Source organism: Crocuta crocuta, unplaced genomic scaffold (assembly GCF_008692635.1).
Source record: "Crocuta crocuta isolate KB4526 unplaced genomic scaffold, BGI_CrCroc_1.0 scaffold382, whole genome shotgun sequence".
Taxonomy (NCBI): domain Eukaryota; kingdom Metazoa; phylum Chordata; class Mammalia; order Carnivora; family Hyaenidae; genus Crocuta; species Crocuta crocuta.
In genome coordinates, this window is record NW_027531873.1 from 3554027 (window position 1) to 3698205 (window position 144179).

Consider the following 144179-nt stretch of genomic DNA (forward strand, 5'->3'; position numbering starts at 1 on the left):
CTGTGAAAAATACTATTGGTATTTTGATAGGGATTGCATTAAATGTGCAGATTGCTTTAGGTAGTATACACATTTTAGCAATATTTTTTCTTTCATTCTATGAGCATGGACTGTCTCCATTTCTTTGTGTCATCTTCAATTTCTTTCATCAGTTTTATAGCTGTCAGAGTACAGGTCTTATACTTCTTTGGTTAGGTTTATTCCTAGGTATCTTATTATTTTGGTGTAATTTTAAATAGGATTGTTTTTTTAATTTCTCTCTCTGTTGCTTCATTATTGGTGTATAGAAATACAACAGATTTCTGTACATTGATTTTGTATCCTCTGACTTTACTGAATTATCAGTTCTAGCAGTTTTTTTGGCGGAGTCTTTTAGGTTTTCTATATGTAGTATCATGTCATCTGCAAATAGTGGAAGTTTTACTTCTTTCTTACTGATTTGAATGACTTTTATTTCTTTTTGTTGTCTGGTTGCTTGGGCTAGGACTTCCAGCCAATGGGATGGTAGTTTTTAAATGAGAAGATACTTCTCACTAACCTCTCCCATTTCATGATCATTTATGTCTAAAACTCGTGTAAATGTTGTTTTGCTCTGAGTTGCTTAATATCTTTGTTGTAAAAGAATTACAGGTAAGTTCTGAATTTTTTTTTTCCACTTTTAGAGAGAGAGTGAGAGAGCATTCACATGCCTGCCTGAGCACACAAGTAAGGGAAAGGCAGAGGGAGGGAGAAAGAAATTTAAGCAGCCTCCCCACCCAAAAGGAAGCCCAGTGAGGAAGACAATCTCATGACCAGCCCTGAGATCATGACCTGAGCCGAAATCAAGAGTTGGACACTCAACCGACTGAGCCACCCAGGTGCCCCAGTCCTGAACTTACTTCTTAAAGTTATGCAACTTCACTCTCACAATCCCTCACATCAAGTGAAATCTGTATATAGTAGGAATGCCTCAAATGAAACTACACAATGAGTTTGTCATAACCTATTTTTTTTCAGTAACTGTAGCGAGGGACAGTAGCCCCATGTTCTCCATTAATAATAGAGACATATGTATATAAACACTTTATATAGTCTGTCCTTTCCAGTTTAAATTCCATAGAGATAAAATGTTCTCAGTAAAGGTCAGGAATACAGAAAAACTTTATTAACTCAAATTTTGATTATTTAGAAGTATGATGAGTTAACTTCATCGTATGCCATTATTATCAACATGTTTACTAAACAAATTTATATTAAAATATAAATGAAAAAAACTAAACTGAAAAGCAGTCTACTCATGAGAATTTTTAAACATTTATTTACACTGTTTTTCTCCTAATTAAATGCAATTCATTTTATTTGCTCATTCAATTCACAAATTAGAGCATTATAATAAGGTACTGTTTCAGAATATTTAATTTTTACAACCTTCAGATTTTGTTTATAACTTATTTGAAACACACTTTTTTGAACTATGTGATTGTTCAATATATTTGCAAGATTCTAAAATTTTTTCAAGAGAATATAAATTAGTAAATCTTCCTTATTATATTAGCTTTTAAGAAATGGTGTCCTTTTCCATAAACTAAAGGCCATGCATTTTGGTCTTTATTAGTCTAACGTGCTGACACATCTGGATCTTAGACACTGCGAGGACTCTAAGACCACCTCTGTAGTGAGTGTTTGAGCTTTCTGCCTGCCTATTGTGACTTCTCCATCCTTTGGGTATTGGTACCCATATCCCCTTTAGGAAACTTTTTCCATTTATAGTTCATGTGGATTATAGTATTATTGCTTGGGTTCCTCAGAAAGCAGAATCTGAGGCAAATGGCTTATATTTTACTACCTTGTTAAGACATGCAATCCCAGAGACAAGCAGGGAAGGAAGGAGACCCAATAAGAAAACAAGCTTTCAAGCTGTCCTTCAATAAGCCATTTAAACAGTGATCTTAGGAGAGTCTCTCCTGGAGGAGAAAAAGGAAAGAATTGATCCAATAACTTCCATCTCTTTGTGGTCAAAAGTTTGCTCCAAGTTCACACACTAAGAATGATGGGTCAAAAATTCAAATTCAGGAAGTCTGACTCCAGAGCCCAAGCTCTTTGCCACTTCACGAGATGCTCTTCTGAATGTTAGTGTTAAGAACTAAGAAGAAAATGGAAGTAAGGATAGGGAATGGTTGGGGGGGGGGGCGGTGGTGAGGCAGGACAGGGTTTGGACATTTCTGATTGCCTTGAGAAGCTTTCACTGAGGTGATACTTGAGAAAGACCTGAAGAACAAGCAGCTCCCTAGGGCAAGAGCATGGCAAGAAATGCAAAGAACCTGAAATGGTGTCTTTCAGGAAAAATGAGGTACATATGGCAGCAGTATGAGTGAGGCAGAGAGCAGAGGGAGATAAGGTCAGATGGGGGAGAGATCACGTAGAGCCTTGTAGGCCATTTGAAAGTCTTTTATTCTTTCTGAGATGGGAGTCCACTGGAGGGTGTGGAACAGAAGAGTCAGAGGAGTGATGTGCTCTGACTTAAGTATTAATAGGATCCTTATAATGGAGTAAAAGGGGGCCAAGATGGAAGCAAGAATAATCAGAAGATTTTTGCAATTTGTAGGTAAGAGAAACTAGTGGACCAGCACTGTGGGAGTGGAGGTGTTTAAGAGTAGACCAGTCCTAGATATATTTTGAAAGTAGAAGCAGGTTTTGCTGATGGATTAAGTTAAAAATAAATAAATAATTAGAAAAGGCTCAATATTGGAAATTTAGATAGACATTTTAACTAACTCATTGAATAAAGAAGTTATGATGAAAAATTAAAAAGGAAAACTGTATTTAAGAACCAAAGCAAAATGTATGAGATATAGCTGAAGTGTACTTGAAGGAAATGTACAACCTTAAATACTTAAATTGAAAAAGAATAGGGGCTAAAGTTAATGAGATAAGCTTCCAATTTGAAAAGTCAGGAAAATAATAGCAAAATGAACTCAAAGAATTAGAAGGAAAGACATAGAAAGTTAAGAGCAGAAATAGATACAATATGTGATACATACAAAAGAAATCAACAAAGTCAAAAATTGGTTGCTTTGAAAATATTAATAAAATGGATATACCTGGCCGAATTGATTAAGAAGAAATAGTAAAGGTACATAATATTAGAAATAAAGGGAAGCTATAAATACAGATATTGAGAGATAGTAAGAGGATAGTATAAGTAAGTTTATACTAATAAATATTATACCTTAGGTAAACAGAATGGTCAACTTCCTGCCTAGAAGTAACTTAGAATGGAGAAGAAACAGAAATCCTGAGTAATCCAATAATTGTAGAAGAAATAGAAACAATAGTTAAAATCTTCCTGCCAAGAGAACACAAATACTGAATAGATTTATTGGCAGATTCTACCAATGTATAAGAAGCAAGTGTTTCAGCATATAAAAAAGAAGCAACACTTTCTAACTCATTTCATGAGGTTGGAAAACACTTTATACCAAACTTGACAAGATTAGTATAAGAAAATTACACATTAATTTCATCTACGAACATAATGCAATAATCCTAACAAAAATATTAGCAAATTGAATTTAACAATTCATAAAAAAGATAAGACATTGTGACCAATTTAGATTGATCCATGAATGCAATATTAGTTTAAAATTTCAAAAAAATTAGGGGTGACTGGGTGACTCAGTCAGTTAAGCCTTTGACTTCGGCTCAGGTCATGATCTCCCAGTTGGTGAGTTCAAGCCCTGCGTTGGACTCTGTGCTGACAGCACAGAGCCTGTAGCCTGTAGCTTGCTTCAGATTCTCTCTCTCTCTCTCTCTCTCTCTCTCCTCTCTCTCTTCCCTTACCCCACTCATGCTCTGTCTCTCTCTTTCTCCAAAATTAAATATTAAAGAAAAAATTTTAATGAATGTAATTAACATACAGCCAATGAAAGGATAAATAATAATATGAACACATCTCAACAAACGCAGACAAAAAGATTCAATGGACATTCATGAAAAAAATGAGATTGATAGGAAGCTATGCAGAGCACTTATATCCCACACAGACTTTTAGAAAGCTAAGCAAGCTGATTCATAAGTACATACGAAATATCAAAGGGCCAACAGAAGCCAATTTCCAAAGAAGAATAACAAGGTGGGGGTAGTTGCCCTATCAAATATCAAAACTTTCAGATATAAAGCTATTGTAATCAAAGCAATAGAGTCCTGTACAGGGATAGGAAAATCAACAACTGAAGAGAATAGAACACATAGAAACAGATGCACACTCATATGGAATCGAGATATTTTACAGGATGGTCATTGCATATTAATGGGAGAGTAATTGCTGCCAGGACAATTGTTTATGCAGAGAGGAAAAAAAAAAACCAATGAAAGAATTTAGACCTTGCCTAACAACATCATCTCTGATCTGATCATCTGGGTTCCTATTTATTCTTCTTCTACAAAGGTTTACTTTTGTGACTAGCCATACCACTTACCCAGGTGCTCAAACTATAAACCTGGGAGCAATCCTTGTCTCTTTAACCACCTAAATCATGTTCTTAAATCTCTTACCTACACTTTGCCCTGTCTTTTTACCCATCCTCTACTGCACTAACTCTTACTGAGGTTTCAGATCTGACACACAGTGTTTTTAAGTTAGGTTCTCCTCTTGTGTGGTCCCATCACACCCAGTTCTCTCTTGCTGTTGTACATGCACTATTGTAATTGCCAGCTTATTTCTAGGTAAATTTTTGAGGTCCTGCTGGAAATTGCTTGAGGAAGAGTTGCTGGCTCGTTCAGTTTTATTTCCAATACCTACCACTGTGCCTGGAATACAGTAAATCATCAATCAATATTTAGAAAATGTATGAATTAATAAATAAATGAATGAAAGATACAAAGTAAGTGAGTTTGGCAACTGAAACATCTAAAATTTGTCTAAGTTCTTTTGTCATCTCATTCTGGTTTTTGGAGAGATCCTCAAATGTATTCTTTTTGCCAGATAGGTCTAGTTTAAGATAATACTATCTCAGGCTATTGTAAAACCACTTCACACATTCTTCACATTGATTAAAGGTACTTCACACACAAGCAAAAAGCATCCCAAGTTAATTCAGTTTTAGCTTTTAGGATGTTGTTTCCTGGAGAAGAATAAGTCTTCTATGTCATAACACGACACAGGTTTTACACACATTTTAAAAACTACTCACCTTAAAATTGTTCCTCTTTAATTAAGTAAAACATTACTTAGAATTATCTGAAACATCTTAGGTGCCCAATTCATTTTTTGATGAATGAACAAGAAATTAAAGGTGTAAGTTGTGTGTGTAAATTTTTTTTAATATCTAGGAATCACTCTTCTTACTTATTATCACATTCTTTGTCATTTCTTTTTTTCTAAAGGAGTTTGATTGGCCAATAGAAGGGCTGCTGGTTCCGAACAGTCCTCCCATGAAGAAACCCATCTGCAAGACCCCGGAGCCACGTGTCCCTGTGAAGCTTAGAGTTTTGCGGAATGGAGACAAGAATAAAATCAGAGCATTTGTTCTAATCAGTCCAGATGTCTCACTTGGACGGAAAATTCAGTAAGAACAACGTATTCATAGTTCTTGTTTCTAATTCCTACAAATTTTTGTCTCATTGTGGGTGTTTTTCTGGGAGAATTCTGTTTGTTATTTATTTACTTAAAAAAGCAATTGGGGTCATATCTTTTTATTATTCCACATACATTTATAAATAAAGATTTAACTTTTACAGGGGTTATTTTTTAAAGCAGTTTTTAATTATGAAAGAGAAAGAGAGAGAGAGAGAGAGAACAAGTGGAGGAGGGAGAGAGAGAGAAGGGGACAGAGGATCCTAGGCTGGCCCTGCGCTGACAGCAAAGAGCCTAGTGAGGGGATTGAACTCATGAACTGTGAGATCATGACCTGAGCTGAAGTCAGAAGCTCAACCAACTGAGCCATTCAAGCACCCCTGTGTTTATTTTTAAAAAGGGCTCTCATGCTGATATTTGGAAATGAAAACAGGGGCTAAGATTTAATTAAAATTTGTTGGGAACTTAATTTTAACTCTTCTGATTTAGGCTGAGCACAGGAGAAAAGAATCAGAAATGAGTAATTCTGATCAAAAAAGTTCTAGAATCAATGTCTATTTTGAATTAGCATTTTTGTTTTATTAATGTATTTCAAAATATGAGTTCATAAATGGCTTCTTCAGTAGAATTATGTAATTCCTTATTTAAGTCATTATTTACATTAAGATTTTTGGCATGTTTAACAAACAAATATAGTTCTCAAAATATAACTTCATATAATTTATATCCCTGCTTTGGGATAGCATTTTAAAAGCTTATCATTCTAGAAAAACATCGATCTGCAATTTAGCTTATGTTAAAAGATTGGAATAAAATCTTCTCATATAGCCAATATCTCTCCAACATTGGAGAAAAATCACCTGCTGTATTTTCATTACGTTTTATGACAAAAGAAATCACAGACCAGTGCAAAGCTGTGATGTAAAGAATGAGTTAAATACATTGTTTCTCATATTATTAGCAGTGATGTTACCTCTTGACCTTTTTTTTGATATGTTTAGAATATTTGAGGCTGCTGATAATCGTTTAATATTACTTCCTTCACATTGATTAAATATACTTCATACACCGCTGAACAATGAGTAACATTCAGTTCGGCTGTCCACTGAACTGCCTGTAAAGATGATAAAGTAAAAAATTAATCTTCAAAGTAAAGTCAAGCCTGAAATTGAAATCTTTGACGCATACATTTCATAATTAGCTCATTCTGCTGGATGTAAAATGTGCCGGTAATGCCCTTAAAGTAGCATATGACTTTTTTAAAACATCCAAAGTTAACAAATAATTTTTGTCCCTTCCTACATTTATTTTTATAAACTATACCTTTCACTGTGGCTTAAATTATATACAGATTTTATCTTTTCACATTAATGTTTTAAAATGCATAGTTCAATCAGGTAATCCAAGCATAATGTGAGAGATTTGTTAATGTGGACTATTCTAGCGAAAGTATGCGAAACCCTCTGTTATGTTCATGGAACAGCATGCCCTAATTAATCAAGTATTCACTCTGTTCACTGCATAAATTAATTATTCTCAAATAATTAAAATACACTGGCATACACTTGACACTAACACTCTGATAAATATACATTAACTTTTCTTGGTCGATTCAGGTTTTCTATAGGATCGTCACTAGCATTGTTTGCCTCCAGAGCTGTATGTAAGTACCGGTTAATAAAAGGTTCAAATGGAAAGAGTTTTGGCTAACATGATGGGGCAGATGCATTGTCCAGCTCCAAAGGGCACTTTTCACGTTGTATTCTATACAAAAGACAACCCAGAGTAGAGCCCTGCTATGCTACTTTTTTTTTTTAATATTTTCATTTATTTCTAGGAGAGAGAGAGAGACAGCGTGAGCAGGGGAGGGTCAGAGAGAGAGGGAGTCACAGACTGAAACAGGCTCCAGGCTCTGAGCTGGCAGTCAGCACAGAGCCCGACGCGGGGCTTGAACCCACGAACCGCGAGATCATGACCTAAGCGAAAGTCGGACGCTTAACCGACTAAGCCACCCAGGTGCCCCCCGCTATGCTACTTTTAATATATTCAAGCTAAATATTTTCTCTTTCAGAAGAAATAAATGCTAGTGACATGTAGGGGTACATTACTTGCATTCACTTGAAACTTATTTGTAAGAAGAAAGATAGTTGGGCTGTTTCGTGTCTACACAGAAAATTAAGCTAGCGTGATGAATACAGGTTCTTTTAACCAAATCCTAAATCCTATCCTAGTAGCATGCTGTCCTTTCGTTACTTAATAAATGTTCTAGAGAGTTTTGAGAGGAATTTGTTGTTACTGGTTCCTCCATCCAGAAAGCCAAAAGGAAGGTCAAATATCATTTGTTTATTATTTAGTCCATCATTACTCTTAGTGAGTAACAAGATCTTGTCACTTCATCTTGAATAGTAGCTATCAAATTCATATAAATTAAAACCATTGTGATTTCAAGGTGAATTTCATTTTTCAGGATAGTAAGTTAGTTACAAGGAAAATTTTATAGTGATATTTTAAGGAATTGTAAGAGGAAAGGCTTAATTTGAAGCTATGCAATAAACCATATTTTGAGATGATTTTAATGATTTTTAATGAGTAAGTTATGATCTCTGGATTCATTCAAGCACCTTAATATAGCATTTAAGGGTCTTTATGATTTGTTCTGGTGTATTTTTCTAGCTCTGTCTCTTATCAACACTCTCTCCAATTCCCAGTCTTAAACACCTGCCACTCCCTAATACCTTCCATCTGCTTTAAAATTATAAAGGTTTTCTGAGAACGAGTTTGGATTTCATTTCTAGATGTTAACCCTAAACTTGACACTTCCCTCCCCACCCCTTAATTAGCTGTAGCTTGCTTCTGCATTCTCCATTGCTCTGGTCGCTGTGGGCTTCTCCCCAGCATAGCTCCTACCACTCTGTGTTGTGATTATCTACTTGTGTTTCTACCCATGAGACAGAGAACAGGGACACTGTGTTTTTCATCCATATATGTGCTTTCTGCTATGGTCACGTCATGGGATAGTGTGTCCTTGTTAATCAAATATTAAGCCATTTTATTCACCACATGATATTGGGCCCACAATGGGCCCTAAATTTGTGTTTACTGAATTCATTCATTTGTTCATTCATTTATCTTTTTATTTATTATTAACTATATTTGATTACCATTTTTCATGAATGAATGAATAACTATATTTGACCAGTATTTCTTTCATTTAAAAATATAAAGATTCTAAAAATATACCAGATAGTTTTCTAACTTAAAAATTTGAACAGTTATATATTCCAATAAAGCATTTTTTCTATGATCATTATTATTCACTTTCCAGTTTAAAAATTTTTAGGTTTGAATTGATAATATAAATAATATATGAATAAACATATGAACATGAACGATATATAAATAAAACATTACAGGCAAAATGAATACACTTGTGCATTTTCTTTAAAATTGATAAAGTCACATCTCAGAGTGTTCAGCATTATTAGAAGAAGATTAAATTACTGAAAATTCATTTTCTTATATAAGTTGCTCATAGTATAAATTGTTATGAAGCTTAATACTTTAATTGCAATAGAATTTTTTAAGCTTATTTATTCTGAGAGAGAGAGAGAGAGAGCATGTGCAAGTTGGGGAGGACAGAGAGAGAGGGAGAGGGAGAATCCCAAGCAGGCTCTGCACTAACAGTGCCTAGCTAGATGCAGGGCTTGATCTGACCAACTGTGACATCATGACCTGAGCCAAGATCAAAAGTTGGTTGCTTACTGACTGAGCCACCCAGGCACCCCTTTAATTGCAATAGTTTTTGAAATCTTATGTTTTTAAGAAGGTATATTATTGTAGGATGAATTATCATAAATTAAAGTATGTGATGTTTTCACATACTTAAAGAGGAAAGTAATTGACAATGTATACCAACATATCAGTCAAATCTTGGATCATATGTTTCAGAAATGTTGACACCGAAAGGAAAAAGAACGTGAAAAACTACAATACTAAATATCCTGAAACAGAAACAATACAGACTGAATTTCACCAACTTTTGGAGAGGTAACTATTTACTATCCTAAATGCAAAGACATTTTCCATTCCAATGCTTGAATAGTTATGTATAACACATAATACAAAAGAATACAAAATACATAAAAAAGCTGCATAAGAAAGCTCTTTAAAAAAATTTTTTTAACGTTTATTTATTTTTGAGACAGAGAGAGACAGAACATGAGCTGGGGAGGGGCAGAGAGAGAGGGAGACACAGATCCAAAACAGGTTTCAGGCTCTGAGCTGCCAGCACAGAGCCCTAGCGGGGCTCGAACCCACGGACAGTAAGATCATGACCTGAGCCAAAGCCGGACGCTTAACCGACTGAGCCACCCAAGCACCCCAGAAAGCTCTTGTTAACATAATGGTTCTAGAGTTTTTAATCTGTGAGATGTATAAACTATGTGAGTTTATGATACCAGTGCTAGTTAATAAATTTTTGCTCCAAATTTCAAGGTCTGGCAATTTCCCCTAGCTTTTGAACTACCAACTCTGTAAATATAAATTATTCCCACTTAAAAAAAATTTCACAATTGTACGGTACTTTTTGTTGGTTTATATTTGTCTGAATTGCAGTTAATAGTTATCTACTTTAAAACAGTTTTTAAATGTCATCAACCCATATCATATTTGTGAAATATGTTGTAACTTTTCTTTTGATCAATACTTTCATACCAAAACAAGAATTATTCCATAGAGTCTTATAACTGTTTAAAGGCAGAATACCAAGTATAAACATTTTTACAAAATGTCTTTTTTTTTTTTTAGTTTATGTATCTATTTATTTTGAGAGAGAGAGAGAGAACACCTACGTGCACGAGGAACGGGCAGAGGGAGAGGGAAAGAGGGAATCCTAAGCAGGCTCTGCACTGAGAGTGCAGTGTGGGGCTCGAATTCATGAACTGTGAGATCATGACCTGAGCCAAAATCAAGAGTTTGACGTTTAACTGAACTACCCAGATGCCCCCAAAATATGTCTTGTTGAATATGAGGGGAAGGTCTTACAGAATCCAAGGTAAATTATGCTATTTTTTCTTTAATAATTTACTCCAGTTTTGATGATCACTTCTTACTGGTAGTAGTTTTTCCATCACTAAAGCCAAAGAAAGAGCTGGTAGCATAATAAGCATTACTTTTCAATAGTAAACATAGATTGTTTTTGCCAATACTTAAAATTGCAGGCAACATGGTGTACTGGAAAGACTACTGGGTTAAGAGTCAAAGGGATTGATTTTTAACCCCAGGTTTGCCAGTAACTAACTGGAAAACTGCAGCAAAGGATTCCCCTTCTCGGAGTCCCATTTTCCTCCTTGTTAAACAGGGTTGGATGAAGAGCTAAAAGGACAGCCTGAAAGAATTTGATTCTTTTCAGTTTCTGTTATGTTCATGCTAAGTGCATCAACCAACGTTAAATATTCTGCTGGAGATTTAAAAAAGGAGGGGCAAAATATTCCTTGCTCTCATGGAACTCCTAAATTGTTGGGAAGACAGTTTGCTTAGTGAAACAGTCAGGAAAACCACACAGGGCAGCATTTAATTGTGCAGAAGTGGAAATGACCAAGGGATCATTTTATACATGACTAGGAAGGGGGAAGAACCTGGGAGGGGAGGCTATTCTGCAAAGGCCACATGGAGAGGAGAGAAAATGAGAAAAATACAAAAATGTGGAGATAAGAAGCACAAAGATGAAAAGAAGAAAGTATGTATCCATAGCTTCTGTGGGTTTTGTTACTGTTTTGAAATAATGGGAAGGGTGAGGTGGGGCTCCTGGGACGGGCCAGTGATCGGAGGAAGTCGCCACAATTGCAGAGCTGCAGCCATCTGCAGACCTGGAAAACAGTTGCTTCCTCCCAGCCCTGCCCTTCTCTCTCAGGGCGGCCGGGTTGTATTGAAATACAGCCCTCACGGAGCCAGCTCCACTTGCTGCTCCTCTTCCACTCAGTCCTGAGAAAGCACAGAGATAAGACTCTACTTTTCCAGACTACCTGTAAATCTGAATAGGACACGTGGTTGCCAGTCCTAACTCCTGGTGTGAAAGTCAGAGGACTTTAATTCTAGGACCTTTGCCTCCACATAACAGAGAAACCCTGAGCCACTTACGAGCATCCCAGCTACTAGACACTCTGTAGATCTAGTGTCTCGTTATTCTCTGATGATGGCCTCCCAGGAGATGGTACAATGTTGTGAACGACTCAGATTTAGGTCGGAATTTCAGCTCTCCTCCTTGCTAGCTATGCAAACTTCGGCAAGGCAGTTCACCTTCAGGCTTACTTTCCTCATCAGTAAAATGGGCCTTACAGGCTGGCATGTGAATTAGTTAGAAGAATTAAATACTGAGGAAACAGCTTATCCCAATCCTCTCTAGCCCACCTACATGGGCCAATTAAATTCAGCACTATTAAAACCAGAGTTTCAAAAAAGAAAGGGAGATTTACCAACCACCCATCCCTTCTATTCTCCCACTCATTGTCCTAAAACAGGATAGTACCATAGTCCAAATGTTCTCTAGGAAAATGTGAGTGGGAGCAGATACGACAATGGTAACTCTTCTTAGGTCATGCTATAACTGCCTGGACCCACAAAGATATCCATTTAGGGAAAGTAGAAGAAATCGGGTCAGGTTTTTGGGCAGCAAAGAAAGAGAATCAGGCACATTTTGTGGCTTGGGGCTCAATCTTCTTACAGTTCCCTCCTACTCCCTCCCCAGCAACTCCTGTGGATAAGAATGTGGCCTAACCTCTACTGGTCCATCAGCTTCCAGAACGGTGACACGAGGTGTATTTCCTTCAAAGACCTCTCAGAGAAATGGAGGGCCTAATTATCTGCTCAATTGCTTTATCCCATCTAAGGAAATAAAATTGAGAAATATACTTCATACAGCTTAGCCTTCCTGATGAGCACAAAGTCACTTCTAATTCACTTACTATAGATAGTGCATTCTAATATAAAATATATGTAGCAAGAATCTTTTACTTACTTTGTTGTAAAGGCAGGATCACCTCAACAGTCTTCTCAAAAGCCCCATCATATTCCTTAAGCCCTCCCTCCTTTTCCTACAATTCTGCCTCCTTACAGCTATCCTGAACTGGCTGGGTAATTGCTAGCCTCTCATACCTTCAGTCCATCTTCCACCTTTCTGACAGCTAACTTTCTAAAGAGCAGATCTGATAACACCACATGTCTAGTCTCCTATATCAATTCCTGCTGTTCATGGTATAGAGTACAAATTTATTAGGCTGGTATCTTTTTTTTAAAATTTTTTTTTTATGTTTTATTTATTTCTAGGAGAGAGAGAGAGACAGTGTGAGCAGGGGAGGGTCTGAGAGAGAGGGAGTCACAGAAACAGGCTCCAGGCTCTGAGCTGGCAGTCAGCACAGAGCCCGACGCGGGGCTCGAACCCACGAACCGCGAGATCATGACCTGAGCGAAAGTCGGATGCTTAACCGACTAAGCCACCCAGGCGCCTCAATTAGGCTGGTATCTTAAGTGCTTTCCGTGGGTTCCTGTCTTCTTTTCCAGCTTCATCTGGCTCCTGCTCATGTCCATACACTCAGGTCCAGTCATACAAAACTTCTCAAAGTCCGAAGCCTTCTTGACAAAGTCCTATTCATCTGTCAAAGACCAACCCAAATGTTACTTCCTTAGATACAGGTTCCCTGGAGGAATTCATTATTTTGTTTTTCCTGGGTTCTCACCGTGCCCTGGCCAGGTGCCTATGACAGCACCCACCCCTTCCTATTATACTTCAGGTGCTGACCTGCTAACTAGATAGGGAGCTCCCCAGGAAACAGGAAAACATTCATTCATTTTGACATCCACAGGGCAGGTCAGATGTTTGTTTGGGGCCTAGGAGGTGGCAATCACTGTTTTAATGTTTAACCAGGCTAAAAGTCCCTATTTGAAAGGGAGTTAAAGGGCTATAGAGATCACTTCTAATGGAGGGAGATGAGGAACTGCTTGGTGATGGATATGACTCTGGGGAAAGAATATAACTTCAACAGAGAAAGCAAAGAAAGTGTTTTAGGTAGAAGGAAGGGCATGAGGAAAAAAACCACACAAATAGTAAGTGTGTGGCATATTGAGGAATGGAGAATCAAGAATGATATGCCTGCCTGACACTGTGCTAAGTACTTCTCAAAATCAGCCCTTAATGTTCACTAAAACCCTGGAAGATAAGAAATGTAGCCTTAGGGAGGTTAAATGATTTGCCCAAGTCCCACAACTTGTCTAGGGAGAATGAGACTCCATGGTGGAATCCTGATGGAATGCAGGGCCTATCTCTTGACTGTCTCACAGGTCTACAGCACTACTGTTGTTAAAGACTTGATTTTTCATATTTTCTCTCTTCTTTGCTGGAAGCCTTCTGTATACAAGATCAATTTTTTGTGTCTCTTACTACAGGTGCACTGAAATTTTAAATTTACCCTCTGCAGCTCGGAGATTGTTCAATGAAAAGGGAAAGGAAATCTTTGCCCTAAAAGACCTTCGAAGGGATGAACTGGTAAGGACATGAAAGTGAAACTGGGAATGTTACTATATGCATACAACTAAAAGACAAATGTTTTAAAATGGAAGACTTCAAACATTAGCCCTCCGCCCCCCCATTGTCTCTCAGAACTGTCCTCACCCAGCAACCCTCACAAAGTAACACTGATCACTAGCTGTTGAGAGCTTACCATTAATAGGTATGATCCTCAGGGCTTTCTGAGAATAAGCTTATTTAAGAAAAATTTTTTAAGTTTATTCATTTTTGAGACAGAGAGAGAGAGACACAGAACATGAGCAGGGGAGAGGCAGAGAGAGAGGGGGAGACGCAGAATCCAAAGCAGAATATAGGCTCTGAACTGTCAGCACAGACCCCAATGCAGGGTTCAAACTCATGAACAATGAGATCACGACCTAAGCTGAAGTCGGATGCTTAACCAACTTAGCCACCCAGACACCCCGAGATTGAGCTCATTTAATTCCCATCGCATCCTGTGAGATGGATGCTCTCACCATCCCACTTTATAAATGAAAGCCTCTTTTTGAGGCCTTCCAAATGTAGTTGTTTAGTGAGTTCTTCCTAAGTGATAATTTCACTTTTTCAGAAAAAAAATTATATCTAGTGTTTCACATGCCCTATTTGGGTGGCTGGAGAACACTAAGAAGGACTTTAGTAGCCAACTGTTATGGGATGGGAGCTGAGGTATCAGCTTGAAAAGGATACCTGCCTGACTGATGCCCGAAATCCTTTGATCAGAGAACCAAGCTTGCACAGTGTTATCAGAACTTAACTCAAGCTCTGAATGTAAAGACCTCTTGAGAGCGTCCTTTTTTTTTTTTTAAATGTTTATTTATTTTTGAGACAGACAGAGTGTGAGGGAGGGAGGGGCAGAGAGAGCTGGGGACAGAGGATCCAAAGCAGGCTCTGCACTGACAGCAGGAAGCCAATGCTGGGCTCCAACTCATGAGAGATCATGACCTGAGCCACTTAACTGACTGAGACACCCAGGTGTCGTCCCTCTCCCCCCCACCCCNGCACAGCAGAGGGGAAAATACGTGTCCTTGGAATCTGGGTAGATAGATCTCTTTTGAATTCCAACTCAGTTACTTCTAAGGTTTTAGTTTGTTGGTTTTTAATTTTTTTTTTCTTTCCTTTGCTGCTGTGTTTATTCACTGTGTTATTTCAGAAAGAATTAGGTAGATTGCATTAAACCATATGATGCAAACGGGTAAAGTGAATGGGAGGAGAAGTCTATGAGGCCACCGAGGTGACGGGAGGTGAAGGTGGGTAGGATGAAGCTGAGAGCGACTGTTGTACGATCCTGTGTATTTGGTAGAAACAAACCTGTTACTGAGCATCCCACATAGAGACGGAAACCTCAACAGTTAACATTATCAAGTGTGTTCAGAGAAGAAAAGGAAGCCTGTTCAAAAAGAAACCTTCGAGAAAGTTTTCTCTGTGTTGTCATGCAGAGAATGTGTATAATCACCATTGTGGGACCACGGAAGTGGCAGCACTGTCATTTTTCTTCTTAATGGAGTGTTCTCCATATATCACTCTATTTTGTCTTACTTCAAAAAAATATGCATTCATTTAAGACAGACATAGAAGCAACATGAAGAACTACCTGTTCATTTGTAATCTCAGCATCTAGAAATAACCACATTAACATATGACAAGTTCATCCATACCAGTCATCGTCAAACTTTTTCTGTAAAAGGTCAGTTTATAAATATTTACAGACCATTTCTATCGAAACATCAACTCTTGCTGCTGTAAGCACAAAAGCAGTCATGGGCAGCACGTACACAAATGGGCCTAAATGTGTTCTAATAAACTCTATTTACAAAAACAGGTAGCAGGCCAGATTTGGGCCTCAATCCCCAGTTTACAAACCCCTGATCCCTCTGTCCCTCTGTGTCTCCCTCCTTTCCTTTCTTCTTTCTTTTATTTAACAAATTATTTTATATAACTTTATTTTGAAAAATTAGAGTTATAATTAGTTGCAAAGATAGTATGGAGAAGTACTTTTTTCCCCTTAGTATATAAAACCCTTGAGATCTTTCAAAGTTGTTACATTTATAAATAGTTTTGCCTTTTTATCAATATTTGTCAATGGAGTCAGTTTGCTTAACATTTGCTGGTTACAGGACATCATGTTTGTACTTTGTTTGTACTAATGCTGCTGTAAAGAGTTGTACACGGGATCAGAGACTCATTTCTTTGCCAGGTATATGTTTCATGTGGAGAACGTTGGATCAATCCTGATGTGTCCATTGCTCAGCAGAAGAAGCAAATCTTCCTGAGGAACTTAGCATCAGATATTTCTAAAATTCAGACTTTCTGCAGCATACATAAGATAGAGGGTAAGCATTGGAATTATTTACCATAATAGATATGGCCAAAATTAAATACTTGATACTGCCTTTTTATTTAAAAATCCAAGTTTGCTTAAATAGGTTACATTTCATCCCTGTATCCTGCCTGCTGTTTAGNACTACACAGTGGATATGTAAGGAAAGCATAATTTATTTTGTCTGTAACAAATTCAGTCACCCAGGTGCACCTGGGTGGCTCAGTGGGTTGAGCATCTGACTTTGGCTCAGGTCATGATCTCGTGGATCCTTATTTTAAGCCCTGCGTTGGGGTCTGTGCTAATAGCTCAGAGCCTGGAGCCTGCTTCAGATTCTGTGTCTCCCTCTCTCTCTGCTCCCCTCCCACTTATACTCTGTCTCTCAAAAATGAATAAACATTAAAATATTTTTAAAAATTAAAAATAAAAAATGAATTTAGTCTTCTTTGTTTTCCATCAAGGAAAACATAGAATGTCCAATCAGGCTTAAACTTTGGCCCATCCATTAATTTAAATCATCCCTTTAGGGAGAGTTTTCAGATTTCCCATTCCCCAGAGTATCCCTCAATTTCTCTCTCAGATAGAAGGGAGGAACTTGGGGGGACAAGGTCTCTTGCTTTCTGGGTCTTGCTGGTTGATGTCCATGGCTGGGTGACTATGTTCCATTCCTTTGGTCCAGAAAATGGTTTGGGTAGGAGGTGCTTCCTGCCTGATTCAGCCCTTCTGCTTCCTCTGGCCCTCTGAAGCCTGGTTGTGTCTGAGTGGTCCTCTCTGAAGTCCTTATTACATGACTCAACACCCCTTCTTGGCAACCACTTCTGGAAAGCTCCCCAGAATGACTCTCGGCAAATCTTGGGTCATGGCCACACTTCTCAGAAACCAGATCCAGGTTGATACAACTATGCCTCAGATGGGAGTGGTGAGGGCAACTTGAGAGGTGACTCATCACAGTGTTCTGAACAATGGCCAGTGTCCTCTGTGTTTCTTTGTGTAGCGTAGGTACCTGAAGTGAAGCCTGTAGGAGGAATCATGATACCCAGTGTTGGTTTTCTGCCTTCCTCTATCTTCTGTCTTAAATTCCCCTTGGCCCGGAAATGGTAGGTTTTCTCCTAGTCAACCTTGATGTTAAGGCTTTGATATGCTCAATGGGAGCTAACAGCATTTAGAAAAATCCTGAATCACGACAGTGTCATCCTGATTGACATGGCCCTTGTCTTATGGCAATATGCTGTGCCTGCGTGTCAGACTATCTTTGTACTTATGCTTTCCTTTTGTAATATTTCTTATCAACTTACGGTCCTCCTTCTTCCTTTAAGGCTTCCTCAGGAATTAGGACAAAAGTCCTATGTATAGAAAGACGAAAGAGAAAAATCATTAATATAGCTTAAAGCATTTCCCTGTTACATATGAAATTTACTGTACAGTAAGCTTTGCATGTGGCTTTCAAGGCATTGGGGACTCCACTGAGGAATTTAGGATTCTAGGAATGATCTAGAAATATATGTCTAACTACTAAACCCATTTAAATGGCTAGAATTTACAATAACATTTTTTGGAAAGACCTGTTTCCAAAACAGGTAACTTTTAGTAACTTTTAGTAACTTTTTTCCCCTTAGGCCCTTTTTAAATTGATGGTTAATTGATATATGATGTTGTATTTGTTTCAGGTATATAATACAGTGATTTGACATTTATATACATTATGAAATGGTCACTGCAATAAATCTAATTACCATTTGTCACCATGCAAAGTTGTTAAAATATTACTGATGTTATTCCCTATGCTGTACATTACATCTTCATGTCTTCTTTACTTTATAACTGGAAGATTATACCTCTTAATTCCAATTATCTATTTCATCCATCCTTCTACCCTTCTGACAGTTATCAATTAGTTCTCTGTATCTATGAGTCTTTTTCAGTTTTGTTTTGTTTGTTTATTTTTTAGATTCTACACATAAGTGAAATAATATGGTACATGTCTTTATCTCCCTTATTTTACTTAGCATACATCCATGTTGATGTAAATGACAAGATCTCATTTTTTATGGCTGAATAATATTCCTGTGTGTGTGTGTGTGTGTGTGTGTGTGTATACACGCCACTTTTTATCCATTCATCTGCCCATGAATGGTTCAATTGTTTCCATATCTTGGCTATTGTAAATAATGCTGTAATCTACATAGGGATGCATATGTCTTTTCAGATTAGTATTTTCATTCTTTGGATAAATACCTAGAAGTGGAATTGCTAGATCATACAGTAGTTCTGTTTTTAATAGAAGAATCTCCATACTGTTTTGCATAGTGGGTCCACCAAAGGTACATCCCTACCAAGAGTGCATGAGTGCTCCCTTTTCTCAACATCTTTGCCAACACTTGTTATTTTTTGTTTTTTTGATAATAGGCATTCTGACAGGTGTGGGCTGATATCTCACTGTGGTTTTGATTTGCATTTCCCTGATGCTTAGTGATACTGAACATCTTTTCATGTATAGGTTGGCCATCTGTATGTCTTCTCTGGAAGAATGTCTTTTCAGGTCCTCTGCCCATTTTTTAATCAGATTGGTTTTAGGTATTGAATGCTATGAATTCTTTGTATATTTGGGATACTAATCTCTATTTTTAGGACTTTTGACTGACAGTGTCTTGGGAGGAGAGAATCTACAAAAATTAAGTGAAATCAAATTTATTAAAGAGTGACTATTATTTACACTTAGAATGTGTTCTCATAGACCAAATAGCTGAAAATAGTCTGCATTTTTGTTTTAACATGTGTTTTCAAATTCCTAGTGTTCTGCGATCATAACTAATGTCCTTGCAATTTGTGCATTTTTGCTTAGCTCTTGTTTTAGAAGTCCAAAGTGACATTGCATCCGGAGCCAAGCTTGCTGTGCATAAACCTGTAGCAATTTTTGGAGAAGAGAAACAAATTATAAGACCAAAGGAAAAGCAAATGGAAAAAAATGCTTTAACAATGGAAAATGCTTCAAGTGAAATTCTGTAAGTAATCAGTGTGGCCAGAAAAGCTACCTGGTTCTATTTGAACTCAGCTCATTAGCTCAATAACAGCACAGAGCCCATGCAGGGAACCCACAAGTTTCTGAAATGGATGTCAAAAGAGCTAGTACATATTTAATTAGTTTTTTGGCCAAAAGATAGAGCTGGATCTTCAATGTTCAGCCATCACAATGATCTACTTTTGGTAATTTTGTTATTATATTACAATTTTTAAAAGACTAGAATTTTGGAATTACAAACTATTTGAAGAGTTCATCATATTTTGTTTCATAAATGCTGACTCCAGGAACAATCAAATTACTATAGGTTCAAGCTGGATTCATGTTAATATACAGTTGTCATCCTGGATCCCTGAAGTAGTTTTCTGATTGGACTTTATCTTCATTTTCTCCTCCTTCCAGTTTCACCCACAGACAATTATCTTTCTAAAGCATAATCCTTTTTATATAGTTCTTCTGTGGCTACCTACTGCAGATAGAAAAAATATTTAGTCTGTAATGAAGCCCTGATGACCTGAGTCCAGGCCTGTCACTGATTCTCATTTGCACCCCTATGCCCACCTCCATGCCACATTTTTCCTTCCTGACACATGAACAAAACCTCAGCTCAGCAACTACAAGCTGACACCAAACGTGGCATATTCCATTTATGCACTATATCATGCCTCTGAGCCACTTATTTGTTTCTCTCCACCTGAAGTGCCTTGACCTGCCTGGTACTCATCTGTGGAATGGTTCTTCATCACTGAAATCAATCATGATAATGACTGTACACAGCAATGTGCTTCTCAGTTCCCTCCCCCTCTCCCCACAACAACTGTGAGGGCAAAAACTCTTGTCTCACACATGTTCTGTGAAGACCAGGGTAGCCACCTTTAATCATCATTTACTGAATAAATGGAGGGGGATTGATTGAGTGAATTTCCAAATTCTAAAACCATATATGGCTAGTCAATTACCATTGTGATAACAATGAAAGTTAATTTATATATCATTGTTACAAACTATTTTAAAAGACTGCTTATATCCTCAATTATAAGAATATCAACCCTTATTTTAGGAAACAAATCCCCCTATTTTGATGGGTGATTCATCTTGTCCCATGTCCTGACACTAACAAAGGCACCAGAAAACCTTTTTCAGAGAGAAATGATTTAACCTACATGGTATATTCCTCAATGGCTAGAGAATTTATGAAGAATGTATTATCTAGCCTCTGAGTTATTAAACTGCACATGGTAAAAAAAAAAAAAGTACACAGAAAGTAAGAAAAAATAAAGAGGTCTCTGAGAGCAAAGATCTATATTGGTCTAATTGATAGATTTCATCAAAGCCTGGAATCCTTGAGGTAGAAGTGATTGAGTCCATTTGGAACATAAGGCAGGAATCTCTTGCACGTTCCAGACAGGCTCTTTTGATCCCATCTTTTCTTGAATACTCATAGTAACAGGGAGATCACTATTTTGTAAAGTATACCATTCTAATGTTGAAATTTAGAATATCTCTATTCTATGATTTCATTTGTTTCTCTGTCTATACCATTTCGCTCTACTTAAAAGTCCTTAAAATATTCCAAGTTCACTGTCATCAGCCTACTGGGTTATCTCTTTTCCAGGGTAATTTTCACTAGTTCTTTGAACCACTTCTGATGACTCAATCCTAAATCATCTTATATTAGACAGTCACCTTAAGATTTTCCCAGACTTCCTTAGATATGTCTGTTTGGAAGTTTTACATATTTAAGAGGTGGGATGATTTAAGGAGGGGCATCCATAAAGCAAGAAGCTAAACAGATCTAGAAGGAACTCCTAAATTTTTTTTCAATGTTTATTTTTGAGATGGGGCAGCAGAGAGAGAAGAAGACACAGAATCTGAAGCAGGCTCCAGGCTCTGAGCTATCAGCACAGAGTCCACTGTGAGGCCTGAACCTACGGACCTTGAGATCATGACCTGAGCCAAAGTCACTTAACTGACTGAGCCACCCTGGTGTGTCAAAGGAATGCTTTTGATAGCAAGGTTCTGTGTAAAGATTTCTGGTAATAAAAATAAGCAAAATGGAAAGGAACTCTGGGACTACTCACTTCAGCTTTGCTGCTTTGTGGAAGAAAGGGCCTTTTTAGCATGGAGCTCAGGGAAAACTTTCTCATTTCCTTACTGAATTATAGGCAGAGCCTGCCCACTTCCAGAGCCTCTTCACATACTACCTTTCTCACTCACTGCACACCTAAGACCCTGGTGTCCTGCTGTTCCTCAAATGAACCAAACATACTCTTGCTTCAGACCCTTTCAATTTATTCTTTTCTCTCCCCAGAATGCTGTCTCTCTAGATTGTCACATGGCTGGCTCCTTCTCATTTTCCAGGTCTCAACTCAAACATCATCTCTCAGAGGAGCCTTCTTTGACTACATTGCTAAAGTAGACCCCAACCCAGCCAATTGCTATCACAGTGTATTGTTTTATTCCACTTATGGCATTTATACTATTTAGTTATTCATTTACTTGTGTGTTATCTCTCTTCTGCCCACTAGAATGTAAGCTCCATGAATCTTGAGAACTTATTTTGTTCATCACCTTATTCTCAACACTTAGAACTCTATGCTTATCATATAGTAGATGTTCAAGAAGAATCAGTTAAAAGAATGAGTGAGTAACTATGGAATGACTAGTCATATAAGTCATTATATGAATGAGTGGACAAATGAATGAATTAATAATGGAAGGTATATTTAGAAAGGCCTGTTCTAAGTTGTCTTGACTGTTTTTTATTTGCCTGGAAGCCAAAGATCATACAGATAAATTCAAAATTAGAAAATTAAATGTCTTGATTGGGGAAAGAATCTTGTTTACACCTCGTTAAATATGTTAAAACTAAGAATGACATTTCTGTTTTCTGTTTTCCTCAAAGAAATAGTCAGTGGGAAAGCTGTGGTTTTCATTTTTAACACAAGATGGCACTGTTGTTTTTTAACCGCTAGTAAGACTTTTTGACTTAAGAAGCCCCAAGCCCTGTGTGCTGCTGCTCTGAATGAGGCAGCTGTTATCCACCAATTTCATTGCCACATATAATACTTTTGTTACATTTGAAATGTGTATGGTCTGCTCTGCCAACACAGGAATTGACCCCAAGGATTTTGGTAATTTGAGATTGCTTGCAGTTCTATAAATACCACAAGCACCTTGGAGCTCACAGCCTCCCCGCATCCCCTAGCTGTATTTACATATATGCATATTTGTTGCTTTGCCCATATCTTAACCTACCTTGAGCCCAGCAGTCTTCATATTGTGGTGTGATTCTATGGAAGCAAATGTACCCTAAGCAGTGCCCGGAACTTGATATATACAGATCTGGATGGTGGCTATGCTCCTGTTCACACCTTCATCTTAATAAGGAGCCAGAAGGCTGAGTGACTCAGTTAGTCAAGCTCTGACTATTTAAATGTTTTAGTACATTATTCTCTATCAAAAGCTGGCACGTACATGCTCATGCTATTTGAGCCTCTCTAGGTTTGAGAGGAAAAGTTAAGTTAATTAAGATTTCTTAACACTTGTCTAATGAGTAAACTTTATGAAATGCAGTAATCTAGGCTGTTCTGTTCCAGACAGAATTATGACCCACTTATGGAGCAGGCAGAAGGAATCTCATTACACATTCATTATGAATTTCTTAAAGTACCAAGTAGCCTTAATCTCGCAGTTTTTCAAATATAATACATGGCCCCATTTTTTCCCAAATAAATATGGTAAAGATGAATGCTATTTATGTTAATTGAGGAATTTTATTTGTAGCCTTATATTAAAAGGTCTAAATTATGTATTAGTAGGATATGGATTTGCAATGCCAGGCACCCTAATGAAAATGCGATTTACAGATCCACCGACATCCTTCAGCATATGATCAGACTATCCCTCAGAGAAAACTCTGTGAGTAAAAATAAGAATTCTTAGACTTGTGTTTGCTTTTGAACCTTGGTAGAGATTCACATGCAAGAGCCCATCTTCGAATGAAAGCTTGTCACACTCTTCCCAGATATGCCTGGCAGGAAACTCCTCATGACTTTGATGAGGATGGCAGTCTTCCAAAGAAAATGGAAGAACTCTTTGAAAATGTGGAACCACAGAAGAAATACAGGTAAAAAGTTGCAAGGGATTCTTGTGAGATTTTCTGCCTGGTCTTAGATTTGCTCACTTTGGGACTAAATGATTCCTGTGAGTTTGCCTTACTGTTAGCCGCCATTTACATCAACATGCACATTTTTGTCTCTGTTGTGTCTTTGAGTAAGTATTTCCAAGTATCTGTGGGAAGGCCCTTCTCTCCTTAGCTTATTTTGTGCCACGTGATGTAATTTCTTGTTCACTGGTGTCTTTTCCATTGAACGGTAAGTTCATCCCCTTTGCCTCCTGATAACTTAGCACCGAGCCTATGTGTTTGTTGAATGAATGTGTGAATGAAATTAAGAATAAGCATATGTGATTCCCTGATGTCTTTAAGAAACTAGTAAAATGTAGTTTCTTTTTTTAATTTATTTTTTTTTCTGGTCAATGTCCAATGAGATAACAGCAATTTATAGTACTTTGTATCATTCCATAATCTTTAGATGTTTGCTTAACTTGATAGCATTTTATATACGTGAACTAGTTTTGCCACTTTGACATTTAGCATAGAGTGGGGGGCTCCATAGATGTTTATAAATTAATTTGATTGACAATGCATTGTGATATTTCATATGTTTAATAAGTCTTCTTATTGCCTTAACATCCTTAAGAAAGAGATTCCTTTAAACTAACTTATTAGAATATCATTCTTTTTTATGATATTCTATGAGTTGTGAGGGAAGATGGAAAAACTTGAAAAATGGCATTCTATTTGCTAGAGAGACTAGACACAATCATGATCTGAACACCCTTGTTTCTCCTTCGTTCCCTTTTTACATGCCCCTCTCCTTCTCCTACTCTTTTCCCCCTTTAATTAAATATCTCTTCAACGAAATTTCTTTTTGCTATGCTGATGAGTTTTTCATATTCTCTTGGATGAACATTTATTTCTGTTACAGAATAAGCCAAGAATTCTAGCTTTTTTACATCAGCTTGGCAGTGCAAGGCAAATAGTATTGCTGCTGTCCCGATGATAATGCCTCACCATAATAAGTGAGTTCAGTTCACAGCAGGTCTCTGGCCAACAGAGCTTGCAGTCTCCAGTACATCAAGGTGCACAGGACATTTTTTGGCCACTAATGGGATTTTCTTTATCTCAGCCATTCTCCAAAGCAGAATAAATTGCAGAAGCTTTGCCATCAGCAGTTTGAATACAGAGATGGGCAAATTATATGCCATGCTGCTCCTCAGCTGGTTTTGGGAGTGCGAGGTCCTGACCTGCGTTCAGGCATGGAGGTAGTTTTGGTGGAGAAAAAAATGGATGATAGTCATCAACGATGGATGCACAAGGAAGACAGCAGGTAAACCCATTATATTGTGGAGTCAGTATATCAAAATATATCAGCGGAAGTCTTCAAGATCTGGCATGGTCTCCACAGAGCAGGCAGGGAGTATATCTGAGGACTTTGGATTTTTTATTTAATGTAGCCAATAATTTTTATCCTTCTCAAAGAAGTGAAATCAAATGTAAATGCTCAGTAGTCTATACACCATATATCCACTGTTGATTCAGATAAGAAAGAGGAAATGTGACCTACTTGGTTCATAGTTTTCACTGGCTGTTGAAGTTGAGAGAAAACTGGGATGTCATCTAATTTTATTTTTATGATTTGAAAGGATCAAGTAAAAGCTTCAAAGAATCCTCATTTTAAAACTTTTGCAGTACTTTTCATTAACTCAGTCTCCTGCCCCTCCCCACATCTTATGCATACATAAGTTGCTTATTTCCATCAAATAACCAACTGATATGGCTTCTACTTACACAGTGAAAAGGAATTCTTACCTTAACATATCTGTCAATTCAATCCAACCCAATGGCTGGCCTATGTCTCGTTCCAGATTCAGGCCAACCACTGTCAGAAGGTTATTTCTAAGACAGTTTGAGGAAATGTAAAAGTCTAGGGGCACTTGGGTGGCTCAGCTGATTGGGCATCCAACTTCAGCTCAGGTCATGATTTCACGGTTCATGAGTTCGAGCTCCACATCAGGCTCTGTGCTGATAGCTCAGAGCATGGAGCCTGTTTCCAATTTTGTGTCTCCTTTCCTCTCTGCCCCTCTCCTGCTTGCTCACTCTTTCTCTCTCTCTCAAAAATAAATATTTAAAAAAAAAGTCTAGGTACCAGATGATACAAAGGAAGACTTATTAATCTTGTTGAGTGTCAAAATAGTTTAATGGTTATGTTAAAAAAAGTCCTGATCACTTAGCTATATATTGTAGTAGTTACATGAAAATTAATAGATAGCTCAGATTTGCATTAAAATATTCTGGCAAAAGCAAAAATGTAAAATGTTACAGGATAATGGATGAAACAAGAATGGCAGAATGTTGATAACTTAAGTCATGGTGGTTTCTTAGACCATTCTCTCTGTTTCTGTGCATATATGAACATTTCTTTAACTAGAAAGAAAACAGTTCCTTGCTTTTTAGATTGGTTTGCTTCAAATTCTACCATTTACATGGTGGAGTTCCATGGGCCTCTTAAATCTCTTGAAATATGAGCTATACATTTTTATTTTTTTACCCCGGGAAAGAGCTGTGATTTTCATTGTATTCTCAAAAGATATGTGAAGCGAAAGGTTTAGGAATTGTTTTGAGGCAGATTGCATAAGCTTCAGCAGGCGGCAGCAGCAGCTCAGCGTGGGCAGGACGGGAGTTAGCCTTACTGTGTTCACTGTCTGAGGCGAGCCAAGCACTATAAGGAACACTTACTGGGCTTGTTTTAGAGAACGCTGAAAAGCCAACTGTAGCTAGACCTGGTGAGTGTGTTCATTTGCTCCATTCATTCTAGCCAAGCTAACTGTACAGCAGAGAGCTTAGAAGCAGGCTTTTGTCCCTGTGATTGATTTGTTCTATGGGACCAGAATTCATTCATTCTGTTGCAAAGGGTTATTAAACACAGTGTTTTTAGGTGCTGGTGCTTTAGCTAAGAAGAAAAGAGATGAAAATCCTTGCCCTTACAGAGGTAGTGCTACCCAGCTGTATGTTTCTAGAATTTAGCCATATAGCTTACTGTATCATAGTGGATGTCCTACTCGAGCCCAAGTTGGACTTTGAGTGTGACTGATCAACTGAGGTGGACACAAATGGGGAATGAGAGGAGAGACCTTGAGACAGGAGAAAGTCAAGCGTAATGAGTTTTAACTCAGAAATATTTGGTCATTGGAAAAGAGGGTGAGTTCTGAGTCTTGCTCAGTGTCTATCACTGGTTTTGCTTTTTATCTTGATTGGTGTGGAAAAAGCCTGTGAGGAGGGGAAGACTTTTAAAGTAAAAACAGAGAAATTTGCCTAAAACTCTGCAAAACATTGATTGGACCACAACCAGCACTGACAATATAATGGGAGGTACCAAGTGTCTGTCACTGTGCTGAGAATTTTCTACCATTAGTCCTTTCATTCAGTCCTTTGGGTCTGGGATTACTTTTTCATTTTGGCTTTCTATTTAACATATAAAAGAACTAGGAAATCTTATAAGCAATTATCAGCAAAATCTCTTAAGGGAAATTATGGCTGTGAGAACAAGATAACAAGATAGCACATGGTCTAGGCTAGAAGTGCAAGAAATGAGCAAAGGGGGCACTGAAAGGTAGTAAGAAATTGCCACAGATGCATTCACTTGGTTTCCAGACACACATAACAGTGGTCCGAGTGAACTTTTTAGATAACCTGGCATCTTTCTCCCATTTTCAACTCTGGAAAAATTTGAGTTAATCATTTGGCTTCTAAAGGGAAATATGAAAAATTGTTCAGGGATGAAAATCCCCTCAACAGGACTTAGAATTATATAGGGAGAAATCCAATGTCATAGAATCTGTAGCTAAAAAAATATTTAGAATTTTCTAGTCTTAATCACTTGATTTCAAAACTAGGTAAACTGAGGCTCAAGAGATTAAGGGACTTGTAAGCACTCATCCCCTGGGTTAGTGGAAAGGACTGTGGTGTCATGCTGGATATTACTGGGACACAGACTAAGTTCTCACACTACTATTTGGCAGAGTGGGTTTTAGGCACTTGTATATAAATTCAAGCTTCCTGCAAAATGTAGGCACTCCTGCTAAGGGCAAGGGCGAGTTGACTGTAGTGTTTAAAAATGAAAAGAAAAACCAACACTGTGATGGCTGAGCATGGCACTGAAGCATGGGAGAAGTTGCTATGTCTGTTCTAAGCAGCAGAAACATAGATAGCTAGGTAGCTAATCTTGGCACCTCAGTAGGTCATTGCAGGAAATGTGCAATCATTTGTTCATTTGAATAATATTGAGTGTCAATGAAAATGCAAGACACAAACTGTGTAGACAGGGAGGCTACACAGGTGAACAATTTAGAATACCAGCTCTCGCGCAGTGCCCAGTCTTGAGGAATGCTACAAAGATATTTGATAAAATCCAATATCCATTTTCACTTAAAAAGATACATCATTAATTAACAATAGGAGGGAGAAATACACTATAAGATTAATAGTGATTATCTTATACTAATACGAGGAATGTTTAAAATTCTGTTACCATTTTTTCTGTATTTTCCAGTATTTTGTAAATTCTTTAAAATGGGCTATATTGTTTTATGTTCAGAAGTTTAAATTTGATATCTGGAATTTTTGAAGTCTTGAAAGGAGAAATATATTGCTTTTATACCAGACACCCACTCTCACATCATTAACTTTTATAGGACAAGTTCTATTTCCCGCAGCAGGAATGCCACTGCCAATGTGTAATGTCACTATGTTGACAGACACAAAGAATTGGCTTTTTCTATACAGACAAGATTCTTGAATGTTTGGCTTATTTTTGCTTTTAAGTGATGCAAGGAAAAGAATTTGAGGGTTTTAGCCCAATCATTTTCTTCCTTTTTTCAGTCAAAGAGGCTTTATGTGACCTCCTATATAACTTAAAAATATTTACATATATCTTGGAATTTTAGGGAATACTCTCTTAGAAAAAGAGAGTTCATAGAAAAGCTATTAAAAAAATCACAACCATAAATAATAGTAGCCCATTCTAAGTGATATGTGCTAGGCAATTTTCTCTGCATTAATTCATTTCATTCCCACAAGAGTCCTTTGAGGCATGTGCCATTATCCTATTTTACAGATGAGGAAACTGAGGCACAGTATAGTTAAGCTATTGAGAGGTAGACTCTGGATTCAAATTCGGGCACTGTGGCTCCAGAATCCATGTTCTTTATCTTTCTGTCACAGAGCCTCTCATAATAAATAGCAGGTCAGGTGATGAAGGTGTATCATCAGTATGGGTACAATCTGGAGACAGAAACCCAGTTATTTACATGGGATATGTAACATAAAACTTTATTAAACAATAATAAAAAAGTAACTATCATATATTTTTAAAAATCTTCTGTATGGTGCTCTGGAGCTGAGGGAATTGAGGACGAATTTAAAATTGGGCCCTTTCTCAAAGCTGGAATTCAGAACTCATTAGAAAAAGTATGGGATCAGCTAACTGGATGGCGGAAATCTGTTGGTTTGCCCGGCCAGACTTGGTCTGCGGTTGCTATGCAAGCAGGAAGCAATATACATGGGGGTGCAGCTGGTTTGAGGGCACACAGGCATAAAAAGGGAATGGAGTGCTAGTATAGCAGGTTTAGAGCATGTGATGTCCATGTTAGGAAGGCCACAAGCAAATGGTTACCAGGCCAGGCAGGTGAGGGTTCCCAGGGACTACATATTCTGAGAAACTGGTTGGAACAGAACATCACTAGATGCCTTCACTTCCAACTGCTGACTTCATGCAGCAACCAGGAAGAGCAAGAGGAGCAAACACCCTTCCTCCTGCGGTGTTTCTCCAGCACTCTCTACTGAAAAAGCTTAATGCTATCCTCCTGTAGGGAAGAAATGCTTAAAGGATTCATATCCATTATCACAGAGCAAGTATAGAACTAAGAGGCAACACACTGGTAAGTGGTACAGAGGGAACTCTGATCTGGTTATGCTAGTTGATAACATGCCTAATCCTGTTTTCCCAAGGACCTTTCACCTAGTGAGCAACCTAGACCTTGTGCTGGCAGTGTCTATGACCAAAGCAAGAAATGAAGTCTGTGGCTATCCAGTTATTGTTCAGGTAAGATATATATATAGGCTAAGTAGTAATCATGACCCTTTATTTAAGGTTAAGTAAAGCTCTATACTTCCGTGTTGTGAAGAAAGACAATGGCTGTCATAGAAACCTGTCTTGAATGCCATTGTTAAAATATTTACAATAGTCTGCCTAGATTTCAAATTCAACATGTTCATGTAGCTCTTAATTTAGTTTAATCCAACAGATGGTGACTGTGGGCTTGCTGCATGTCAGGAGCTATGCTAGTTACTTAAATCAAATCCAAGGGCAAGCATGCAAAATTATCCCAGTAGCATTCATACAGTCTTAGTGGTGGGTATGGTCAAGTGAAGAGCTGTTAGATGCGTGTGCTTTAAGCTCAGTGATTGGGACATATGCAAGTCCTCTCTTACCTGGCATCTGAAGGGAAAGAGCATGGTCAGAGAGATCTTCCTGAAGGATGTGAACTCATATATGTTAATTCTACTGAGAGACTCATTTGAAATATACTTTTAACATACTTTTGCCAATGTTTACAGCAGTCAGACAGTTTTTGGAGATTTCAGAGAAATCTGGGCTCATCTGAGTTTTGTATAAAGATCTGTAGAGTTCTTTTTTCATGTCTATCTGTCATCCTTACTTATAACCAAAGACATTCCCTAACTGGACAAGTATTTGTCCTTGTTATGAAGAAAGAAAATTTAGGAGCACCCCTTCTCTGAATTTATTTTCTGTATTCTATACAGTATTCACCATCTTTTTGTTGAATAGAATAATTGTCTCTAAAATACACTTATTTTATTCCATGTTTTTAATAGCAATGAGGCAGCTTGTTTGGCAGGTCCTGAATCCATAATTGGGATAGAGCAATCTGGACAAATATCAAAGCTTAATTAAGTCTTCTACCCTGATGACAAATATGGACTAAAAATTTATTCTAGGAGACATAGTGTATATAACATTACATTCTTCCCTGTCAGGTGCCTCTTTGTCATGGGCCACAGTGAGATTAAAACCTCATGCAGATACAAATTTAGTACCTTAATCAGTTCCATAAAATTATAGATATTGACATTTCCCCCTAAGGTTCCCATTTTTAAGAAATGCATTTGATCTCAAGGTAATTTGTATTACTTTTCAAGATTTCTTTCTTTGCTGATATTTTGTTTTTATTTCTTGAAGCAATCAATTTGTGAGAAAATATTAAAGTTCATGTGAAATAATAAAAATGAGGCACACTAGACTAATGTTACTAGACCCACCGACCCCCACTCTCTGTTCCTTGAAATATAGTCTTTGTTTTCCAGGCCTCTTAGGGATGCTCTATTGTCTGACCTATTAAATCAGTTCTTAAGACCCATTTATTTTCCTCTTTACTATCAATCTCTCCTTGGTAAAGGAAGTGCTATTCATTACAAAGTTCCTTGAGGTGTCATGATATGTTTAGTTGGAACTAATCTACAGGTTTAAGTTCTCTAAAATTGAAACTACTCATTTCTTTACTTATGCCTCAGCCAAGTTTTATAATTAGAAGAAAATGCTGTTTTTGTTACATATAAAACTGACTGTACTCATATTTAAAAAAAAAGCAATAACCTTTCTTGATAACCAGTAAAACATAAATTAAAATAACAACAAGGTACTATTTTTTATTTATTAAATTGATGACATTTGAGCAAGAATGTAATGAAAATAGGCGATTTCTTATACTATTGGTGTAAGTGTAAACTAGAATAACCTTTCTAAAAAGCATTTGGATATGATAAAGCTTTATATATGTACCATAATATTTAAAAATTATCTTGTTATTTTTACCAGCAATTGTGCTTAAGTTTGTTCTAAAGAATTTATCATGTATTCACATGAAAATCTATTTATGATTGTTGATTGTTCTTTTGTGTATAATAAGGAAAATCTGAGAAGCAATCTAAATGCTTCCCATCCAAGTACTAACCAGGCCTGACCCTGCTTAGCTTCTGAGATCAGACAAGATAGGGTGCGTTCAGGGTCGTATGGCTGTAGACGAAACAATCTACATGTTTAACTATTGGGGACTGGTAAAGTAAAACATCAGTGAGATTAAATAGTATATATATCCTTTTAAAATATTAGGAAAAGTTTCATAGAATTAAAAAAAAAAAAAAAAGCCCATGATCCTGAGATCAAGACCTAAACTTAGATCAGGAGTTGGACACTTAACTGACTGAGCTATTGAGGTGCCCCATGGAATATTTGTAAGTTTAAAAAAAAAATTAATGCAATTACCAAATTGTATGCATTTTCTGATTTCATTTTTGTAAATCAAAGAATGCATATTTATAAATAAGAAAAATGTGTGTATATGATTATCAAATGTAACTAGTAGTTATTATAGTGTAATAGAATTGATAATTATCTATACTTTTTGAATTCATGCAATGAAATATTTGACAGCTATAAATAAATCATAAACTCTTCCATCTGTTTTACTCCATATTTCATCCTTTTTTTCCAGAAATATAAACCATATAATAATGGGACTTCCAATCAAAAGTGGAATTACATGGAAAATATCAAAGCTTTTATGGCCTTTCATAGCACTTCACTAGATAAGGAAGTCACAGCAGCAAATTATGCTGGTATTTGTACATCCTCCGTGATTAAAGAGGAAAACATTGATCAACCAGTAAGTGGTTCTTTTTCACTAAGGATAAAAGAAAAACAGGAGAAAATGGAGTAATTTAATAAAGCCAGAATTTTTTTTCCAGAAAACCTCATATTCACACAAATTAAACACTGATTTGTGAATGAAATAATTTAGACTCTGTGATTCTGGTTAGGGAACAATGAAGAAATATTGGTATTACCTACTGTTTATATTGTTTCAATGGCTCCCTGTCATTACCACCATCTTTGGTCCATCATCAGTTTACCAGAACACTCATGAGTGAAGATAATCACACCTACTACACTCCCACAGGTATGCCTGCTACACTAAATGTCACTCTACTAAAGAAAGCATAATAAAATCCAAATGATTGTAAGTGACTTTACCTATATTGCATTATACCAAACATAAGTCTAAGTGGAATACCTATACTCTAATTTCTAAGGAAATAATTCTTGATTTGGTCCTATAATTTTTATTAGTAAGGAATTGCTGGATACTTTACAAATACCTGAGGGATTTGTGTGTCAGTATGTCAAGCTTATTGATAAATATTGGCCTGCAGAAATCTCATAATGCACACTACAAGATTCTCCAAGATCCTCTTTACTCTGCTTCTCAGACATCTCTAAATAGCTGCCTCTTCTCCTTCACCCAAAATTTCCTGCTTTGCTAAATAATTTACATTTGTCCAAATTTACCATACCATTTTGCATGTCTTTGGTTTCGACTATGCTATCCTCCTGGCAACCCTTTTCTCCTTTGTCCGTGAACTCATACCAGTTAGGAAATATGCTGTCAAAGGCTACCAAGCTCATCTTAAAAGGAATCAAGTCAACTTTAAATACTCCCAGCCCAAAGACAAAACAATTTAAGCATCAGTGGGAAAGATTGACATACATCAGATATGTTTAAATCCATATGTTCATACTGATAAGAATAACAATAATTCATTGATCACAATTAGATGATGCTAAGGAACCAAGTAGTTACTTTGACAACTAGGAAATAAAGAATCAAACATTTATTTTTTTTCCTTCCTTTATAAACTGTATGTTAGGAAAACAAAATAGTAGATGAGAAGTTTCACTCCATAGGAATTCATTTCCAGTTAAGAAATGAATAAGGCATGAAAAATTTGGGATATCACTATGTTGTGAACTTTGATAAAGTAATTGATCTAGCCAATGATTAACAGTAGCTAATAGTATTACAGAGACACAACAGGTAACATGTACCCCTTGATGGAAGTACTTAGTACCACTTATGAAGTGTTCCTCCCCATAAAAACGTGACTGGAATTTAATCAAGTCTTTCATTCTAATAATTTACTAGACATATAGGAGATAGAGGAAGTTGATAAAAGACATTTGTGTAACCACGTAATCATCAAATCTTAACTGACAAAAAATACAACAAACAAATTACAATAAAAGTAAAAAGAGAGAAAGAGATATAGGAGGAATATAGTGATGGAAAGAAATTTAAGAGGTATATAAACCAGTTATAATGTATTGACTTCATTTTGATTCTATTTCAAACATATTTGTAAGAGAAGGAGAGAGATGACTAGAAATTTGAATACTGACTAAATATTTCATTATATTAAGATATTATCATTGCTAGTTTTAATTATGATATTATAGTTATGATAAAATAATTTTCATCTTTTAGAAATACATACTGAAATATCTAAGAATGAAGTGATATAATGCCTGGGATTTGCTCAAAGTAATCTAGGTAGGAGTGGGTGGGAATGCAGATGAAACAAGATTGGTAGTTATTGATAATTGTTGAAGCTGGGTGAATGGTAGAGGGTGGTTTATCATACATTGGTGTATGATTGAAATTTTCCAGAGATTGTACAACTCATGTTTTTATTGAAAGAGATAGGAAAGGAAGAACTGTTCAGCTGTTGGGAAAGAAAAGGAGAGAGCAATTACAGTGATAGATGGTGGAATTGAGGGTGAGTTTTAGAGGGTGGTGGCATGAAAGGTGTGACGGACAGTAGAAGAGTGGCTGTGGGTTGAGGTCTCAGTGGACATCTTGGTGTTCTGTTGTAGAAGAGGTTGATACTTTAAGTACCAGAATTTTCTACTTGACCATTTTGTTTAGAAACATGCTGGTTCCAGTGCCACACATCAGATAGTTGGCACGTGGGTTTTACTCTGAACTCCTCCTAAAATCATACATGCAACTTGCTTTCTCTAAGATAATATGTGAAGGCCATTTGCTGCCATTGATGCTTCTTGCTGATCAGCATAGAAGATACATCAGCATGATTCCAATGCAATGTAAAATGGCTCTTTTCACCAAATGAGATCTTTAAGCAGAAGCTCAAACAGCCTTCTAAGGTCATTTTTAGATTTAAACAGTTTCCACTTTCAATGGCTTCATCAATAACTTCTGGTTTGTAATAGCAATCACAGCACTCTTATTTCATCACCAGTGAAGTCCTCAATTTCCTGGACCACACAATCCAATTATTAGTTAATTGTATTTAGTGGCCATCTTGTGACTTTGGCATATTTTCCCTACAAGCCTTTAAAACTTGGTTGGATTTTAGTGAATCTAGACAAAATGCAAATTATTTTTGCTAACTCCTATTACATCCAGATAGTAATTGGGGAAGCTGATTATGGGTTCATGGAGGTTCACTATACTGTGCTGTTTTGTATGATTGAAGTATTTTATAATTAAAAAAAATAAAGAAGGGAGTCCTAGAGTTTAGGCCTTAATGATTATAAAACTAGTGCCTTTCTTTTAACCATATAATAAAGATGTTCTTTTATTTATGTTAACCAAAATACAACTTCCCACTTTCTAACAATGATTTGCTCCAAAAGATTAAGTGATAGCCTGTCTGTTAGAAGTTAATATGATTAATCTGAAGAGTACAATAATATATCAATTCTGGGATTGATTCACAGATTAAAACATTCTCCTGGGCCAAGGAGAAATCTACTCATTGTACAAAGTCTCTAGGCCAGTGGTTGGTTCTAATCTTTTTTGAGATACAGACTTTGCGCACTTCATAAAAATTATGCATATTCTTTTCCTCCAAAACACACATATGAACACAAACACCTTTCATATAAGCTTTAGGGAGTTTGTAGATTTCCCTTGAAATCCATTTGGGATGTAGGGTAAGAACTCCTTTTCTAGATCTTATCCTAATGGATAGTTTAGAAAAAGAAAGCAAATATGAAGTAACTATTACATGCTTGATAGCTACTGTATGTTACATACTGATCAATCTTAGTGATTTTCACACATGTTATCTCATTTAAATAATAAATATGATGAAGACACTGAATAATTTATTCACAATCACATTACCTACTATAGATATAGTACAGTCATTATTGATCAGACTAATCCCATGTAATAGACCATATGTCTATAAGGCCAAATGAACAGATCAAGTTAGTTATTTCAATAAATCAAGGAAATTTTATAGAAAAAAGAATTAGTCAAATCAATTCCCTAGTATTCTGCACAGAATACCAGTAGCTGACTTACTGAACTTTTAAATAAACTCTGAGTTCTACAGGCATAGTTAGCCTGGGAACTCCCCAAATGTATTGCACTTTTCTTTCCATCAGCAGTTTCCAAGCAGTATTAAGTGTAAATGAATTAATGAAAAATAGTTTACATTATGTATGTACCATTGCCAAAATAGAACAACTCAGAGATCATCAAACCTGTAGCACCACAGTGGTGGGGATTGATGCTTTAACCAATGAAAAATACAGTTTCCAGATACTTTCAATGGGCTTCTTTAGTATAATAAGGAAAATTATTGGCACACACGTTTCATGAAACCCATGCTTTTCTATGGAAATGATTCTGCACATAATATTCATTTCCATCTAAGCAGGGATGTTTTAATCTTCTGCCTTTCATTGATGTGTAGAAAAATGGAAGTTGTATGTACATATAGAGAAATCCATAGTGGAATTTAAGAATTACATCCTCAAAAGTATCACTTAAATGTTGGCTTTGAATTGATTTAACTCTATGTACTTAAAGGGAGTAGTTGAAGCAATATGACAAAGGCAAAAAAAGCCAAGAACTTGGAATCAGGAGTAAGTTTTATATTTCATTTCTGCCATGTACTACTTAAGTATCCTTGTATGAAAACTTCCCTCTTTTAGCTTTTGTTTCTTATCTATAAATTGATTGAGAATGGTATTAACTCTGGGTTTACTTAACTTTTAGCCTTGTGAGGAGCAAAGCAAATTAGAGAGTCTATATAAAAGTACTTTAACATTTTATTATGGTGATTTTCATACATATTAAAAATATAATAGTACAATGAATCCTCATATATTTGTCATCCAAATTTAACTATTATCAAGGTTTTACAAAATTTACAAACCCCAGAAATGAAACTATTTCACCTTAAACTTAAACATGCCTCTAAAAAATTGGAACATTTTCTTACATAATTATGCCATTATCATACCTATCAAAATTAATAATAGCACTTCGGCTATCAAGTACCCTGTTCTTAATCAAATTTCCTAGGTTCTCCTAAAAAATTCTTATTGTTGGTTGGTGTGAGTCATGATTCAAACAAGTTCCTTGTATGACATTTGGTTGTAGAATCTAGAATTGTCCTATAGAATGCCTCTAATTTGGATTTGTCTGTTGTCTGTTTGTACTTCCTGTGGCATTTTTAAACTTGTTTCTCTAGGCTACATGACTCCTGTAAAAGGAATTTAACACTAGAGTTGTAATTAGATTTATGTTCAACATTTTCTGACAAGAATTGTCATGGGTGTTATGGTATATTTCATATTGACCACTTATGCAGGGGTACAATGTCTGGATTTTCCATTTTTAAGGATAATATGTATAAGTGGGCATGATCACAACCTAATCTCACATGTAACAAATCTCACAATGATTTTCCATCTAGTGTCACTCTTTGGTTATCATTCCTTAAATCAGTTATTTCATTCAGAGTTTCAAAAGGGTCAATATTAGGGGTGCCTGGGTATCTCAGTCAGTTGAACATCTGACTCTTGGATTTTGGCTGAGGTCATGATTACAGGGTCATGACATCAAGCCCCACATTGACCTCCACATTGAGCATGGAGCCTGCTTAAGATTCTCTCTCTTTCTTCACCCACCCCCTTCCCTTGCTCCATGCTCTCTCTCTCTCAAAATAAAAGAGGTGTCAGTTTTGTCTAATTCTGTCATTTTCCTCAAATTTATTAGCTGAACTTATTTTTTTAGTTTTATTTTTTTAATGTTTATTTATTTTTCAGAGAGAGTGACAGAGTGTGGGCAGGGAAGGGGCAGAGAGAGAGAGTGAGACACAGAATCTGAAGCAAGCTCCAGGTTCTGAGCTGTCAGCACAGAGCCCCCAACACAGGAGCTGAACTCACAAACCGTGAGATCACGACCTGAGCAGAAGTCAGACATTTAACTGACTAAGCCATCCAGGCACCCTATTAGCTAAACTTTTAATGTAAGGAAGAGTTTCAACGAGATTTATCCTCTTCAACTAGGTATTTGAGTACTCAAAAATATGGTTTGTAAGGGATGGTAGAATAAATGTTTATTCTTTCTATCTCACTTCTCTCTTGTGGTATATAATAAACAACATGAAAACTTAGTGGTTTAAACCAAGAACTTTTTTTTTTTATCTGTTGGCCCATAATTTGGGCTGGGCTCAGTGGGGCAGCTCTGCTGGTCACTAATGTGACCCTAATATGTAGTCATCTTGTGGTATGTTAGTAGGTTGGTGGTTCTATGGGGGCTGAGTGGTTAATGATGGTCTTCACATGTCTAGAGGAGGTTAGCAGGCAGTTAGCTGGGGTTCTTGGTTCTCTTCAAGGCTTCTTACGTAGGCTAGCTCAAATGTGTTCACACTGTGGTCTCAGGGTTCCAGTTGCAGCCAAAAGAGAACAAGCTCCAATGTGCTAGCACTTCTTAGGCACCTGCTTGCATCATCACATTTACTAGTGTTACATTGGCCAAAGCAAGTCACATGCCCTTGCTCAGATTCAAGGAAAGGACAAAGGAGAAAGATTTCTTGATTGGAGGAGCAGCAGTCACATTTCAGAAGGACATGCAAACAAGGATGGGGAGGTTTTATTGTGACCATCTTTGCAAATAATCTGCCACACTTTCTACTGGCCAGTTGTCAGAGTTATCGATTGGTGTCAGTTTACTTCGAGTGGACTCCAATAAGCTGTGGTTTTGTTTTTGTTTGTTGTTTTTTTAATTGTTATTTTTACTTACAGTTGTAGCATCATTATGAACTCATGGGATTTATATATTTAAACGTATCTATAGTGTTCTTTTTGTTGTTTCCAAATTGTCCCTGTTTGGGCCCATGGAGGCTCCTTCATGTTGGTTCTTGTGTCTTTTTAACATGACTTCTTTACTCCTGGATGGCTTCTTTTCTTTCCAGGCACTACAAGACATCACTTGTTTATCTTATATATTCTTGCCCCAAATGTGTAACTTGCTATTCCTCTAAGAAACTCTGATTCTTGACATAAGTTATACTCATTGATGTTGAATTGTCATTGCCACTAGTCTTTTTCAGTCAATAGAACTTAGAAATATGGTTTTTTTTTAGTATAGTTATTAGGGAGCAAAATAATGCATTCATGTTGAGATTTCAAATTTAGCATTTGTGGATTATATAAGAGCTTTATTTGTATTGTAAAGTATTCTACAAAAACGCTATCATAATTTAGATGTGCCTACATAAAAACATTTTTGTTCCTTTTTTTAGGGATACTATTATCTCTCACCCACTGGAAAGAAGAAAATTGTGCTCTGCTTAGCATGTGGACAATCCATGAGAGGAGAGAAGAAACTGAAACAGTCACTTCCAGGGATGCCATTCCTCTGTGCCTCTGGCTCCAAGACCCAGAAGCCCTTCTCACGAGGGCCTTTCAAGGTCATCAGTTTGGCAAAGGTGTGTAATGACCTGAACTCTGCTAAACATGTGTGGCATCACTTTGGAAACTTCGATGCATTCATTATCTGCCTTGCACTCAAGTTCATCTCCACTCATCCAATTCATCTTCCTCTGATGCATCTTTACCATTTCACCTGCATTGATTTCCTTTTCCCCATTGTAATTTAAAATACATTGTCTATTAATAGCTCGATACACTCTTTGAAGTTAATTGGGCACTTCTGCGGCTTTAATCATCTACTGACACCTTCCACTGCTCTCTGTGTTGCTTTTAGATGAAGAAACAACTGCAAATCTTTACTTAGCGGAGCAGCTTTTTTGTCTATATTCACAGGGAAAACTTCTTTTTACTAGTGTGGAACATTTCAGGGGGAATTTGACATGTTGTTAATGACTGTTCAGGTTGGATGCCTGAATTCCTGCATCCATGTCTAATACTATTTATAGCTGTTGGAGAAAAAAAAATCTCTGCCACTTTCCTGTGATCTTAATTTAAAATGGCACCATTTTAAAAATCCCCTCCTTCAAGTTTAGAGTAAGATGTGCTAAGGGGAACTTACACATCTCTATAAAAAAGAGCAATTCCTAAGAGAAACCTTCCAACTTGAGTGTGCTCTCTGAGGCTTGCCCAGTCTATTTCCGGATATCTTTCCTCTTTCCCCTAAACCAGATACACAGTGCAGGATGGGAGCAGTCTGGAGGGGACAGGAACAGTTGCAATAAACATTAAGTGCAACAGTAACTCTGATGGAGAAAGAAAGTCCTCTGGGGAAGTCTGAAGGCATTTGGCTTTGCTTTAGTGATGATGGGGTTAGGAGGTGGTGGTGAGCTGATTGGAAAGAATCCCCAATGTTACAGCATCTCAGACAGAATTTTTCCCTCAAAGCAGCATCCTGAGTAGGGTTTGAAAGGGAAGGGTGACATGTGATATTCACCACCCTTATTACTGTGTTGTGGGAACTCAAATAGCTATGTCCTGGCTTAGGAGATTGTAGGGAACTCATTGCAAAGCAGAATACTGGTTTCTGGACTTGCAGAGAAAACAGTGGGAGGGTATCTAGTTAATGTATATATCGGGGTTGGGTCCTGCCTGTGCCCATGAATTCCTTAGACCATGTTATCTATGGAATGTCTTATCTTGTTCTCCACCCTGCTTTCTGCATCTGCTCTTTTGTAGTCTTGGGAACGCATTGCTTTTCTGCATTCTTTCTGTAAGTTCTTATTGGTACACAGCCCACTGGCGTATTGCACAATATTTCCCTGAATGTATGCTTAATAAATACGAAAGCTTGACAGCAGCTAAGGGAGACTTCACTTAGCATCCCTCTTACCTCTCTTGATTTGCAGAGTCTTGAGGAATCCCTTCTTGCCATCCTGGCTTTGCTGGACTAAGCCAAAAGCTGAACCCATCCTGTGTGGTTAAGACTGCATTCATTCGCCTCCCCATTCTTCAGTCAGCCACCATAGGATGGGAACAAAGACTAAGAGAATATCTGCAGTGCCAGCATCCCGTTACTTCTCTGGTCCTGGCATCCTTCTTCCCCAACTCCTGTCACAGGAGAAGGCAAAGTAGAAAACAGGTGTAGCCCAGAAATACAAACCAGAGGCCTACAGTCACCTAAGGACTCAATGACAGGGCTGGAAAGAGAACTGAATTCTGACTCAATGTTCTTCCCACTGTGGTATCCAATACTTATAGCATGTGGAATAAGCATTTCAAAATTTAGATACCACACACATGTACATACAGATGTTTATTAAATTAAGAGACCCAAATATACCAAAATAACAGAAACTAAAATAAAAAGCTTGAGTAGACCTCTGTTTCATTTTGTCTTAATCAGGCTGATTTATCTTCTTATGAGGCTGAGAAAACGCTAAGTTATTATGAAGAACGTCTGTTATCTTTACGGATGAGGACTTGCACGCGTGTTATATCTCATATTGGTGTAGCAGCTATGCACCAGAAGGCAGTGAAAATAATTGCATACAAAAATGGAGATGGATATCGAAATGGGAAGTTAATTGTGGCTGGAACATTCCCCACAGTAAGTGGCTATCACTTAAATGTTTCTTGCATCCTCAGAGGTAATGATAATAGTGATTCTTCTGACAAGAAGAAAGCAATGGGATTGAAAGATAAATGTCTTTGGCCAGTTTCACTAATTTAAGATGATGAGATCAAGATCTGTTTTCCTAAAGATACTCTTTTTTATGGTACTTCTCTGGATACAGACTCAGAAAAATGAGAAACCAAAACATGGTTTCTCGATTGGCTCCATAGCAAAGATTTATAAAAGCAGGGGGAGCTAAAGCTAGACAGAATTCCTCTTTGTTTGTTTGTTTGTTTGTTTGTTTTTTGCCTTCCTTCCCATTCTACCTTCAAGTTGTATGTCATTTGAATATTCTAAGAGATGCTACTTCATTTATCATTTGGGAAAAAATGAGCATTTATTTGTTGACAGGTTATTTCACTTCATTCTTAAATTGGAGAAGCAAGAGTTGTGTTAGGAAGGAATATGTGGTACCTGTCGCAGAGGCTCCTCCTTAGAGTCACAGGAAGGAAGGAGAGCTCAAAAGGCCCAAACCCAGCTTTGTCCTTCCATTGTTAGGTGATTATCTTGTCTATATATTCTGGGCAGTGCCTTTAACAGCATATTTTACAAGCAACGTTAAATATGACACAGAGTACTCTGGAGACCTTGCAAACACACACATATACATCTACTCATTCACTCACCGTTTTGGATGAATACAAATAGCTTTTTTATTAAGATATTGTTCCATGGACCAAGAAAATCACAAAAGTTACCAACTCCAAGATTCATCCTGAGCTCCACAGTTGGATTCTGTAGTCTTGGGCAAAAATGTTAACCTTTCAGCCTGTTTTCCTATCCACAAAATGGAAGTAATAATGTGTCAGTTCGGGTTTGAAAGTCAACTACTCATTTATTTTAAAGCAGTTCATTAGTGTGAAGTGTTAACTTTTATTCATTATAAAGCAACAAAATTGAAAGTGGATCTTTAAGTTGAACACTTCTTAGAAAATAAATACTCTGAAGATAAAATATGTTAACTGATTAATGATTAAGTATATCAGCTGCTGTGGTATAGTTTTGGGGCTAATTTTCACAGCTCGAGGGGACTAATTTCATAAAATTATATCAGACAATCTAATATAAAAAACTATCTCTAACGAAGATCAAATCAGTAGTTATTCACTTTTCTATTTTCCCAAATTAAAGGATTTTCTCAAATTTCTAAGATAATAAGCTCTTCACAATTATTGCCAGCTCTATCACTATTTAGTCTCATCAGTTTCTTACAGTCTTTGTTATTTAGCTTCTTACAGAATGCACGGAGCAGCTGGGTCTTGCCAGAGCAGCCTCCAAAGTATATACCAAAGATGGGACCACAATCCTTTCCTTACGTGATTTGGTTTTATGGGCTCTGGATGAATCTTTTATCCAGAGAAACACTGAGGAGCAAAAGGAGCAAAAGGCAGCCGCTATGGGAACAAAAGAAACAACTATTAAAAGTATAAAAGGTTGGTTGTCTTCTACAAATCAGAATTTAGTTGATTCTCCCTATTTTTATCATAAAAAAGTTGAATGTAGTTCTTTGATTCAGTCTCTGCTTCTACAATTACAAAATGACAGATTGCTACTCTCATGTGAGGTTCTCATATTGTTTTTACTTTGCAGAATAACAAAAAAAATTTTTTTAAAGGATGTAAATTTGGTGTCAGCACCAAAACAGTAAATAAATCGCCTCAAATGTATAAAATATGTTTGATAGTTTAGCTGCTTTATGTAACATGAGCAGCTTTTGTTATTAAATTTAAAACGAAAACCAACTGGAGACCACTTAAGAAAGTGTGGCCGGATCAATGCCCCAGTGTCCTTATGTGCACCTGCCCATCTCCACTGCTTCTCTAAAACTCCCAGAAGCTCCAGTGAAAGCACCTGTATTATAGCTGCTAGCACGCTGTATTATAATGAATCTGTTTACATCTTTATCTTTGTGTTTCATTAACTATGTACAACTTGAGAACAGGGACAAACTATGTCCCCATCAGCGGTTTGCTAAATGAAAATGAGTCTTGCTTACAGTGATTGACCAGAGTGATCTCAGCTTTCCATTGTTGTACTGAGAGTCATCATTTAAAGGTTAAGAATTTGGGTTTTGGAGCTAGAATACCAGGGTTCAGATCTTAGCTCTGTCACTTCCTAGCTGAATCATCTTGGGCAAGTTGTTTAAACTCTTGTACCTCAGTTTCCTCATTTTACAAATTTTAAACTGATGGTCATGTAAATGTATACTCATTTGGCCCTCACAGGTATGAATGTGTGTTCATAAGAGTATATATGAATAGGAATTTATATATAAATGTGTATGTCACTTGGAGTAGTGTCTGGTTGATGTTTACTAAACATCCAGTGAATATTAACTATCATTATTGTGTATAGAATTGAGTAGGGAAAACCCACTCTTCCTCCTGTGTGTCTCTTCTTTACTCTCACATTCACACTTCCGACAACTGATGTGTGGTTTTTATCCTCCACACCAAGCAGTTCTGCAACACCAGCTGGGTGTCCTATAATTTAACTCAATTCTGCCACTATCTACCTAGATACAACATCAGATACCACAGGTTAAGAGCTCGGTCCCACAAGACTGCGCCTCCCACCACCTCTCATTTCAGATGTCCAGTCCTGTGGTTCTGACCAATTGGCTTAAATTGGAAATTCCCATGACTCCTTCCTTCAGTTTGGTTAATTTGCTAGAGCAGCTTCCAGAACTCAAGGAAATGTGTCTACTGGTTTATTATAAAAGGATGTGATAAAAGATACAGATAAGCGTTCAGGTGGAAGAGATGAGTAGGATAAGGTATGTGGGAAGGGCAAAGAAACTCCATGTTCTCTCTAAGCCTGCCACTCCTCTCCTACCAGCTCCCAGTGTTTACCAACTGAGGAAGTCTCCAAATCCTGTGCTTCTGGGGGTTTTATGGAGACTTCATCATGTAGGCATGATTGTTCACTAATTCCATGTCCAGGCTCTCCCCTCTTTGGAGAACGAGGGTGGGGTGAAAAATTCCAAAGTTCTTTTTTTTTTTTTTAAACATTTATTCATTGTTGAGAGACAGAGAGAGTCAGAGCACAAGCAGGGGAGGGTCAGAGAGGGAGACAGACACAGAATCTGAAGCAGGCTCCAGGCTCTAAGCTGTTAGCACAGAGACCGACGTGGAGCTTAAACTCATGAACTGAGAGATCATGACCTGAAGTCAGACACTTAATCGACTCAGCCACCCAAGCACCTAAAATTCCAACGTTCGAATCATGGCTTGGTATTTCTGGTGACCAGCCTTCATCCAAGAGTCTGTTGAAACTCATCTCATTAGAAAACAAGATATTGCTATCATCTAAGAAATTCCAAAGGATTTAGGAACTCTGCATCAGGAATCAGGATCAAAGACAGAAAGAATCACTTAGAAAATTAAAAGAAATTTAGAAGCTCTCTGCCAGGAACTTGTGGCAGAGAGCGTATATATTTTTTCTATTATTTCACAATGATATTATTTGTTCTGTTTTCTAATGAGTTATTAAAAATAATTATGTGACCTTATAATGCCTAGCTGATCATTAAAGCATATAGTTTGAACTTTACTTGGCATATAGATATCTGATCTCTAGGTCCTGGAATATTATAATCTCAAAGGCTCTTCTTTTGAAATTGTTATTTAAAACTTGGCTGGGAGTAATGTTATTCATGCTGAACTACTAAAAGTGTGTGGCCATCCCTTCCTCTCTATACTCGAGAGGTTATTCTTGAACAAGCTGGTCTATTAGCAGGCAGCCCCCTTTAATTGAATTGTGGCTTGTGTTATGCCATCAGTTTGCGTTGATGAACTTAAAAAAAAACAGGCATTAGTCAGAAACTCAGTATCATGTTTATTATGGAGACAGTGGTAATGGGTACAAATTCTGGAGGCATATGGCCTGGTTTCTAATCCTGGCTCTGCTCCTACCTAACAATGTGACTAAACTTCAGTTACTTTGTAAAAAAAGAATGGACCTACCTCAAAGTAACAATCTGAGAATTACATGTGATAATGTATGCAGAGGTCTTAGTGAAATGTCCAGCATGTTAGAAGTTCTGACTATTGTTCATTTCTACTGTAGGATACTGTTTGCTCTCTCACAAATAACCCGTATATGAAGATTCTGAAATAAATTACTCTCAGATCTCAGGAACCGGGAAAGTTGTATCTTCTGAGGAATTTATCACTCTATGTGGGCCATGTGAATCTTGATATTGTGTTTGAATATCAATGAATCTTTGCTTGGGCCACTAGGATGCTCAGAAGCCAAACTGTGCTTTACCTCTAGCAAATGGAAACACTGTGGTTTTCATAGCCATTTAATAATAAAAATATTACCTAGCATTTTTTGGATATTTGTCCAGTTAATTAGGCCAAAGACTATTTACTCTAAATACTTACCTTTTTTTCCCTTTTAATCTTCCCAACAGCAGAATGAAATAAACACTATTATTCATTTAAAAGATGAAGACACTGTAACATTTTATCTCTGGCTTTAGTCTAGAAAGGCTTTCCTCCTTTCCTTACTTTTCTTATCTTTTTACTTTATTCCTTTTCAGAGTAGCTATTTTGGTAGACACCTCAGATTTCTGTCACAACAAGGTGAAGTGTAAGAAAGGAATCTAAAAGTGTATTTCCAATCAGATTAGTTTAAATTATTTGATTGCATATGAAGTTTCTGGTCAAATTTATGTGTTTGGCTTAGGTATTGCCTGTTTAAATCAAGTCATTAATAAGAAAAGAAATCTTTTGAATAAACAATGAACTTAGGAGGCAAATTTATTCATTGTGCAATGGTGAATGTGTCATTTGTTTCCTAGAAAACCCAAGAATGAAAGAGAAAACCAAATTATTTCCAAAGTCTGTGACATCTGATACTTTGGATGGTGTAGATGAATCTTTGCTCACCCTCATCCTCAGAAATCCCATTGCCATTTGGGTATCATGTGGTGAACCATTTCTATCCCCAAGTGGTAAGTTTTTTGTTTTTGCTTACTTTCAAGCAAGTGTATAAAAGAAGGAGAAATACATTTTATGTCACACTAAGAATCAAATGTGTACAATGTCAACATAATAACATCACATTTATGCAAAGAACAGGAGGTCCATCAATTAACATGTGCACAAGGATAACTATGCTCCTTTATTTGCAGATTTGCCTGTTTTTTCTTACTGGAATGGAGTATTCTGCATGGAAAAATGTCTAATTTAGTTGATAAAGAGATCTTTGGTCTATAAGACTGAGAATAATGGTATACATTAGAAAATAACAAATGAGTTTAATTCACACTGAAGACGACCTGTCTGCACATTTTCATTTTTAAGAATTGCACCCTTTAGGCAGTAGGTGGATGTTTAAAAAATGAATGGTTCCAAGCCAGGCTTTCATCACCTCCAAATAGTTTGTAGAAGTGGAAAATGAAATATGGCTATTGCATATGGTAAATCTATATAATAAAACAGCACTGTTCTTCTTTTTTTCCCCCCTCTCCATTCCATAAAGAAATGCCTTAAGCCCTGTCATCTTTCAAATGAGGTTTCTTTTAATGACCCTTACCTTTTAATTACTTACTTCTAATTGAATCTATTTCTTGCAGCAGAAAGTTCTTTATAAATTATTGGCTTGCATGATAAATTACTGTTGATAACACAATGCAGGATAAAACATCATGTATTTTTTTTTTCTAGCTTTGCAGAAAGCAGAAAAATTAGAAAAACAGAACTGGCTAAAAAGGGACAAAATTTTGGCTGATCTAGACACCATGAAACACAAAATGAGACAGTTAAAAGGTCAGTATGAACTAAATCAAGTATCACCGTGTTTAATTCTAAATGAAACCCCAATTTGCTCATAGGTTTTTCCTACTATTAGATACCAGATGTTTAACTGAGTACCAAAACTATTGTGCTACAAGAGTCACTTGAACAAGTCTAAAACCTAATATGTATCTTCCAGCACTGATTTTATATTTGTAACTTTTATATTAAAATGAATATCACATGAGTTATAGGTAAATTTTTAAATTAGGAGAATGTCTGGGTCATTTAACCCATATGGTGGGGTTGAAACATTGCTGAACTGACATTTTGTGGGCTTTGAAATTTGTTCTTAAACAAAACTTTCTGTGTATTCCTTGAGTATTGCTGGGGACGAAATGTTTTGTTTTTTGTTGTTGTTTTCTGTTTGTTTGTTTGAATAATCTGAGTGAGGAAGTACTAAATTCTTCAAAGGTCAGTGTCACTATCTCACAAGGGCCTATGCTTGTCATGCTGCATAAATATGCTATTCTTAGTCAAAGTAATCAATTGGCAATGTTTGTTCTAGTCTTTCATTCTCTTTGTCAAAGAATCTTAGGTTCTGGACCTTATACTCTTCCTAGCACTTGAAATACTAGATGGTTCTTTGAGGGAGAAGCAGTGTATTGTGTGCTTTAGTCTGGAAAGCAATACATTTCTGTAATTGCTGTAACAGGATTTCAGCGTGCACTGTCAACTGTCAACAGCATGCAAATTTTATTTCAGTAAGCAACACAACTACTCGTAAATACACTAGACAGAACTCTGGATTGAAATCACTATTATTCAGTTCTTACCAAAAGAATTATTGGGTCTAAATGAAAAACATCTATCATGACTGAAAACCTCTACTTCAACTACTAGACATTTTCACTTGAATGTCCCATAAGCGTGTCCAAAACTAAAGTTATCATATCAGTACCACTCCAAATACTACCACTTCATTTTTTTCAGGCAGTGCATGCCACCATCATCCACCCAGGTGTTCCATCTTAGAAACCTGGGAATCATCCTTGGCATCTCCCTCTCTCTCACTTTCTCTAAGCAAATATCAGTAAGTACAGTTGCTTTCAATTTATTAAGTTTATCTCAGATGAATTCTGTCTTAATCCCCAACTGTATTATCTAAATTCAAGCTATTGGCATCTATTCTTTGGATTACTCAAACAGCTTCGTAACTTGTCTCCCTGCTTCCAGTCTTAACAGTAGTTTCTATTCTATGCTAATGATGATATTCTAAAGCTGGAATGATCATGCAAAAATATGAAGGTATCATGGGGCTCCAGGCTTAAAACCTTTCAAAGCTCCCTATTCTCTTTAGGACAATGAAACTCCTTAAATGTGGTCTTGCACCATTCAGTTCTGTGTAAGTTTCTTTCTTTCCTTGTTCACTCCAGTCCACCAGTTGGATTGTTTTTCAGTCCTCCAGACACATCAGGCGCTGTCTTAACTCTGAACTTGGGGAACAATTTAGTTTCCTCAGCCTCAAACTTCTCTCTCTCATCCTCTTGAATTGCTTCGACTCATTATATACTTTTCAGCTTGTTATTCTTCCTAAAATCCTTCCCTTTTCCATGTTAGGAATAATGTGGTTCATCACACCTTAAACTTCCCCTGTGATAATCGTTATCACATTAATATTATTACCTGGTCATCTGACTGTCTTCCCTATGATACATTATAAATTCTACACCCTTCCTATTTGCTCTGTGAATAGTTGTAGAATGACTAAATTAAAGAATGAATGGAATCTCAACCATTCACTCCACTGAGTTTTCTAAGGTCTATTCCTAAATCAAATTGAATCGATAAAAAGCAACATACTAAAAATAGCACCTGGCAGAGATGCCTTTACTGTATTCTGATTTATATCATGTATTCAGCTTTTAATATCATTAAGTATTAAAAGAGCGTTTAAAGTTAAGTTGGTATTATCTACAATATCACTCTTAAAAATAGTCTGTTTGGTCAGATGGTGTCCTTTATGGAGGAATCCATTAATGAAATTTCTCTTAGAATTTACTGCTAAGATAAATCTTGTCTCTACTGACAAACTGTAATATTTTCTGCCATTAAATGTAAATTCAATGCATACTTATAAAATACCTACTTTGAGAAAGGGCTTTTCTAGTTGTTGGGATTATGAAGATAAATAAGAACAAGTCAAAGTTCAGTTAACTGCAGTCCCTGTTGGATAATGAGCTTCTTGAGGATTGGTTTAAAGAGGAAGTGTGAGACCTAAATCTAACTGATTCCATTTTAGAAAAAGCCTCCATCTTGAGGGTGAACTAGGCCCGAACCCCCGCAGGAAGTACTTAGGCAGCCTCAGCCTGCCCTTAGTTACTTCCCTAGCAACAGCAACAGCCAATCAGTTTAAAAGAGGTGCCTATGTCCCAAGACGTTCCGGTTGGCAGTTTGCGGTCAGGCCAGACGGGCCGAGCCAATCGGGTACTGACAAGACAGCCTGTACCAAAAATCAACCTATCAGGAAACTGCCAAGCTGGACAGCCCCGAAGTCCTCTGTAACCCCAATAAAAGCCCCGCGACCCTGAGTTCGGGGCTCTGTAGCATCACCCTTGCGTTGGGGTGCGTTGGAGTCCCTGCTCGAGCTTGAACAAAGACCCTCGTGGTGTTTGCATCGGAATGGGCTCCTTGGTGGTCTTTGGGGTCTCACAATCTGGGCGTAACAGAAGTATGGGAGGTATAAATAGTGGCTAAGTAGATTATTTTCCATTATTATAGCCATTGGTAAATGAGACACATGTTTATTAAGCATATGCTATGTATAAAGTACTATGCTAAACTGACTTTACATTTCATTTTTAAGTATGGTCATTGGTAATATTAATCACAATACTAGTAATAACTTTGTAGAGTTTTTATGATTAAGTAACAGATGTCAAGTATTTTCTGCAGGCACAGGACATAATAAATATTCAATAAATGTTAGAATAAAGTTCCTGTGAAGGCAGCCCATTTTCTGACTTGGGGTCTTAAAAACTGAACATAAAAACTAAGAAATGGCAGATTAGGCCAAAGTAACATCTTTGTTACATATGAAAGCAATGATGAAGCATTTTATTTAGTGTGAGAGCTAACTGGATTTGCCAAATAAAACCTCAAATGAGGTGGACTTACCCTCCCAGCCATAGATAATGCTGAAGCAGTGTAGGCCTCTGATCAGGGGAGGGGTATGGAGGAGCTGTCCAAGTGAGATTTATAGTCTGAAAGAACAGCAGAGCACTAGTGTTTTCTAGTTTTCCCCACTAATTTTTAGCTATTATCATTACTTTCCCCATATATCATATGAAATAAATAGAATATATGGGAAATTTAATAAGAAAATAAAATATAATTTAATCAATACATTTGGCTTGGTTTCAATTTGTATTCTCACCTACATAAATAATAGTTTGTTTTGAGCATCTCTCCCTGAACCAAACCCTTTTGTGATGAATTTATGTCTCTTTATGAAAATTATAGTGCAAATGCATTCATTTTTTTAGAGACCATTAGAAGCAAGTTGGCAAAAAACACATAACGCATAATGGTGTTTGCTCTTTTCCTACATTCAAATCCTGGCTCTTAAGAGTGTAAATGATAAACTATTGCTGAGCTCTCTTTAGTTGAGCAAAGTTTTAGTGTTCAAAAGGCTCTATAAATAAAATATTTATGTATCATAAATTAATGTTGTCTGCACTTTATGAATAGAGTAGGCTAAAAACTATATTTGCGTAAATTTGCGTTATGTTTTCTTCTGATACCACGGTGGTCTTCTCCAAATCATGTAACCTAATGGCATTGCCACTGTAACTCATTGGCTGACTGATTCAATTATGTTTTTTCCACATCCATAAATTGCATAGAATGCTTATTAGGTACGTAGAATTCTGGTTTCTAAGAAAAGTCATTGCTGCCATTTATTTTTATTGCTGGATCTGTTTCCAGAAACTTGAGCTTACAAGAACACAAATGCTCTTTTCTCTGCAAATACTAAATTATTTTCAAAGAGTTTTGTTTACAGTCATGGTCTGAAAATCTTCACATTAAGACTCCCTTGGCAACAAAATTAGAATTCAACTTCACGTTAGGATTTCTTTTATTTTATCCACCTAAATGTTACTTTCTCGGAGAAGCCTTCTCTGGCACTTCAGACTAAACAGTAAGCTTAGTTTTACATAATTTTATATAAATGCACTTCTCTGGTGTAGCACAATTGCCATCAATTATCGGTGTAATCATTTCGTTGATATCTGCCTTACCCACCAAACTTGAGACAAGGACTAAATCTTGAACATGTTTGTACTTGCACTATCTAGTGCAATGCCTGACTGATAGCTGATGCTCAACATAAGTTTCTAGGAAGAACATGCAAGAGAAAGCATTATTTTTACTTATAAAGTTTAGAGATCAGTGTAAGACTCAGTGTGAGTTTATCTTCAACATAGAAAAAGAAAACAATTTCATAATTATGATTTTTAAATCTCTTTTATAACAATTTTCAGTAGACTAGTTAAAAGAATGCATATGTATGCCTATTATTCTTTGGAGGACAGTATTCCAATAAATATTTTCTCTTACCACAGCCTTTTAACAACCTAAAGGGCACAGCAGAGGTGTCAGAAACTAATCGTGCTTGCGGGTATTATTAGATAGAAAAAAAGGCCTCCTGTCTCTTGGGTTAATATTATTTTAGAAGTACTTAATCCCCAGGCTGCTAAGCTAATTGTTGGGGAAAGGCTTATTATTAGTGAAGAGAACAAAACATATGTTCCATGACTGGAAGAGATGATGGGCTATATAGGTCATGGATTCTATTTGACTAAATTACCACTGAACCATATCGTGCATGAGAGGCATGGGGCCAGTGTGGAAGTCAGCATGTTATCTTTCTTTTCTATCTGTACAGTGAATATGCATATCCTGACTATTTGAAGCCTCAAGCTCCCATATGAAGAGGCATTGTTAGATATTATTACCTTAGGCATCTTTGCTTTTATGATATATTTAGTATTTTAGCCTATGCTCCCAAGTGGAATGATTTATGCATAGAATGCCAAACCAATTTATTTGAAATCTGAAAGCCCATCTTCAGAAACAACATTACCAGGGACTTCTTTCCCCAGGGCGGCGAGTAGCAGCATGTCAGCCGGCCTCCATGGTTCCCAACAAAAATCCTGCGCAGCCGGTGGTGGTGGAAGGAGGCTGGACTGAGCAGACTCAAGAGGAAATTAAACTCATGGAACTCATAAGACATACAGAGGTACGTTCTTCAGGACTCCAGACATTAAAGATTGCCTCTTTAATAAGGTTTTAAAAGCATAGTATTGAATTTTAAAATTACGCTATTAATATGTCCTCAGCATCTGGTCTGTTATGACCACATAAGCATATGCCAAGCATTGAGCTGGCATTTGGAGAGTAGTTATCTAAAAGACAGCCAGCTCATAGGAAAGTCTGTTTTGTTTGAATGGAGACCAGAAATTATGACCTTAGCATAGAAGAGAAAAAGGCCCAGTGGATATGTACAAAGGTAATTATAATAAGTGTAGTCAAGTTGAGCCTTATGGCTTCATTGCTCATCACTCCTAAGGGTATGTCTCAATATGTAAAAAGAGCAAGGAGCAAAATACTAATTGCAATAGAGACATTCAGAAGTGAGGAATTCAAAAAGCAGTTTCAGTCCAATTGGTTAATCAGTCAGGATTGCCAGACATAAAAAAGTCGAAAAGAGAAAGGTCAGCTGTTGAGAGAGGATTGGGGATAGAGACCTGGGAAAACTTTTTGCTTTGTGAAGTTTTTCATCAAAATGATATGTTCTTATTTAATAGGGTTTCTCAAATCGTGAAATGTGTTCAATCTAAATCTTAGGCATGTGCCCAAGTCAAGGTTACTAGAAAAAAGAAATTGACATTGCTAGAAATATGACTTCTTGCCAAGCTGAGCAGGATAAATCACTGACCAGGGAATGAATGCAAAGCATTGAAGTAGGACATGCTTGAAGCAGGATGAAAAGCTGCCTGGCAGGGATCTGGCAAAGTATAAGGGTGGCTGCTGTATTTTAAAAGACAGAGAGTAAGATTCAAACAACAGTCATGCACATTCCCTGAAGCATTTCTTGGTTAAAGAAAATGATGTTGTTATTCTAATCAAAAACTCATTTGTTAGATGCAGAGAAATTGCTCAGTAGGAGAAACACCACACAGAAATCCAAAAACACACACCTATTCATTTTTCCAAATTATAAATGAAAGTTAAGTGTTTTGCCAAAATGAGTGCCTTATTATTATTACTCTAATGGTTATTATTGCCTTTGGTGACTCATGGAAGCAGAGCGGATTTAAGAAGATTCTGTGACAGGACAGGGTAATGCACTTCCTAGAATTTTTAAAATATAACTTACAATTATAAGGTATTTCTGTTTTCATCACATTCTTCATAAACACACTAACCAGGCAATTCTCTGGGCTTTTCTTACCAGGCACACCTTTCTGCAGTTCAGGAACTGCAATCCAAAAGAAATTCTACAGTTGAAACTAAACGTGTGGCACTGGGGCAGAGCAGCCTGTATAAGCAGCCCAATACAAAACGAGTCTGGATTTATCCAAATGGAGGCAGACCTGAAGATGGTACTTATGCCTGGGGCAAAACTATTTCAGAGGTAAATCTAGTGTGAAGAAAGGTTGCTTCATTGGCCTGGATTGAAATCCTAGTCTGGGCATTTCTAGATTTAGGTTAGGCAAGTTATTTTACCTTTCTGGACCTCATTTTCTCATCTGTAAAATGGGAGTAATACTTTCCTCACAGGGTTGCTATGATGATTCAATGGGCTTGTTTGTGTGAAAATGTGGAGCTCAATGCTGTCTGACACTTGTGTGAATCAGAATGTGACACTTGGTCAGCAGAGAAGACAGTTAAACCCACTGTAGCTAAAGAGTAAAATCTAAACTTTAAAAGAATAAATAGTTTTCTTGTTGTGTTTAAATCCTGGTTCACAATGGAGTGATTTTTTTTTTTTTGCCCCACCAGGAATTATTCACTAGATATGCTTTCTGTAGGGCAAACAACAGTATTCTTAGAGGAAATCTATCATATTCTTACTACCCAAAGTCCTGGAACTGTGGCAAACTTTCCACTTTCCAAAGTTAAAGCATTGACTGAGGAAAGGAGAAGTAACAGTTCGTTTATTTTTGTAATATCAAGGATATAATCCTAAAATTTGACATTTTGCTTTAGTCTCTCAATAAAAACTTTAGGTAACTAATAAATGGATTTTTAAGTTTTGTGGTGATATATCAGATAATTGGCTTTTTATTTTGTGAAATGTCTTCATATAATATTTTGGGCCAAGAGGAAGTCACATATAGATGAGATGTTGGTGGGGGTTGAAGGGTAAAGCAAGACAGTGCAATAGACTGACCTGGGGGAGTTCATGGAGGCTGATAAGGACACATAGAGTAGGAAGTGCACCCCAGAAGAGTTCTGGCCCTGAGGACCAGAGTCTCAAAATGCGACTGGGACTACACCTTTGTGATGGGGACATTGAATAAGAACTGCAAAAGCAGAAGTTGACAACCAGTTTGCTCTACTTGAGAGAGAAGAGATACATATATAGAAAGCATATTGAAAACTAATAATACAAGTAAAGGAACTTCATACAAGTGGGAGGAGGGAAGAGAGTGATTTTTTTTTAAAAGAGAAAAATCTTTACAATAGAAAACACCCTAGAAAATATTCTATAACAAAGCAGAAATGTTCCTTGTTAGTTTCTTGAAAACTTTGAGTTCCTACTGTAGAGGTGCCTAGGTGGCTCAGTCAGTTAGGTGTCCGAATTCGGCTCAAGTCATAATCTCGTGATCCGTGAGTGAGTTCGAGCCCAGCATCAGCTCAGAGCCTGGAGCCTGCTTCAGATTCTGTGTCTCTCTCCCTCTCTGATCCTCCCCCACTCATGCTTTATCTCTCTCTGTCTCTCAAAAATAAAGAAATGTTAAAAAAGTTGTTTTGTAGTTCATACTGTAGAATGCCAAGCCTTAAAATGCACTTCACCATTGCAACTAGAACTGATACATTAGTGAGGGAATAAGAAGTGATTAATAGATAGGTAAAAGGTAGAGCAGGGGTGATAGGATTAAAGATAGTTTATCAGGCTCAGAATAGCAAAATCATTTTTTTTTAAATTACATAAATCCAGTGGAGGAATGACTTTTTGATTTCAGCAACTTTTATGTAGCTTTTAAAAGATAACCCCATTCATGGAGTAATATTTATATTTTCCCATGATTATAAAATTTTTATGAACTTTTTATATGAAGGGCATTATGCTAGATGCTATAAAGTATTATTTTAGTTTATGTATGTGATTTTGAACATTTTATAGTATGGTATAATTGACAAGTTAGCATCAATAGTAATGGTTAGCAGTAGAAAGAATAAAGTAACATGTGGCCTATGTTCTCATCAAATTACTATTTCAAGTTGGCAAAGCATTTGAAAATATGTCAAGGTTTATTTGAGTGTGTAGAGAAATGGGCACCCGCATGTTGATGGAAGTACAACTTTTTGGCAATACATATCATTTAAAAAATGTAGTTTGAGAACTTTATCCCATGGATATTTTTATGAATTTATGCAAAAATTATTTGGTAAGAATATTTATCACTGGGCTATTTATAACACAGATACATTAGAAATAATTTAAACAGTCATCAGTAGGGACTTGGTTAAATGAATTATGGAACCTAGGATAGACTATTATAACTCAATTAAAATGAACTTTGGAAAGAATAGTGACAATAAAGATGTTCCAGACTAAGTGAAAGAAGCATAACATAAAGCATGTGGAGTTTGATTCTGAATATACACATGCACGCACTTAGAATAAAAGACTGGAAGTATTCTATTTTTGGAAGTATTTATCAAATAGTCTTATTGTTGGTGACTTAATAAAGGTGGTATTTCTTTCTTGTGTATTTTTCTCTGTGCTCCATATTTTGTTATGATGAATACAGATTGTAAGAAAAATGTATTAGCTAAGGGATCTGACATTCTTCTTAGAGAAGTACTAACAGCATGTTGTAAAGGTCAGATCAGCAGTTCAGGCAGGAAGTTCAGTAAGAGTTCAGAGGAGGGGAACACTTCCCACCTGGGGTGAAGGAGAAAGGCTCCACAGAGGAATCAATCAGGACCTCTGATGAAACTTAGAAATGAGTAGGATTCAATATATTAGGCAGCAAAAGCATTAATAAGGATGAGACGTACTGAACACAAAAGTATGGTTGTTAGAATTCAAAAATTAAATTACATAGATGGTACTTGGACAGAGAAATACAGAAAGATATATACAACTGGAGAGATTGTTTAAAAGCATATGGTGAACCCCCCCATGCTATCTATATTATTCTACTTGGGGTGCCATAACAAACATCATAGACTGGGTGGCTTAAACAACAGGAACTTATTTCTCACAGTCCTGGAGGCTGGAAAGTCCAAGACCGAGGTGTCAGCAGAGTTAGTTTCTGAAGAACCCTCTGGTTTGCAGATGGCCACCACCTCACCACTCTGCATCCTTACATAGCCTTTCCCCTGTACATGTGTGTGAGAGAGACCTCTAGTGCCTCCTCCTCTTCTAATAAGGCTACAGTCCTGTCAGAGTAGTTCCCAACACTTGTGACTTCATTTAATCTTAATTACCTCCTCAAAGGACCTTTCTCCAAATATAATCACATTGGGGGGTTACGGCTTCAACCTATGAGTTTTGAGGAAGACACAATTTGGTACATTACACTATCCCACACTAAAGTGCTTTAGCCACCAGTTGTCTCTGAATAAGGTAATGTCATGGTATAAACAATGTTTTACAGAGATTAATGTGGTCTCAGTATGTAGAAAGATACCTAGGAAATGTTTAGAAAGCTTTTGCTTATTATTTCTTCCTTTGCTTTATTTTTTTTTTAATGGGCTTTCTGGTTTCTTTCCTTATCTTTTCCATACTGTCTATTTTTGCATTTGGGGACCTGAATGAGATCCTTTGTGATGGATTAGAAATGTATCCATTCAGGCTATCAGGCTGTAAAGAATACTTCTGGAGAATGGGCTGTGTGTGAAACAAATAGACAGCAGGGAGTATAGGGTTCAGATTTCACTGGAGAGTCCGGCTAACACCACTAGTTCCAAAGAAACTCAGCTTCAGTGGTTGTACTTTTACCAGAGAAATGAGGAACAGAACACATTTCAAACTGCTTCACTCTACTTTCTGTAATAAAACCCCCAGATGGTATTTGAATCCCATCTAATACAGACTTTCTCTCTGCTTCTTTCACTTCTGTGGCTATTCTGGATGATTTAACCACATCCTCCCTACCCACTCTTTGAACATTACTAGAGCAACTCATCTCCAACTGGAGCGGGCTCATCTGTCATCAGTGCACTAAGGTGGCTCCCTCTCCAGGGTTAGTGGCTCTTTCTTCAGAGCCAGCATCTGTCTCTGATTTATGATCACCCATTCCCTCTTTCTATGGTCCTGAAGCATTTGTCTTTTCCCACCCCTGCAACATCTCTTTGATTCTACAGAATCTCGAAACCTGTGTGTTTTCTCTCAGCCAAACTGTTCTCGATGCATAAGTGGAAGCTGAAAGACTGAGAAACAGGTCCTTCTGATTTGTAGAGGCGAAGACCTTGAGCCTGCAGGGAATATGCACTTGTTCTGTGATGCCCATGTGCCCAACCCTGAGAAGACTAGTCTGGGAAAACTAAACTCACCAAATCGATTGTGGGTGAAGAATTGTGCACAGAACATTGCTCCTTTGTTATGAGCTTTAGTTATTGCAAAAATTATGAACATACAATTTAGATCACCCATTGTAAAGAAGATACTTGAATAAGTTTAGATACATTTGGATACATAAGAATTAAGAATGTCATTGAAGGTAGTAAGCTGACTAGATATCTTAGAGCCTTTCTGTACTGAAAATACCTTATTTTCACATTTATTTTAAAACCGTTTTTTTGAACTCTAACTTTGTCTCATGTAGATAGATCGTTATGAAAACCACGTGAAGTAGTTATATATTTATTTCATTTTGCATTTAGTATATGTTTTCATTAAATAACATTCATTTTTTCTGATTACAAACACCAAGCACAATCTCAATAAAATAGTGCATTTTAGTAAAGTAAGGGAAAATGTAAGAATTACCTTTATGTAAGATCTTTTCAAGCTGCAGAAGTTTTTCCCAGAGACCTATCCATACATATTTTTAGGACAGCTCCCTATTGCTACCAACCAAGATAGAAACCCAATTACCATATTTGTTGGTTGTCTTAAAGTGGAAAAACAAAATAAATGCTATGGATTGAATTGTGCACCCCCTCCCCAGATTTTTACGCTGAAGCCCTAACCTCCAGTGTGACTGTATTTAGAGATATGGCTTTTAGGAGACTATTAAGATTGGGGCTCCTGGGTGGCCCAATTGGTTGTCTCCAACTCTTGGTTTTGGCCCAGGTTATGATCTTACAGTTCATGAGTTCAAGCCCCTCATTGGACTTTGTGCTGACAGCACAGAGCCTGCTTGGGATTCTGTCTCCCTCTCTCTCTGTCCCTCTCCTGCTCTCGCTCTCTCTCTCAAAAGTAAATAAATAAACATTAAAAAAAAAAGGAGACAATTAAAGTTGAATGAGGTCATCAGGGTGGGTCCCTAACCTGACAGGATTCGTGGCCTTTATAAGAAGAGGAACAAGAGCCCATTCTCCTACCATATGAGAACACAACAAAAAGCCAGGAAGTGAGCTGTCACCAAAAACTGAATTGACCACTACTTTAGTATTGGATTTCCCAGCTTCCAGAACTGTAAGAAATACATTTCTGTTGTTTAAGCCACCCAGTCCATGATATTTATTTTGGCAACTTGAACAAACTAAGACAGTGACTATTGTTATGGAAAATTTAGAAAAATCCAAAGAAAAACTATAGGAATCTATTATAATCTCTATGAATTTTTTTATTATTTGAATAACATTTCTTCTGTTCTCAAATTATAGAAAAACATACAGTCACTGTATTAAAATTAGAAAAAGAAAGAGTATCAAGAATGAAATGAAAATTCTGTCACCCACAAATAACCATAGTTATAATTTTAATGGATATATTTCTATGGTTGCTATACACTTATAAGTTTTTTGCCATTGTGATCATAGCAAATCACACAGTATATATCATTTTGCAACCTGCATTAGTCATCTAACAAACTAATGTGATTCCCCCCACACACATATTTAACATTCTTTAACAAAAACATTTTCAATGACATCATAATCTTCTATCAAATGGACAGATTATTATTTATTCATTCAGTTTTCTATTGTTTTCCATTTAGATTGTTGGTAATTTTTTGCTATTATAAAGCATGCTTCAATTAATATATACATCTGTATTTAATTTTCCTTTTTTTAAATATTTTATTTATTTCTGAGAGAGAGAGAGAGAGAGAGAGACAGTGTGAGCGGGGGAGGGTTCGAGAGAGGGGGAGATACAGTATCTGAAATAGGCTCCAGACTCTGAGCTGTCAGCCCAGAGCCCAACGGGGGGCTCAAACCCACGACTGTGAGATCATGACCTGAGCCGAAGTCCGAAGCTTAACCTACTGAGCCACCCAGGTGCCCTTGTATTTAATTTTCTGATTATTTTCCCTAAATAACTTCTTAGAAAGATCGCTAGGTCAAATTATGTAAACATGTTTGAGAATTTCGATAACTATTGCCAAATTATTTTCTAGGAATATTTCAGGAGTTTGTGCTCCCATAAATAGTGAATGAGAGTTTCCACCTACTTGTTGTATACATGAGGTATCAGCAATCCTAAATGCAGTCATTTAGAAACATGCATTTGCAGGTTTGACATCAAGGAGTTTTATATCCACCTTTGAATTTATATGTCGTTAATTACTTGTATAAGTGATTTTGATTCGGTTTATCATTTATTAGTCATCTGTGAATTTCTTGTTAAATCCTTTGCCATTTTTCTATTGGAAGTTTTTTTCACAGTGGTATGAATTTTCTTTTTCTTAAAGCAATAAGCAACGTCTAACTTTATCAGATTTAGTGTAACAAATTTCCAATTTACCACTGTCTATTTTTTTAATGTACAGAAATTATTATATTTTAAAAATTTGTTCTTTGCTTTTAAATGTTCTGATAGTCTTTTACTATCCTAAATTCATATAAAGAGTCATCTGTTTTTCTTTCAATGTTTTATCATTTTATTTTTCTCTTTTACTTTTTAAACTGTGTGAAACTCTCTTCTCGTGTAAAATTTGAGCAAAGTCATTTCTCTGCTACATTTGTTGGCATAAAATTATCTCAGGCCTACTTACTGACTAATCTGTTTTCATTCTCCCAACTGAGCTGAAATGCAATCTTTATAATATACTAATTCTTATTAGCTTCTGCTCTTAAACAATCTAACGTATCTAATACTTTTAGAATTATTATAGCTTTATCTTATATTTTAATATCTGAAAAAAGTTGCCTATTGTTCTTTGTTTACAAATTTTACTTGAATAATCTTGTGTATTGATTCTTATAGATGAATTTTGAAATTACATTTCAACACCCTAAAGTCATCCTGCAGGGTCTTGTCTGTAGTTGTGTTAGGCTATTAATTAATTTCATAAGAATCAACACGTTTTGCAATATTCAATCTTTGCAGCCAGATTAAATTCTGTGACATTGTTTTATATATATGTGTATGCATACATTAAAAAGATATATGTTATGTTTTTAGTTCCTTAGTAAAATTTTATAATTTTTTAATAACGGTCTTGCATTTTAAAATAATTGCCATTCCTAACTGGTTTTGCTCTTAGGAGAGATTTTCCCCCACTATATTTTCTGAATGCTTGTTTTTGTGAACAAAAATACTATCAATGTTTTATAATTTACTTTGTCCTTGGCCACTTTATTGTTTTTCTCTTGTTATTAATCTTTTATTTGGTTCACATAAATTTTCTAAGAATAAAATCATATTAAGTTCATATGATAATAATTTTTTCTATTTCTTTAGAGATGAATTATTTCTCTTACTGTGATTTTAGGATTTATTGCATTGTTATAATCATAAAAATAAATGTTCCTTCTTAACAAAGGAAAACAGAAAAATGGCATTTTTTGCCCTCATGTATAAATAGACAGTTGGAATGCTTTGGTTTTTCTTTCTTTTGCCCATGTCCCTTTTTGATGATGCTTTGTATTTTTACTTTATTTTTTTCTCTATGAAAGCTTTAAAATTTTAATTCATTTATTTTCTGAACATTTTTTGTAGCAGTTGTATCATGTTATAGTGGTCTTACTGCTTAATATTACTCATTTCACATATGACTTTCCCACAGTGAAGGAATTTCATTCATTTCTTAATAATCTGAAATATATGTGGGTGATATGTTTTCCGAGGTTTTGTATACATGAGGATATCATTTGTTTCCTGTAACCAAAAGTAATAATTCAGCTGGATGTAGAAATCTTATGTTAAATCATTTTCTCCTAAAAACTTCATATCTTATTCCATTTTCTTCGACATTCATTGTTGTGGAAAACAGATCTAAATATAACTGAATTTTCCCCCGTGTCTATAATACATACTTTTCGACTCAGTTATATTTAAATGTTAGTCATTTTTTCATTAACTTTGCCATATTCTGAGTTTGCCTATTTGATTGGAAGACATGGGTCTTTGGGATAGGAAGGTTTCCTTCATTGATTTTTGTTTTTTGTTTTGTTTTGTTTTGTTTGATAGTTGCTTAAGCTTAATTTATTCTGAATTTTTCTCCAGTACCACCAATAACGTATAGGTTTAATATCTGATGTCTTGACACTCCAGATGTTTAACTTTTCTCTCATAAATTTTATGTCTTAGGCTTTCCCTATATGCTGTGAGATTTTCTCAACTTAGTCCATCCTAGTACTGATTTGATTTTCTACAATATTCAGTATGCTTTATTTTCTGTTTTCAAAACAGATCTTAATTCTACTGTTGATTCTTTCCTTACCTTCTCTCTTCTTTCTTTTATCTCTCTATTCATCCCAATTCAAAACCCTGTTTCTTCTCTTACTAGCTGTGTGATCTGGGTTAAGGTATTAGACTCTGTTCTCTATTTTTGTCATCAATAAAAGGAAGATAATAATTATTTCTATGGAATGAAATAAGATTGTCCTTGGAAATTTTAGAAAAGTTTCTATCCCATTGAAATGTGCCAGTAAATGTTAACTGCTATTATTGTTACCTCCATCATCATCATCATCTCTGCCCGTACCTCAGCGATACTTCTTTTCTTTAAATAGCTGTCATCTGATTTCTCTCTCTCTCCCCGTGTGTGTGTGTGTGTGTGTGTGTGTGTGAATGTGCTTATGGAAGTCATATTTTATTGAATTTGGGGAAAACCCAATGCAGATATCTTATAAAACATATTCCTGCTATAAATCTTTTTCTAATCTTTACCTTGAGTACAGTGCAAAACATAGAGCTTTCTATGTTATAGAATAAGCCTCATATTGTTGCTGTTCTTAATTTTTTTAATCTATGTCTCCTTGTACAAGGAGAGATCTTTTGACAGAAGACAGGATAGATTAGTTCTCTTTGTTTCCCCTACATTTTTACTTGGGATTTTTCTGGATCCTCTCCTTGATCTCAAGACACAGGGCTGATTCATATCCACAGTTCTGAGTCAAATTGCTGCTGACTGACTGTTACCTAGCAGGAGGAGTAGGTAAGAACATTCTCCCACGGCTCTTCTATCTACAGAAGGGAATGTATTCTTGGCAAATTTTAATTATTATTCAATTCAGTTCATTCATCCCTTGCTCAAAGAAGTGGTTGTGAAAACTGCACTTTCCAATGCATTGTTTCATCACTGTCTTGTCTTGCATCATATTATTGATTCATTTTCCACATAGAAGATGTCATTATGTGTCTAGCTCTGCCCCCTGCTATGCTGCATTGTTGTGAGTTGCAGCCCCTAAAGAGATCTATAAAGAGAAGTGTTGGTTGTGGGGCACCTGGGTGGCTCAGTTGGTTGAGTGTCTGATTCTTGGTTTTGGCTCAGGTCATGACCTCATGGTTCGTGAGATCAAACTCTGCATTGGGATCTACACTGAACGTGAAGCCTATTTAAGATTCTCTCTCTCCCTCTTCCTTTGCCCCTTCCCTGCTCCGTGCTCTCTCTTTCTCTCTCTCTCTCTCGCTCACTCTCTATCTCAAAACAAAGTGTTGGTTGTGATTTGGAGCTCATGTGGACCTGGACCCTGCATTTGGGAGGAACAGGTGTTAGGTTAAAATCAGGAAGGGAACTGTGCAGAAACTTCTAACTTTCCTCCTACTTGCTTTTATTATTCTGTCTTAAAGTCTTATTCACACTTTCATGGAATTGCCCTTAGGGCTCTGGCAACATGCTGACTAATCTTTCTAGTACTGTTGACACTTTGCATCTGTACATGTATTTTTATTAATATTTCTAGGGAAATTGAGAGAAACTGAATAAGGCCCTTATAGATAGTTTTTAAATTTTCTAAGTTAGAAAGAAAAAAAAGACTTTCTAATTATAGAATCAAAGAGGTCTTAAACCAAAACTTTGATTTTATAATTGAAGAGACTCTTTTCATAGAAAGATTGCTGGAGTTTCATAGAAAGAGGCCAAAGGCCCAGGTCTCCTCACTTCTGGGTCAGTGCTTTTGTCCTTCTAGTTTCTTGCTTATTGAAAACAAAAATATTTTCAGCTATTCTTACAAGTCTAGATTCTCAAGCCAGGGCCTTTCATATTTAGGTATTTCATAAACAGCAAGAAGCCTTCTTCCATATGGAAAAATAGAGAACCACAAGGAAAAAATCCAGTAAGAGCACAGAAGTTCCTCATTGTGAAAGCACTTTGGGAAACTTTTATATGCTCTTTTCCCATATCTCTTCCATACCCCTTTCTAATAACCAAAAGTAAAATAAATATTCAAACTGGGTGAATAACTCTTAAAGGAGTTGATTCTTCATAATGTTGTAACATTTCGTATTCTAATTTGTCTGTCCCTTTGTATTTCAGCTGCTGGATGACTGTTCCTCTCGTCTCAAAATGGTCCGCCCAGCCAGAACCCTGTACACCCCAGATGGAGAACCAATTTACTCGTGGGATGACATAGAGCGAGACATGGTCATCTGTGTATCCACAGGACATGGCTTTATAACCCAAAAGGGTATGGATAACAGTTTCTTTTCCATCAAGTTTTTGAAGAATTAAAACATCCAGTCTTTTCTTCAAAGAGCTTACTTTCTGAATTTTATATTCCATCATGATGATTTTTAATAATTATCTTCCTCCACACTTTTCTACTCAGATTATACTTCTGTGCTGGAAACTCACTGTTGACACCATTTGCACTCAGGAATTCAATCAGAGTTCTGTTAGTCTTGAGCCTTATCCAAGGGGCTTATTTGCAGAACCTCTAAACGACCTGATTTGAAGGTATTCCCTTAGCATGAACCCTGAGGAAAGCGAGGCTTTGTTGACTTCCTACCTTCAAGTTATTTAAAACTTAATGGTTTATTAATAGCGACTATACAGTTTGCAGATCTCTTTTTTAATAATAAGTAAATATATGCACATTTTATTATTTTATCTATTCTTTGCTAATTCTCTTTTCAAGTGATAACAATGGAAAAGAGCACATATTAGTTATTAAACCAATTCTTGCTCTTTATCCTGTTTGCCTGAAGAATTTTTTTTAAAGTATATTTTTTTTAATGTTAATTTTTTTTCAGAGAGAGAGAGAGCATGAGTGGAGAAGGGGAAAAGAGAGAGGGAGACACAGGATCTGAAGCAGGTACCAGGGTCTGAGCTAGTTGTCAGCACAGAGCCCAACACAGGGCTCAAACTCACGAACCGTGAGATCATGACCTGAGCTGAAGTTGGACCCTCAACCAACTGAGCCACCCAGGAAACTCAGCCTGAGGAATTTAAAGCCCCTTTCAGGGGGTAGCTATACATTAACAAGGACACAATTTTCAGGGATTATGAACATGATGTCACTTTAAAGGAAATCAAAAGATTTAGAAATGTATTACCTAGGATCCCTAAAGTAACCAATACTAGATTATTTCTTTTTAAAGTCACCATAAAATTATTATTATATGTAAGGTACACAAACCAAAAACTTTTAAAACAGTTGCAATCATATCTTTACATTTAGCCCAGAACAAAAGTATAGGAATGAAGACTGAAATGCAGGAAGACAAGGATTTATTGGGATGCCTATCACTGTTTTGAGGTATTCCACAAATATTCTTTCAGTGCCATCCTACATCAAGGAAGAAGCTTCAACCGTTGTATTCTTTATATGCTGCTGTCCCCATCACTCACTATTACCTCTCACCCCAGCTCTTGGTGACCCTCACTATGTGGTTCTTAGAAGAACAATGTTGGGGTCCTTGTCATCAGTAAGTATTAGTTGACACCTTTCTGTGTTCCCAAACTGCACAGCCCTATAAAAGAAATATAAGCCAGGGTTCCTTTCCTGAAAGAGTTTTAAATCTAATTAAGTATATGAACACACTTGAAATATTATAGTACAATTAAATAGTAAACAAAGAAGTAGTACAGTAGGAAGTACTTTTCTAGTTTCTTCATTGTTAATGTTCAATTTTTCATACTCTTGGGATTGTCTTCTGTTGCCTGGCCCCTATCCCCCTGGTTTCACTGTGTTCATTGGGACTTTATGAGAAATAAAGCTAGGGCAACCTGGCCAAAGAGGTATCCAAAACACAGAGAGAAATGTAGGGCCCCTTCAGCAAGCTTGTTATCCATAAAAGCTGAAGGAAAGAGAGAAAATAGGAAATGCAAATGTTACTTTCCCTATCATTCTCCTCCATGTTAGTTCTCTGGACCTTTGACAAGGCTAGGTAGACCAACATTTTTCTTTTTTGTTTCATCAATTATGTATATCCACATGGATTACTATGATGCAAAAGTTGATTCTTTTCCTCTGGAAGTAGGTTCCCATGATTCACCTTCATATTTTCACCTTCATGATGAAAAGGTTAGTGGTTTTCCCCAATTGTCTAAGTGTCTGGAAATCTGATTGATAGTAGAGTTTAATTTGATTGTTCTTTACAAACTTATTCTACTCTAGGAGTTGGCATTTATTGTTTTTCCTGAAATAAAGTTAGAAATAATCATTAAGTAGACTATATTATTAAATACTCAGAATGTTTTAAAAAGAGAGAAATCCTACNTATATAGATATACTTATGAAGGGACACTTAAGTAATTATTACACTCAAAATTTTGCTGTGATCTTAACTATATGGTATAAAATAAGGCAGTCTTGGAGTTTCAAAAACGTAAACACTCTATAAAAGCTTATTTTATGTACTATAATATAAAAACATTTAGCATGTGAAAGTCATCAAGAATCACACCAGGTTTTTGAAAAATGGATTTGTTTTGGCAAAACAAATCAGATGCTGTTAGAGCTGTTTCTTTCAGACAGACCCCCAACAAAAGTAAAAGAGTGCTTTATGCCATTTGTCATCAAATTGGAACAGTGTTCTCACTTTGTGTTTACCGTCTTTTCAGTGGGTTCAATTTCTAGACCACTCCCACGTTAGCCTCCAATTCAGGCTTTGTACAAAGCCTGGAAGGAAGCCCTCTCCAGAAGTACCGTTTTGTAGAAATCCAAAGAATGTTAGCACGCATCTGATATGATAAGCAAGTCAAGTGTGTAATGAGAGAGTCCGGCGTGGAAGCCAAGGATTTCTGAGGGATCTTTGAGTTTTTCATCATCTTGGACTTTTAATTACTTTCTATTAATACATTGATATGTCTCTCAAAATAATCTTTTTAACAGAGTTAAAGCAACTGATGGAGATCAGAGCAAATTATGCCAGAATCCGAAGGCAGGAGGGCCCTCAAGCCACAAACGTTGTGGTGTCACGGTCTGAAAAGCTGCAATTTCTGGTACAGCCATGCAGTTAATTTCTATCAGAGTCATCATATTTTGTGCTGTATTTTGCTGGGGTAGCATATGTGTATACACTCATATGCTCATATGTGTGCTATGATGTGACAATTATTTATCCTTTTTAATTTTGTATAGTATCTTTTAAAAAAAGTTGCTACCCTCTATATCTTACATAGAATGGCATTTGATGCCTCACAGGTGTTCTTGGAAAGGCAACAAACCTAGACAAAATAATGCCAGTAAAATAACTATCTTAGATGTATTTTCTTCCAGGAAAAAGGGACACTACTATTATTGAAAAATAATTTGGTGCGGTCAAGTAATATTATATATATATAGTGCATATTTACATGTTATAATTACATAATATAACTTACATATATAATCTTGTGGGGTCAAGTAGTGTGTGTGTGTGTGTGTGTGTGTGTGTGTATGTATATATATAATTTGGTAATAAAAGACTGTTTGACCATCTAACACTAAATTTGACACAAACTGACATTTTTTCTGGTTCAACCACCATATTTTCCAAACCTCCATGTTAAAATCCTGCATTTACTGAATAAAAATGAAATGGCTGGTGGCCACTGAACACCACATGAATCAGTCTATCCGTCTCCAATCTCCCTGCAGCTTGGCCTGCGGAGGAGCAAGCAGGACTCATTATGGGGCACAGCTACATGTTGTTCACAAAAACGAAGCTGGCTATTCCAGACTAAGCTCAGTAACAAAAGCCGTGGACTGTGTCCTCAGTACTCAGAACTTAGAGAAAGGGTATATGTACCATTAAAAAGAAAAGTCATGAAACGATTTTTTTTAAGGCTTCAAGGGAGATCCTTAGCAATCCTAGGTAGCAATACTGCAGGAAGAGAAAAACTTACCTATTAATTTCTTCCTGCAATGAAGAAAGACTCTCTCTCTCTTTTTAAATAGCAGTAACAAATCAGAGTTTGGTTTCCAGTCCTGGTGGAAGATTTTAAGAGAAATGTTCTTCTCTCTCTTGCTCTGAAAGCTACTCTGAAAGCTCTGTGGCTACTCACAGCTCTGAATATAAATTGCAACCTGGCTAGGTGTGTACAGAACGGCTCAGCTGGCTCACTCCTCAATCCAGCACTTTAATGTAATGCAGTAGATCGTGTCTACTGAAGAGGGGCTTTTGGTAATCATTGCAAAAGGCCTAGTATTTACTCCCAGTCTGCAAATCAGCAGGGCTGCATGAGTAAATCCCTGCTGCTTCCAACACCACTAAAAGGAGAGCACACGGAGGTGAAATTCCACATGTTACATCCACAGCAATTTGCCCTTTCGCAGGCACTGCTGTACGATGTTAGAGATGTGAAGGCATCCCAGAACAGCTTTGTGACACATAGGAAAAAAAGATTGCATGTGACCCCCATTTTTCTTTTTCTTTTTTTAACAAGAAAGTCAAAATAAGAAAGGTCAAGGAATGTGCTCCAGGTCAGAAAGCAGGACAACAGGATTCTTTACCTGCTGAGCTTCTGCTTAGAATGATTGGATCACAATTCCCATAGACAAAGAACTTTTCATTTTTTATTTGTTCAAAATTCCTTGAAAACAAAGGCATTTCTCTAGGTGCAAAAGTACCTATCATTTTTCTGCCAAAGAAAAGTTGATTTGCTATGAAAATGCCATGATTTCACCCTGGATCAAATGTGCAAATTCTTGTGAAGTCTTCACTGTTGCATGTGAATACGCCTGAAGCGAAAATTGGCAATATCACACAACGGTCTATCAAGCACCAGGAGACATAAGGCAAAACTCTTTAACTGAACTTTTCTATTACCAGTAAATGGGATTTTAGATGTAATATAACAGTCATCAACACATCACATTTTACCAGCAAGGCAGTGACACTTTGTGGAAGACAGCTTGCACGGGGTAGCCCAACAGTTCATAGCAACTTTTAACGAAGACTGAGAGCGCTCCCTGCTCTTTCCTTATTATTGTCCTTCCTCCTTAGTTGGCTGGAGGGTGGACTGGGGAGCGGTTACTCCACCTCAGCAAGGAGTATAGGATAAGACTATTGCAATTCTGTTCAGCCTTCCTAGGCTTTTAATAAACCCAGTAATTTCCTTTGGGGACATGTTTATCAAATTTGAATCAGCTTCGTAAATATAAGTCACATTTCAATATTTTCCTATCAACTGGAAACCATTTATTATTAAATACTAAAACAACCATCACCAAGTCCATGGCCTTCTCCAGAAATTTATTTCCTGCTGGTTCACAAACACCCTTAAGGTGATCCAGATGTTAATCAACAGTGTACCAGCATTTGTGATTGTCCTCAGGAGGACTTTTCTGGATGTTTTTGCCCCATCCGTAGCTTTTGTTGCCTGATGAAGTGTCAGGGTGAAGTTGCATGTTTCTAAGCCAGGTGACTAAAAGTAACATGCCTGAAAGTTTGACAAATATTTTGAGATTAACTGGAAGTGTTTTATAAATAAGAAACATCCATCTGGGTACTAATGTCAGCTTTGCGAAATAGGACACAGTAATGATTCAAAATGCAAAGGTCGTTTTGTAGAGCAATAACCTGAATTTCCATTTCTTTTTTGATTTTCGTAATAACTAAATTCTTTTGTGGATTAAGGAAGCAAAGCAAAAAATGACAAAAAGGCAAAGATAGATTTGTTCCCTTTACCAAAGAATCACTTAGAAAATTGTAGCCAGTGGCTATTGCTGTGTTTATGAGCTAATCTTTAGTAATACCCAGGTATGCTGAGTGTCACTGAGATTTGTGATTCATCAAGGCAGCAGTTTTTTTGTTTTATTTTTTTCTGGCATCATTTGGAAGAGAGCAATCAAAACCCACAGATCTGTGTTATTCTAGGTCATCACAAATCAGATGCAAATGTCCTCAATTAAATGGAATTTGGACTCATTGGTGATCCTCAATTGTTCTTATTAAACCAATGGCTCCAGTTCCCTCTTGCCTCTGAGCACATCTCAACCCCTCCTAAGGCTAGGGAGGCAAAAAAAAAAAAAACCAAAACAGCAGTTTTGTTTTCAGGGCAATGAACTAAAATTCTGCATAAGTGGCATGGTTTGGGACTGCTTGGCCTTAGCCACTGCAAAGATCAACAAAGCCTGCCATTCAGGTAAGTGCTGATGAAAGTACATGGCCCAACTGTATGATGTGGCTGTGCAGTGGGTGTCTGCTGCCAGCTATAGTATTTTCTAATTCTGTGAGTCTGTAGTATAAACTACTATCAATAGGCTGTCACCCTGAACTATATGTGCAAATAGAAATATGAGTGGAGAGGAAGTGCTTACACCCATGCTGCAGCTGGGTTGGGGGAGGGAGAAAGATGAGAGGAAATTATATGGCAAGTACAATGGTGATTCTGAATTGGATGTGCGATCACTCATTGTCTGCTGTATTCCTGTAGATATAAGGTTCAGTCAACCACTGGATCCATTAGGTGCTGGCTTTTCTGTCCTAGAGGTTTTGAATGTTGCCTCTGTCAGACCAACTGTGATAGCTGGGCAGTCAGACTCTACCTGCCACCAGCAGCAGCTGTGTTTAAAAAAATTCCAAAAGGCATACTCTCCATAAATAACCCTGCAGACTGTGCTATACTGGAAGGGAGAAGAGGAGGGAATCTCCTAGGGTCAGTGCCCCCAAAAAGATGAGATGTGATTATACCTCTCTCTTCATTCCACTTCTTTCCATTCTTCCTTCCTTTATTCTTTCCCACTGCCTGGTGGTCTTCTCTCCTCAGTCTTGCCTGCTTTTCTCTTCTAAGGGCTCTTGAAGTCCATCTTTTATTTTAAAAACAATCCTTCTGGAGCAATTTATGGATCAGCAGGGATGCTTCCTCAGTATGATTCTCAAAGTTGAATGGGCACTAGAATCACCTGAAGAGCTTGATAAAGCCCAGTCTCAGGCTGATCACAGAGATTCTTATTCTGTATGCCTGAGGCGGGTCAAGCAGTCTGCATTTAACAGGCCCCAGGGATGGAGAGTGGCTAGCTGACCACACCTGGAGGGACTTGGCCAGGACTTCTGCATCAGCTCGGCATGGCTCAAGTGCTAAGAAGCAGTTTCAAGAATGCTGGAGTATGAAGGCAAAGAAGTACTTGCTGTGTGTGTGAGGCCTGAATCTGAATGTCTTCACGTTTTTTTAAAATCACCATTTCCTTAAGAAATAATGGAAATGTTCTTGGGTCAGGATTAACCACCCAGAGATTGTAACCAGGATGCAGACATTGGAGACAAAACAAGTGAGTCTGAGGTAGTGAAGCTTCCCATGTTAATTAAGCCACCTTCAGTGCTGATAACATCTTGCTATTTTAAAGGTCACGGAAATAATGTCAGGGCTATGGTGCACATATCAAGGAGCAGAGTAATTTTGAGGGTGGGGAAGAATATCGAGCTTCTTGGGTTTTCTTCTGCATTTTTATGTGTACAAAGAGAGAGCACTTTAAAGCAAGGATGGGGGTCCTATTTGTCGAAGTGAAGGAGCTGCTTATTGGTGGGGAGGCCAAATCTCTTTATGTTTGCTCTAAGTCTAGTTAATGCAGAAGGCTGAGCCACCCACATCCCTGGCAGGCTCATCTAAGAGTGTGAAATTCCACAGGATATTATTTCAGTTCAATAGTAAGTGTTCTTAGAAAAATTAATTTTCAAGATGGTTCTCTTGCTCCCTAAATGAAATCCGTATATGCTGGGAGACAGATATTTTCCTTAGAAGACAAAAAATACAAAGAAAATTAGTTTTGAAGAACAAATTCACACACACACACACACACACACACACACACACACACAAAGACATTCAGATAGCCAGACACACTATGTTCTGTTCTAGGTGTCGGGCATGCAAAGGTATGGTTCTACTTGGATAGTGCAGAGGCCTAGAATGTTGCATTAATAGGCATACAGTGAGGTGAGAGGTGTGGGCATGGACCAGATTGTGGAGAGCGTTATAGGTCATGTTAAGAAATTTGGATTTTTCTTTTCTGAGTGCAGTGGGAAGCCATTAAATGGAAGGAACACTAAAGATGATTAGACATTGGGTAATAAATTAAGCTTATTTAGGTTATAAATTACAGAGACATACTCAATTTGCCTCCAGTGGTGGAGGTTTATTGGAAGGATTAACAAGGAAGTGAGAATGCACAGGGAAGTCCAACACACAATCTTCATGGTGGTCTCCATTCGAGATCCATGGGGGCACCTGGGTGGCTCAGTTTGTTGAGTGTCTGACTCTTGATTTCAAGTCAGGTCATGATCCCAGGGTTGTGGGATCAAGCTCCACATGGGGCTCTATGCTGACCCTGGAGCCCACTTGGGATTTTCTCTCTCTCCCTCCTTGCTGCCCTTCCCCCATATGCACACTCATGAGCACATGCTCTCTCTCAAAAAATAAAAATTAAAAAAAAGATGCATGGCCTATCTTTGTCCAAAAAATAAAAATTAAAAAATAGATGCATGGCCTGTCTTTGTCCAAATGGCCACCCAGTAGTCTGCCATTTCTGCTCTTCATTGTCTTTCAGTCTTCTTGCTTCTGCTATGAATTTTCTACTTCTTTATAGGCTATTCTGCTTTACACTGAGATGCTCACTTGCCTGCTCATGGCCTCTGCTGCTTCGAGGCTTCTGTTTCCTGCCTTCTCTTTATATTTCTTTCAGCTCCAGGGCCACTCTACCATCTGAATTACTTTCATCGTGTCTTCTAATGGAAGACTAAATGGCTGGAGGCCAGCCAGTAGCTGCCTTTTACTCATTCCTTTAGATTAGGATGTCAGAGATCCCATGATACAAAGCACAGCTTACCTGTTTCAGCAACAGTGTGGGTTGATTTCCTCAGGAAGCTTTGGACATGGCTGGCATTCTGGGCTCCACGGCATTTTCAGTATCAACCATGGTTCTGCCTTTTTCCTCTCCTCACCATTGAGGTATGAAATTAGCAAAAGAATTATCTAGGCTGTCACTAATTCTCTTTAGTCATTGAGAGGCTTTCCCTTTCCCTTGGGCTTCTTGAAATTGGCCATTGTTGGGGTGATCTTTGCTATACAGGCAACACAAGCTTGAGTTGGACTCTGTGACTTTGGTTACAATATCAGGAAGGATATCAGCTAGACTCACAAGTTACACTTCTTTTTTTAAATTTAATTTATTTTTTAAATTTACATCCAAGTTAGTGAGCATATAATGCAACAATTACTTCAGGAGTAGATTCCTTGCTGCCCCTTACTCATTTAGCCCTTTCCCCCTCCCACAACCCCTCTAGTAACCCTCTGTTTGTTCTCCATATTTGTGAGTCTTATGTTTTTGTCCCCTTCTTGTTTTTATATTATTTTTGCTTCCTTTCCCTATGTTCATCTGTTTTGTATCTTAAAGTCTTCATATGAATGAAGTCATATGATATTTGTCTTTCTCTGACTGACTAATTTTGCTTAGCTTAATACCCTCTAGTTCCCTCCATGTAGTTGCAAATGGCAAGATTTCATTCTTTTTGATTCACAAGTTACACTTCTGAATACAGTCAAGTCTGTCTGAAGAAATAGATCTTGCCGGGATATCCTGGCATCCAAAACTCAAGGCACTTGGGCATCCAGGCAATTTTTCCAAATCAATTCAGAATGCCAAACCCCTATGAGACCTTTCCTTGCCTCTTGTTTCATGTAGTCATTTTGATAGGGTGAATTCCACCGTAGATTTCAATTTTTATTACCATTTCTCTCCCTCTCTCCACTCTGCAAGGCAAACCTGGCCAGCAACTTTCTCAATGTTGAAATGTGAGTTCTGCTTAGTGGGCTTGACTGTAGTCCGCTGAGTTTGAGTCGCAAATCCTTGTTGTGCTCCAGGACATCCATGCAGTAGTATTATATGTTAGATAATGCCTAGTTCCCATGAAAAAGTTGATATGGGCCACAACTATATATGGAGCTAAAGCTGTGTACTTAAGAGGCTTCTTAGGGAGGAGTTCTCACCAGCCGTGAGGCAGAAGGTAGCAGCTGCATGTAACAGGACTCCAGGACCCTGCACTCCAGGTCCTTGCTCGGGAAATGAATGACTCAACAGCAAAGGGCAATTTTCATTGCACCAATTTCCAACTGTTCTTATGAAGGAAAAAGGAATCCATTTGTGGGATTTTTAAGTCTTTAAAAGTTGTTTACTTACATTATTGTATTTTAGGCCACTGCATTGCTCACATGGATGATCCTGATGATTTTTCAGCCAGTCATTGTACAGCCCCGGCCTTCCTTGTCTCCAATTCTTTTTTTTTTTTTTTTAAGCTTATTTATTTATTTTGAGAGAGAAAGAGAGGAGAGAGAAAGGAAGAGAGAGAATCCCAAGCAGAGTCCACAGCATCCGTGGAGAGCCTGATGTGGGGCTCAATCTTATAAACCTTGAGATCATAGCCTGAGCTGAAATCAAGAGTTGGGTGCTTAACTGACTGAGCCACCTAGAAAAGCTCCTCCTCTCCAATTCTTTATCCATGTCATAGCCAGAATGATCTTTTGAGAATGAGAATCATATCATGTTACTCTTGCTTAAAACCTTAAAATCTCCCCTCCCCCCCTCACCCCACACACACCCTAATCATCAAAGTAAAGTGCAAACTCCTCTCCAAGGTACTCAATGCCCTTGGGAATACTATTCTCCACTAGGCCAGCAGCCTCTGTTTTCTCACCCTTTGCTCACAGAGATCTGCACCCCAGTCATCCTAAATATCCCTTCAGTTGCCCCCAAATTGTGTGTTCCCTCTAACTTCCATACATTTGTCCATTCTCCTCCTACAGGGTTTTTGAGGAATTGTTCTTGACCACTTCCCACACTGATCTTTGTTAGAAACTTCCTTCCATCTGCTCCCTCTGCCCCCTTTGCTTATCACTTATTACTGCTGATGTATTTTTTTCCTCCCACTGGTTTCTAAGCTCCTTGAAAGTAAGCCAGACTTGTTCACACCTGTATTCCCAGTGCCTGAATATTCCCTGCTGTATAGCAGACATTAAAGAATATTTGCTGAATGAATGTAACATTGAGGGTAATTGGTTAAAAACTTGCTTTTTAAATTTTTTTTAATGTTTATTTATTTTTGAGAGAGATAGAGCCAAAGTGTGAATAGGGGAGGGGCAAAGAGAGAGAGGAAGACACAGAATCTGAAGCAGGCACTAGGCTCTGAGCTGTCAGCACAGAGCCTGAGATGAGGCTTGAACTCACAGACCATGAGATCATAACCTGAGCCAAAGTCAAATGCTTAATGGACTGAGCCACCCAGGTGCCCTAAAAACCTGCTTTTTAATATACACATTGAATCAGAGTTTGACTTTTTGTAGAACTTTTTTCTAATGTCCACTGTTTTGGACTTGAGTGTCCCCCACAAAGTTCATAAGTTGAAATCTTGTGACCCAATGTGATGGTATTAGGAGCTAATTATGAACAGATGAGGTCATAAGGAGGGAGCCCTCAGGAATGGAATTAGTGCCCTTGTAAAAGTCACAGGAGAGTTTCCTTCATCTGCTCTGCTCTCTGTCCTATGAGACTACAATGAGAAGTCAGTAGTCTGCAACCCAGAAAGAGGGCTCTTACCAGAATGTAACCATGCTAGTACTCTGATCTCAGATATCCAGGCTCCAGACATGTGAGAAATAAATTTCTATTGTTTATAAGTCTATGGTACTTTATTGTAACAACCTGAGCTAAGACATCACCACATCAATCCATAAAACATCACATAAAGTTCTTATAAAGCAGGTCTTATACCTGTTGATAAGACAGTACAGCTTGACTCAAGTCCCTTCATCTTAAGACAAACCAAAGCAAGGTTGATTGTCATCCCTTCTTTGCCAACTGTAACTTTCAAAATGCTCCTAAGGCCTGACAGAGTAGAAAACACTCTTCTCTCATCAGTGCCCAAATGGACCCTTAACTGCTTAACTGCTTGGCTGCCTCTGCCATAGACAGACTGGCTTGGAAGAGACCTGTCACCCCCTCTCACAAGTGTGATGATTTGTGGCTGGGAAGGGAGAGCCTGCTCTCTGAACCACGTGCCCCCTGGTGCAGGCAGGCTAAGGAAAGATGAATGGCATTATAAGACAGACATCTGAATGTTTCGTATTAAATTAGTCCCATAGAGCGCCTAGAATTCTCATTCCATAAATCACAAAGTAAAGTAAACTCACTCCCAGGTTAGATTGTTGTGACTTTGGCCTGTGGTGTCATAGATAATCTGAGAATAGTTAAACATTTGTCTGAAATAGTAATAATTTTCAGCATATTTACTCAGTGACATAGAAATGACCCAGACTGATCTCTGTTGCCAGAAACAGCATGTAAATGGGAGTCAGCCAATTTAAGAGATTTCCAAACAAGGGTCACTGCTCCTCACCGCTTCTGCCTGCTCTGAGACTTCCATGGGCTCTCTCAGGGGCTGCTAGGTGCTGGGGCTGAGATGAGCGAACTTCATTTCCTCCAGAGTAGGTACTAAAAAGCACTGATGCGCCTCTACCCCTTTACTAAATGGCAGTTGCAGCACCATTTTGAAATCTACTTCCACCTTGTTTGGTCTAAGCATGATACAGCTAGGAAGAACCTTGATTCCACTAAAGCCACGTTTCTCTTCAATGGCAAAGGTTTATTCTGAGAATATTTTACATACCCTTGGATCAATTCTGGTCCTTCCATTCCTGGGCTAACACTGTGATTACTGGGGACATAATAGAATGGAAAGAGCATTAGACCATTCAATTCCATGCTAACTGGCTGAATGAAGGCCTACCTGAACTGCTGCTTCCTCTTCAAAAAATAAATTAGACTCTTACATCTCTACAGTTCCACTCAGCTTTAAAAGTATGATTCTGATGCAGTAGTGAGATACAACTGGACAACAAGAGTTACGACAGCTAGAATTCTAGCTGACCCCAGGAAGCCTATCCTTCTGCTTGATAAGGCTTGTTACAGGTGTTCACTAGGGCATGCATCCAGATCATCTTTACCCTCAGAAGCCCAATCCAAAATTTACCAGAGCAACAGAGGGGGGCCACAGTACAGCTTAGTGATGGCCAAGAACTGGAGATGATTCATTCCAGGGAAAGATCTTTGGATTTGGTGTCAAAGGCCTGAATTGAGCCTTGCCTCCTGTACTGTTGGACAAGTCTTTTGGTATACAGATCAATAAGATCATAAATGTTGAAGGAGAAGGGTACTAATGCGGGTAGAATGTCTATAGATGTCGGATACCTTGTTGGACTTTTACACTATTGTTGTCAATCTGTTTAACTCCATACTCATGACCATCCTTGGAAGTAGATATTTTTTCTACTTCTACTTTTGAATTTTACAAACGAGGAAGCTGAGCTTCTGAGAGCTGAAATATCTTGCCCCAAGTGGGTGGAGGGATAGGTGAAATAGGTGACGGGGATTAAGGAGTGCATTTGTTGTGATGAGCACTGGTGATGTATGGAATTGTTGAATCACTATATTGTACACCTGAAACTAATATAACATTGTATGTTAACTGTATTTGAATTAAAATTTAAAAATAATGATAATAATAAATAATAAAAAAGCCACCAGCCAGTAAGTGGCAGAACTGGGATTTGAACCTGGATCTGCCTAACCTCAAAGCCTGTAGAAATTTTAGGTTACTGAGATTAGTAATTATGAAACTGAGTTCACTGGATGCCTTCAATGAGTAATTCTGTGGTTTAATCACTGCCCGTTTGGAAGATTTCCCTGATGACAACTAAGTTAGGCAAAGTAAGCTAGACTTAGATGCCCAACCCAAGGTGTGTGGGGCACTGCCATATGCATGGGAGTGGCCCTCACCTACTCTTCAGGACATAACATGTCATCTCAGGTCTCACCTCTCTTCCCCAATGGCTATATTCACCTGTGTATTAGTTGCTAAGGCTGCTGGAGCAAAGTACCACAGACTGGATAATTTAAACAACAGAAATTTATTGTCTCACAGTTCTAGAAGCTATAAGTCCAAGATCAAATTGACAGCAGGCTTGGTTCCCTCTCTAGGGTATAAGAGAATGATCAGTTCCATGCCTCTGTCCCAGCACCTGGTGGTTTCCAGGCAATCTTAGGTGTTCCTTGAGTAGAATCATCCCCCAATCTCTGCCTTCGTCTTTACATGACATTCTCCTTGTGTGCCTATCCTTGTTCAAATGTCCCCCTTTTGTAAGGACACCAGTCACATTGGGTTAGGGGCCCACCCTACTCCAATATGACCTCATCTTAACTAATTACATCTGCAAAGACCCTATTTCCAAATAAGAACATATTCTGAGGTACTGAGGGCTAGGACTTTGATATAAGATTTTCTTTTAGTTTGGGGGGGGGATACAATTCAACCCATATTAGTCAGAAAGAAATGTCCCACCCCTCACCCACACAAGCACTTCCTCTGAGCTCAAGTGCTCTACCATTAAAGATCGCAACATTCTTTCTTGATGGCATGTCTCTCTCCCTTTTATGTCTTTCTTGTTTCTTACTAACACAGAAGTCTGATATTAATGGAAAAACCATTAAAAAAAACTATTATCCTATGAGGTAAAGTGAATGCACTCAACTGTAAAAGGAAGACTTATCGATCAATTTCAGTTACACCTTGCTTGTCTGACACTTTGCAGCTAAGGAATGTGTTTTTATTGCCTGGCCAGATAGTTCAGATTTCCGGTCAGTCTTAGTAAAGACCCCTTTTTATAACATTGATAAAATTTTATCACAGAGCTATGAAAACAAAATTAGATTTCATAACTCACATCAGGCCTTGAAGGGAATGCCTCTATAAATTTTACAAACCTTATCAAGTTTTAATGCACCTATGCTGATAAATATTTTTAAAATAGCAACTTCTACTGAACTTCATATATATGTGCGTATAAATAAGTTTATGTGTGCATACATGTATTTGTCTCTCTTTTTTTCTATCTTATAGGAAAGAAAACTTCCTTCACCTACTTGTAAACAGAAGATTGACAGAAAGGCCAATTATTTAGATTGCTGAAGACTCGAATTTAGGAAAATCCCCTTCTATAAAAGAAATCTGCATGATTCATTTAAACATTTAGTCCTAAAATTTACCTTTTAAAATAACTTGATTTTTCATGGACTGATTCTGAAGAATTACCAACACTGATAAATCAGATACAAGCTATCTATAAATTAATAAGAAGACATATCATAATCAAAGGCAGCATTAGCCATAGAGACTTTATTTTCTGGTGAAATCATGTGGACGTTGTCTAGTTTTTCCAGTCTATAGAGTGGCCTATTGGAAAAAGTTGCATATATATACATGTACATGTACATATATATAGAACATATATTTTGTCTCCCCAACCAGATGGCAAGTGCCTGGAAGGCAGGGACCCTTGTTTTTATTGACTTGTGACAGGGCTCTGCCCACAAGGACTCAGTGATAATGCCCAGCAGTCCCACTGCCAGAGCAACGTCATGGGCATCAGCCGTCTTCCTCTCTTGTGCTTTACCACAAACTGAAATTACAACAGGACAGTGGGAACGGAGGATCTGCTTTATAGGTTTCATTCCAGCCAGCTGTTCCGCAGCTACAGGCTCAGCGTCAAATTAAATCGAGCTATAGTTGAATAGTTATGTCTGCTCTTCACAGGCAAGAAACACTTCTCAAAATTGTGCAAATGAAATAAATGTTATTGTGTAAACTAGGCATCTTATATTCTTAAAGCATTATCTTTGATGATTATACATTTTGCTTTAAGATGCCAAGTTTGAAAAAAAATCTAAAAATGATGTGAAATTACTTATGTATAAATTGACAACATTTAAAATCTCAGTAGACTTTGTAAAGGAGTTCTCTGTTTTGGTTCATATACTACCGTAGAGAATCTTGAAAAGCCATAAACTTACAAAGTGTGCATACCAAAGAAAAGCTTTTTTCATATCATTTCATATCATTTTCATATCATTTCATGGAGTTCACAGACCAACCTGAAAAAACATCTGTAAAGAACTTCTGATATAAGGGAAGATATTTTTTTAATCTTTTTCTAAAAAAAAATTTTTTTTTAATGTTTTATTTATTTCTAGGAGAGAGAGAGAGAGACAGTGTGAGCAGGGGAGGGTCAGAGAGAGAGGGAGTCACAGACTCCGAAACAGGCTCCAGGCTCTGGGCTGGCAGACGCGGGGCTCAAACCCACGAACCGTGAGATCACGACCTAAGCGAAAGTCGGACGCTTAACCGACTAAGCCACCCAGGCGCCCCAATCTTTTTTTAAATGTTTATTTATTTTTGAGAGAAAGAATGTGAGTGGGGGATGGGCAGAGAGAGGGAGACAGAATCCATAACAAGGAGCTGTCAGCATAGAGCCTGAGGTGGGGCTCAAACTCACAAACCACAAGACCATGACCTGAGCCGAAGTTGGATGCTTAACCAACTGAGTCACCCAGGTGCCCCAGGGAAGATATTTCTAATTTCCATAACCTTTAAGGTTTAGGGGACCTAGGATCTATACATCTCAATGGAAGATTTCAAAATATATAGCAGATGAAGCAGATTCCAAGTTTCACTGTGGTAAGGTTCTCTTGTTATATTCAAAAACAATAAACCATGAAGATTTCTTATCATCTCTGAGTATGATTTTTGCATCTATGAATCTTAAATGGGAAGAGGAAAAGAAATGTAAACTTCAAACAGTGTTGTTAATTTGGGGCATTCCTTGGAGAAAACACTTATTACCTGGAAGAAAAAAAGCTAATTAAGTCGACATTTCTTACAATCTCAGAGCCATTTTACTTGCTACTTTTATAAGCAGAAGGGAATACATGCTGTTTCTCTTTTGTCTGTCAGGAGAATAATAGGGAACGCTGAGAGGCCCAGCCGTGGCAGCCCCTGATAGCGGAGACTCCGCAGAGGAGTGGCCTCGAATGTCCGGAGCCTGCCTGGAAATCACTGCTTCCTGGCTGCAGAGAAATAGAGCAACTTGGATTGGAACTTCCAGCTGTCTGTCCTTTTAATGCACTTGTATATAAGAGAGTGACGTTTCCAAACATACAGATAACTTTCCGATCATTTTATTCCAAGTCATGTCACAACTATACTTCAGTTGACCCAGTCAAAACTAACTGTGTTTTGTCAGAAATGATGTTAAAATGCTTTTTTAAAATTCTCTCTGAGGTATTGTTTAGAAACCACCTTAAAACTGTTGCATTTTTATATGAAAAATATATTGGATTATGATTTAATGTCTCTGTCGTTGGCTAGAGTTCTCAGATTAGAAAGGGACTGGATTTAGGAGCCCAAGACACTCCCAGAGTTGCTCTGTCTGTTCTCTGTTTTGTTCCCAGAGCCCAACACAGTGCCTGGAACACAGTAAGTGCTCATTAAATCTTTGTTAAAAATCAAATGAGAAGCCACATTTCAACCCTGGCTGTGCTTCTTACTACCCATAGGACATATCTTTTTTCTTAACTGTGAAATGAGAATACTACCTTCAATCCCCCAAAAGTTGTTTTTAGCATCAGATGAGATAAAGCATGGAAAAACCATTTTTCTTTTATTTTTCTGAAGAAAGGAGTAATCTTCAAATTAGGCATATGATCTCATGTAGATATAAAAGAAGTAAGTACCAGTATACTATTACAGAGGAAAGAAAGGAGGTTACAGACTTAGAATTCAAAATCAAGTATTATTATTTTATGTTTTAATGGTTAAATGAAGAAAGAGAGTGTTTAGATACTAGAAGGGAGAGACCATCACACCCTGGGCCCTAATGCATCAAAATTATGAGCTTTCTTTAATTCATGTGCACAACCTAAGATAGTTCGGAGCTGCCTTGTAGCCAGTAGGGGAGGGGTTACATGACATTTATGTAAGTTGGGGAGAAGGGACCTTTTGATCCTCAATAGAGGAGGCAGATCCTTCAGTTGAAAGTAAGCAAAATTATTTTAAAGGGGTGCTAACAACATACTTTTATATGATTGTGGTTAACTCAAGAATTTGAGAGGCAAGGAATACCCCAAATCTAGAGGAAATTGACATCATTTATTCATGTAACATATAGTTATGGAATTTCTGTGGTATGCTAGTACTGTTTTGGAGGCTGGAGCTATAATGCTGAATGAGAAAGTGTCTTAGCTCTCATGGACTTTACTAGCCTAGTGAATGCACACAGTCAAAAAATAAAAAGGAAACAAAAAAATAGGTAAGATAACAACTGATGATAAGTGTTATGAGGGAAAAAACACTGGGTACAGGAATAGAAAGTAGCTAGACAAATTGATATTTAAATTAAAAAAATTATTTAACTTTTATTCATTTTTGAGAGACAGAGAAAGAGACAGTGTGAGTGGTGAAGGGGCAGAGAGAAGGAGACACAGAATCCGAAGCAGGCTCCAGGCTCTGAGATGTCAGCCACAGAGCATCACGCGGGGCTCGAACCCACAAACAGGTGAGATCATGACCCGAGCCAAAGTTGGATGCTCAACTGATTGAGCCACTCAGGTGCCCCGACAAACTGATATTTAAAAGCATATAGTTGTCAAAACCTATTTGTTGCATGGATAAATAAGTGAATTGATATAAAAAATATCACTTCCAGAGGATAATAACTGTAATTGGCTACTTTGGGAAGCACTCTTTTAAAGAGTTTGGGGGAAGAGAGGAGTAGACTTGGAGTTAGTAAACAAAGAATCATCTTGGCTATACTCATCAAGCTGTGTGATCTTGGGAAATTCACCTAGCCTCTCTGTGTCTTGAATATAGAGTAGAAAATATTATCTGATTATCAACAGAAGACTCTCAAATTTTAGATATGCTGGCTTCTGACAGAGGTAAAGTGTAACCAATTTTGAGATGTCTTCTGAAATGTTCTTGAATTTATATTTATCCTTGGGACTTCAGGATATTGTCATCACTGCCACCTCCGCTATCACCACCAGGGTTGTTGTTGCCCAGTGGGCACGAACACAGGTGCTAGAGGAAATAAATGTTAGGTAGGAAGCTATCTTCTACGTATCAGGCACTATGTCAGTTCTTTACATTCATTAACCTGTTTAGTCCTCACAAGTATTATTAGCTCCATTTTTTAAAAGAGATTTTAATATTTATTTTTAAGAGAGAGATAACGCAAAAGTGGGGCAGGGACAGAGAGAGAGAGAGGGAGACACAGAATCCGAAGCAGGCTCCAGGCTCTGAGCTGTCAGCACAGACCCCAATGCGGGGCTCAAACTCACAAACTGTGAGATCATGACCTGAGCTGAAATTGCACGCTAAACCAACTGAGCCACCCAGGCGCCCCTCCATTTTGTAGATCTGGAAACTGAGACATTGATGTTAAGTAAACTGCCTGTGGTCTCACAGCTAAGAAAGGACAGTGTGAAGCCTGACACTAAAAGCCAGGACACTAAACCTCTATACTAACAATTGTCCATTCATTCATTCTAGAAGTATTTATTTATTGAGCACCCACTATGTACTAAGTATTTGTTTGACCAAGTTCAGTTGGGCATGAAGCAGATAACCCTCTTTGTGTCAAAAGAACAAAATACACAGGAAGGAGAAGGAAAAAAAAAAAGAAGTGAATACAAAGTATACCCTACGTATTCCTTTGATTGGAACTTAGGAGATGCAACATATTTTTTGCTAACACTCTCTGAGCTTCTGGAATCTGTCTGTCTGCTCTCTGTTTGAACTTGGGTAAATATAAAGCTTATATTTTCCTCTGTTCCCTGAGTTTACAGAATCCCAAAGCATTTGGTTTAGATTAAATCCATTGACCGAGGCATTATAATTCGACTTCAACATAGATGATCCCATCACCCATCGCCGTATCTAACCTAACTGCTTATTACAGTAACAGAGTAGACTAGTCTGGGGGTGGGGGCAGGGCCAGGGGGAGAAGGTCACTCAGATCTAGCAGCCACATGTACACAGCAGGATGGTATCCTTTCAGAATCAAGAGGGGTGGATTCATAAAATTCAATCAGGAGCATGTGTGTGTGCATTTATACAAGCCTTTTTTTTTTTTTGCCTGAATCTAAATTATAGAGATTTTAATAGCTCCAGTAATTAGACAAGTATGCAGTCAACCCCATTATGTTTCTGTGTAATATCACACTCCCTAGGGCCCACCTTCACTGCTCCCTGCATGGGCCCCCTTCCCCGTTATTTTCTGCCATAGGGAAGCAGTTTTCTTTTCAAAGAGCTTACTGTTCACATTGTTTTTGTTCCCTCGATCTGGAGGTTGGATTTGCTTTCTCAGGAGTTTCGCCATTGCATTGCCCAATTGAGTGGAAAAGGTCTGGTGGTTCATTTGCATTCCCCACAGTGCCTAGTCCATGTGCTAGGCCGCACAGTGGATGCCATACAGTTGAGCAGGCGCTTCGCACAGTGACTGGCATAGGGTAGACACTTCAAAACCGTTTACAACCGAGTCTGTTTAAAAATCTGTTCATGGTTCAATTATTGACCTTAAGGAAAGCAGAACAAAATGCCTAGATTCACTATCTTAAATCATGGACACTTGTACAAAATTGCCGTTCTTGCTTCCTGATTGCCTCTGTCATTATTGTGTCTCTTCTGTTTTGTTAACTTTCTATTAGGCATAGTAATATTTCACTTCATCAGCATAGATAATCTCCTTGCAGGTGCTGAGGGCTACAGCTTGGATTTTTCTTACTGTTATCTCCTCTAGCACTACGAAACAAAAATCTTTAGGTTATTTGAAATTAAGGACAAGGTATGCAGTATTACTAAAATAATGCAATTTACCTAATCAAGAGATTGACTTCTTTCATCTACCTACACATGTTTTCTTAGAGGCTGTCAGAAAGCAGTTTTTCTTATCTTTTTTTCCCCATAAGATAGTCCCAAAGAAAGGTGTCTGGAATTTTGTATCCTGAGATCACCTTTCCTATTCAGTCCTACCCTCCTTTCCCCAAAAAGAAAGAGAAATCTAAATTAACTATTGTTCCTTCACAAGGATCTGAAAGTTGTCCCCTGAAAGCAATTCTAGAAGTCGATGAAGTTGGTCTTCAAACTACCTAGAAAAGGAAAAAAAAAAGTAGCATAAAATCGAATGTTTAAGTCACTCTTGAAATTGAATTCCTTGTAATTGGCAAACTGATAGTCTTTTCTCTCTCTAGGGTAGGTATCGGACAGACAGAAACAGTGATGGGGGCAGCAGGAGGAGACTTGAAAGTCAGAGATGTTTTCTTAAGCCTCTGTCTCAAATCTTTTCTACAGAGACAGATAAAAGGATAATGAGCTGAGGTATTTTTAAAGGATTCTCACAATTTACAACTCAAATAAATCTAGTTTTAAAATATGGTGTTTTTAGGCTCTAATGACTGCAAACGTTAAACTAAATATTTTGCTTAAACGAGTAAAGACAGAGCGGGTATATGAGCAAATTAGAATGCACGAAAGCTGCCTCTGCCGTGGCAGTTTCCTCCAGAAGAGAATGGCTAATTCATACACAACATATTCTTGTCACTCCTTCGGGAGGAAAGCGGCCCTGGGAGGAGCCCAACCGTTCAGCATTTTGCTTCTGGTCAGGATTGATTCCAGATGTGGGAGGTAAATGCTAGAAAGGATTTGGAAAATGGAGTGGAAATGAAAAATCCCGCAGGCCATTTGAGTGTTGATGACAGATGAGGTAGGTATTTTCAGGTAACTAATGAACTTGCCGGGAGCTTGGAGAGTGCTCAGTCCAGTAGATATTTAACAGGCAGGAAAGACCCAGCTGAGATATCGTGCCTGCCCCCATGCACCAAGAACGGAGGGAAACATCGAGTTTTGATGGTAACGCATGGATACCAAAAGCTGAGGCATGGCTATTCTGTAAATGAGCTGAGTTTAAGTCTTTTCCTAAAGCTAGTTCATAATTTGTAAATAGATGGGTTTTCTCAACTTCCCATTATTTGATTTATCACAACTATTTCATTATTTGAAGAAATATTGAACAAGTACACCTGTATCCCTAGGTGTAAGTCAGTAAGGCAGGATGGCAGAGTGTTATAAACACAGTTCTTTTTTTTACATTTATTTACTTATTTTGAGAGAGACAGAGATAGCAACAGAAAGCAAGCAGGGAGGGGGCAGGGAGAAAGAGACTGAATCCCAAGCAAGCTCCACTGTGTCAGCGCACAGCCCGTCCTAGGACTCAAACTCATGTGAACTGTGAGATCATGACCTGAGCTGATATCAAGAGTTGGATGCTTAACCAACTGAGCCATCCAGGCACCCCAAACACAGTTTGTGAGGTAACCCACACTTGGGTTTAAATATTGGCTCTGACACTTTTTAACTTGACCTTGGGAAATTTATTTCTAAGCCTCAGTTTCCTTATCATTAAATAAGTATGATATTATTACTTATTTTTGAAGCACTGTTGTAAGAATTAAATGAGGTAATGTCTATAAACCACTTAGCCTAATAATTAATGCTCATCAAATGTAAGCCAACATAATAGTTATTGTTATTCTAAGAATGGTATTCAGACCAGCAGGTGATGCATAAACCCAGGATGGAAAGACTGTAATGTCTAGCAACGGAGATTTTGACTCACAAGCATTTCATATCATTAATAGATGTTTGTAATTTTCAACTTTAATATTGGTATTTCAGATAGAATTCTTGGGTGCAGGTAACACAAATTTACTATTGATTTAAGCAACCAGGAGATCACTAGAAAGGTAACAGGAGGATCATAGGATTGATGGAATGCCAGAGGACAAGCCTTGGAAATAGACAGAATATCCAAGAAATAGAAGGCTGAAAGCAGAGTGAAGATGCAACAACCCTTTGGATGGACCCTAGGCACCCAGGCAGGTGAATGACTTCTGTTATTCTCTTTGGTCTCAAGTCACTAGCCCCAAATTCCAGGTCTGAAGAGAAGAGATCATGCCTACTTGGCGAATTTCTGTTTACACGCCCAATCTCTGCCTGTACGAGAGGCAGGCAGAGGAGTCTTTAGAAGATCAGTCCATGATATTACACCCCTACCACAATCTTACACAAGGGCAATTTGGATGTTATAAAGAAGGAACCTGTATGCTGGTGGCCAAAACCCATTAAAGTCCATCATTAATGTGTTAGAATGCATTCCACAGGATTTTCACTTTGTTTTAAGCTACATGCTCTTAAGATATAATGATATAACAATCATGTTGTTCAAGGCACATTCCCAGGTTCTAAGGGCTGAAAAAGACTTAAAAGTGCCCACCAGTGTCTGCACTGAGTGAACCTGCATGGGAAAGCAATACTCAGGCTCTGTCTCCAACCTCTCCTTCTCTACGACTTTGCCAAATGGATTGCTAAACAAGTGATAATCCTCTGAGAAGAGACCAATCTACACACACACACACACACACACACACACCCACACACACACACACACACACAGAGAGAGAGAGAGAAGGCCAGAAAGTTAAAGCTCAGATCACCACATACATTGTGCAGAGTATGCCTTGCATTGGAGTGCCCAGCAGGGAAGGCACATGGGGGCTGAAATTCAGTCTTCACACCTCAGCTTAGAGGAACAGGCTCCTTCTTATAATTTTCATGAAGACACTTCCTTCTTCATTGTCCCCTGCAACAGTAGTATTGCAACAACCCAGAGTGGATACCATTGGATTCCATTTTATAATTTGCACAAACGTGTTTTAGGGGCTCGTGGTGGCCACCCAGGAGGAAGGGAGAAAACAAAGGAAACAGGGATGGCTGTCTCCCTCCATCTCTTACCTTTATCACTTCTTTCTTATTTTTCTTTTCTTCTTTCTCCTAGAATGAGAGAATATTAGGATTGAAGGAGATTCATATAAACACATAATACAGATAATCATTTAAGGCTTCAAATATAGCCCTTTTCCTCACAGCCAATATCCATGACAACTGGTCATCCAAATTTAAGTACCTCCATGGATAGGAAACTTAACCTTCTTCTCAGACAGCACATTCTAAGGAAAATTCTTTCTTATATTGACCTGAAATATGTAAGCCTATAACTTATATTCACTCCAATTAATTCTGTGTCTGGGGCAAGTGCAACCCTTCTTCCACATGACAGGATTGTCAATAGTTGAAGTCCAATGTAATGATCCACAAAGCTGTAACTTCCTCCAAAAGGCCTTAGGAAAAATAATTTCATGATACATTTGGTCAAAACTTCTTTGAATTCTCTCTCACTCATCATAGCATAGTTCTTTTATTATATGTTATCCAGAACTGAATGCAGTAGTCAAGCCTTATCCAAATGAAGTCACTCATAGAGATAAATATTAATGATTATAAACTCATAATAATAACTGAGCTAAATTTATAACTCACTACATGCTGGGCATTGTGATAAGCACTTATAATATTTAACTTAATTCTTTGCAACAGCTCTTTCAGGGGTTCTATTATTATCCCCTTATACAGATGAGGAAACAGGTTATGAGAGGGTAAATCACTCACCCAAAACCCGCACCACTAAGTGGTCATAATGAGATTCATACTAGGGTATGCCTGAGACCAGAGCTCACGCTCTATCCACTTCACTATACTTCTCGATGTAGCTAAACACTCTATTATTAACTTTCTTTTTGGCCATTTCTTATGACTTGTTCTTATCAAGATTTCACCAGTCTTTAACAATGTGTTGGACAGCCGCAGCACCAGGGCTCTCATTACTAGTACATTCTACTTGCATCATATATACAAACCCCTCTGATAGAGATTATACAGCCAGATCCTAAGACTAAGAGTATATCAAAAATCAGGGAAGATTGGGGGAGAGTGGGAAGTGTTATGCCTACTTCCATTTACTCTCTCTTTACTCAAAACATCATGCTGCTCTTTAGATTTCTGGGGAGTTCTGATGTTGTTTTCCAGGGTGACGTTTGGGGAGCCAAAGGAGTGTTGATAGTAATGACTGCTTCAGCCAAGGTGATGGAAGAGCAGGAAGTTCAACCCAAGCCCCTAACTTCTCCCTCTCCACTCACATAATTCTGGGGAATAATCTGAATTACACTGAACTTTCAGTTTGGCAGAAGGTGGTTCTTCCATTGTCCCAAGCCCTTTAACAGCTTGGTGTCTGCCTTATGGGAATGATTGGGGCACTCCATTAAAGATAAACAACTCTCAGCCAATCCCAGGTGAGTACAAATAATTCTCCCAAAGCTCCATGTAGCAAGATGGTAAGATTGATCTTTATTCAAAGGAAAGCTGAAACCACTTTAACAAGTTTATTGCCATAGATGAAACAACTCCCCTACGAGTCCTGGAATTCTGGAAAGTCAGTGATATCAAACCGTCTCGGCAGTTTTCATTGGCTTTTAGTACCAGAAGAATCAATTCTGTTATGATTGCACCAAAGAAAATATGGGTGAACATAATCCTACCTGTAAAATTAAGCGGCAAAATCCATAATGTTCTGAAGTTCTATCTCTCTGCTTCCTTCAGTTTTGCTCATTATTCTATCTCAGTCCCTAACTTAGTGCTCAGCGCATAGTAGATAGTCAATAAATCTTCTTTGAACATCAGCCCTCACTGAAAACAGAGATGCATTAAAGATGCCTAATCTTGTAAGAAGTTGTGAAACATAATGCATCTTTAAAGTTGTTATCTGCTTTGAATTTTGAAGTCGGTTTTTTTTCTATTTGCTCCAAGTCTTAATCATCTTAGAAAAAACAGACTACTTTTATTTCGCATCAGCTTCTCTTTCCACTGCCACCAATGATAGCTCAAAACCAATCCTTTTGATGCAGATATTTTCTGGTATTCTTTTAAATCTTACTTGACAGAATGTTTAAAGGGAATTCCAAATTTGGTCTGTTTCAAGTTGAATCTATGCTGAATATATAATGTTACCTTTTAAATTTAGAGATTTCACTAGCTAAGATGACTTGTCACTCAGACTTCAAATTCTATGAGGGAGATGCTAGATTGTAACTCATGAAGTATTACTTTTACTTTTTGTATGCCACGTTGTCCACTAGGTGGCATCTCAACACACAGAAAGCTGGATCTATGCATTGGTGATGAGTCCCCTGCACGGTTTTAAAAATAGATTTTATATGTAAATGATGAATCACTGGATTCTACTCCTGAAACCAATACTACACTGTATGCTAACTAACTTGAATTTAAATAAATAAATTTTAAAGACATAAAATAAGATAAAAAACAAAACAGCAACAAAAAATAACTTTTAAATTTCTTTGAACTCTATGGTTGTAATATTATTGAAACTCTCAGCATTTGTGAACCAGAAGATTTGGTGGTAAAGGAACTATGTTCCTGTATTAGATGAGAGATGTAATACCAATTCTATTAGAATTCCACTGCTCTTTTTGATGGAGGACTGTTCTGAAATTGCATCCAAGGATGGAAAAGTAGTTATGACCGCGTCCCTCTCAGGTAACTCCCATTGTTGTGAGGTGTGATTAAAAGATAGCTACACCAGCAGCAAATGTGACACGAAAGGCATCTAGGTAAACAACAGACTACCTGGTGTCATCTAGGCCGGATTTAGAAACACCATAAGGCCTTCCTCTAGCATTTGGCATCTCTGGGCTCAGGAAACACTCCTTTGGATGAAGAAGCACCATCCCTCCTCTGGTGGTGGTGCCTCAATTAATGTGTGTCTCCCAGTGGTGGCCCTTACCCTATTTGGATAAGTAGCCATTTGACCAAGAGGATATTTTAAAGCTTTCTGTCATCTTTCAAACTTAATAGAAATCCCTTTAATAGCCATATGCTTTATGAAGTAAAATTCCATTTTCATCTAAAAATATTCAGTTCTTAGAAAAATTTACTCCAAGTTTCTAGAATTTATAGTCTTTCTTGACTTCTGGTCACGGGCAACTTGCTTCTCCCATGGGCTCCCATAGCACCCTATATTTCTGCCGTCTTTGCCTCCCCCCCACCCCCACAGGACTACAATCACCAGTTCCCCCTCCAGACTATATAATAAGCTCAGTGAGGACAGACAACCTGACCTGCCTACCACTGGGTTTGAATCCAGGGGGTGCACAACATCGGTGGGTACTAAAAAAACATATTTGCTGAATAAACAAGAAAAAAGAATGCATTGACTTCTAAACTAAAAGACTTGATATGCTTGCAAGGGCCACTCTGTAACACAGAATTCAAAGTGACTCCTCCTTTCCCTGCATTCCCACAGATTCCAGTCTCCATTACAATAATGATTCTGGCCTCTTGCTTTAAATCACCACTAGGAGCAATAGCATCTAAAAGCTACCATCCAGAAATAACTCTTGGCTATTCAGGCAAAATCGAATGCATTCAATTAAATTAACATTTATTGACCACCAGTAGATATAAAGACCCAAACTTCACATGAAACATTTGGTATTCCACTCTCACCGAGGTACCCTTATCAATATGTCTCATCTTTCTTTAATTAGATACAGATGGGTACACAGGAAACAGTATACATTGTATAACAAACCAGCATTCATACTACAACAGAAGTTTTTCATAATTTTTGTCACAAAAGACAACCTTGCAAACAGGACCAAAGCCTGTGGCTGTTTCTGGCAAGGACATTTTATAAATGAGTCTTTGTAGCCAGGGTCATAAGCTTAGGCTCTGGCATCGTACCAACAGAAGTGGAATCCCAGCTCCACCACTTCCTGTCTCGAAACCTTGAGCGTTTTCCTTAACATCTCATGAAGCTATATTTTTAAATATATCATCTAACTTACAGTATTGTTGGGAGGATTAAATGAAATGATGTATAAACACTCTAAGCATAGTGGCTGGCCCATAGCAAGAGATCAATAAACATTAGCTATTATTATTATGATGATTATTATTAATCATAAATGGCTTTTCTTAGAAGCCCTTGGTAGTCAGTGACAGCCAGAATGAATATTCCATAGGTTTCCTCATATATCTTTAGGTTCTGTCCATTAAATTCTGACATTGCGGCTGTAAATAATTATAAATGAGCCCCAGGCGTACCTCAGCTTCATGTATTTAAATCAGGAGCCAAAGAATGATGATCCACCTCCCTTTTCCTTTTTGGACTAAGTTTCCCTTTCTCTTATTTGCAAGATTAGGTGTCTAGCCACTGCTCTCTCCCTACTCCCTTTTATCTACTCATCCATCTGTCCATTCAATAGGCATTTATTACTGAGTACTAGGTATGGTTCATGCATGGATTCTACCTCAGAAATTTACAGTCTGGAGGGAGACACAAGACATGCCCACACACATAGCTGTAAGAGGAATTAGAGAGTGATAAGGGATGGAAGGGATGGACACAACACTGAAATTCAGAAGTGGAGAATCACTGCTATTTCAGCACACATACTATGTGCCCATATAGATAGATGCTAGTGCACATACAAGAAAAATAAAAGCTACTGTTGTTGTGCTTAAGGAATTTGAAAACATGGAGAAAGACAAAGCTAAAGCATGAGTGATTCCAGGCTATATTCCAGCATTAGTACCCTCAATAGACTTTCAGTGAAGAAAGAAATAACCCACAGGTATCTGTAAAGACACAAACAGAATAAAACAAAGCAAAATCTGGAACCATCCTCCTGGGTAAAGATCCTTTGCTGGAAGAAAATTCATATAGCACTTACAGCCTTACCCCTGTAATCAGGCAAGGACTGTAATAGTAGGCACAGGATACTTTTGTTGGGCCCTATAACACTTGGCTTCTGTATTGGTTTGCTAGGGCTTCCATGACAAAGTACCATACACCGGGTGGCTTAAACAAGAGAAATGTATCATGTCACTGTTCTAGATGCTAGAAGTCTATAATGACAATGTCATTCCTTCTGAGAGCTGTAAAGGAATGATCTGTTCCAAGCCTTCTACCTTGACTTGTAGATGGCCATCTTCTCCCTGTATCTACATACCATTTTCCTTCTGTGTGTGTCATCTCTGTGTCCAAATTTCCCCTTTTTGTAAAGACACAGTCATTTTGATCAGAGCCCATCCTAATTACCTGATTTTTAACTTGGTCACTTTTATAAAGACTTATCTCCAAAAAAGGTTACATTCTGAGGTACTAGGGATTAGGATTTCAAAATATCTTTTTTGGGAGTGGGGAACATAATTAAACCATAACATCTTCCAAGAACTAAAGATGGTGTTCACCAATCATTTTACCTAAACCATTGCTTAAAAATGATACCCAATTATCAGTATCAGTTAAGTTCAATTCATTACATATTTATTAAGTGCCTGGCATCTTTAGAACATAATAGTAGATGCTGGGGTAGCACACAACTATAATGGAGATATGGACATTGTCTCTACCCGCTCAACCCTAGGATAATACATCAGAATCAAGGGAAAGACAAGATGAGATGGCCCCAAATATTCATACAACAAGGTTTGGTTTGGCAAGTTCTACAAGAGCAGTGTGAGTGGAAAACTTTGGAAATACATAAAGGGCAGGAAGGCAATGACATTTCAACCAGGACATGAAGGACTGTGAGATATCAGAAGTCAGTGTTGGAAGGAAGAGCAGTTCAGGAGAAAGATAAACTTGAGCCTAGATGTAGAGTAGGGAGATTCATTCATTCAGGTGAATGAACTGGGGTGTAGTTGAAAGAGAGAAGAACTTTACAAACTTCGTATGAGCATAAATCCTTCTTAAAGTGAGATTCAATGCAGATCCAGAAAATGTTTAAAATGGACCTGGTCTGGCTTAAAATCCCGATTATTGTAGATATTCACACAGCATTGTTGAACCTCCAGGGGTGGGACTATAGCAATAGGAAGTCAGCCTGAAAAGGCAGGGGGTGGCCAGCTTTGGACATTCAATTGTTGCCATGGCCCTGGGAACCACTAGGGGTATTTAGGAGGTTCCCAAGCAAAGAAGTAACTAGACCAGACTCTTCTGGTAATGATACATGAGATGGATCAGAACGGGGAGAAATAACTTTGTCTTGAAGCAATATAGGTTTTTAGAAACTTAGTAGGAAAATTATATATCATTAAGTATCCAAAGCTATAAAAAATGACCGAACACCCTGAAGCTGTTTGTGATATCCTCTGCTACTGAGAAATAACTCCAAGCTGCAGAGAGAAGAGGCCAGATTTTGTATTTCTAGAAACCAAGATTGACAGCAATGTCACTGAAGCATGGGATTTAGATTTACCCAGAATCTGTGTTTGAATTCCAGCTTCTACCAAAAGTTCCTCAAGCCTGAGTATTGATTCTTTTATCCAAAAAAGAAAGAAAATTGTTTCGATTTCATGTTATTTTTATGGGCGTTAAATACGGTTATTTATTTATTTATTTACCTACTTAGGTTGTCGAATGATCCTTTACTGAAATATTTTCTTTTGTAGTTCTTAACTAGCTGGGCATTCCACTGTACCACTACTGATGTCTTCTGTGATGTTGTGAGGGTGGTGGCCACATTGCATCCCACACATTGGGCAGTCCCCAGGATCTCTTTAATAGTAGCCAGAGAGTTCTCTGGCTAAAGATCAGTGCCATTATCTGTCAGGCAATGTTGATAATCTTATTAAAGATTCCACTGTGCTGAATGTTTTTCTGCTTCTTTCTGTCCCTTGGCAGTTCCTTGAAGGTTTCGATAATTAGGGTAGAAGCAGAAGGTCCCCCTTCAATCTGGTCCTGTTTTGAATGGTCAGTTTCACTATAATCCTCAGACCCATCCAATTACTGGTTGTCTTGACAATGTCGTCACCAACTTCTTTTGGAGACAGATCCAGGGAGCTGATCTTTGGGGCCACGACAGACATGGCACTAGCTTCCTCACTGGTCCAACTCAGGTATACCATTTTTATCTCATTGGGGTCCACCTTAGGTGGCATCGTGGAAACAGATGGTGTTGGATGAACCTGGATTTGGGATGACTGAAGACAGTTGCAACTTTGCCACCTTGAGCCCAAAGCCAAAAGTAAGGACATATATTTAAAATGTTGAGCAGGGCACCTGGGTGGCTCAGTCAGTTAAGCGTCTGACTTCGGCTCAAGTCATGATCTCACAGTTTGTGGGTTTGAGCCCCGCATTGGGCTCTGTGCTCACAGCTATTTCAGAACCTGAAGCATGTTTCAGATTCTGTAACTCCCTCTCTCTCTGACCCTCCCCTGCTCATGCTCTCCCTCCCTCTCTCTCTCTCTCTCACCCTCTCTCAGAAATAAATAAAACATTTTAAAAAATTAAAAATAAATAAATAAATAAAATGTTGAGCATAATGCTTGGAAATAGTTAGCATTCACAATATGAGTGTTCTCCAAGACAAATTAACCAACCACATTAAGGGGAAGAAGGACATTAGGTGTGCCTAGCAGAGTCATTCATGCTGATCTGATTGATGGATTTCTCTGATTTAGACATATCCCTCACTTTGCTGAGCAGAGTTTTTGCTAGCAGAGTTTTGCTAGTTTTTACCCCATCCACATTTCTCGATTTAATTCCCAGTCTTCTGTTGGAGACCACTCGGGTTTCTTTCTCCTACATTCTGATCTGCATAGCTCCGTTGATGAGTTGAGCCTGCAAAATGAGTTCTGGGCANTGATTTAATTCCCAGTCTTCTGTTGGAGCACTCGGGTTTCTTTCTCCTACATTCTGATCTGCATAGCTCCGTTGATGAGTTGAGCCTGCAAAATGAGTTCTGGGCAACAAAAGAGAGAAATTACTTTATCCACACTATCAAGAAGCCTACTTTGTGGGTACTATCAAGACAGATTGTGCACCAAATTGGTGAAGGCCACACAGCATGTCAGAATGAATGTACAATAATTGAAAAGTATTGCTTGCACACTTTCAGGATCTGGGCAATCTCCCAGCAGACAATGGCATCGAGGAATAAACTGTGCCATGAAGGACAGATTCCAGCTGTATCCAGGACAAATGTCATGCATGTGCCCCGAGAAGTGTAGGATGGGCATCAACTACTCTAATGGCTTCCAAGGAGCATGTTTTCCATGAGGGTGGGACAAGAAAAGAGCTTTGTCAAAAAACAACGTCTGTGGTCACATTTCCCATTTTTAGCTTAGCTCAGCATCTTAAGCTTTCTCAGATGCCCCACCTGAGATGCACTGCTGTCCCTCACTCTGGTGTTTCCTGAGGGTGTCCAGGATTTCCATCTAACCCTCCTGCTAACTTCCAATCCCCATTCCCAGGGCTTCAATCACCAACTTCCCCTAGTATTTCCCACCTGGCAGGTGGCTGCACCATGCTTCCACAACCACAAAACGGATGGTAAACTTGGTGTTCAGAAGATTGAGTGAGAACTTTGTTTTGCCTTATGAATTTGTTCATTTGGTGTCCTTTGCTTGGGCTTGTGAGGATGGGCTTTGATTGAATTTTAGACTTGAGATTGAGTTCCTAATGAACTCCATTGGGAGCCAGAAGAAGAATGAAGTGACAGAGGGACAGCTGATCTTTGACCCCAGTCCATTGAAGGCTGTTGTCATCACTGTTGGTGGCTGCTCTGAACAAGAATGCATTGTCTCTGTCTATTGTGGACTTGCCTTCACAGTCAGTCTTCACAGGATGTACCCCTTTAATCAGGAAATGTGTTCTTCCACTCAGGGCAAAGGGTGGATGAGGAAGGCAGATCACATAAGTGCAGCAATATGCCAGAGAGTTAGGACTTTAGAAGGAAACCTTTGTAGAAAATGGTAATATTACTAAGAATTAAAAATGAATTTAAAATTAATACTTATTGAATAGTTTCTATATACTACTTATATTGGTTTTTTCATTTAATCATTTCAATAACCCTGTGAAGTAAGCCCTCTCCCACTTTTCAAATAAAAAAATCTGAGATTTAGTCTTAAGAAAAAGAGCAATCAGCAAGGTAGACCTATGATTCCATGATTTAATCCCAGGCAATGAATCTAGAATCCATAAGTACTACTTAGTGTTCTCTCCATGAAGCAGGAGGGAGGTTGAAATCCAAAGTGGCTTTAGGAGCTCCTCCTAACCCTTCTGTAATTAGGAAGACAAATATATCTGTGTGAGATGTTTCTTAGATTCCTTTCTGACTGTCCAACTACTCACTGTCTTTCAAGGCTTTGGTCATGGGCCCACTTCTCTGCAACTGCTTCCTTGAGAGATTTTCTGAATACCCATAATCCTTTCCATAATAATCATTTCAATCAAATTAGTTTATAAATGCCTCATAAAAAAAAGCCACTGTTATTCCCCCACCCTGGCCCCCATTTTACAGGTTAAAAACTGAGTTTAGAGAAGGTTCCTCTAAGATCTCACTTCTAGCAAGTAACTCAGTCTGGATTTAAACCCAAGAGACCTGACTCATAGTCAGTGTGCTTTATCTCTGTGTTATAGTGTGTCCTCTCAATTAAAGTCTGTATGATACACCTTTGTCAATCAACCAAGCAGTCTACATTTTTTCTTTTCTTTTCTTTGCTGCAGCACCCAGCAGCCCTGCCCTAGGCTCTCTAGAATTAAGTGCCATTGTTGCCTTCAAAGAACTTTCAATCTAGTTGGCAACAACTTTTGTGCAAGTCTCCTTTGCATAAACAATTAGCACACTTGGAATTTGACCCACCAAGACTACAGATGTGGAAATTATCCAGTTTGCAAAACAAAATGACATTTTAATATGTTTTTAAAATAAAAGTATCGAAATTTTGAGAAATGCAGAAGATAAAAATTAAAAGAATTTTAAGAGACAAGGGAGATAAATTGCAAAGGTCTAAGAGAGGCTTATTGGCATTTCAGAATTGCTAATTGAGAGAATTGGGAAAAATCAATATTCTATATGATAATGGCTGATAGTTTTCTAGAATTGATAATAGATACCAATCTTCACATTCAGAAAGACCTGTGGATTTTGTAGCAAAACCGAAAAATACCAAAGGCAAAATGACAACCTTGACACTACCCATAAAGAAGACAGATTAAATAAAAGATACAACAATTAGAATGACTATACACTTCTTAAAATTAAGAGTAGAAAGCAGAAGACAGAGAATACCTCAAGGAGCTGAAAGAAAATCATTGTTATTTTAGGATCTTATAATCTGCAAAACTGTATTTCAAGAATGAGATTTATATATAAGCATTTTCAGGTACACAAAAATATGTGCTACCAACAGATACTCTCTCGCTGAAAGACCTTCTGAAGGATTTTCTTTTGTGAGAATGAAAACCTCAGAAGGAAGGTCCATGGTATTAAAAGCAATTGTTAGTAAAGAAAATACAAACATATGGGAAAATTTAGAAAAAACTTGACGTATAAAATAATAATGTTTAATATACTAAGCTAAAATAAATAAGAAAGCTACAATGAAAACCCAATACAAAATAACTTTTTTTTTCTCCTGAGCCATTTGAGAGTAAGTAGCAGACCTGATGCTCCATTATTCCTGAATACTTACGTTCTGTGATTACTACAAACAAAAACATGCTCCTACATAGCCAAAGTAACCATCAGCATCAGTAAATTCACACTGATACATTACTACATCTAATCATCATACCTATTCACATTTTCCCATCTGTCCTGGTATCTTGTATAGCAAAAAGATCCTGTTCAGGATCCTGTGTTGCATTTACTTGTCATACCTTGTTAGCCTAGTTCAATAATTTTTCCCTGACTTTCATGACCTTGACACTTGAAAATTACAGACCAGTTATTTTGTAGAATGTCTCTCATTTAGATTTGTCTGATGTTTCCTCATGATTAGATTTAAGTTAATAACATCTTTGGCAGAAGTAACATACAACCGATACTATTGCATCCTGTCCTGTCGTTGTCCTTTTCTGAAGAATGTTACATCTGATCAATTGATTAAAGTAATATATGCCAAGCTTTTCCACTCATTGTAGAAAAGCTACTCTTTTTTCTTTGGTAGTTAAAAAGTACTTGATGGGACGTGTAATGAAACTACATAAATATGTCATTCCTCATCAAAATATCAATTTATTAATTAATTTATTTATGTCATATGGACTCATGAGTTATTTTATTAAATGCTTAATAATCCATTATTTTCATTATTTATATTGATGTTTCAATTGTCATCAACTTTATCAATGAAAACCTCTTCAAGTTGGCTGTTGCATTGTTTTGAAATGTCCCCAGGATTTTTTGAGTACTTTCCTACTTTATGGCATGAAGAGATGTTCCAGGCTCATCTTGCTTTTCTCTTTGTAATCACCTCAGAGAGATCGTCCTCACCCTGCTCTAGCTCTGACACCTTATACAGAACCACCATCTTGACTAGAAGCCTTCCTTAACAGTCCACAGCTTGCCTTCCCACATGAATACTCTCATGACTCTCAGACTTTCAATATGCAGAACCAGAAGCCTGTCTTTACTTCCTGCCCCACCCCTACCTTCCACTTCCTACATGGATACCTCCTTGTCCTATGTATATTTCCTTCCAAAGGGTACAGCTGACCGACCCACTTCAAGCTTCCATACTCTTCACCAAATTTCTCTTCCATATGGTTGCTCTACACATTCTGATCCAGCTCTGATACCTTATTCCAGGCAACCTCCTCCAAGGACACCCTCTTCAACACCCTGAGCCAGGCTGTCACACCACAGGAGCTGCCCCTGGCCCCCCCATGGAAACACCTTTTCACCGTTGCTTTCTGCCACCTCCACCCGGGGGTAGACATCTACCTTGGAAGGCCCACCTAATGGACCCAATCACTTAAAAAGGGAAGAGATGGAAAAAGAACAAAGGGGAAAAATGTGAAGGATGAAGCAGAGAGTGAAGAAACAGGAAGGAAAAATGGGATAAGAAGTAGAAAAATAAAGACTTTATTTTAAAAAAATTTTTAGTGTTTATTTTTGAGAAAGAGAGCGTGAGTGGGAGGGGGCAGAGAGAGAGGGAGACACAGAATCCAAAATAGGCTACAGTCTCTGAGCTGTCAGCACAGACCCTGATGTGAGGCTCAAACCCACAAACTGTAAGATCATGACCTGAGTTAAAGTCTGGCACTTAACTAACTGAGCCGCCCAGGAGCCTGGGAAGGACTTTATTTTTAAAGCTTGTTAAACTAAAAATGACTAGTAGAAATCAAAGGTAATCTCTAAAAGGGCAAAAATAAAGTATGTAACACACAAACTAGCAGGAAGAGGGAAAAATGGAATAAGGGAAAAGGAAAAAAAATGAAGTCAACCTAAGAGAAGGCAAGAAGGGGACAAAACAAGAGATAAACAAGTAGGATAGGAGGGACAAATAGTAAGTACTAGATACATTGGTAGAATTTAATCTAAATATACAACAAGGAAGAGCTAAACTATCTTGTTAAAAGATAAAGATTATCATATTGGACTCCAAAACAGAATCCATTTATACTCAGTTCACAGGAGCTAGACCTAGAACGTTAGTATACAGACATTTGAAAAGGCCTTGAGCCATGTCCTTTTGACTCATGTCCTCATTATCCTGCTCTGGGGAAGCAAGCGGAATCATAGTTGAAGCAGCTAAGAAGTGTTCTGCTCCAGATGGAGGACTTGCATAAACTGTTAGAACCAAAGCAGGGTAACAAAGATCTCCCTGGAGGGCTGCTGAAAAAGAACAAAATGAGCCTAGAACATGTTTTTGTGTCATAAAGTAAGGCAGTGCTAAGTTAGATTGCTGAGGACCTGTCAAAAGGGCACAGAGACCAGTGTGAAGGGGCTTTCACTGGTCAAATCAAAGTGGTGCTGATGCCCAGTAGCTGCCTTCTCCAGGTCCATGGCTTTTATCTGTGTTGGGTCAATGGGAGGCTGAGTTTGGGCTGACAGTAGGAAGCCATCACCTGGGGTTTCATCTCTACTCTCCTTCAGGCAGAGTCTCCAGTACTGGAGTATCTTCTCTATTGCTACAGCCCCCTCTTGGTCACTGTGGTTCCACTTCTGCCCGGTGGCCATGACCCCTTGGCTTTGATATCATTGTCTCCCCTTTGCTTTCCCTCCCTACATGTGGTAGCAGCTTCTTGCTGTTGCTAATCTCCAAGTTGTCTCACCATCCTTGGTAGGCATCTCAGATCTATAATGTGTATAACCCATTTCCTGAATTAAATTCCCTCTGTTTAGACAGTTAAAGAGGTTTCTGTTTTCCTGATGGGACCCTGACTGATACTCCAGGCAAATACTAGCAAAAAGAAAGATGGCATAATTAATGTTAATCAGAATAGACTTTAAGGCAAAAAGCAACAGTGAGATACAGAATATAATATTATTCTAAATTTTGTGCACCTAATAATATACCAAAATATGTGCAGCAAATATCAATGAATCTACAAAGAAAAATGGACAAGTCACCTTCAGACTAGGTGATATTTAGCACATTTATCTTAGTAAATGATAGCTTACACTGTCAAGGAATAAAATTAAGAAACTTAATCTAGAGACATTATAGAATACCACTCCAATAACTAGAGAACATATATATTTTTTTTTTCCCAAGTACACATGGAGACTATTTCACATTTTAGGCCATAAAGGAGAGCTTAACAAATTTCAGAATATCATACAGACCACAATCATAACCATAACACAGTATGTCAGGAATCAATAACAAAAAGATGATTAAAATAACCATACGTATTTGGAGGGAGGCACATGGGTATAAAAAGAAATCACAATGGAAATTTAAAAAATATTTATAACTAGAAAATAATGGGAAAAGTAAACTAATACTGAGAGAAGTTAATGTCTTGTAAATGTCTGTATAAGAAAAGGAGGGCTTAAAATTAAGAATTTTGAAAGAACAGCATAACAAACCCAAAAGAAGTAGAGGAAAGAAAATGCTAAAGTAGGACCAGGCAGATATAATGAAAATACAGTTATAAAAATTAAAATGGCATTTTAATATTTAATAACATTCAAAATGTGAGTTTTACCTTTGTTCAATAGGATTTTGATGACAAGGAAATGGTTTTTAGAGGGTAACGAGGTGGTAGAAGAGCAAATTCTGTTATTGTGCTCCTGCTATTATTATTATGTCATTCAGGTCTAAAAGCCTACCTCAAAGGAGCTTCTAACGGTAAACTTTCAATTTTCAACGTTTTCTGGGATTTTCACTATGATCCATTTTGAGTTAATTTTTGTGACACGTATAAGGTCTGTGTGTAGATACATGTGGCTGTTCAGTTGTCCAACATCATTTGTTGAAAAGACTATCTGTTCCCATTGTATTACCTTTACTCCTTTGTCAAAGATCAGTTCCTGGTTCTATTTCTGGTCTCTCTATTCAATTCTGTTGGTCTATTTGTCTATTCTTTGCCGACAACTCATTGTCTTGATTACTGTGGATTTATAGTCTTAAAGTTGGGTAGCAACTATCTTTTGACTTTGTTCTACTTCACTACTGAGTTGGCCATTCTGGGTCTTTTGCCTCTCAGTATAAACTTTAGAATCGGTTTGTTGTTATCCATAAAATAACTTGCTGGGATTTTGATTTTGATTATGTTGAATCTATTCATCAAGTTAAGAAGAACTGATATCTTGATGATATTGTCTTCCAATCTATTAGCATGGAATATCTATTTATTTGGTTATTCTATGATTTCTTTCATCAGAGTTTTTAGTTTTCCTCACATAGATTTTGTATACATTTTGTTAGGATTATACCTAGGTAGTTCATTCTTGGAATGTTGTTAATATAAATGGTAATGTGTTTTTAATTTCATTGCTGTGTATGGGAAAGCAGCAGACTTTTGTATATTAACTTACATCCTGCAACCTTACTATAATTTCTTGTTAGCTTCAGTTTTTGGTAATTCTTTTGAATTTTCTATAAAGGCAATCATGTCACCTGCAAACAAAGAAAGTTTTATTTCCTCCTTCCCATTGTATACACCTTTTAAAATTTTTTGTTTGTTACATTAGCTAGGCTTCCAATGGGATGTTGAAAAACACTGATGAGAAGAGAGGTCTTGTCTTCTTCCTAATCTTATTGGAAAATCTTCGAGTTCTGATTGTCCATTTCTTGTGTGTGTGTCTTAGTAGATTGTGTCTTTCAAAGAATTAATCCATTTCATTGAGGTTATCTAATTTGTGGACACGAGAGTGTTTTAACAATAAAAACAATTGGAAACTATCATATATGCACCAACATTAGATAGATGAATTGTGGTCTAACCATCTAATGAGAGACTATGTAGCAATGAAAATAAGTGGCCCACAGAGTGTTTCTTAGCCTTTTTCCTTTCATTATCATACCCCTAAAAGATGTTTTCTTCTGGGCACCTGCATGCCTCAGTTAAGCGTCTGACCCTTGATTTCAGCTCAGATCATGATCTTACAGTTCAGTTAGTGAGATCAAGCCCTGCTTTGGTCTCTGTACTGACAGCATAGAGCCAGCTTGAGATTGTCTCTCTCCTTCTCTCTCTGCCCCTCCTCTACTCTCTCTCACTCTCAAAAATAAATAAAGTTAAAAAATTTTAAAAGACATTTTCAAACATTTTTTCCTAATAGCCCCCTATGAAACTTCAACACCATAGACAAACTATTTATATACTGTATGCATATCTTTGCTCCATACATTAAAAGAATCAGAGTTTTCTGTACTCCTAGAATCAATTTTCACTCAATTAAGAATGCATGATTCATTCATCAATATGGATGAATCCTAAAAACATATATAATTCTCTTTCTATTAGGTTCAAACAGGCAACAGTAAACAATATGTTGTTTAAGGATATGAACATATGTGTTAAAACTGGAAAGAAAAATAAGGATATAGTAAATATGAAGTGTCTTTAATAGTTGCCTCTACAGTGCAAGTGGGTAAAGGGATGAGTGAGTCATGCAGGAAATTTTAAGTTAGTGGCAAATTCTCTTTGGTACTGACAAGACTGTTGTCCAAATGGCATCACGTATGCTAAGCCTGGTGTCTCCAAACCAACAGTTAATTACAGTTTCAGCCTTTCCCAGAAATGGAATCTTAAACCAATTGATCAGGAACTACCTGATCAATTGATCGACACTAGTGAGATAATCTGCCTGATAGGCCCCTGCCAATCCCTAAAGAAGAATGACCTTGCCACAACCAATCTACTTTTTGCTAATATCACTTCCTTGTTTCTACTCCCTCCTGCCTATAAAAAGCTTTCATTCTGTACAGCCTCTGGGAGCTTCTTTCTATCTACTAGATGGGATCCTGACTCATGAATCGTTGAATAAAGCCAATAAGATCTTTAAAAGGTACTCAGTTGAATTATTTTAAACAGTCTATAGATATTTTTGGAATTATTATTATTTAAAATGAACATATATGCTACATGCATTCTCCTGGCTGTGTTTTATATTTCCAGATAATTGTAGCACAATGGGATAAGTGTAATTGCAGAGGTAGATTTAAGTAAATGATACAAAATTCAGAGAAGATTCAGAGAGAGGACATGAGGGGAACATTTAGGAGGTTACACAGGAGTCTCCCAGGTAGAGACAGAGAAGGGCAATTTATGCACTGGGTTCAAACGCATTAAATAGCTTGCACTTTGGAGGAACTATAAAAACTTCAATGTACTTTGGGCCAAGTGTGGGGGAAATGTGAGCTATTGATTCTTGATAAATGCAGAAGGATTAAAATGACAAAAAGAGGGACATTATTTCTGTTCTTCATGATAAGTTTATCTCACGCTTAAAGTAGAATACAGTGATTCTAACCTTTCTTTTAAATAAAACTACCAGCCCCGCCTCCGAGTGTAGAGTTCTAATCCTTAGCTAAACAAGCTGAGGGGTATGCAATGCCACCTGCATCCACTCATCCTTCTTCCCATTTGGCCTTGCAAAATTGTTCTTTTGCAAAGTTCAAGTTTTTTTAATCCCTCTGTCAAGGCTTCACTAATTAAAGCCCAAACAACCTTAAAAGCAAATGAGCATTTGGGGCCACTGGGCACCATTCCATGGCTCTGGATCCATTGTTTTTGTTTCTTAATACTCAACAAGACGTCTTTGTTTAATTCTGAGCTTCCACAAGTGCCTTTTTCTCACTTTGAGTATTCTCCCCCTCCCTTCTGCGTCTCATGGAGCTCACCACAATCAGTCCAACAAAATTCCACCTAAAAGCAGCACATCTCTTTTGAGGTCACATGATGTGATTCTCCCTGTAAATGCTCACCACCTGTGCCAACCTTTCAGCCCAGTCGCCACTTTGAAGTTGCTTCATGTGTATAATTTCTAAGATAGAAGTTGCTTCATGTGTATAATTTCTAAGATAGAAGTTGCTTCATGTGTATAATTTCTAAGATAGAAAGATAGATACAAAGTGTATACTAAATTCAAAGAGCAATGTATTCCTAATATGAGAAAATGGGATTTCTCTTGAGGTCCTGCATGGGTATATTTTAAGAAAGTCATAGTACATGGGTAAGCCTCTTTCCCCTCCAGTTTCCCCTGTCATATCTGGGAAACAAAATAGGACTCCAGCAGAAAGAAGGAGCCTGCTTCTATACTTGCAAAGTTGATAGTGGATCATCAGTAAAATATAAGTTTTTGACACTTGATTGGTGGATTACTAGCAAGAAGAAGAAGCAAGCAGAAGAAGGAGGAGGAGGAGAAAGATGAGGAGGAGGAGGTGAGAAAGTAAAATGAAAAAAAAAGAGAATGTTAGTAACCACACATCAACACATCCTGAGACAGCCTGATCTCTTTAAGAGTTAAATGCATTGCATTTTGATCATGCTTGTTTCATTTTCGTCTGTGACAAGCCTTAACTTTTTTTTTTTTTACCTTTGATGGATAGCATTTTCATTCAAAGATTTTTCCATCGTTGTAAGTTAAATCGTTTCTTAAAAGTAATTACAATGCCTCGTTCTTGGTAAATCAATAAGGAAAAAAAGTGTCCATCATGTGGATCTTTGCCTCCTTAAGAACATAAGTAGCAGGCGTTATACAAATTAACAAAGTTCAAAACAATGTAATAGGTTTGTTTCTCTTCCCTTATGATCAGATAAAATCAAAGCCACCCTAATGAATGCTTCATCATTTTCTCTTTTTAGATCTGGGTATTAGTTGCATCTTTGAAAGCGATTGATAAGCCTCTGTATAACAAAATGGTCTCTCCCTTTCCCCATTCAGAAAATCCTGGAAACTAAGTTTACTCTGATGCCTAGGAAGCTTCTTTGGGGTTATTAGCTTCTCCCCACAGTTGGGGAATCAGCTATCACCACTTGGATGTGCTATCTGGACATATTAATCATGCATCAGCACAGGGCCAGTGGTGGAGGAGAGGATTAACTTCTGAATGATAGATTTTAGTCACTTGTGTACCCTATTTGAATCATGAAAATAAACAGTGTCACCCAAAGATCAGCATAAGCTGTGTCACCTTGTTTAAATGTTTAAATTAAAATGGTTCAAGATCCAAGATCCACCAAATGTCAGTGGAAAACCAACAACTAGCCACACCCACCTTGAGCCTCCCAACGCCCCTGGGGATTTGCAGGGGGCTTACCCATCTCTTATTCACTCTTACTCTTGCTAATTTCTTCCTTTGAGTCCTCATTTTTACAGGTATCTCCTCTCCTGCAATTGGATTTGTCTTTCAAGATAGCATAGAGGTTGATAGCACAGGTAGGGTCACTTGTAGCTGGACGACTCTGGGCAATCCACTCAACCACTCTGCCTCAGTTTCCCCATCTGTGAAACAGGGCTAATAGAACACCTCCTCTGAGGTTGTTGTCTGCATTAAATGAGCAGAAAGCACTTGGAGGAGGACTGGCACAGAGGAAAAGCCTCCTAAGTGTTATTGCTCTACCTCTGTTCCTTACCTCTCCCTTTCCCCCTGCTTCTCTGAGCATCCTCTGCACATCAAACTGTTTGACTCCTCTCAACAGTCATAGAGGTGAATGATTATGATTCCTCTGCTAGTTCTGTTCCAGGCAAGTTCACTGACCAACTCCTCAGTCCCCTGTCTCAGCTAGACATGTGGGTGGCTTAAGCTGCTCTTCTTCTGTGCCCTCCCCTGCCTTCCTTCTTATCGGCCCCCTCATTTCCTCAGCTCAGCCTCCTCTCCTGGACCCTCCAAAGCCAGCTCCCACCATTTTGTAGCATGGTTCAGCATACTCTTGTCTACAGACATCTTTCAAGCCATACCTCAGAAGCTTTAGCATTTAGACCCTAGGAGGACTTTTCAGGCATTTTCCTAAATAAAGAGCCTTTCAAGAAAGGAAGTATGACAGTCTCCCGGCAGCAAAAGCAGCTGCCAGGAGTTAGAATTTTTAAAGGCCATTTGTTCTCCGTTACACTAATAATAAAAGTAATAATGAGTGAAGATGGTCAAAGGTATAAACTTCCAGTTATAAGGTAGATAAATTCTGAGGATGTAGTGTACAACTTGATGACTAGAGTTAACAAAACTGTATGGTGTATTTGAAAGTTGTTGAGAGACTAGATGTTAAAAGTTCTCCTTACAAGGAAAAAAGTTGTACCTTTGTGAAGTGATGACTGTTAACTAACCTAATAGTGGTAATCATTTCACTATATATAAACCTACCAAATCATGATGTTGTACAGCTAAAACTAAACAGTATTGTGTTCCAATTATATTTCAATAGAAGGGGAAAAAAGAATTCATGCTACAATGGGTTTTGCAAACAACCCAACTGCTTCACATCCATTGTTATTGTGGTCCAGTGAAACACTACTTCAAATTTCTGTGTCTCAATCCCCTCATCTGAAAAACAGAGAAAAATGATGTAATCCAAGGACAACCCTTGAAATAGTGCCTGGTACTTAGTAAGCACTCAATTACTCTAATCATCGTCCTTACTATCGTCATTCAACAAATAATGGAATGGAAGCTGGGCCCTGAGGGGTTTCTTGTTTAGGTTTACAGAAGGAAAAGGGGGGCAGGCCAAGATTTTATTCCAGACTGCCTGTTTCAAAGCTCATCTTCCGCTTCTCTTGAATCAAGGGCTATCCCCAATAATAGTGTCTAAACCCACATTGATAGTTTCTGAACTGAGGAATCTGAATGGAGGATTCAACTAGTTAAAAACAATTAAATAAACATTAGAACATTTTACCTAAAACTCTAGATAGAGAACTTCTCTTTAAAAATTGGAAGTGGTTAGCCCATGTTTGGGCTGCCAGTGAGAGCACAATATCTGCTGCTTTTCCAGAAAATGACCTCTCCACTTCTCTGCCATATTTGACTTTGCTTTTTGTTTGTTTTTGTTTTGTTGTTTGTTTTTTAATTGTTTCAGGAGTAGAATTTAGTGATTCATCACTTACATATAACACTCAGTGCTCATCCCAACAAGTGCCTCCCCTTAATGCCCATCATGCATTTAGCCCATCCCCTATTCACCTCCCCTCCAGTAACCCTCAGTTTGTTCTCTGTATTTAAGAGTCTCATAAGGTTTGCCTCCCTCTCTGTTTTTATCTTTTTTGGCCATCCCTTGTCTTCACCTGTTCACTTTGGTTTCTTACCAGCCTGCACCCTGTGATATTTCATTTGCGCCTCATGCCCTTACCATGGCTGACCTAAGTGTATAGTCTACACTTATATGAGTGAAATTGATAATTAACAAATCATCCCTTCAGTGATGCAGCAGGCAGAAACTTCAGAAGACCCTAACAGACCAACTCTGTGGTGCCACAGTAACAAAATGCACAAAATTCCTTCCACACCAGAATCTTTGATAGCTTCTTCAGAATTGCCTCTTTCCTCATCCTGGCCACTGTCAAGTAAATGGACTTGAAGAACCCTCCACAATTGCTCAAGTCATTTACTCTGAAAGCTCTATGGAGGTTCTGAAAGTTTTCTAAACATGTCCATGACACAGGTCTGGACACAGCTAAGGAGTCTGTGGTCATACTCATGACAGGTCTGCTTAAGACATTTTCCAGAGAGCATTTCCTTGAATCATTGCAGCAGGATGCTAACCAGCCTCCCCACCAGCAATTCCCATGGCTTCAATTCATCTTGGATTCAACTGACAGAATAATCTGCCTCAAACATCGATCTTATTACAACCCTCACCTGCTCAAGACCCGACAGAACCTCCTTGTTGCTGCCTTCAGCCAATATTCCCCTTTCAGCCTAGTATTCAAGGCCCTTGTCAATTATGCTGTCGCTGGTGGAAATATCAGTCTTATCTCAGATTTCTCTGCAACATGGCTCCTCTGCTCCAGATAAATCAGTCTATGAGCTGTCTGTACTTCTGGGCTTCCATTCATGTTTCACTTGCTAGAAGCCATCCTTGAATTTCCCCTCAATCTAATCGTATGTGTTTTTTTTTTTCTGTGTCCCCTTATGATGTACATATTTAATAAGGATTCTATTTCTGAAATTGGATCTATTTTCATGCTTTATCCATGAAAGCATATCCGTGCTGATGTAATTTTCATGTATTTTTGTAGAAAGAAAAATTCTATACTAATATGTGCCACTCTCCCCTCTTGTATTCATAACAGACATTACTAGTTGATCATGGCACATTTTCCCACTGAGCTATTCACAGCCTATGTGTCTTTCTGTCCATCAGGCTCAAGGTAACCACCACATGTCAGTTGGAGTTGGCTATAACATGCCATCTCTGTTCTAGATTAGAACATCTTCACAGTTCTAGATGGTGGACATGGGAAAGCTCAGCAGGAGGACAGAGGCAAAGAAGATGGCTTTATTATTATTATTATTTTGCCTTCTATTTTCTCCCTGAAGTTCAGTGTTCTCTATGTGAGATGAATAGGTCATGGTCAAGATAATCTATGTCCTCAAGATTTCTGACTGCTCCCCATCAATTCATCTCAAAGGCTTCACAGACTCTCTTCATAGCAACCAAATGGCTACAACATGTTCAGTCGTTTCTATACCTTGTTAGCTTAAAGTTAAATGAGGAAGAGCAATACTTCCACCCAAGTATCAGAGAAAAGTTCTTTGCATCTCACTGGCTCTGATTTTCATGTGATCATTTGTGATCTAATTTCTTTGCATGGGGTAGGGGTGGAGAGGGGGAGATGTGAAATGCTATGGTTGGTCAGGACTGGGTCTGATGTTCCACCTTTAAAACTGGCATAATCATGCAAAGAAAAGCTGAGGGTGCCAGAAAACTTGAAAAGAGCTGGGTATTAATTATCTAGAAAACTATGTACTCATGTCCACCATGTAGGGGACATTAGTCTAGGTTCTGAGGATACAATAGTAAATAAAATGAAGCTATGTCATCCTGGAACTTATTCTCTAATTGGAAAATACAGAAAATAAACAAATAAACATGTATATAATAAGCCAGGTAGAAATAATTGCTCCATAAACATGTAAAGTAGGATAAGCAAAATAGTAACGGCATGAGGCAAAGAGAGTATGGCCATTCCAATTTTATGTGGAGTGGTTGGAGAGGGCACTTCTATTAAGGTGACACATAAAAATGGCACTAAAATTACCAAGGGAGCAAACTATACAGAGACACTTAGGGGAAGGGCATTCCATACAGAGGGAATAGCAAGGGCATATGTCCTGAGGTGGCAGAATGTCTGGAGGCTTGAGGACCATCCAGGAGGCCAATGCAGCTGGAACAGAGTGAGCAAGGAGGAGAGACATAGGTGATGAGGTCATTAAGTCGTGGGGAATGAGACAGGGAACAGATATTGGAAGGTCTTTAAGGCCATTGCAAAGACTTTGGCTCTTACTATGAGTAAGGAGGAAGGCCATTGGAGAGTGTTGTGCAGGTGGTGATAAAACCAAACTTACATCCTAAAAGAATCACTTTCATTTCTCTGTGCTGCCAGGGTCAAGGGACAGAGTGAGTAGGGTGACCTGCCAGGAGACTACTTCAATTTTTAGGCGGAAAATAGTGGCTTGTAACAGGGTGGTAGTGAAATAAATAGCAAGAAGTGGTTACACATGGGAAATATTTTGAAGGTAGGACAGATGAGATGTGCTGACAGATGGGGAATGGGAAGTGGAGGCAGGAGTGACCCCAAGGTTCTTGGCCTGAACAAAGGAAAGGATGGCATTGCCATAGGGAAGATGGAGGGCAGAGTGGGCTTAAGGGAGAGTGGATTTGAATATTTTCCATGCTAAGAAGAGATAGCAAGTCAATTATTGTTACGGGGTCTTGTGTTCAAGAGACAGAGGTGTGGGTTGAAAATCTGAGCTTGGGAATTGTCAGCATCGAGATGGGATTCAAAGTCATGAGAAGCATCAAAAAGAATGAAATCTTGCCATTTGCAACAACATAGATGGAACTAGAGGGTATTATGCTAAGCAAAATAAGGCAGTCAGAGAAAGACAAATATCATGTGACTTCACTCATATGAGGAATTTAAGATATAAAACAGATGAACATAAGGGAAGGGAAGCAAAAAGAATATAAAAACAGCAAGGGGGACAAAACATCAGAGATTTAAATACAGAGAACAAACTGAGGGTGGGGGGATGGGCTAAATGGGCGAGGGGCATTAAGGAGGACACTTGTTGGGGTGAGCACTGGGTGTTACAGATAGGGAATGAACCACTGGAATCTACTCCTGAAATCATTATTGCACTATAATGCTAACTAACTTGGATGTAAATTAAAAATAAGTAAATAAATAAATATAAAATCATGAGAAGAAATATGGAAACCAAGGTGTTTGTATAGATAGATGAACAAAGATACCCTAGATCGGAGCTCGGATTCCTCCACAGCAGGAACTGAGGCAAAAATCTCCATTAGCAGCAGCTCTTAGTACAAATGGCTCCCTTCCCAGGGCTGCACGTTTAGAATCTTTTTTTTTTCTTTTTTCCATTTTTTTTCCTTTCCTGGTGTGACTTTTTGGTGAACTCCAATTTTCCTTTTTAAATAAGATTTTTCTATTTCATCTTAAACTCTGTGAATGTTTTCTGTGCTTAGCCCCCTAAATATTGACACACCAGGAAGGCTGGCCTAAATGAAGCAGCCAAAGCAAATGCTGAGAGAGCCAAGAACAGAGCTCAGGTTGATCTTGGAAAGCTAGACCACCAGGCCTTGGCTCTCAGGGGCAGAGACTGGCATTGGAGCAGAAAAGGCAATTGGCACAGGGTGAGTGACACCATAGCCTGGTCCTGCAGCCCTGTCCTCCAGCTGCACAGGCACTTGGATGGGGCATGGGAAGGTCAGGTGGGTCAGGGCCTCTACACTGGGGCCTCCAGGAATCTGGGTTACCATCCCGGTCACCAGCGCCCAAGAGAGTAAAGGGGTTCCTCTGCCCCATTGGCTGGTCTGATTAATCTGGCGCCTAATCAGGCCCTTTTGAAGGGGAGGTGGGGGGAGCGGATAAAAGAACAGCACACCTGTTTTCACTTGACTCCAATCCTGAAATAATTCTGTGGCTCCTACAAGATTTGAAACAAATTAAATTTGAAAGGGCAGAGAGGGCAGCTTTGAATGGTTGGCTCTGTCAAGAAATGTGGGCGTTTGCTCCAGGAAATGGTTTAACTGAGAGATTGAGTCCCCTGGCTTTGGTGGCTGAGGTGGCTGTTAGTGCATGACCGTGACTCAGGCGCTGTGTGGTGGGTGCTTTTGCCTTGTTAACTCCGGCACCAAGCTTTCCTTTTCTGGACTTTGATAACGTCAGGGCAAAGTTACAAGAGTATCAACGTGAAAGACAGTTGTCAAGAGTGGAAGGTATACAACACTCTTTAGGGAACCTGTGTTTTAAGTAAAGACACATTTATACAGGGAAGCAGTGACAGTCATGATTCTATCCTGCCAGCACAATGGAAGATTATTGTTTAACAGGACCCTTAGAATAATTGGCTTATCCCTTCTTTCAGCAAATGAAGTGATTGACCCCTGAAGAAGTTACTGTTATAGGCAAAGCTAGAATATATAAAGTAGGGACTCCAGCCTGGAGCCTACCTGAACTTATCTTTCAAGGAGGCCCCAAGATAAATTATGGGGAGCATTGGTAAGAGAGTCCCAGACCTCCCCCTGCCTCCACAAGGACCACTACCTTGTTCAGCATGTTGAAAATGGAAGGACAGGTGTGGCATAGGAGGAAAAGTCTTCCCTCTGAACCAAAGGCCCAAGAGCTGCCAGATTCTGGGTGACAACAGATCCCTCCTTCTCTGCTCACTCTTTACCCACAAATGCATATTGAGCACCACCGGTGCCAAGCAGTGGGCCCCATGATGGAAACTGGTAAGTGGGCCTCCCTCATACTTCTAGGTCTGTCACTTTAATCTCTGTCATAGATACAGCCAGATGTGACTAGTGGGGCAACCTGTCTCCCTGATCTGTTGCCAAGTAGGACTTTTGTCAGAGAAGTTGAGAGAGATGAGGTCACTGCCATTTATGGTCTCTGTCATTAATACCTCCTTGTCAGCAGGCAGAGTTTTCCTGCCTGGGACCTAGGGCAGCTGATTAAGCACTCCTACTGGCCCTGGGCCTGATCCTGGCTGATTTGAAGGCCTGCCTTCATCCACTCCACAGAAAGAGAATCTAGAAAACCTGATTGCGAGGCCACTTTGACTTTTGCATCAGGATCCTTGCAGACCGAAACATTTCAGTCAGGCTACAGCACAGAGCCCTCTCTAATGAGACCTTCTGTTTGATAAGGGGTGGATTCTGTCTCTGTGTCAATTTTCCTTCTTATTGATGTTCCCATGGCCTTTGGTGGCACACCTCACACATACATAGGTGTGTCTTTCATGCTCCTGAGCCTCTGGGGCAGGGGTCTGCCAAGCCATCATTAATATGCAACTCAGTGCAGCCTGCAGGAGGAAGCAATAGAAATAAAGGAGCCAAGGCTCCCTTTCTTGCGAACTCGGGGAACCCACCATACGTGTATGTTAAAATGGAGTTAGCTCCCCAGAGCAAAGAGATCCACTGAAAAAATCGTAGTCATTGTGTCAGTGGCATTTCAGAATTCAAACTGTTTGCTGTCTTCTGAAACATAAAGGATTCTCCTTAAACATTGCTCAGTTCTAACCAGTCACTGCATTGGTGAGGGATTTTTGATTATGAACAGTGCAGGCCAATTCTGGAAAAGTAAAGCAAACTGAGAATGTTTGGAGGCTGAGGCAAGGTTTAGAAAGAGGACAGGGGCACCTGGTTGGCTCAGTCAGTTAAGCATCTGATTTTGGCTCAGGTTGTGATTGCATGGTTCGTGGGTTCGAGCCCCTCATCAGGCTCTGCACTGTCATCCCAGAGCCTAGAGTCTGCTTCAGATTCTAAGTCTCCCTCTCTCTCTACTTCTCTCTGCTTGCTCTTTCTCTTCTCTCTCTCACTCTCTCTCTGTCTCAAAAATAAAATAAAATAAACATAAAAAAAAAAGAAAGAGGACAGGGGCAACTGACTCAGTCAACTCTTGATATGGGCTCAGGTGGTGATCTCACAGTTCCTTAGTTTGAGCTTGGGATTCTCCCTCTCCCTCTCTCTCTGCTCCTCCCCTGCTCGTGCTCGCTTTCTCTCTCTCTCTCTCTCTCTCCCTCTCCCTCTCTCAAAATGAATAAATAAACATTTAAAAAAGAAAAGAAAGAAGACCAAAACCCCTGCAGTCTAGGTATGGGCAGAACTATTTAGCCAGATATGCTAAGCACTACTTCTGGAGTAAATGTCTTCTACCTAGTCTCCCATTCTTGCATTAAAAATTTTTTTCATGTTATTTATTTTTGAGAGAGAGAAAGGCAGAGCATGAGCACGGGAGGGGCAGAGAGAGAGGGAAACACAGAATCCAAAGCAGGCTCCAGATTCCAAGCTGTCAGGACAGAGCCTGATGTGGGGCTCAAACTCATGAACCATGAGATCATGACTTGAGCTGAAGTTGGACACTTAATCTACTGAGCCACCCAGGTGCTCCCACTCTCCCCGCCCCCAGTTCTTGCATTTTTACACAAGAAGAGAGAAGCTATTGGGCCCAGCTTGGGTGATGTGACTATTCCTTGAATGGCCAGGTACATTCAATGTGAGAGATAGTTCTTCAGAGGATCTAGATGGATCTCTCTTCAGTGGAGGGACTGATTGCCAGATAGACAGACATCCACACCTAAGGTAAAATTGACAAGCCCTGTTCAATCTATTTCCTTCCATCCAGCCCCAGAGCCTCTCCTGTGATGAGGTCTACCTCAAAAGGGCTGCTATAAGGAGTAAAAGGAAGAGCAAAAGGAATTTCTTAGCCTAATGTCTAGCATTTAACTAAGAGATGTTATTGATTGCATTTGAACTTGAACAGACTTTCTAAGTGATTTTTATCCCGTCTCCCCTTACCCTCAGTCTATCCTCCATATCACAGCCAAAATAAACTTTCTGAAATGCAAATCTAATCATGTCCTGCCCCTCCTCAAGAACCCCTGATGGCTCCCACTGCCTACAGAACAGTCTTAAATTATTAGCCCAAGTTATGCTGCATATTCACTCTCTTATTTAATAATATTCTAGTGAATGTTTAATACATAGTGCTCTGGGGGAGGAGAGGCAGGAAATGTATGGATACATATACATACATTAGTTTATTATGAATTTTACTGATAGAACAGATATGTATAAACTCTTTACAAATAATAATAATAATAATAATAATAATAGGGAGCTACTTAAAGGTGTGAATACCAGAAGACCATGTGGGTCCATCTTAGAGTCTGGGGACCACAACCTTTAATGAATCAAAACTCCACCCATTATTCTTATATTTAGACTACTGGTGGAGAAGGTGAGATCTTTCAGTATGCTTCAGAATTGGCCTTTGGAAGTTAAAGTTGTTGGTATTAATGACTCCTAGAAACCTTGGTGCTATAACATAAAAATATTAGCTGCTAGAAGTTTGGATATAAAATGTTTCTAGAGGATATAGCTAAAACTTTTTCCTTAGCTTCTTAGCACACACACACACACACACACACACACACACTGCCACAATTCCTACGCTGCCTGTTGAATTTTCTCAACAGATACCTTCTCCTTGAGCTGAAGTGAAACTAGGCATTTCTGGGTAATCCCACAGTTTTCCTAATCTAATACACACACTTGCTTAAGGCAAGTGCGTATTCCACAAAAGTTAGTGCAGCTCAGGGAGCCCCGTTTCCTCTTGGAGAAGTTGGCAGAACTGGCATCATTCTCCTTGTGGGCATTTCCACCTGGCGAGAACTTGTGCCAACCCCTTTGCTCCCAGGCACAGCAGCACGTGGGCACTGTGCACAATCTCATTAAATTAGAAATGACTCAGGTTGGAATCTTTTCTCATTTCCCTGGCCTTGTTCCTTTTTTTAAAAAAGTTATTTATTTTGAGAGAGAGAGAGGTGGAGGGGCAGAGAGAGAGGGAGAGAGAAAGCATCCCAAGCAGGCTCCATGCTGTCAGTGCCAAGCCCAATGTAGGGCTTGAACTCACATACTGTTAGATCATCATCTGAACCAAAGTCGGAAGCTTAACTGACAGAGCCACCCAGGCGCCCTGGCCTTCTTCCTTTAATTATCAGACTATCTTCTCACGTCCCTTAATTCTGTACATAACCAGGGACAATATCTGATTTAGACTAATTGACAGCATGAAGGAATAGGGCCACAGTGTAGGCTCTGGAAAATGGCCCACCCCTAGCTGTTCCTCAAGTCTTGCTCAGTATTTCTCCCCTCGGAAGTTACCAGTCATGATCTCAAGCAGGGGAGTTCAGGCCATCAAAACACTGAGTTGGGCTGTAGGCTCTGGGCATGCACTTTTAATTTACGTTATTTTATTTTTGTTTCTGAAGACTCAACCTGAGATTTTCTTACAGTTTATTGCAGGCCTCACTCTTCTTCAAGTACCATCATCACTTTCTTTTAAGGAGTATTCACTAAGCACCCACTGTGTGTCACCAGCATGAGAGGCACTTAGACATGAGGAGCTTGCGGTTGAGCAGAACAGGTGGTTTGTGGTTTAGCGGAACAGGCTGTGACAAGTGCCTAGGTCAGTGGAAGGAGAATAGGACACTTCACAGAGGAGACGATGAATGAGTTGAGACTTTAAAGACAGGAGTATTTCTCCTTAATGAGAAAGTGATTGACAAGGTCCCCACCACCTTCAGCATATCCAAAAGCTTGGGGAAATGAGTTCGAGGGGCACTGAGGGCAAAGGTAAGAAGTGAGGCTCTTTTGCTGTCAAACAGACTACTTTTGCTGTCAAATCCTTTTGGCTGAGTTTCCTACCTTCACCCTTCTATTCCATAGGGAAACCACTATATTATGCTGCAGACTCCCCAGAACAGAATTTTAAGGACAACCGCTATGCACAGTGGGGAGCTTGGGGAAGATTTTGTGTAGGAAAGTGGAATTAGTGTGTGTGTGTGTGTGTGTGTGTGTGAGATAGAAAGAGAGGGAGAGAGAGAAGTAGCTAGAATTAACATGGGGCTGGATTTGTGAGTGAGACCAGTTACAGGGTTGTATACATCACAGCTCTCCAGAGAAACAGAATAGTGTATATATGTATATACATATATATGTATATATGTATATATATGTATATGTATACATATATGTATATATGTATATATGTATATACACATACGAGATGTATTGTATATGTATACATATATATATACACATATGAGATTTATTGTAGGGATTGGTTCTTATGGAAGCTAAGAATTCCTTTAATGTGCAAACTGCAGGCTGAAGAATTAAGAAAGTTCCTGATGAAATTTGATCTGAGTCCAGAGTACTGACAACCAGGACTGCCAATGTCTGAGGGCAGAAGACGGGTATCCCAGCACAAGCAGAGGGAGTGAATTTGCCCTTCTTCACCTCTTTGTTCTGCTCTGGCCCTCAAGGGGTAAGATGATGCCTGGCCACCTATTCTTTATTCAGTCTACTAATTCAAATGTAAATTTCTTCCACAAACCTTCGCAGACACACCCAGAAATAATGTTTTACTAGCTATCTGGAGAGCCCTTAGCCCAGTCAAGTTTGCACATTGAATTAACTAAATCACACAAGCTATTGTGTGACTCCAGGCGAGGCCTTGGCAGTGGAAATCTGGCTCAGTTCAGAATCTTAAATCAGCCTTCCCAGCTGACCCTGGGATCCCTTCGTAGCCTCTCCTTTATGTGACTGCCCAGACCTGCTGAAGACTGCAGGTGACGAGGGACTCAGTGCCTCCTGTTGGCTTGCTCTACCTTTGGGTTTTACTTCTATTAAGATAATTATGGCTCAGGGCAGCCTCCATCTGTTGTTTTTCTCACTGCTTGGGTTGAGGAACAAACGTAAATCCTCTTTCAATGGCAGCCTTTGCATGATTCCCTGTTTTCTCAACGCAACATTTGTGAGGTTCTCAGCATATGTCAGCCTTTGTGTTGTGTAGTAGAGTTGCAACATGAATAAGCCCTTACCCTCAAAGAAAGTAGTGCCCCTTAAGGGTGTAAGGGGTCAGCTTCATGAAGGCATCATTACTATATACCTATGAGAACACTGATTAAGGGGTAATGAATTCACCCTGATTTTGGTGGGGGTTGGGAAGCAGGAGACCTCAAAGGGAGATCATGTTTACTTGTTACTATATAAATGAGTTGAATTTAGTTTTATGAACAGAAGGGAGGAAATGGAAAAGTTTATAAAAAGAGGAAGGTGGAATAGGCAGAGGGTACAGCAGGAGCATGCACCGAGAGGCATGGATATCCGTCAGCAAGCCCCATCCCCACTCCTTCCAGCCAGTCAGTCTATGGCCTGACTTAGAGTAGAGCAGCTAAGTGTGTTCTCTAGAGCCAGGCTGCTTATGTTCAGAATCCAACCGTTCCACATACTCAGCTGTTCAGTCTTAGGAAGGTTATGTAAATTTTCTCTGACTTAGTTTGTTCATCTGTAAAAAGAGGATAGTAATATTATCTATTTTATGAGGTTGTTGTAAAAATTAAACAAGTCAATTCATGTACAGAAATGAAAAATAGTGCCTCCCATAGTGCCTGCTCTATAAATGTTGTCGTTGAGTCTGGCATGCTTTGAGCATGAAACAGTTATGAATGGCAGGTTATAGATTCTGTAAGAATTTAAGAAACAGGTGCGTCTGGAGGTGGAGATGATGTTGGATGCAGAAGGTGAGAGAGGGGGAAGAACTGAAATTCACCCTACTGACCATTCCCACCCCAAAGGTCTATGACTTTGGTACAGTACAGTGTACCCAAAGGTACACATGGTGGTGGGCTAAGAGGTCAGCTCAACATAGCCCCTGATTCCCAAAGGGCTTTTCCAAAGGTGCATTAGGACAGGCTTGGGAGCAAGTTGTTCCCATGATGGCAGTTGGAGTTTCTGGCACAGGGACTGTGGATTCCAGGAGAAGCCACAAAGAGCTGGAGCTTCTAGCCTTGGCATGTCTTTGAAGTTAAAGCCTCTGGGCATCTGTGCACTTAGGCGGAGGCCAGAGGCCACTGGACTGAGCAAGGTGAATGCTATCCCAAGCATGGGAACAGCATGCTCTTCTGACCCAGGGGCCAGCCTGAAGCCATGATTTTGATCACTTAGGTATGAACCTCAGGAATCAAGCAAAGCCAAAATGAGTTGCATTGTGATATGGTAGAGTGAGCACCAAAATTGGAGCCGGAAGACCCTGGCAAGTGTGATCTGACCTAGTCATTTAAACTCTGAGTCTGGGTCTTCCTACTCATCTGTAGACATAACAATTAATCCAACCCTACCCCTAACGCACTATCTATCTCAGAGAGTGACTATGGGGATCAAATAAGATAATAGGAATGAAAGTCCTAGTGAGAAAGAATAGGAAACCATGCAGTTCCTGCATGTGCTCTCAGCTCCCCACCTTTTCCTGAAATACCTTTCTGCCTTGTTATCACCTGTCAACCTCTACATACTTCCCTTTTCTTTTGTTTTCTTCCTTCTCTCCTTTTTTACCCCTTATCCTTCAGTCTTTAGAATTTCTACTTGGTTGTCACATCCTCAGAAAAGACTACCTTATTCCTAAGATTGAGTTGTGTCCCTTTCTTGGTTCTTCCACATAAAGCCCCCTATACTTTCATTATCATAATATTTTTTATACTCTATTGGAACTGTTTTCTTAATAACTAACTGTCTCAATGACAAGATTATATTAGCTCAAGGGTGAGGTTATATCATAATCCCTGTAGTAATCCCAACTCTAGAACAGTTTGGGATGCATATTTGAATGAATGAATAAATGAATTGTTATGCAGATGTAAGTGGTTTATCATAATATAGTTCAAATGAAATTTAGTACGAGACTCCCTCATTCTAGATTCTATAATTTAGGGACTGGGAATACAAAGATGGATGACAAGAATCTTCTTTCCCTTTTTCCAGGAAGGACTGGTGTATAAATGAATAGTTGCCACACTATTGTGTGGACCACACTGAGTTGCAGCTCAGTGGACCATAAGAGAAGTACAGACCAGACACTGTGAGCCTTGGGAACACATTGTGAGACATGTCTGATGTAAAAGGATGGCTCATTGGCTCTGTCTGGTGTGAGATATCAAAAAAAAAAAGCCCTGTTTCCTTCTGTTGGCTGGTGGGTTTGGGCTCTGCTAACAGACCAAGCCAGGGTTGTAAGCCATCTGTGGTGGGCAGATGAGAAGGAGGCTGACATTACAGGAGTTCTTCTAATGAAATGAAGCCACCCATCACTTGGGGGAAAATATAACTTCATAAAGCAATTTCAAGCAGCTGAGTTAATGTTAGGTGTGTCAGGATGAACATGCCTCTTGTCCAATCCTCCCCACCATCCCTCTTTCATAAAGAGGTTGTTCTTTCCTGGTCATCCTAAAATTGATTCCAGGAATTCTGATGACATTGCTCTAGTTTAGAAAGAATGCCAAGTTTCCAGCATCTTCCAATAGACTTGTTTTTTATTATGAAAATCTTGTAGATCAATCTTGCTTTCTCAGTGACTTTAGTGAGCTTCCTTACCCAACTTTTCTACAGAAGTGGGATGATCAGCCTCTGTATTAGGAGTCAAGGAAGGTTTCCTCTAAGCCAAATTGTACCTAGCCTTGTGACCTTTTGACAAGTCCCTTAATCTCCCAAAAAGATTCTTCATATTCAAGCAAGATCTTTGATTCTAGGTCTTTTTTTAAATGTATTTATTTATTTCTGAAAGAGAGAGAGACAGCGTGAGCAAGGGAGGGTCAGAGAGAGAGGGAGATACAGAATCTGAAACAGGCTCCAGGATGAGCTAGCTCTCAGCACAGAGCTTGACATGGGGCTCGAACCCATGAACTGTGAGATCATGACCTGAGCTGAAGTTGGACGCTTAACCGATTGAGCCACCCAGGCACCCGGGTGTGTGTGTGGTTTTGATCAGACCTACATGTGGGGTCTAGAGTCACCTCTGAGGTCTCTTTCCCTAATCACCACCCTTCTCCTTCCACAGACACCTAATAACAATCTTGTTAATTTTTAAATTTATAATATGTTCTGTAGTCATTACTTTCTTCCTATCCTCAAGTTTAGTTTAAGATCTTACCAAGTATCAATCCATGATTTTGAGGGCCTTCTCAGTAGGCTCTCAGTGAAGGGAGAGGAATGGAAAGCCTGCTTCCAGAGCAACATGTAAAGTTGTAAACTTTACAGTTTACATGTAAACGTGTAAGCTTAAGAAGTGAAGGTGTGTAAGACTGATTTGAGAGAAGAGAGCGTCTGGTGTTGGCAAAATTGGCAAAAATCACTGTCTCTAAATCTCAAAAAAGCCCAAATTCAGACAAAGTCTTAGTCCAACCTTAGCCCTCAGTTCGAGTGGCAGTAATATATTAAAAGAAAGAAAGAAAATTAAGAGAGAAAAGTAAAGAGCAAAGCATGAAGAGAAACTAACAAGTACTGTTGGGTCTGGCTTTCATTCTACTTGATTCAATAAGACCTCACAGCTCCCAAGGAGGTGTGGATTATTATCTTCTTTATGCACTTGGCCCACGGCCACAGAGCTCTTCACTGACAGGCAAGATTTGAATTCAGGTTTTTAAATTCATGGTTCCTTGTGATGGGTACATGAGCAGTGTGACACACACCAGAAACTCTTCTCGATATTCTGGCACTGTGATTTTTCTCTAGTCTGCTTACAGGAGAGCATCAAACTTCCATTGGCTTAAGCTGACCCAGTGCCATTTTGTTTTCCTACCTTCTTAAAAAGTTGGGTCTGTGATCCTGGCATGAGTCGAAAAGTTGTATATTTCTGAGTCATATTCAATCAGGTGTTCCTCCTACTTACTTTTGTTTTTCATCAGACCTCTTGCTTCTGATATACCAAATTTAACCTTATACTAATTTGTGCTTCATTCTCTTGGGCTAGACAGGTACTTCTGATGAATTTTACTTGTGTTCTGAGATCGGAGCTAAATTAGGCATTGAAATATGGCCACATACGTAAGAGCACCTGCATTTAGTCATCTTCCCATTTTCAAATGCTAGCCTAAAGTCTTGGCTTTTATCTATATTTAAAACTGACATTGTTAAATGCATAAGCACATCTGAATTATTTATATTTAGGTTTATACAGTCTCCAGCTGTAACCGTATATTTCAATATCTTTAAATTCTGCGTTGCCATCTGGACCAGATTGCTGCTAAATCAAATCAGATAAACGTTACCTTTCCACTACCTCTGATTTATATCAACCATTCATTTCCAAAAGCACAGCCCTGTTAAATCCAATCTACTTTCAAAAAGCTTATAAAATTAGCTCAGTTTTGAGGGCTTGATATTTGTTCTCTGAAGCTTCATCTTTGAAAAGGCCATTTGGATAGATAGAAAAGCAGCGTGGAGCTAGCAGGGCTGGGAGCACTAGATTTCATTGATTATTGGGCAAATCTTTTGAGCCTGACTTCATCCAATTACTCAGGACTTTTCTCTAATCAAGTTATTGTGAGCCAGTTTATATATGACAGAAATAGAATATGCAGGTTTTAAAGTGTTAGGATGTTCCCTATAATTTAATCTGGCATCTCTCTGAGATGGAGGAGAGTTTTAGCCAAATATTTTAAAGGTGGATAGAGATTGAACTTTCAGAATTGTATTTTTGTAGTCTACTTTGCACTGATACTTCTTTTCCTAGAGAAAAAAGGTAGAGTTAGATACCAAACAAATTAGTGTCAATCACTTTCATTCTCCACTTTTCCAAATTAGAGTCCAGGTCTGAAATCCTTATGTATTGATGAAAATAATAATGGCCTATGTATAAGTCTGTCGATAAACAGAATCAATCTATCTATGCCTCAAGTGAAACATCAGAGTGCTGAAAGAAAGAAAGAAAGAAAGAAAGAAAGAAAGAAAGAAAGAAAGAAAGAAAGAAAGAAGGAGGGAAGGAAGGAAGGAGGGAAAGAAGGAAGGAAGGAAGGAAGGAAGGAGGGAGGGAGGGAGGAGAAAGGAGAAAGAAAGGAGAGAAGGAGGAAAGTACAAAATGTACTAAAACATCAAGGTGATAGGAGCCTGAGTTATATGGACACCTTACATTTATTTATATACAGTCACCTACAGATATTATCTTTCTCTTTCTCAACCCATGTAATTCCAAACCTGAACTCATTTAGCAAGTCTAATGATTGGAAAATGAAATATTTTCCAAATGGCTCCACTGAATGGATCTGCAGTCCATCAGCATACAGTTGGAATGATGTCATAAATGGTTACATTTTAATCCTTCCTGTATTTTCTAAATGGGAATGGGAGGGGGAATCTGGGAGAAAGTGGCTTGCATATGATATTCTAAGCCTGAATAACTGAATACAAATCCTAACTGTAGGAATGGAAAACCTATTCTTTCTCAGGATGATTTAATGCTAATTTTTCTTGCACACAAAAAAGGGAATATGCCACTCTTTAATGGTAAATTACCATTTATTGTAAATGTGCCATATGAAGGAAGCCATAAGTCATTATTATTGACCTATTATGATTCATTCTGCTCTCCCCCGAATTAAATAAAAATGTGCACTTTAGGATAATACACTTTTAGTTCAAGTGTTCTTTTACTGGACTTGTGCCTGCTAGATTTTCCAATCACACAGCTTTGGGGGCAAGCACTTGACTTGCAGAGTGGATACCTCATCATAATCACCAGTTGTCCTTCATGTCTGTCCCAAGAGCAGGAGATGGTTTTTAATCTCTGATTTAATGGTCTCTCATTGCGATGTGTGAAATCAAAACTTCCATGTAGACTTGAAGGAGGGCTGAGGCCCCCCAGTATGTTAGTTTTGTGTATAGTACAGAACAGAGGAGAAAAAGCCAAGGACAGACACGCAGTTAGCTCAAAGAAACTGGATACATTCAGAGAATTTGGGAGACAGTTATTCCTGAGAAATAGATCAATTAAAAATTACATTTCTTAGGGGCTCCTGGGTGGCTCAGTCAGTTAATCATCAGACTCTTGATTTCAGCTCAGGTCTTGATCTCAGGGTCGTGTGTTTAAGCCCTGCATTGGGCTCCCTGCTGGGTGCAAAGAAAAGTGTAAAAATTTACACTTCTTAGATGAAAGAAAAAGCAAAAATACATTATAAACATCTTAAGAAAATAATAAACCTTACTCCAGGAGAGAAAAATATACTTGTAAAATAGGAAAGCAGAGAGAAGGATTCAGTTAAAGAAAAGGTCATTAAAAATAATCAAGAGTAATAGTTATCTCTGAATGAGGGTAACATAGGTGGTTTCATTTCTTTTTATTGTTTTCGTATCTGTATTGTCTAATATATCTGCAGTTAATATGTACATCTGGTATAATGGAACCTGCAGATTTTAAATATAGTTTTACTTTTCCTAAAAAAGCCTGTTCCAGTGACTCAGTTCAACATGCTAATTTCTTATGAATTTCTGATGATATAGATATTCCGAAGCAGAGACCCAACTTCTACTCATAGGAAGAAGCCATTGAAAACATGAACTTGTAACTGGTATGACATTTCTGAGGTGTGCTGCAAATGTATAGGGAAATGGTACCAATGCTGCTGTCTGCCCAAAGCCGAAAATTCCTTGTTCCAAGGCCAGAATGAAAAGTGCAAAATATTTAAATGGTAAATGAGAGAATAGCAAAACTAAGTAGCAGTTCATTGAAAAGACTTATGGTTACAGGGCTTGATGGTAAAATATCCTTAAAAAAGGGCGGTGGGGACAACCATTCCAGAAGCATAAGTATTATTTGTAAATGAAGAGTAAGACCTCAAACCATGTCCAAGGAAAATTGACAGTATTTCGCCACTCCCAAGAACTAATGCTGAATACTGCCAAGGAGGATGAAATGTTTCTCAAAGAGCAAAACAGAGGGTAAATAAAGGGCAGACCAGAAAAATTATTATAGGTGTAAAAGTGTGCATGTGCCAATTAGTAATAAATATTGTAGGAATAAAAATAGCCTTTGGCATGAAGAAGGAAGGTTACTTGTTAATTAAGGAAATTGAGAGGCTTATTGGACATGTAAAATATCGGGAAGGAAGATAATGAAAGCATAATTGCAGATAAAAATTATAAGAGTGTCAAAAATGACTGAGGAGCGCTGAAGTTGCAAATGAAATGGAAATATCAAAGCCGTGCAGATAACATACTACTCGTGTCTTAATTGCTGGAGGTAAAAAGCAAAAGGAAGAAATGATGACAGCTGAGTGCACAGAGTAAGTGGGGTTCAGACTACTCTTTGAGAAGCTCTGGTGAGAGGACAGATCTCAAAGTGACAACCTGGACAGGATAAAAAACTGTTTATTCAAAATTCAAAGGTATTCATTCTCAAGTAGTCAATTTTTAAAAACTGGGACAGTCTGGATATTGTCTTTTTTTTTTTTCTCCCAGATGCTATTAGTTTGAACCATACAAAATTACTGATATTCAATAGTTATTGGATTGCTTATTTCATATGGTTCATTTAATAGAATAGTCGGGGTAACCATTGTGGAATGTTTCCTGGATCCTTTATGCAAAATGTGATTTTGAAATTAAAGAAAAATAAATCACTTAGAACCTGAAACTATTTTTTTAGCGTGTATTCATTTCTCTGAACATGGATTACACAGACAGTGAACTCTTGAGGGGAGACTCCCTATTGCATGTCCCAGGTGTACAGACACACCCACGAAATGTTTGTCACTGAATGATAATTATCATTAAGACCCCAAATAAAATTTTGCTGAATTATGAGGTAAACTATTTCCTTAAATGAAAACAAAATGTGAGCTTTTGGAGTGTAAGCTGTATTGTGTCCTGATACACCTTTCCCGATGCTAATGGTGTAGAATGTTAAACAGCCTTTCCATGACATTCTTCCTATATTGGACGTTCCTCAACAATAAATAAAATAAATCACCAATGCTAAACATTAAATGAGTCTAATTCTGCTTGATGGATATTAACAAATATTTACATTAAGGGGAACGTTTCAACATCCCTCAAGAGATTATTCTAGAGACTAACAAGACAAGACAGTTATTTTCAGCAACAGCCAAATAATTGGTATTTGATAGAGTTGTCTGATTCACTGATAATTAAAATTATAAATGGGTCTTGTTTGGCCTGAGTGATTATGTTCATGCTCTGGTGAATCTGCCCTTTAAGTACTGGGGCATGTAATTAGACCCTTCTTTGACCTTTGAATATCATGGTGACCACATCTAGGCTGTGACATCCGTGGCCTAGATAAATGCTTAGAACCAGATGGCGTTTTCAGACAGAATTAACACAGGCTCCGATTACCATTCCTTGGCTTGCCATATACTTGGGAAGTGTACAGAAAATGACTTGGGAAAGTCACATCTTGAACATGAGGCTACCATATCCCAGAACTTACTTTTATTCCCTGAACAGATTATTGATACACAGGTAATTCAAAATACATGTTCTGTAATTTCCTTTTCTTTCTACCTTAAATTGTTTTTCTACTTTGTTCTATGTAATAAATTCTTATATTAGGGTACTGGGGGGGGTGTGTGTGTTTAGTATGTGACTGTATTCCTCTCGACTATGACCAATATCCGACTTGTATTTATACCATCCTCTCACCCAAGCTAGATTCCCTGTATATGTCTAGACTGAGACCTGTGGCATTGTTAACTTAATACCTGGTTACAAGAGTGAATCTATTTCAACCCTTCCATTTTACAGAAGATGAAATCAAGGTATGCTGAGCTTAGAGTTTAACCGATGTGCCAAAGAATACCCCACTGATGATGGGGCTCAGGACTTGAACTCAAGTCTCTAGGGACCACATTTCTAGCTTCTTTTCTTTCTAAAGATGAGATTACATTTGAAAATGTTAGATTATATAAGATTACATTCAGAAAAAAGAAGTTTGGAAATTGCTACAACCCATCAAACTACACAGCATCTAAGATATCATATGTGAGAAAGTTAACCAAAAATCTAAGCTTCCCTAAGTCTGTAGAGCTCACGCTATAATCAGTAAGTAGTTTCCAGGCCTGAAATAAGCAGACAGGAGACCCATTGCCCATCAGCTTTTTTCTGCTAGTTTTTACTAACTGTAAATATATTCTGATTTGCAGGCACTGCTTAAGGGAGACATTGTATTTTCCCACATTCCATTTGTAGATTTCTTATAGCCAAACAGTGTGGAGCATTTACTGAAACAAACAAAAACCAGTTGTGTACCACACAGAATGTGAAACTTGGGCAGTAACTTTCTTTACTGCTAGATCTGTTACTGACAGCCATGTCCTGACCACCAATGGACCACACACAGCGATTCTTATTTCTACCCGTTATCCAAATACAGGGACCACGTTGGGGTATTCACTGCTGTGACACTGTAGGAGTAATATATATCAACCGAGAGTGATTTACCTGTGTTTTATAATGAACAATAACAAGGTGTATGCCCATTGGAAAAGTGAGCGAGGGCACAGTATAAGACAAGAACATCGGACCTGAATTAGATTATGTAAAATGACCTAAATGGGCAATTCTAAAGAAAGGGATGCAATCTGCCTCCAACATAACATTTGCCAATGGCCTTGCTAGCTCCAGAGCCACCTCTGTGTGAGCGACTAAACACTGCTGATTTGTTTTCTTGACATTATAACAGCTAAATTATGATGCAATGAAATTAGAATAGATCAGTATTTGAGGCATTAATTAAAACCTTGATGAGGGTGAGTTGTCTGTCACAGAAACAATCCAAAATGAAAATTTAAAAACTATGATAATGGAGTTACCAAGAGCAAATCTCAAATAATGATTGAGATTATTTCAAGATGATTTCATCTGAATGGCAAAAATTAAGTTATTTGAGGGGGCATTTTATTTCTTTTTGCTTCAGGTAAAGTTATACTATAAATATTAATTGATTCCCCCCTCCAAAAAAAAGCTCAACAGAAAGAAGATAACTTAAATAGAAGCTACCATTTATGAAATATTTCATTATACCCCAAGCACTGCTCTAGTCTCTTTACATGCATGAATTCATATATTTCTCTCAAAACTTTCTAAGATAGGTACCTTATTCATTATCTCATATTACAGATAAGGAAACAGAGGCAACAAAAGGCACAGTAATTTCCCAAGGTTACTCAAATAACAAATGGCAGATATAGAATTTGAATCCAGACTCATCACACTGAAGGCCAGCATTGTCCAATAGACAAGTGTGCAATGATGAACATTCTCCACGAGGCATTATCTAATATGATGGCTACTAACCACCTGTATCTCTTGAGCTCTTGAAATGTGTCTAGTGTCACATTTATTATTAATTTTATTTTATTTTAATTAATTTATGTTTAAATTGCCACTTATGGATAGACATTACCATATTAGACATCACACAGTTCTGGGCCCTTTGTGCTTTGCTGCAAAGCTTGCACTGTTCTTCTACAGCATCTTACCCTTTCAGAGTGGAAAGGGTCAGCCATTTCTGAATGGGAGAGGTCAGTTTACTTTCCCTCTCTCTCTCTCCTTCTGTCTCTCTCTCTGTTTTGTTTCTTTGGAGAATCCTGACTAATACACCCTCCCCATGACAATTTTATACCACAGATAAACATAAAGCAAGTAAGATATCTATCGTCTGGAATCAATTACAACTTTTGCCTCCATGTGAACAATATCAGCCCCAGGGAGAATGCATGTGCTAGAGCTGAGCTGCCCAATACAATGAGAGCCAGTAGCCACATGTGCCTATTAAGGATTTGAAATGTGACTAGTTTGAAAAGAAATGTTATATAAGTGTATAATACACAATAGAGTTTGAAAACTTAGCATGAAAACAATGCAGTGTATTTTTATATTAACTACATGTTGAAATGATAGTATTTTTATGTATTAGGTGAAATAGAATTTGGTAATAAAATTAATTTCATCTCTTGTTGCTTTCCTATTGCATAGCACTGCAGGGGTTTTTTTGCTTTTTTTTTTTTTAATTTATTTTTGAGAGACAGAGAGACAGATTATGAGCAGGAGAGGGGCAGGGAGAGAGGGAGACACAGAATCCAAGTTGTCAGCACAGAGCCTGACATGGGGCCTGAACCCATGACCCATGAGATCATGACCTGAGCTGAAGTCAGACATGTAACCCACTGAGCCACCAGGTTCCGCTAGATAGCACTGATCTTAAGGAAGCTCCCAGTACTTGGCCCTTTGAGATACATAATCCTTCTACTCATTGGTCAATAGTTGGCAATCATTTTGATGGCTCTTTTATGGATCTGAGCTACTTTTTCCTACAGAATGTATTTGTTGGCTTTTAAAATGTTTACACTACCATAATGTAATAAAGAAGATTAGAGTATTATGTCCCTCCAAATGGAATCTTTAATTTCTACTTAATTGATTGACTCAACCTCACAGCAAATAAATTTTCCTACTATTTTTTAAATCTCACATGTAAAAAATAGTTGAAAAATATCAGTGAACCAAGCCTAGATGATTATTAACTTAAATACTCACATTATCCCTCCTTTTAAGAAAAATGAATTTTAAAAGTTTTCTGCAAAATGATTATCAAATTTTATTTCAGATGAGCCTTATTTTGGGTTTTTAAATTGTTGTATCTTTTATATATTCTTTTCAGTTTCCCAGTTTTTCATGTTTACCAACAACCTGAGTATATATAACAGAAAGAGAATAGTAGACCTTTTGAACACCATCTATCAATTCCCACCAGGCAAATGGGCTTAGAATCAGACAGTCTTGGGTTTAGGTTTATATATGAAGATTTGTAAGTTTCTATAATTCCCTTAGCCTTGGTTTCCTCATACAAAAAATGCAAGCAATAACTTCTGTCTGCAAGTGACCATTGTAGGAATTAGATGAGAGAATGCAGACAAAGTGTTTAGAGAATGCTAACACGTGACACTTTCTAAATGTTCTCTGTTATTATCATGACCATTATCTCTTTTTTGTATTAGTGTTGACCTCTTTAAAGGAGAAAAGTATCATCATTTACATCTTTCAGAATATTACATATAGCAAATTAACCATTTGGGAAATGGGTGAGAGGTGAGGATAATATATGGAAAAATTTCCCTTTCTATATAGTTCAAAATTCTATTCGCAATGAACACTATGTACCCATTACACTAGTTTTCTTTTACTGACTAACATATTCCCACAAAATTAGCAGCTAAAACAACACACATTTCTTCTGTAGGTCAGAAGTCCAGTGGGACCCATGGCTGGGTCCTCTGCTTAGTCTCACAGGCTGAAACCAATATAGCCCAGAAAGGGCTGCTATGTGGAGATTCTGAAGAAAAATCCACTTCCAAGTTCATTCAGATTGTTGGCCAAGTTCTGTTGTAAGACAGGCCCCAGTGTCATTGCTGGCTCTCCAATGAAGTTCACTCCCACAACTAGAGCTGCCTACAACCCGTGCCACATGGTCTCCTCTTTCTTTATGTCAGCAAGGCCATGATAAATCTTTCCTGTGCATTGGATCTCTGACTTCCCTGTATTTGAACTCTAGGCTTAGACCTAAAGGGCTCATGTGATTAAGCCAGTCCACATAGAAAATCTGTCTTAATGTCAACTGAGTTGAGACCCTAATTACATCTGTAAAAACCCTTTCTCAGCAACCCTAAGGTTAGTATTTGATTGAATAACATTTGTATGTACCAGAGGCCAGGAATTTTGGTGACCAGCTTAGAATTCTGGCTACCACATTCAACATGCTCTCTCATTTAGTGAATTAACCCAATTCAGATATGAGACCTATGAACTCTTAATTCTCAGTTTCTCTTGAGCCTAGGGGTACTCCTAAAACAGCACCTGCATCTCTCAGAGATGTTAACAGGTATCTGCCTACTTCATATCCAGTTCTCTAGAAGAGGTTTGGTTGATTATCCTCATGTAGACTGCTTGTCAGCCTAAAGCCACATTCATTAAGAAATAAAAATTATTTCATATGGATTTGTATTCCTACTGGTATGTTGGAAATCTTATTTCTTCCAAAAATAGTTTAAAAAGTAAAGTTTATTAGGATATTTTCTTTTATGTAAACATAAAACATATCTAAAACATGCAGATGGGACTAACTGAAGAAAGAAAAGTAATCTATAGTCCCATCACAAAAATCTAGCCCTTTAAACATTTGGGTGTATTTTCTTCCAATCTTAATACCATGAATTAAACCTTTTTGTAGTTACTCTCATACTAAATATTAACTTTTGTTTTCTGGGTTTTTTTCCACTTAACATTTTTTTTTCTACTTAACATTAAAGCACAGGCAATTCCTTATGTTATCATGTTATTTCATAACCATTTAATTACTACATAATATCCCCTATGTGGATTCAGCTATAATTTACTTACCTTTTTACCTTCTGCAAATGTTTATTTCCAACTTTCCAGGATCATATGTAATGTTTTGATAATGAGTTTTCTGCATGAGAATTCTTCTGTATTAATTTGCTAACAATTATTTACAGAAATGAAATTTCTTAGCCAAAGATTAAAGATTTTATTTTAATCTGAACTTGGTACACTTTCTGGGATATTCTTAAAAGAATTTCCCTTTGGTCTCCTTTTAAAAGTCACTTCATTCTTCATCATTGAAGTCGAATTGCAGATAAGATATTGATTAGTTACCACCATTGACTACTCATTGACTTTCTTTGCACCCAGCAAAAGAAGGTTTAGCATTCTCATGGGAGTTGTAAGAGAATGAGGAATGAGACACAGACTCCATCATTGATATTTGAAAAGGTACTTCAAGGACAGCGAATCCTTCAGTTGTCAACCACAATAAAAAGAAGGCAGCTTTGAACAAGAAGACCTCACATATTCAACACCACAGCGTCTTTCTGGGCGACCTTATCACTCATATGCTCTGGTACCTAGAGAGTTATGTAGGTCATGAAATATGATAGCTCAATATCACTTTTGTGTAACAAGAGCTTACAAACATTTTTATGTCATAAGCTGACCATGAAGAGATCATTTCAGATCACCTACATCAAAGAGATCTCCCTTTTGTTTTAGCTGTGCCTTAGCAGACAAAGGTCATGAACTTTGGCCATGTTTGCTTTTGTTTTGCTTTTTAATTTGGGCTCTGCACAGTACTGTCAAAACAAAAGACATGCTGCAGCTGTTCCTCTGAGAGATTGACGTTCATGTTGTCTCTTCCCCCATCTACCTCATGGATGGGAAACAGGTCCAAGTGGTAGATGTTAACCAACATGGTAAAGTGGAAGTAGCATGACCTATGGGATGGGAATAGGGTTTTAAGCAGCTGTGTTTCTACACAATAATTTATTTAATTTTTATGAGCCTTTACTTCCTTTCATATTAAAAAAAATTTTTTTTTGCCTTTGCTCTTTCATCTACATAATGGAGATGGTGATGCTTACCACACAGGTTATAATTATATTGAGATGATGTTTGTGACAAAACTGTCCAAGACTTTACCATTCCAAAAGGAAGATGCCTCTTGCTGCTTACTTTAAAACTTCTGTCCCAGTGTATTCAACCTCTACCCCCAAAATCCAACCAACCATCTTTGAATTATGTCTGGGATTTCCAGGTACATCTCCTGTCTGCATAGGAACAAATTTACCCATGGGCTTCTAATTTCACCTTATGAGTCTTTTGTTCATTTATTCAAGAACTGTTTATTAAGGTCTTACCATATGCCACCATACGCCAGGTGCTGAGAATCAATGAACAAGACAAATAAGGTCCCTGCTTTCATGAAGCTGACATTCTAGTGAGAGGGAAGGTGGAAAAAAAAAACACATTAAGCATATTTATATCATGTAGTACTTTGGTAGACTGCTACCAAAGAATAGAAAACAGTGGGTTAGAAGGTGTAGAATGGGGAAGTGGGGGTGCCAAGGCTGCTTTGGGGAGGAGTAGTTGAGAATGTCTGTAGGCTGTGTAAGCCATTGTTTTGTAACTGTTTCAACAGAATAGGCATCCAACAGAAGCAGCCCTGGAGGAAATGCCTTGGGGAATGTCTATGGTCTGTGGCTAATAGGAATTGGTAGCATTTTGGGAGGAGTGGGCCTCTATAACCCCCCTCTGATCCTTGCTTGCCCCCCAGTCTCCTCAAACCTGTTTAGCTACATCCTCTCGTTCCCAAAGCACAGAGTCTCTCAGTCTTTCCTAAAATCACAACCCTTCAGTTCTGGCCCTACCCCATCTGTTCCAAAGTGTTCAGAGCATTTATTTGGATCCATTCCTTCTTCTACCCCCTGCCCCTTACACTCCTTTCATCCTTCAAAAACAACTCCTCCCTTCTCATGTCAAAATAAAACCTGTCCTACTTACCAATTCATGCAGCTGGATGCTTTGACACAGGGGACACTGTGTCTATCACCTGGGCACTCCACAAGAGAAAGTACAGCCTCTGGTAAGACCGTCAGATAAGAAAAAGGGCACCTTGGTTTGGCTTTCCTACTTGCTGGCTTTGTGACCCCAGGCCAACTACATACCCAGGCTTTGCCTCAGTGTCCTTATCTGTAAAAGGGACTAGAATAAGTTCTACCCTATGGGTTCCTTGTGTGAATGAAACAAGGTAATATGAAGTGTTTCCAACCATGCTTGCCAAATAGTAAATGCCAGCGAGCTTTATTACATGAAGGTAACACGCTTTCAACAGTGACTCTGTCACAAGGATTCAACTCAGATACTGATTTTTTTTTCAAAGCCAAAACCAAAAGATGATAGGAATTTGACATCTGAGTAGGGAGAAATCCTATGTGGGGGGAAAAAAAGAAATCCTGTGTAAAGCAAATTTCTATAGAGACCAGGCCTCTTTAGGGTAAGAGAACTGTGCAAGTATTAACAATTTACAAATACAAGGAAACGGTCAGTTAAAGGGCAGTTGAAAATAAGAAAGCCTACCTCCAAGTAAACTACAGAAATATTTTTGGTTGGGAGGCTTGGAAGAGTTTCCCTTAAGGAATGTTATTTGATTTACTCCCAGTTCAAAGCCCCTTGGAAAAGGACGAAAAGGCTGAGGGGCCTTCTGGAACAGCCAGCTATGCTGTAATAAGTCAGGGACTTAATCCCTGTCTTTAATGAAGCTCATTTGCTCATTGCCCAGGGAAGCTAGCGGCCCTTTGCTTGGCAATTTAATTGCTTTCATCTTCACTGTTTAAACTCAGTTTGCAGGTATAGATACAGGACTTTTATCATGCTATAAATGATGTTCTGGAAGGTAATGCCTTACCTGAGTGGACTGGGAATGGACAAGTATGAGGTCATCCCTTAAAGTTCCTTGCATAAAAAAACCAACCCCTGGAGATTGCTCAGTTGGGTCCCTTCAGTAACCAGACTCCCCTGAAGCTGTTTTCAAACTGTAAAACCCACAAAGTGAAATTTATTGCACTGCGCTGTATTTTGCTAGAGTTAGAGGGTTCAGATAAAATTTACTGGATGGATGTAAAACTCTGTCGATAGGAAAATGAACGCTTTTCACAGGCACTCTCACTGAGCTGTTTGGATCACTGTACTGAATCCAGTACCTTGCTAGGAGGCTTTCTCCCTGTTTCAGCATAATTGAGGGCAGGTAAGTATAACAACTCCAGCTTTGTAGCCCTGTGGCTGAGGCTGATGGGCATAATCTGACCTGCCACCCAAGGGCCACAACCAATTCTGCTACAGCTAACATCCACCGTCAGAGATAAAACAGTTTGCCATTATGTCTGTTCCGAGGAGTGGGGTCACAAATGGCGGTGAGAACAAGCCCAGCCCATTGAAGATGGTGCCCACTGGAAAATGAAGATAGGCATTGGGGTTGGGAAGTGAAGCTGTGGGGTCATCCTGGAGCTTAAAAGTGTATTTAATAGGACAGGGCTTTCAAATTCTCCTGGAATACTGTCATCATATCAGAGGAGAAAAGTACTGTGGGGGTTTATTAAACTCCCACTTCTTCCAAGATCTTGCCCTAACTAATACTCTTCATTATCTAATAGAAAGAATGGGAGAAGGAAAGAAAGACAGAGAGAGAGAGAGAGAGAGAGAGAGAAAGGGAGAGAGGAAGAGAGGAGGACAGAATGAGGGAAAAAGAGAAAGAAGGGGAAAGTAAGAGATAACTTCTCTTAGAAGAAGCCTTCCCTAATTGAATTTATTCCGATATGTTTTCTCAACACAAGTGCTGAATGGTAAACATTCTTCATTGGAGATGTCTGCATATGTGTGCTTCTAATGCACTGAGGCAGTGTTCCTCAAAGTGTACAATGCCTGATAATGATGCACAAAATGTTTTAGGTGAGACGGGGATGAATGTATTTTTGTACTCATGATTTATTTTAATGAAGATTAGAAAAGTACCAATTTTCCATTTATAGCAATGACAAAAAATCTATTTTTAAAAACAACATATTTAGTAGAAAAAAGTCTGTATAAAGATTAAACAATGATACATAAACAATGTAAAACTTATTAAGTGGCACTGGAATGTCTAAAGTTTAAAAAACACTACATAAAAGAAACTGTAGACATCTGGAAGAAAGGTAATTAGAAGTACCTGAGTGGCTCAGTTGGTTGAGCATCTGACTCTATTTCTGCTCCAGTCATGGTCTCACAGTTGCGTGAGTTCAGGCCCTGCATTGGGGTCTGCACTGACAGTGCTTGGGATTATCTGTCTCCCTATCTCTCTCTGCCCCCTCCCCCACATTCTCTCTCTCTCTCTCTCTGTCTCTCTTTCTCTCTGTCTCCAAATAAATAAATAAACTTAAAAAAAAGAAAGGTAATTATATTACCTTCATGTTCTCTTTCCTTTTTTGTATTCTTCTCCCCTGATTAGCACACTTTGTGGGACAGAGGCAATGCTATGTGTTCTCCACAATTTTGTTTCTCCCTTGGGCACACAAAAAGACAAATCCTTGCCTCCTTTCCCCACAGTGGAGCCATATGACTAATTCTGGTCACTGATATGTAGGAACAGGGGAAGCTTGTCCCTCAAACATGATCCTGCATGTGCTCTCTCTGTTTATCAGATGGCTGATTGCAGAGGGCCCGCCTGAGTGTGCCGTTTTCTAGTTTATAGTATCCTGGGTTTCAGCACGTAAATACATAACAATACCACAAGGCAGATGGAGACAGATGCTTTAGAGAGATATTTAAAAAAATTCAACTGAGTACATTTTAAAGGTCTTATTGGCTTTATTCAGCAATTCATGAATCAGGATCCCATCTAGCAGACAGAAACAAACTCTGAGAAACTGTTAGAAAATGAAAGAACTTTATCAGCAGAAGGGAGCGGGAATGAGGAAGCTATACTAGCAAAAAGTAGATTGGTTGTGGTAGGATCACTTCCCTTCAGGAGATGACAGGGTCTGTCAGGCAGGGGACCTGATGTGTGCTAGCCAGGTAGTTCCTGAATGACTGGTTTAAGATTCCCTTTCTGGTAGAGGCCAAAACCATATTCAAGCCTCAGGCAGAGACATGTGGCTGAGCATCAGTGACTAATTGGGGCCTGTTGTCTTATTCCTTTTTTTTTTTTTTACTTTTTTTTTTTGAGAGTGAGAGACAGCATGAGCAGAGGAGGATCAGAGAGAGAGACACAGAATGTGAAACAGGCTCCAGGGTCTGAGCTGGCTGTCAGCACAGAGCCCAATGCGGGGCTTGAACCCACAAACTGTGAGATCATGACCTGAATCGAAGTCGGATGCTTAACCGACTGAGCCATCCAGGCGTCCCTGTTGTCTTATTCTTAACAGAGGTAAAGCAGGAATGTAGAGTGCCTGCAGAGGGAAAACGAACATATAGTAAAAGCAGAGACATAAGCAGGACTTTTAGAGTGCTTGTGATGTGCCAGGCATTGTGCCAAACATTCCACTTGTGCTACTATTCCCTTTAATCCTCACCCCAGCCCAATAAAGTACCTAAAATTGAAGAGATGATATCACTTGCATTGGGTCCCTCACCTCTGGTCGACCCAGAATTTAAATACAGAAACCTGGAAGTAGAGTCCAACTTGACTCATGTAGTAGGTCTGATTAGGTCCAGGGAAGAGAAAAAGTTATAAGAGTTAAAAAAAAGAAATCAAAGAAGACACCAAGGTGTCTAGCCAATATGCCAAGGGAAAACAAAAGACTAGTCATCTTAACCATGACATAGAACACGTGGAATTTTTGTGGAAACAAATATGTTCAGTTATTTTATGTTGAGTTTAAGATGCTGATAGATCTCTGGTTGAAAATGGCACTCAGAACTTCTAGTCTGTATCTCAGAAGAGAAGTCAAGCTCAAAAATAAAGATTTCAGAGTCGTTGCCATCGAGAGGTAAATGTAACCAGAAAGCAGGTCAAACTCATTTAAGGAGAGTGCAGAGTAAGACTATAGGACAATAATGACAATGTTTAAGACTATCTTTTGTTTTAAAGAAGTGAAAAGACAAAGAGAAGACAATGAAGGAAACACAAAGAAACTGTCAAACACCTAGAAGGGCCACTATTTAGATTCAAAGTACTTCAATTCAATAGATATCCTTTTAGTCCCCATTAAGTCTAAGGCACTATGCGAGGTTCAATGCACAATTTTGTATATAAGATTCCTAAACACGTTCTCTTTATCAGCACCCTTCCTCCTGTACATATGATAATAAAGGACTAGGAAGACAGAAATGTATCACAGTCAATTTCAAAGATGGTTCTACCTCTGGCTGCCTTTTGAGACTGGATATACACAGGAGACCACTTTGATCAAATGCATTAAATGAGTTTAAACAAGTAACAAGGCAAATCAGTAAACAACTTTTCCCACTGAATTTGCCCTCATTTTTTTCTTTTTCCCCCCCCTAAACTGGCTACATCAACTGTTGTGGCAGAAACTACTCCAATCTTATTCTTTTTCACTGTTCCTAACCCTAAGTTAGGTTTGTTTTATCATATTGAAAGAAATGGAAAAGCAATTGGTTTTGTGAGTCTTCCGGATAACAGAACTATATTAGCGGGGTATTAGGGGTTATTATGTCCCAAACCACTTATTTTTACAGATGAGAAGATGAATCCAAGGGGAGCTGAGGTGACTGCCTGGCTTAGATGGTCAGGGATGAAGCCAGTCCAGGAATCCTGGGTCCCTGCTTCTAGATTCAACTCTTTCTCTACCATAGCATGTTTCTCTCATAAGTTGCACAATTTGCCGCACAACTAGTTGTCCACTCTCCTACAAGTATTTCTAAGTATTTTCTGTCTACAAATTCTGGTTACCTACTTCAAAATATAGAATAGTTGGCCAATTATTTGGTCAGGTTAAGTCCCTTAATTTGGTGCCAGATCATGGAACAAAATTTGGATAAAGTCATTCCCAGAAAAGCCAGTATCCTACAAATACCACAGTATCTTTTTTTTTTCAACACTACAAATTTTTCAGGATTCCTAGATTGGGGGCTTATGGGTAGAAGAATGGATAGAAAAGAAAGCATCATAGAATAGCAACACTTTTTAAATTTTATAACCCTTGGATCAGTGAAATTGTATCTTCTTTCATATTTACCCTCAGTAATTACTTTAGCAATGGACACAGGTTTGTGTCGATGTGGTGACAACTCTTGAGCATATATTATTATAGGATGAAAGCTACACTGAATCAAGCAGTGTTGTATTAAAGGGAAAATGGTTAAGGAAATTCACTCTTAGGCTGAGAGATTATATGTCAAGCTATAGCCTAAAGTGAGTTTTTATAGTTAAGTTATAAACCCTTGGAAATACTGAGACACTTAACTGCACTTGGCATCTTTACTATTAGGTCAAGACAAGTACCACCTTTAGAAACTACCAGATTCACTCCAGCAGTAGTTGCAGTTTGGAGAACATCCAAGGAAATGAGGAAGAAGTGCTGTGCTGAAGGAGAAACTCCATGCACTCAGACTCTTCAATGAATAAAGGAGAAAAATGAGCTCAGGATGAAGACGAAGAAGGGGACATCAGAGGGTAAGGATAGGAAACCAAGGGAATGTGGGTAACCAAAAGAGAAAGAAGGAAATATGTGACAGGAGAAGAGAGTAAGAAAACAAAGAAAGGTGAAGCAGCAGCAGAAAAAAGAATATGAAAAGGGCAAGCAATTGGGACCATTTGAACATCTAAGTAGTGATAACAGATTAAAGCCTATTAAATACTATTGAATAAAATAAGAATCTGTGAATCAATACTGAAACAAACTACTAAATACATAAATAGGGGAAAAGTAAAGTCTCTTTCTTATGAAAGATTGTCAACTAATCGATATATAACGAATGATGAGATTAGAAAATCACCATTTGGCAACATCATAGTAATAATTGATTCATGTTAGAGTCATCAATGAGCTGGCCAAAAATATCAGCATACCTTAACTTATTGCCCTTCATATTGCTCTTCACAAGAGTTGCTTTTGTACAAATTGAAGGTTAATGGCAACCTTGCCTTGAGCAAGTCTATGGCTACCATTTTTCCAGCAGCATTTTCTCACTTTATGTCTCTGATTCACATTTTGGTAATTTTCACATATTTGAAACTTTTTCATTGTTATTATATCTGGTATGACAACCAGTGATTACCACTCATTGAAAGCTCAGATGATAGCATGTTTTGGCAATACAGTTTTTTTTGAGAGAGAGAGAGAGAGAAAGAGATAGAGAGAGAGAGAGAGAAAAAGAATGTTAAGTAGGCTCCACACCCAGCACAGAGCCTGAGTTAGGGATTGATCTCACAACCCTGAGATCATGACCTGAGCTGAAGTCAGACGCTTAACCTACTGAGCCACCCAATCAGTTCTTCTGATTTTACTTATTTACTTACTTTTTTTTTTGCTGTTGTAACACACACTTATTGCAAAAAAAAAAGAAAAAGAAAAAGAAAAGAAAGAAAAAAACAGAGGAACACAAAAACATAAAGAAAAGCAAATCATCCATGTTTCCCATTACTCATAGATAACCAATATTAAGACTCTATAGTACTTCATTCCAATCTTTCCTTTAAATGTATGAAAAATATTATGGACTGAAATGTGCACCCTCTCCCCAAGTTCATATCTTAAAGCCCTAAACCTTGGAGCACTTGGGTGGCTCAGTCCGTTAAGCAACCAGCTTCGGCTCAGGTCAAGATCTTGTGATTTGTGAGTTTGAGCCCTGCATCGGGCTTTGTGCTGACAGCTCAGAGCCTGGAGCCTGCTTTGGAATCTGTCTCCTTCTCTCTCTGCCTCTCCCCCACTTGTGTTTTCTCTCTTTCAAAAATAAAAAAAATGTTAGAAAAAAACCCTCTAACTCTCAACATGATTGTATTTGGAAGTAGGGTTTTAAAAAAGATAATTAAGGTTAAATGAGATCAGAAGGATAGGGCCTTAATTCTACAGGATTAGTGTCTTTATAAAGAGAGGAAGAGACACCAGAGTGAGCATGCACAGATAAAGGCCATGTGAGGACCATAGCAAGAAGGTAGCTGTCTGTAAGTCAGGAAGAGATTCTCAGCAGAAACCAACCGTGCTGCACGTTGATCTTAAACTTCCAACCTCCAGAATTGTGAGATAATAAATTTCTGTTTTTCAGGCCGCAAGTCTATGGTATTCTGTTATGGTAGTCCAAACAGACTAATACAGAATATATATTTTAAACAAAATTAAGATTATACTACATATCTAATTTTGATTTCTTCCTATTTAAATGATTGGAATTTTGCCAATCGATGAGTAAAATTCTTATTTTTGTTTTAATGTGCATTTACTTCATTCATAGTAAGACTTTTTTATGTGTTATTGACCATTTGATTTCTTTTTCTGTAAATTGTTAGTATCTTTTTATCATCTTTGTAATTGGTTTGTTTTATATTTTTATTGATTTTTAAGCACTTTTTATATATTATAGATAGTAACTTACTCTCATTTGTTATAAAACTTTGTTTTAAGTATTATTTTAATGTACTTTGATAAACATTTAGTCCCACCTTTACTACAGGTTAAAACCACAAGTATGTTCCCTTATAGCCAAANTCCCTACTTACCATACTCACCTCTTCTTGCCTTATACCCACTCCGCTTTACCTCCCGGCCTCTTCAAACAGAGTGAGTATGGGGCCATGCTGCTGTTCCAAGTGTGCTGTGTAGATATAGGCACTTGCTTAAAAAAGCAGTAAACTGGGTCTTAACCCAAACTTATTAAATCTGAATCCCTGGTGGATGGAGTCTAGGAATTGGCACTTTTAATAAGAACCACTGAACAAATGCGAGAGACTGTTATTTTTCATCTTTAAAAAAGCAACCGTGATGCATGCATAGGAGCCTTCAGGGAAATTAAAAACACTCACTTTCACAGCCACAGGCAGAACGATCTAGAAGAAGAGTCTAGCTTACACTCTTATCTAATCGTATACTTTTCATGAATGACATTAAACATGAATAGGAATGGGTTGGAGAAAATTACTCAGTCTTCCTCAGTTTCCTCCCTTGTAACAAAAAGGGTTGGTTGTTTAAGATCTGCTGTGGCTCCAATGCCTACGATCCAGTGGGGAGTCCCCTTTCAGAATTTTAAGAGAACATGCACTTTAACTCCACAATCAATGTGGGATATACTGGTAAACTCTATTACAGTCCTTAATGCATTGTTTAAAAAAATATTGATTATGGCCCTCTGCAGTGGACATCTGCTGTTTTTGCCTTCCTAGTGTCTATTCTCCAGTCTGGAGGTAATGGAATCCCAGCTGGACTTTGGGGAACCATTAATCAAGGTGGACTATTCATTAAGGTTGTATGACCCTAGGTTGGCCAGTCAGATGTTCCTTTCCTGGAACTGGCTTCTTGGATGGTGTGACTTGGGGCAGAAAATAGACAAAGCTTGTCCACCTAGAAGGCAGCACCATGAGCATACAGTTCACAACCCTGTTCCAAAGGCCCAGATCTGCCATGGTCCAGTCCTTTCCAAGCCCAGATCTTCAACTTTTCCTTTTATTCTATGAGCCACCACAGATCTTTTCAGCCAACCCTTCAATTTCACTTGAGCTAACCAGAGATAGCTTCTGCTACCAAAGAAATTTAATTCATTCCCCTGCAAAAGTCTGGGCTTCTTCTCTCCCAGCATTTATACAGCAATCTCAGGGAGGCTCTGGTCAGAGAAGAGGCTAAAGAAAGCTCACCTGCAGAAGAATTTTACCTTCCCAGCTGACGCCTTGATTTTGCCTGGCTTTATAGTTCTTGTTCAACTCCCCTGATGCGGTCTGACAGTTTGAGGAGTACTGTTTCTCCATGATAAGAAAGCATTTGCCTTAGGGAGGAGGGAGAAGATTGAATGGAAGTGTTTTATATTCACTTGAACCACAATTATTTTGCTGACACAGGGCAAGGTATTAACAGGGTTTTGCTGTTGGGGAATTAAAAGCCATTTGGCCTATCCCTTGTTCAGACGTTTCTCATTTTTAATATTGTGGCTTAAATGCAGTAACGTGTGGTTAAGAAAAAAATAAAAATGTGCACCCTGACCTATATGGATAGTCAAATCCCCACGTGATTGTGGTTTTGGGTGAAGATTGAGTTCGAAAGGCTTCCAGGATTCAGGCTTCCAGCCACCCTTCCTATTTAATCTCCCTTCATCCTCTCACACCCTTTTGCTGGGGCCATCTATTTCGTCCTGTAGCATCTGGTTCTCTCCCTACCCACACATTGAAATCACTTGGGGGGTTTTCCAAAATATTGATTCCTCACCCCAATCACAGAGACACTGCTTTTTTAATTGGTATGGGGTACGGTTTGGGGATCAAGATTTATGACCCTCCCCCAAGTGATTCTAATGTACAGGCAAGTTTGAAAATTCATGTTTTAGGGCAAGTATTGGCAAACATAATCCACAGCCAAATCGAGCACTCCACTTGTCTTGTAATTAAAGTTTATCGAAGCCCAGCCATGGTTTTTCCTTTGCATGTAGTCTATTGTACTTTCTTGTTACAATTGCATAGCTGAGTGGTGGTGACAGAGACCTTGCGGCTTGCAAAGCTGAAAATGTTTAGTATCTGGACCTTTAGGTAGAGAGATTTTCAAACTCTGCTCTGGAGTAGTGATTCTCAAATGTGTACATGGGCCAGAATTACCTTGCAAGGCTTGTGAACGTACCATGCTTGAGTTTCTGAGTCAATAGGTCTGTGTGGGGCTGGAAAATGTGTATTTTTAACAAATTCCCAGATAGAGTTGGTCCTGCTGGCCTGAGATTACACCCTGAGAATCCCGATACCAGAGCAGTACTCCTCAAACCTCAATTGCCTAGAAATCACCATAATTCTTGTTCAAGTGATTCTGATTCAGTCAGTCTGGAATGAGAGCTGACATTCTGTATTTCTAACAAGCTCCTCGGTGATGCCCATGAGATGAGCTGCTCCATGGAGTACACTTTGAACAGCAAGACTTTAAATGTTTTTGATTTTCCACCTCTATGCCTGTGTTCACAATGTATTCTCCACTTTGAGTGTCTAATTTTTACCCATTTTCAAGATTCCATCAAAAGATAACCTGGTTTTTTGTTTTTGTTTTTAATTTCACTGGAAACCTAAAGTGCCTTTCATACGGTGCCTTTCAGCTTTTCACCTAGTGTTGCAATAACATATGTTCTCTCTATTCCACTAGACAGATGTCACCTTGACAAACATTTTAGACATAGCACGAGAACATAGTAGAAATGTATAAAGGTGAAGATCAAACATAATTCGACTCCTGGTGTTCTCATATTTTTTTTGTCCTTCCCATTTCATGCAAGTGGCAAAATTATGGGGCTCCTTTGCCCCAAGGGAAGTTTTCTGCATGGTGGAAAGTTGAAGCTGCTTACAGTCAAGATCATGTCTTGCCTCATAGAAAGCCTATCATCATGGAAGAGCCTATGTTAAGAGTCTCAGGGAGAGTGGGAGAAAAGAATAACTTTGAAGTACATAAAAAGACAAAGACTGGGCTT

The 144179-nt window shown here is 38.2% G+C and overlaps 1 protein-coding gene and 1 pseudogene across 1 annotated transcript; one reads left to right on the forward strand and one right to left on the reverse strand.

Annotated features, from left to right (window-relative positions):
- Window positions 1–19352: 19352 nt before the first annotated feature.
- On the forward strand, window positions 19353–79179 carry LOC144238938 (doublecortin domain-containing protein 1-like). The gene is made up of 15 exons (XM_077772881.1): window positions 19353–19433; window positions 23424–23579; window positions 24703–24903; window positions 29583–29676; window positions 32147–32317; window positions 39057–39242; window positions 41090–41293; window positions 42588–42783; window positions 46167–46319; window positions 47035–47136; window positions 52269–52405; window positions 53624–53803; window positions 64218–64368; window positions 67018–67127; window positions 79055–79179. The coding sequence occupies exons 1-15, from the start codon at window positions 19387–19389 to the stop codon at window positions 79121–79123; spliced, it is 2157 nt and encodes a 718-aa protein (XP_077629007.1). The 5' UTR covers window positions 19353–19386; the 3' UTR covers window positions 79124–79179.
- Window positions 79180–94420: 15241 nt separating this feature from the next.
- Window positions 94421–94906, reverse strand: LOC144238946 (large ribosomal subunit protein uL11 pseudogene; annotated as a pseudogene).
- Between the last annotated feature and the right edge of the window lie 49273 nt (window positions 94907–144179).

Coding starts and splice junctions, on each gene's coding strand:
- LOC144238938 (XM_077772881.1), top strand. CDS start 19,387: ATGGAAAAAAATGCTTTAACAATGGAAAATGCTTCAAGTGAAATTCT. Junction 19,434..23,423: donor AATGCTTCAAGTGAAATTCT/GTAAGTAATCAG, acceptor GAACCTTGGTAG/AGATTCACATGCAAGAGCCC. Junction 32,318..39,056: donor AGGAAAACATTGATCAACCA/GTAAGTGGTTCT, acceptor TCCTTTTTTTAG/GGATACTATTATCTCTCACC.